General features: G+C 46.0%; 1 protein-coding gene across 1 annotated transcript; it reads left to right on the top strand.

Annotated features, from left to right (window-relative positions):
* Positions 1 to 20,465: 20,465 nt before the first annotated feature.
* Positions 20,466 to 105,443, top strand: kdr (kinase insert domain receptor (a type III receptor tyrosine kinase)). The gene is made up of 30 exons (XM_038791165.1): positions 20,466 to 20,843; positions 27,108 to 27,189; positions 28,609 to 28,814; positions 31,697 to 31,821; positions 37,557 to 37,725; positions 39,330 to 39,469; positions 44,968 to 45,136; positions 49,398 to 49,515; positions 50,591 to 50,766; positions 55,581 to 55,737; positions 58,615 to 58,747; positions 59,042 to 59,150; positions 61,079 to 61,429; positions 61,744 to 61,890; positions 64,201 to 64,332; positions 69,660 to 69,766; positions 70,222 to 70,357; positions 70,926 to 71,030; positions 73,871 to 73,984; positions 77,755 to 77,843; positions 82,010 to 82,166; positions 82,444 to 82,541; positions 83,878 to 84,000; positions 84,338 to 84,449; positions 84,574 to 84,673; positions 86,145 to 86,250; positions 93,326 to 93,471; positions 94,323 to 94,416; positions 95,032 to 95,117; positions 102,671 to 105,443. The coding sequence occupies exons 1-30, from the start codon at positions 20,780 to 20,782 to the stop codon at positions 102,867 to 102,869; spliced, it is 4,050 nt and encodes a 1,349-aa protein (XP_038647093.1). The 5' UTR covers positions 20,466 to 20,779; the 3' UTR covers positions 102,870 to 105,443.
* Positions 105,444 to 144,179: the final 38,736 nt, after the last annotated feature.

Raw genomic sequence — 144,179 nt, forward strand, 5'->3', positions numbered from 1 at the left:
GTGAAGCATTCAAGAGAAAGCATTGTTTGGCAGAAACTTTCAAGGCGTGTTTTTTGAGAGCAAAGATGGGAAACCCTCATGCGGAAGACAGAGTGGTCTCACATTGTATCATGTATCTGGGGAATTTGATGAGAAATTCATAGAAATTGTTTGGGTGGCATCTGCCATTTGCTTTCAGAACACAATTCACCTATTTGTTTACATGGACCTTGTACTTACTGTGAACATTGGAATATAAGATGGATTTTGTAACTTGTGTTATCCCAACAAATCTGTATGTATCTGTAAAGGTATCATTGTGGGTGAAGGAGTTGTGTGATATAGTTCCTTCCTTGTTTAATAAATATTTTATTTTGTTAAAAGTACATTAGAGGTCGCTGTGGGGAAATATTAAAACCAGGTTATTGCAACTGTGGGAAAGTCAGATAAAGAATTAGTTGGGTTGTAAATGAAATACAAGGTTGTATTATTCTGAGCCAAGGTCAGATTATACATTTGCAGTTTGGGGGTGATAAAAGTTAAATATTAAACCCTTTAAGATCCAGACTACAAATGTGCAGAGCCAGTAAGTTAGATACCAGCGCGAGTGATGGCATGGAGCACCATTCAGAAGTCACAATTCAAAACTTGTAAGCCAATTAGGGGCAGAGAGGGGAGTGGTACCAGAAAGTGCAGGTAAAAAGCTCTTGATGCACATGGTGTCCTCTCTGTTCTTTGTTCTCTTTCCATTATTATCTTCCTTATGTCCTGCTGGGCATTTGTTTCTCTTGTTTGTATTTGAAAGTGTATTAACCAAGTTTAGCAATAAACACAATCTCAAACTACCACTGGGCCCAGTCTCTTATTAGAAAATAAGAGATCCAACAATTTGGCACTGCGAGCAGGGTCACTAGAGGAAAACGAACCGGATATCTGGACATCAAAACATGTATCAAGCCCTGGAGGTACGGACACCTCTTTATTAAAAAATGTCCTCGTCCATTGTTTAGACTCGGTAATCCTCTTACCGACCTCGAAAGACCTCAGTATGGTAGTCGGCTCAAGTCCCTAGCAGACATTTGAATTTCGGAGCTATACAGGATAGATATACTGGCCTAACTGAAAAGCCTCATGATTTGAGTCTAAATAAAAATAATTGGTGTTATGACAGAGGAAAAGGACAAACAGTTGCCTACCACAGTCAAAGGCGGGCAAACCCTGCCGGACGTTTCCATTGACGAGATGCTTCAGCAATTAAAAGAATATATCAAGCAACAGTTTGACTTATCCAAAACCTGTACTGAGATTGAGGAAAAGTATGGTACCTCCAAAGGACAATGGTCCTTGGAAGATATCAAAGGGTCTAGGGAAAACGACCCATATGAAAGAAAAGAAACAAAACAAATGGTCCCTTGTCGTTAAGGGCCAAGTTTGACAGTGAAATGAAATTACGAGTCAATCTGAATATGATCGCCCACTAGCTGCTGTGAAAGTACAGCCAAAGGCAGTAAGTGAACAGTTAAAAATAGAAAAACTTAAATCGGAAAAGTTAGAAGCCGAAGGAACAGAAATTTAAGTCCGAAGTAAGGAAACTTAAGCCAAAATCAAAGAACTTAAGAAGCAATAGTGCGAAGAACTAGTAACACCACCGAAAAAGCCATGGACACCCCTTGACTCATCCACAAGTAAAGCGTCCCATTTGTACCTTTGCGTAGAAGAAATAGAAATGGAACAACAACAAATGCAGTTACGTGAAAATAGTCTAAAAATCGATTCAGAGTCCTCCAGCGACTTGAGCGCAGAAAGTAGTCCTTCAGAGGAGGAACCCCTCTCAGTTCTCTGAATCCTCTGAAGAAAAGACAGGTTAAAATTAAGTCAGAAGAAACTACTAACGAAGGTGGCAAGAAACAAATAAAGCTAAATACCCCCAGTATTTTCACCATGCCTCAGCCGACCTGGAAAAAAATTGATAAATGGTCTAAAGAATTTCCACACCCCAAGAAAGGGGAAATGAAAATATGGGAATAGTTAGAACACTTAAAGGGCATTTATAATCTCCACTCATGGACAGGGTACAGATCCTGACGGTAATGGTACCATTTTGCATGGGAAAAAATTAAATAAAGAGGTTTGAGTTCCCCTTGGGGATGAGGAGCAGCAATTAGGGGCAGGATGGTCTTCAATCCAGTGCTGGCTACAGATTTTCAGTCCAGCAAAAAGCTGGACTAGGGAAAGGTCACGGCTTGCCAGCAAAAAGTGGCGGAGGAGTTTTTCAAGTATGAAGAGCGATTCCGATCTGCCTGTTTGGAACACTTGGGAATTAACGATGAGGGACTCAAAGATATGGACGACAGCACTTTTGGACCTATGAAAACAGCCTTCATCGCTGGATTAAAGCCAGAATCACTCTGCCCAGGTCGGAGGCCCGAGAAACATCCTTTGCAGCATTAGTGGATCGGTGTAACCAGTTAGACCAGGATATGGGAGCTAAACTACGAACCATCCAGGCAGGATGGAAACCCAAGGATCCTAGCAATAACAACACCCAAGGAAAGCGACATGGAAAGTTTTATCACTGCAGAAAAGAAGGCCATTGGGCAAAGAGGTGCAAAGGAAAAGGATGACAAAAAGGTCGTCAGGGAAATAGCCCGACATACAAACCAGGCACGCCCTCTAATGACGACGACCTCTTGGAAAGATTCAAGCAGCTGACACCACAGCAACAGAAGGAGTTGCTGGAGGTTGCAAAAAAACTAGGGAGCCCGCCCTCGATCTCCCAGCACCTCTCCTGGCACTGATCCAACAGCAAGGAAATGGATTGTATATCATTATGGGAGTGGATGATCAAGATATAGACTGTCTCTTGTATACTGGCACTGAATTAACATGTTTGCCCCTATGATACAAAAACTCCTTACCCCTGGATGACAAGGTAGAAATTGCCCATGGGGCTGGGCCAGGTTTTGATAATCAGATGAACTCAACCTATACGCATTGGACTTGGCACACATGATTTGACCACACCAGTCTGGATAGGCCCAGTAGGACAAGCTCTTCTGGGCATGTGTGTCCTGACTCTATTAAATTCCATGTTGCATTTTGAAGACTGCCAGGTAACAGGGTCTATCAGAAGCCTGAAAAAGGAGTTGGAAGAACATCCAATATGGGCCAAAGATAAGAATGACTGCAGCCTACTCCAGGTGGAACCGACATTGTTTACTGGGATTGCCACACCATGCACCAAATAATACCCTATCAGCCCAAACTCCATTGCTGGCATCTTGTCAGTCATCCAACAAGAGCAGCAAGGTGTGCTGGTAAAAACACAGTTTCTCTAACAGCCCCGTATAGCCAGTACGGAAGCCCAATGGGACTTGGCTTCTGACCGTCGACTACAGGCAGGCCAACCAGTGTATTGATCAAAGGACACCTTTGGTAGCCAACCCCTCCACCATTTTTAATGCTCTAACATTGGAACATAAATGGTTCTCGGTGATAGATATGGCAAATGGATTTTGGTCGGTACTGTTGGCACCTGAGGTTCAACCGTGGTTCACCTTTACCGTCCAACAGCAATGGTACACCTGGACATGAGTACCACAGGGTTTCCATAACAGACCTATGGTATTTCACATGGCCTTACAAAACCATTTGATAGAATTACCTACCATGCATTCTAAGGTTATCCAGTGCGTGGATGACATTCAGCTGGCATCCAACAAGGAAGAACAACACAAACAAGACCTATGTACCATGTTGGACCATTTCCACTTGAGAGGACATAAAGGCAGCATGGCCAAAGGTCAATTTGTCCAAGAAGAAGTTGTATGCCTGGGACAAAAAATTTCGGAAGGAAAGAGAGAACTTACCCAGGACACAGCCATTCGGGCATCAAAACAGCCCACTACCATACAAGAACTCAGGTCCTTTTTGGGTTTGTGTAACTTTAACTTGAATTGGATCGACTCCTACACACAGCTGTGTCATTGAGTAACCTTTCAGAGGGAAAGCGGAAATCCAAAGAAGCCGTTGCCCTCACGGGAGAGGTTCAAGAGGGCTTCACAAATCTAAAAAAGGACTTGTGTTCGACACCAGCTCTGGGAACCCCTGACAATGGAAGGCCATTACCCTTGTTTGTCCATGAGAAAGAAGGATATATGACAGCAATACTGGCGCAAGAACGTGGGGATCAACAGAGGCCCATTGAGTAATATTTGGGACAACTGGATACAGTGGTCCTCAGATAGGGAAGTTGCCTGAAAGCCATGGAAGCCATGTATCATGCTGTAATGGCCACTGTGGTGCTAGTCCTGCACCAAAAGCTAACCGTCAAGTGCTCCCACGTTGTATACATTCTGCAGTCGATGAACAGAATATCCCAGGTGACCGCAGCCGGATGGGCAAGGCAGACAGTGATCCTGGAAGCCCCCAATCTCCACATTGTCCAAGGTAGTCCGGTAAACCCATCAACTATTCTCCGAGGAGCAAGTGGGGACAGGAGAGGGGCATGACTATATGCAGATCTGGAACAAAATGGGCAAATCGAGCTCGGTGGCAGGCGAACCATTCCACAACCCGAGACTTGATCCTATTTACAGACGGCTCCTCCTTTGTTGACAATGGCATCCGAAAAGCAGAATGAGTGGTTACAAGCCTACACAAGATTGTGGCAAAGGGTTTTCTGCCCTCAGGGGCGTCAGCCCAACAGGCTGAGTTATGGGCCCTGGCAGAGGCTTGCCGGATAGCAAAAGGATGGACAGCTAACATCTATACAGACTCAATGTGCAGCTTTGGAGTTGCTCATGACTTCTGCCAGTTATGGCGGAGCAGAGGATTTCACACTGCCCCTGCTACACCTATCCAAAATGGGAAAGAGATACAAAACTTACTAGAGACCATACAACTACCCCGTGAAGTGTCCATTTTGAAGTGTAAGGCCCTTATGAAGGGCAATACCACAGAAGCACAAGGAAACGCCTTAGCCGACAAGGCAGCCAAAGAAGCTGCCTCACAATGCGCTTCCCCAGAGGAACCAACACAAACATACAGACTGGGGCAATCAGTCTGACTCGAGACCTACAGACAATGCAAGGCGACTGTACTTGGGAGGAAAGGTGGACATGGATTGAGGCAGGAATTAAGCTATGTGATGAAGGCTTCTGGAGACAAAGAGACACTGACAAGACAGTTGCGCCACAAGCACTAATGCTCTATTTAGCCCAGCAGATCCATTCATGGGGGCACTTGGCACTGCAACAAATGATGGCATGGTTCCAGAAAATCTGGTGGGGTCAGGGATTCAAAAAGCACACCCAGTTGGTAGCAGATGGCTGTGTGATCTGCCAGAAGAATAATCCTGGACCTATCACGGCAATGGCCCAACTGAGGTCCCCAGCCCCTGCCGGACCATGCCAGCATTTACAGGTCGATTATATCTTCCTTCCTCCATCTCATGGATACACCGACGTTCTCGTGGTGGTCAACAAGTCCTCAAGGTGGGTGGAAACTGTTACAACTAAAAGGGCCACAGCCAATTATAGATGCTAAGTGGGAAGGACCCTATCAAGTGCTACTGACCACCCAAGCAGCTGTTCAGGTCCAGGGGAAGAAAGCATGGATTCACGCATCTCATGTTGAACGAGGGCAATGTGATTAAAACTCATAACCTTTAAAAGGGCAATCCTCATTTGCCAACAAGTTTAAGTTTTTTCATTCCTCATTATCAATCTTGTTGTGAATGGTGTTATTATGCTTATTAAGAGTTGCTGTAAACAATTATCTGAAGCCCCTGCTGAAGTTCTGCCTCTCAAGACTACCCATCATCCCCTCTTGCCTAATAAGCATGCTTCCTACATTTAAAGGATTGCAACAGTTTATCGGCTTGCCCATTCTGGTGTTGAAGGCTGTTCCTAAACAAAGGGATCATCAAATGCATCTGTGAATGTGTTCCTCTGTGCTATTTTCTGCTTGTTTGTTTTTATTGCTTCATTCTCTTTTAATTTTTAGAAGAATCAAAGTGGGGGGGGGGGGGGGTGGGGGGGGGGTTATGGTGAAATATTACAACCAGGTTTTGAAAATATTGTAACTGTGGGAAAGTCAGATAAAGAATTAGTTTGGGTGTAGTTCAAATACAAGGTTGTATTATTCTGAGCCGAGGTCAGATTATGCATTTGCAGTTTGGTGGTGACAGAAGTGAAATGTTACACCAGCCTTTTAGGATCCAGACTACAAATGTGCAGAGCCAGTAAGTTAGATACCATTTTGAGTGATGGTATGGAGTACCATTCAGAAGTCACAATTCATAACTTGTAAGCCACTTAGGGGCAGAGAGGGGAGCAGTACCAGAAAGTGCAGATAAAAAGCTCTTGGTTCACGTGGTGTCATCTCTCTTCTTTGTTCTCTTTCCATTGTTCTCTTCCTTATGCCCTGCTGGACTTTTGTTTCTCTTGTTTGTATTTGAAAATGCACTAGCCACGTTTTGCAATAAACTCCATCTCAAGCCACCACCGGACTCTGTCCCTTAGTAGAAAATAAGAGATCCTACAGTCACTGTGATTCTGTTCAATAGCCACCCTCCATGTTTCCAAACAAAAAAATAGAAGTTTGGATCTATCAAGCCAGCTTCCACCCTGGGATCCAATAGTAACATCAGCTGGGATTGTAACAGTACAAGCTTGATAGAACAGATTGGCCTGTTGTCCCAGCTTATCCAGAAGCTATTTTAACTATATTTATTTTAAACATAAAAATTGCCTGTCAAAGTTCATTTATTTAACTGCAGAATGCAAACATAAATCGATAGCCTTCCCATCAATGATAATGTGTTCATAATCTTTCACTGTATGAATTTAATTTATCTTTCTGGCTGCATTTACAGATCACTGACTACACACTTCCTCACTTCACAGGAGTATGAAGCTGATTACAGATATTTCTTTATCTTGATTATGGAGATTATTTTATGCGTATTTTGTGGTTATGTAGAGATATATCAGACTTGCCTCACTTTATTGAACAAGTCTGACTAACAACCATGACATCCTGTACTTGTTGCTGAGTCACGAATTGCAAACCCACATCAGAAGCTTACAGGACATTACAGAATAATTATGAAATGCTATTAAATATATTACCCTAATGTGAAGAGTTTTGAAATGACATCTTCCCTTTCATGGCAATTTTGACATGACTCTGTTTTTCAAATTTCTGTGGTCCAAAGCATATTGTGGAGCTGTCAAATTGATCTCTGCGTAGGTTCATACTGCAGCAAGAGATAACTTGTACTTGTTGGTTCTGGTAACATGCCATTGAGCTGATCATGGGTGCCTGGCTGCAATAGTGACTCTAGTGGGTAACAGAGTATACATCTGCAATAATTAGAAGATTATGAACTTACTGAACTTTATTGCTTCTGACATAAAATCAGGTGGAAAGGTCAGTACTAATTTAGAAAGTTTTTTTTCATTTTTTTTCCAATTAAAGGGCAATTTAGCGTGGCCAATCCACCTACCCTGCACATCTTTTGGTTGTGAGGGGTGAAACCCACGCAAACACGGGGAGAATAGGCAAACTCCACACGGACAGTGACCCAGAGCCGGGATCGAACCTGGGACCTCAGCTCCATGAAATAACAGTGCTAACCACTGCGCCACCATGCTGCCCCCTTTTTAAAAAAAATTTAGAGGACCCAATTTTTTTTTTTCCAAATAAGGGGCAATTTAGCGTGGCCAATCCACCTACCCTGCACATCTTTTGGTTGTGGGGGAGAAACCCACGCAGCCATGGGGAGAATGTGCAAACTCCACACGGACAGCGACCCAGGGCCGGGATTCGAACCCGGGTCCTCAGCGCCATAGTTCAAGTGCTAACCACTGCACCACATGCCTCCCCTCAAATTTAGAAAGTTATTCATGTTCGCCATCTGCCTTTCTATCAACAGGGTCAGCTTGTTTCTCCAGCTCCTTCACTCAGATCTATTGCCAGTGCATACATACATTTAGGAAAATGGTAACCAAAGTTGGTAGCAGTAAACGTTGGTAGCATCCGCATTAACAGTATTGATAGACTGACCCAGTATCAGCATAAACAGATTGGCTCCAGTACAGTGCAACCAGACTGTCCCTGGTGTCCGCATCTCTCCTATTTACTGTACAAAAGTTAACTTGGTCTAGTCATGGAAATGCTGATTTACCTGAATAGATTCCGACCATTCAGAATCATACTGATTTGGATGTCAGAAACTTATATTAGGATTAATATATTAGATTATTATATTTGATTACAATACAAAAGACAATAGTCTGTCCATGTCTGATCCATTTGCAGATATGCCAATGCATTTTATGATTATTACATGCCTCAATATACAGTGTTGCAACATTATAACAATAAATTCTGAGGTCCCCACAGAAAGTGCCAGAGCCATTCCCAGTAGTATTTAGTGAAATGCAATGTTTGGTGTCATACAGGCATGTTTAAGCACTAGCTTTGCTGAATCAATTGGTCACAACCAGGGGATTAGTGCAATTCTCCTCAGCAATCCAGGGTTAAGGAAAGGAAAAGTCAACCAGGGTTTCTGCTTATAATTGCTAACCAGAGATTCTTGTTGAAATTTGCATGCATGGACAAGCATAGTAGAAAGATCACCTGACAATCTTGAAGGTGAAATATGCTGATACTCAATGATTAATTAACCACATGAGGTTCAGCACTAAGGCGAGGTACTGTAATTCTGCGAAAGCCCATAAAACTGGTACCCCAGTAAAGTGTCAGTACTTTTCAGAAAGAAAGAAAAACTTGGGATGATGAGAAGCAATGTCCAATAGAAACTGAACAATTTTACCATGGAACTACCTTGTCAAATCCACATTAACAATTAGTTTGACATGTTTTGCCAGTGCTGGGAGATTTTAGAATAGTGGATGGCATATAAATCAGCCATCTGAGCTATTCATGCCCAGTTCTTGCTGGGTATGTTTGGTCAAAATCAAGGTTTTTGTTTTTGAGGTATGGGTGACGTCAGGGGCAGCATGGTGGCACAGTGGTTAGCACTGCTGCATCACCGCGCCAGGGACCTGGGTTCAATTCCGACCTTGGGTGACTGTCTGTGTGGAGTTTTCACATTCTCCCCTGTGTCTATGTGAGATTCCTATGGGTATTCATGTTTCCTCCCACAGTCCAAAGATGTGCAGATAGGTGGATGGCCATGTTAAATTGTCCCTTAGTGTCCAAAAGGTTAGTCGGGGTTATGAGGTTACGAGGATAGAGAGGGGTCGTGGACCTAGATAGGGTGCTGTTTTGGAGGTTTTTGAGAGTGAGTAGCGACTGTGTAAATATCTGTATTTGAAATGTATTTGAATTTAAAATATTATAGAAATATCATAGAATCTCTACAGTGCAGAAGGAGGCCATTCGGCCCATCGAGTTGCAGCAAACCTCCAAAAGGTTTAGGAATCTTGTAAGGGGTCTAGTTTGAGCCAATGGCTCTGAGTAGGTATTCAAGGAGCACAGTGGTGCAGTCCACGGTGAAGATATGGAATCAGCTGAGGAGGCATTTTAGGGTGGAAGGGATGCCGATACTAATGCCGCTGTGCGAGAATCATGGCTTTGAGCCAAGGGGGATGGATAGTATATACATGAGGTGGAGAGAAGTGGGGCTGGTCAAGGTGAGGGATCTGTATTTGAAGGAAAGGTTAGCCAGTCTGGAGGAGCTAAGGGAGAGGTTAGAGCTGCCAAGGGGGGAGTGAGTTCAGGTATCTACAAATTGGGGACTTTGCGTGAAAGGTCTGGAAGGGGTTCCCTAGATTGCTAAGATCCACCCTGTTGGAGCAACTGCTGCTTCCGGATGTGGAAGGGGAGGGAAGAATTGGGGATATATACAAGTGGCTGGGAGCAGGGAGGCGAGTGGATGGAAAAGATCAAGGAGAAATGGGAAGCGGAGTTGGGAATGGAGATCAATTGGGACGTATGGCGTGAAGCACTGCGAAGGGTAAACGGGACCTCCTCTTGTGCAAGGATGAGCCTGATACAGTTTAAGGTGGTGCGCAGGGTGCATATGACTCAGGCAAGAATGAGTGGGTTCTTTCAGGAGGTAGCAGTTGAGTGTGAGAGGTGTGGGCGGGGGCCAACGAATCACGCGCTCATGTTTTGGGGTTGCGAAAAATTGGGAAGATTCAGGGCGAGAGTGTCCGCAATCGTATCAGCAAAGTAGTGGAGGAGGCTTAGGGTTAGGGTTACCCTTTGGTGGCGATAATTGGGGTCTCAGAGAAGCTGGAGTTCATGGAGAGGAGGAAGACCGATGTCTTGGCCTTCGCCTCTCTGATTGCACGGTGGCAAATTTTGCTGGAGTGGCGGTCGGCATCTCCACTGGGGGTAGCGGCTTGGGGTGATCAGGACGACTTCCTGCGATTAGAGAAAATAAAATATCAGTTAAGGGGCTCTTCAGGCGTGTTTGAGGAAAGGTGGAGGATGTTTGTGACCGTGTTTGAGGGGCTGTTTGTCACCTATATTACCCTGAGCATCAGGTTTATAGCGGGTTGTCAGCGGCATGCGCAGCTGCATGGCTGCCTTGCCGGCTGCGGTAATGGTGTTGCGTACCCATCCACCCCGACCCAACAACCCACCTCCTGGCCACCCCCCAATGCTCCCCCCAACCCTGGAAGAAGCCTCCTGGCCAGCGGTACACGCTGTCGGTGAAGTATGGCAGTGCTGGACACTGTCCATACACCCTCTCTCTCTCTCAGCAGCCACCACACCACGTTAATGATTTGTAAGAGCACATGGGGACAGAGCCGTCGGGAACCCGGCCCATTGGAGGCGGAGAATTGCAGGTGGACTGCTAATGATATGCAAAAGGTGTTTCAATTAAGTGCGGCATGTGTTGCATTAATGCCGTGTTTGAGGAGGCGGAGCATTGCGATTCGCCGTCAAACCGGGCCTGCCGCGATTTCGGCATCGGTAGCTATTCTCCGCCTGATCGGACGCACTGATTTCGGCGTTGGCAAACGGAGAATCCCCATGTGGTTTCTTGAGCGATATATGAATGTCGTACTTTAATAGAGAGTGTTATTACTGGAAATTCAAAATGACAAACCATATAAATTCATGAATTGGATTTAAGATAATGATGTAATCACTCCCTCATGAAGGGGCTGTTTAGCTCACAGGGCTAATCGCTGGCTTTGAAAGCAGACCAAAGCAGGCCAGCAGCACGGTTCGATTCCCGTAACAGCCTCCCCGAACAGGCACCGGAATGTAGCGACTAGGGGCTTTTCACAGTAACTTCATTTGAAGCCTACTCGTGACAATAAGCGATTTTTTCTTTTTTTTTTCTAAAGTAGCATAAGGGTTATGTCATTGGACTAGTAGAACAACGATCTGGACTAATAATTCAGAAATGTGAGATCAAGTCCCATCATGGCTTTTGAGCATTTGAGTTAATTAAATAAATCTGGAATTTAATAAGCAAGTATCAGTAATAGTGACTATAAAACTGTTTATTTCCATGAAATTCCATCTCATTTACTAATGTCCTTCAGGAACCGAAACCTGCCTTTCAAACTTCTACAAGAAAGCATTTTAATGATGAAACTAGAAAGATTGTTGGCATCAAATTCAGACATCACAAAGCCAAAGTCGAACCCACAAATTCCTTGGTGCTGTCATTTGCGGAAATTGTGCCAAAATTGAAATAGATGCCGCACAGATTAGTTAAGCCTAACATCATCACACTAATAGAGGTAAACTGTCCAGCCAACATCCCAGACTACTACATTACTATCCCTTGTATGTCCTGTTGCTCCAACAGGACAGACCCACCAAAGGTTGATAACACAGTGATTATACAGTCAGGAGGGAATCATCAACATTAAGGAAACCTCGTGCTGATTACCACTCACAGTCCTCTATCAGATTAATAAGTATTGTTTCACATTGAGCACAAGTTAGAAAAAGCACTGAGTGTGGCAAGAATGTACTCTGGGTGAGGGGCTTCAATGTCCAGCATCAACAGTGGCCCAATCGCACTTCTACTGACCAAGCTGGCCTAAAGGACATGACTACCAGAATGGGCCTGTTGCAATTAGTTTGAAACCAACACAAGAGAAAACTTGACCTCACTCTCACTAATCTACCTGTTGACAATTCTCTATTAGTAGAAGTGACTATCACATTCTCCTTGTAAAAAGGGAGTCCCATCATCACATTGAGGAGACCGTAAAACATGATACTACCACTGTGCAAGGATAGATTCAGAACTGATCTAACAGCTCAGTACAGAGCATTCATAAGGTTTTGTGGGAAACCACCAGCAGCAGAATTGCATTCAATGGTACACATTCTTGTTGTCAATATTTAGCTCAAGGTTCATGTGTTTTAGAATATATATTTTAGTTTCAGAATATTACTTATAATTTTAAGAATTAAACTTGAACTGTAGAAAAGGGGATTGCAACATAAACAATCTCAGAGGTGATTACACATAAAAGGTCAGAATAAAAGGGATGGAATCATAAAACAGCAGGTGGAGAAACTTAAACAATGTCCTACCTAACTGTATGAGGAGTATAACAGAAGGTGTTAATAGCAGATCTGCTATTTTACCTTATGCTTCTATTCGTACCTTCTTTAGCCTTTACAAATACCATTAACATTCCCTTTGTCTTGTGTCAAACCTCTCCTATTTCCCACTTATCCCTGACCTTCTATTATGTTCCACCTGCTCCACCGCCCTCTTAAATAGTATAAAATCCATCACATTTTTCCCTCTCTTCTACTCTGAAGAAGAGTCATGCAGACTTGAAATGTGAACTCTGTTTCTCTCTCTGCAGATGCTACCAGACCTGCTGAGTTTTTCCAGCATTTTCTGTCTTATTAAAGGAACCAGCAGTTTTGCTTGGAAGAAAAGGAAAAGTAATCAGAACAAGGGAATGAGTCACCCAGAGTCAAGAATAGTAAATTAAAGTTTTACCTCTGCGAATAGCTGGAGCTGAGGAGAATTAAAGTAGTCTTCAGAGGATGGCAGCATACTTATGGTCCCTACAGAAGTAAATAATGTTAAGATTGATGTATCTCACAAGACACTTCTTGGGGGAAGTAAAAAGTTAACTTGAGTGCATAAAATACAAAGTTTTACACCATATTGTTAAATTAATACTTCTTGTTTTATTTCAGCCTTTTATATGCAATTAAGATTCTTTTTGTTTAATAATGTGGAATCTTCTGGAATAATTTTATTGGTTAAAATAAGGGGTGGAAATCTCCGTTTCTGAGACTAAGTGTTGACGCCAACGATGAATCCGTGGACTTTTACAACAGAAAAACCGCGTAACACCTGCACCAATTCCGCTGTCGTTGAGGGGCTAGCACCGGTGCTGCGTGGAACACAATTGATTCCAATGAAAAATGGTGCGGGATTCACCAGGTCCATAATCGACAATCAGGAGGCTGACAAGCTGCAGCAGCACATACACATTACAGTCCCCACATATACTCATCCCAGCCAACATGATGGCACTGGTTGCGCTGGAGCGCGTCCATAAGCTGATGGGTCGGCTGGGGCCAGAGGGCACCCGGGGGGGTTGTGTGGCCTGGGGGGCACCTATGCGACCCATGGCACTAAGTTCACAGTCGGCTGTTAGCAGTATGCGCAGCTGCATGGCTGCCTTTCCGGCTGCAGCAATGATGTTCCGTGCCCCACAGTCCACCTTCTGGCCCTGGTAGAAACCCCCTGGCCAGCAGCACAATTGTCTGCACACTATGGTGATGTTGGACACTTTCAATACCCCCTCTCTCTCCCTCAGCAGCCGGCATGCCGGTATTGTGAGTTTTAAAAGCACAAGTGATCTGCGCCGCCAGGAACTCGGCCCATCGGAGGCGGTGAATTGTGGAAGTTCCAGATAATACCGGGTTTGGCCCGCTAATGAAATGCAAACAGTGTCTACTGTAGCTATGATCCGGAATGCATTGATGCAGCTATTGAGGTGCAGGAGCATTGCGATTTGGCGTCAAATCGGCACCTGCTGTGATTTTGCTGTCGGAACCACTTTTCCGCCAAATCGCCTTTATGATTTCGGTGTCGGCTACCGGGGAATCCGCCCGAGGTGTTTGGAGTTCTCTTTGAATGTTAACAATCTCTTACTGGATCATAACAATCTGTAATCTCATAACCTCACATATTCCTTACTCTATTCTTACCAACAAGCCTGGGGACCAGCCCTGGTTCAATGTGGAGTATAGAAGAACATGCCTGGAACAGTAACAAGCTTATAACAAAATTAAGTGCCAACCTGGTGAAGCTACAACACAGGACTGCATGTTTGTTTACCAGCAGAAGCAGCATGTGATAGTCAAAGATAAGTGATCCCGCCATAAACAGAGCAGATCAAACTCTGCTGTCCTGTCACATCCAGTCATGAATCATGGTGGACAATTAAATAACCAGTCAGAGGAGACACCATGAATATCCCCATCTTCAATGATGGCAGAGCCCAGCAGTGCCAAAAGCAAAGCTATTTTCAGCCAGAAGTGCAGCGTGGAATGACCCATCTTGGCTTCCTCCTGGAGTCCGAATCATCACAGAAATCAGAAGTGGCATTGAGATGGTAAGAGAATGTCAGCATGAACTTTGGGGTTGAGGGAAAATAGAACATTGGCATAACATTTGGAGAGAAGATAAAACTGGGAGCAGTAGAGTGTCTCTGTATATTGAGAGGACGGTTGAATGATGGATGGTTGGAGTGAGTGCCAATGTGAGATCTTAGAGAGGAGGTGCAGGATTGTTTTGGTAACCATTAGCGAAATCAGACCTAAATATATAAAAATGTTTAAAACTATGATGCATAGTCTCAATGTTAAAGTTATTTTTTTGTTTCCAAATGTATTTTTTCTTTCCCAATAATGAACTGCTTGGTGTCACTGAGAAGAAATGGATTTAAAATATGCATAAAAAACACATATTTCCATGTGACAAAAGCAGAAGTTTGTAGGAAGTACAGTTCAGGGAGTCCTAGAAAGTAAGCATTAGGCTTTCAGCACCCTACCCTTCTCCCAATGCACATTCTTATTTTCACATCAATGTAATTCTGCAATCCCCCCCTTCCCATCCCACTTCCATTGGAGTGCATCACTTTCAGGAATCATCTATGCGGAAATTTCAGCCACACAGCCAGAAGTCATGTGACTAACTGAGCCTCTCAACATGTCTAAATCAGGCATTGTCAAACTCGGGGGTGCGACCCGTGGGTGGGTCGGGGGCAGGTGTCGGGAGGGTTGCGGAACTGCCCGTCGCGGCGCTCCCAATCGCGCAAATCTGCACGCAACAGCCGCAGAAGCCGGCTGTTAATAATGTCGGCTGCAAGCCGCCTTCAAAATGGCCACAAATATGCAAAGAAACGCGGCCGCATTGCACATGCATGCCTGATCATCGGCGCGCATGTGCAAAACTATGTGCATGTGCGCCAAAGATCGGGCATGCATGCGCAGTGCAGCTGCTTTTTTTTAAACACCTGCAGCTTTTTGTCTTACAAGTTCGGGGCAGTTTTATTCATTTTTATTTTTATTTTACAAGTTTGGGGGGGTTTTATTTGATAAAAGTTTATAGGAAAAAAATGCAGAACTTTGGACAGATGGAGACTCCATACTTTCCGACACCGGAAGGTTTCACCTTCATCCAACAGGTTCCATTGAAGGAGCGTGTACGAGGGCCAAACGGACCCAAAACCATTTCCTCAGTTTTTGGCAGCAGCAAACAAGGTAAGAGAAAATGGTGGGTCGCTCAGGTCGGCCGGCGTGGGTTGCGAAGGTCGGCCGGGTTGGGTCCCGAAGGTTGGCCAATTGGTAAAAATGGGTCCCCGGAAAAAAAGTTTGAAGAACACTGGTCTAAATGGACAGAATTCTTTATTCCTGAAGTGTTCTGTTATGTCCTATTGCTTGATGGTGAGGACAACTTGTAAGGTTGGCTCCTCAGTCATCCAAACAATCCTCTTCTGACTTCACTAATAGCAGCTTTGTGAGAGGCATGGGCAGAAGCAGGACTCGTATACCACACAATTTTCATAGAGGATACCAGCACTTTCGGGTGACCTCCACCATCATTATTGGATGTTGTGTATGCTACTTAATGTGGTAATGCAAACACGCACAAGCATTAAGGTCCACCACACACTCAAGGCCAGAGTGAAATAGAAACATCGACCAACAGAATATCAATGTAGGAATCCTCGTTCAATCAGAGATTCAAAAAAGACACATTATGTTGATGTTTTAAATTAGCCATTTAAATTGTACCCAGTCGAGCTCAGGACAGGCCTGAAGTGCATATCGACATGTCAGGGCCATGCTGCGTAATTAATGGACAGAAAATCGTGTGGACCCTGATCGAATTTACAAGATGCATTTTCACTAAGCAAGACTCGCTGTCAAAGTCAGAAAAGGAGCCCTTATTACTCACCCTAGTGAGATTAGGCAGGCACTTAAATCAGCTCCTGGGCTGTGTACTGTGAGATCTCTTGTAATACTGCCACCTTGGCCTTCACGTGAACTAAAAGTTTATTTTTTTTAATGTTGATAAGAACCAGGCAAGAATGAGTCGGGTACATGGACGATATACAGCGCGCCTCGTGCTTATCTAACAGAGCGCCAGAAACCCAACCTGGTCTTTTCCAAACTAGAAATCGTGACAGAAACGGGTCAGACGTGACTGCAGGAGATCATCTGCAAGGCGAAAAAAACATTCCTTCCAGCAGGAAGTCTTCTCCCATTGTGGAAAAAAAAGCACTTAAGGGAATGCAGTCGTTTTCCGCGGTGTGCTATAATAGCTTGTTTTATCTCATGTGAAACAGTTAGATCTAGTGTAAACCATAGCTGAACATATAAACCTCTCAGTCACAGACTGTCAGCTCTGAAGAATACTGTTGTTGACAAGTTAAAGCAGCAAGGTGCGACTTGACAAACGGGTCTGTGAGGGAATCTGGCGATTAATGGTTTCTGTGATATTTGATAATTGCAGGAATTGATTGGATCTTAATTCCATAAAAATGTCTTTCCTGGGAAAATTATGGCACGGATTGTTTTATATCACCCAAGGCACATTGGTGGAAATGTAACTGAGTTCAGTTAGTGCGCTGGGGTTTGTGTTGCTTTCAGTGACAGAGACACCCAACTCTCAGGACGCGATAAAGACAGGCAACATCTTTACGAGCATTCATCTTAGTGTTTGCCCACACCAACTCGGATCAGCTTCCGTTCAATTACTTGTCGGAGTGTTGTACAGATAAGCACAACACAAATACTGCAGCAGCCGAGCCACTTCTCCGGTTTCAAAGGTAACCAGCAAAGTGTATTGTGTGATGGGCCTGAAAATAAAAGCTCTTCTCCAATGGTCACCCCACGGCCTTCAACCCCAACTAACACAATGTTGACAACTTGCTGAATGAAGCATAGTCGGTGCGGTGAGCACCCAGCCGCAGCAATCTGACCACACCAAGGTGCCAAGTTTTGGTTTAGGGGCTGGTTTAGCACACTGGGCTAAATCGCTGCCTTTTAAAGCAGACCAAGGCAAGCCAGCAGCACGGTTCAATTCCCATACCAGCCTCCCCGGACAGGCGCCGGAATGTGGTGACTAGGGGCTTTTCACAGTAACTTCATTGAAGCCTACTTGTGACAACAAGCGATTTTCACTCATTTCATTTCAAGTTGGCAGGAGGGTAGCTGGGGGACAGAGTTAACTTTTCAGGTAGCTCAACGTCTCCCGAAAAGTCACCGGCCTGAACTCTGTTAGCTCTGAGTCGGGATAACAATTGGCAACATTTACTTTCTCCTGAGATTGTTCTGTATTTAGGTAGAGTTTAATGTCCTCTGCATTGATCATTCCCTGATTGTGGCTCCGTTTTTTTTCCATGTGATTTCCTTTCCACGCTCCGCTCTGAATATGCTGATTGGTGCTGAGTCTGAACTCCACAGGCACCGTGCCCATGTGAATCATTTCCATGTCCAGCCCATAAGGGACTGGTTTAGCTCACTGGGCTAAATCGCTGGCTTTTAAAGCACACCAAGCAGGCCAGCAGCACGGTTTGATTCCCGTACCAGCCTCCCCGGACAGGTGCCGGAAATGTGGGGACTAGGGGCTTTTCACAGTAACTTCATTGAAGCCTACTCGTGACAATAAGCGATTTTCATTTCATTTCATTTCCATGTGTATTGGAGGGCAGTGAGAGTGAGTGTGTCTCAGGGAAAAACACGGCCGATTTAATCCTGACATCACCACAGAAATATCACAGTGTGAGCGCCTTTAATGATCTGTGGTCTCCAGTATCACAGAGATCCAAAATTAATATTGTTGTTGTCGATTTGAATGGAAAATGTGCTGTTACACAATGTGCAGCCTTCCAATGACTGTAAGCGGTATCAGGTAAAGTGCTGATGATAAGGCCTAGTGGATCCTAAGCATTGTCTGGAACAGCGGGCTGCCATGTAAACAGAGGTAACAGACAGATGCATGGAAGTGTTTGGCTGGGAAGGAGTTGAGTCACTTATTTGGGTATCAGCCAAAGCGAAAAGGTGTACAGAACTGCAAATGTTTCAGATAATCTGACATCCAGACAGCAGTGTGTGCCTCAGGGGTGAAGAAAGGCAGTATCTTCACCCATCGGCATGACTCAGACACATCAGGAGGCCGGTAGTGTCAGTCACATCGCTGACAACTCGAAAAACTGTTTCTCACAGTTTCTGTTTGTGTCCATTCCTGACAAAATACCTGGTCCCAAACCCACCCCAACAAGCTGCCTGGTTTCAACCTTCCAAGGAAAGAGTGGTCCTGCCACCCATAACAGGTTCAGGACCAGCCAGGGCCCCTGCTTGGCCAACCTCATGATGGGACAATAGTGCCAGCCCCCCATGTGCCTGTGGAGAGAGTAAACACTATAGAAGAATATCCAATCCACCGATTCAGTGGAGGCCTATCCGCACTCAACACATTAGGACTGGGACAAACTGCTTGGCATAGGGACCTTGCATTCGCTCAATAAATCCAATATTCATCAATGCGAGGGATACCACTGGCGTGGGCCAGACTGACGGTGAGAGAGCTGCACTGCAAAGACACCCCGGTATTAATGGGAGCGCTGGCAGGTCACTGAGTTGATCCAATATCGAGGCCTTACTCTACCACACCAATTTTCTTTCCCACCAATTACACCGACTGGGGCTGTCAGTTAATGCAGACTGGTGCCAAAATCTGATCTATTCATTACATCTGAAATGATGCCCTTGCCTGTCTCATAGTGGAGTCATTGCAGTCACGGCTCAAAGAGCAAGGAGCGGGGAGAGAAACGTCAATGTGTATTTGGCCGTGAACTTCCAATTGGAATGAATTCCAATGGGTGCCGATATAAAGGGAAGACAGGAAGGGAACAAGTCACCGACATGACAAAGTTTTTGGAAAGTGTGACGGGAAAGCATCGCCGAGTCACAGGCATTCGTGTTGTACATACAAAATAACACACTGATTATATTCGACATCACATCGGAAAAGTGCTGCCTGGATTTGGCAGATGTATTGAACTGGAATTAAATGCGTGTAGTCTATTGTGTTTGCTTGGTGATCCTTGTGTTCATTCAGGGAAAGGTGGCTCCGTTGGTGGAGAAGGCACACGCATGGTATGTCAGGATTAGTGATTCATTATCCGGTGTAACGCAGAGCGAAGGTCCCTCTCTGCCTTCCCAAAGTTAAAATAAACTCCAAAATTTGCTGTTGCTTCACATCCTCGGCCCAGGAACCGGACCAAGACTGCTCAAATTGATTCCACACAGGATCATTACACACTGTTCAAGAAAGAGACACAGGTAATGCACGGGCCATGCGATTGACTGGAGCTCATTGCTGAACTTAATAGGAAGGGGACCTGACGCCGCATTTCAGTGGGAGCGTGCAGGAAGCTGTGTGTGTAAGTTAAACCATTAATCAAAATCGCTGGGCAGCAAAATCAAGATAATTTCTCTTTTAATTCTCGTTGCCTGATTCCTGACAAATAATTGGAGATCGTAATAACTGCGGATAAAAGGTCCTTGCATTGTGTACAATTAATTTTGCTTATTTTTAAGTATTTGTATATTTAGGCTGGAGCAACACAACTTCTTTTCATTTCTTAATGATATTAAAGGGCCGCCCTATTACTTGCAGCATTCGCATGTATGGATTTACATTCGCATTTTAGAGCAGTTAGGCTTAAATATAACCTTATTTTAACGTTGTGTGCGAATTATGTCCATACTTATTTCAACATGCGTTTTTAATGCGAGACTGTTTTTTACGGGCGATCTTACATAAACGTTTTACTATTTCGCAGTCAACTTTGTGATAACCTTCCTTTCGAGGTTGTTTGGAGTCTTTCCCCCCTTTTTTTAAGGATGCACTCCGCCCTCAGGTCATGTGACGGGTGGATCAACTTGCCTGGTTTGGAACCTCCTCCTGTATATAATCAGCAAGTTGCCATGTCCACTTGACACTTATCCAACTGAACCCAAAGTGCAACATCTTCCCTTTCAGCGCCTGCCGAGATTCCAAGAGCAGTAGCTACCGGATTATTGCTTTAGCGACCGACCTTTGCCGAATTCCTTTGCCTCTCCAACGAATGAAAGGTGACTTTAATATGTTCCGCGATCCGATCGACAGTAAGAGAATCAGACTGTGAGGCTGGAGAGCATCCAACACGTACTGAGGAAACAGGCGCTCTTGGAACAGCAGCGACTGGGATAATCCATTGGAGGTCGGGACAATCTGGAGCCCCGGGCTTCCCTTGGTGACATGTGGAAAACAGGACTTTTCGTGCTGTTGGTGTGGCTGCGGATGGGATTCTCTATTGCAAAGGGTGAGGGCTATTTGCAAGCTAACATAGCAATGTTGTTGTGTAATATTTAATGGCACCAAATTCAAACCTAGGAATTCAATGCACAATTGCAGCTGGAGGGAACCCACACATCTGCAAACGGTAATGCCAAGCAGGGTTAGTTTTGCACGTTAGTGAACACATTATTCAATCGAGTTTTATCGTGCAGCGGAATTTAACCCCTTCACCCCTCGATTTAATTTCGTTTGAGACTAAACCCCGAGTATAAGGTGTACAGATTGATCGGCGAGTATAAAAGGTGGAGTGTTGAGGTTATACGAACTGATTGCGTGAAACATCTGCTGGATCCAGATGCGGAGGGTTCGATCTGCTACTTTGCAAATCCCACTGAGCTAATGTAGCTGCTACGTTCGCACGAACAGGTCGAAAGCAGGCAGCGTCCATCTAGAGGAATTCTAACCATAGTTCCAAAAAGCTGAGGATTTAAAACACAATTTTGTACTCAGCTTCAACTTAAAATACAGTTGGATGCAGGGCCACTGGCTACACAATCTTCCTCATTATCCTGGTGACGGGCAGAAGGGTTGGAGAAAGTGGAGCAAGGAATCGGTAGTTTTATTGCGATATTCAGATAAAACATAAATGTCAATTCTTCTGTGGGGTTGGGGATCTATAGCCAGTGCATAGTAATCAATCCACGTCGGATTTAGGAAGAGGAGGAGGCCATGCGGCCCCTCGAGCCTGCTACATCATTGAATAAGACGATGGCTAATCTGGCTGTGGTCTCAGCTCCATTTTCCTGTCTGCTCCCCCCCCCCCCCCCCCAATAACCTCGTCTATCAAAACTCTGTCTAACTCAGCCTTGAGTAAATTCAATGATCCAGTCTCTCTGACGAAGAGAGTTCCATAGAGTGATGGAGATTCAACGAGATCAGTTTGGGGAAAACTAGGAACCAGCGCTGTAACTGGAATCAGTGCAATCGCTGGGTGCGACCCCCGCTTCCCTCAGTAGCCCCAGCTTTAGTTCTGGAATAGATAGGGAGTATCTGATTTCAGCAGGTGGCTGCCGCAAGGAAGGGTGATGGAGATTTCATTTCGCCCAGAAGGTATGGAATGCCCGCCTATTCGTACCCAGCAGCCTGGCTTTCGAAGCAGAGTGTGAAGTTGGTGCAAACTTCAGCTGCCCATTGAGAATCTGCTCCAGGATCTGAGGAGGGGGGATTTGAGGTCTCATTTAGTGCTCACTCCAGGACCTGGAGCCAAACAACCAATCTAGATCAGACAGGAAGAAGAAAGCATTTAGGAACTGTGCAAATGAGTCCGAGTCACCATCCCCACCTAAATACAAGTCAGGAACTATTTGTGATCCAAAAAAAGACACACATTGTTCAAAATAAACCTATCTGCTCTCGTTAGCTCTCTCTCTGCAAGTATAAAGTAGTTCCCATTTAAAAAAAACTTTACTAATACATTTCGATTTTATGGCGTGGATTCGGCATCTCTCGATTCAATTAATGGTTCACATAGTTAGGCCTCCGGACGAACAGAAACCCGAACAAGATAATCTGATTAAAACCACCAGTTTTCCCACGTATTATAGAAAAGGAAATTGGAAAAGGCCCAGGGGCCAGAGAGGCTTTGAAACTCTCGGGGCCGTTATTCACTTTTACAAGGGTTTTAATCACCGCAGTTCCCCAGTAGCTGATTAAAGGTGAGTTAGTGAATAATGTGGGAGGGCCGGCAAGGGAATCGCTGAAGTCTGCTGTCAACAAGGATTGTCTCGCTGAAGTAGCTCCTGACAGACCGGCAGGAGATGTGGGAGTTGTTACTGATCAGAGGAAATCTATTACACAATAAGTGCAAGTACCCGAGAACAGGCAATGGTCTTTCGCATGAGGCGAAGCTGTACCCATTTTGAACTGAACTTAATTCCGGATTTGGACCCAGAACTGGGTGTTTCTTCCGCACTCGTCTGAGATAGAGAGACATGTCTTCTGTTGCAATATATTGGGCATTCACATTTAATAAACCGCCAGAATGCTTAATTATCATAATCGTGATACTAGCTGGACATAAATAATTTCTATAAAGATTGCAATATATGAAAGCGTTTTATACGGTTTTAATAACTGCACTATGTCCAAAACACTTCGTCCTGGGTCAATTATTCAAGACTTCATTCATTTATTTTACTGATCACACAATTTAAGGAAATACATGTTTCGAAATAACTTTGAAATTCATCAAAGGGTAAGATCATCTGCTGTTTTCACGATTCGTTTCAATGTTTCACATCCATTGTAAGCCCTTGAAGTTGGACAACATCGGAAAATCGGAACTGTGCCCATAGTTTGTAAGGTTTCAATCAATCAACTAATGCTTGACCATCTGCCCTTCATCCTGTTATGATAGAGATTGCAGAACAACACACTGTGATTTGAAGGGACAGTGTTCTCTTTAACAACCAATATTTCAGAAATACTGCACTTCAAAATAAAGTACTCTGGATATCCCATCAGCATTGTTAAAGTGCTCACCTCGTTGTTCAAATATTTTATTTTGAATGCTTTGTTTCTGTGAATCAAATGACAGTCACTGTACTTTGCTTGTCTTCCTTGAGCCAGCTAAGAGTAGAAGTTAACAACGTTATGCATTTTTCATTTTCTTAAAACATTTTGTTGATCAATGGAATGTTTATTGTACCACCCATAATCACAAGATACTTATTGAGAGAGAAAGCCAATAGACCCATCCTAAGTCATCTACACAGTACACTATGATTCTCAGCTTTTTGGCTAAAATCGTGTGTGACCAGCTCTTATGCCTGTTCTTGTCAGCTTGGATCTTGTTATGTATCTTTTGTCGGGACCATGAATTAGACTCAATTTGAATTTGAATTGGTTTTTGGAGCAAGCAAGGAGATGGATTGGGGGCTTTTCCCTTCCACGCTGCACATTGGCTTTGTAACTCTGAGAAAGGAATACATTTTTTAAAAAATGACACTCCTGAATGAAATGAAAAAATGAAAATCACTTATTGTCACGAGTAGGCTTCAATGAAGTTACTGTGAAAAGCCCCTAGTCGCCACATTCCGGCGCCTGGTCGGGGAGGCTGTTACGGGATCCTCCACATACTGAGTCATATAATCACGACCCTTAGATGATTCCAGGGCCTTTGCCTCCACAATTCTCACAGCAGGCTATTTCAACTAATTAGCTCAAATATATTAGAGTACATGTCAAAGAGTTCAAATGCAGCAATGTATGTAACACACACCACACATATTCAATAGCTTTCTGGTCTTTGTCATTTTTCAGTTTTTCATTAAAATTCAAATTGCCAAGTCGGACGTCTTATTATAATTTGTCAAAACCTACACTATAGGAACGATAGCATAAGTCTAACCTGCAACTAATGAATGTCAAACATGAAACTGAAATGCTCTGTATTAATTACAATTTGGAGAATCAACATTTTTACTAATGAACCTAATAATGTGATGCCAGGTAGCTATTGTTCCTAAATGCATGAAGTGGAGTTTAGCCATACTATCAGCCTTTGAGGCAGATAGACCTTCTCTGTATGTTGTACCTACCATAGGAGTAATGCAATGTACAATCTTCTGTGCCACTGAGGGCCAGCATACCGGTACTCTGCTAGTTATTGCTACCTTAGAAAATATTTAAGGGCCTTGCTCTATGTCATAGCTTTGGTCCCTGAGCAGCACTGCTGGATTTCAGAACCCATTATAAATAGGTACCTTGTGAATGGCCCTTCAGCTATGTTGACTCTGATTCTTTAAATTTGTTAAGTAGGCAGTTGCAAAATCTTGATATAGCAATTTTGTTATTTATTCATGGAATTTGCTACTATTTTTTTTAAAGCTGGATTTCGTTTGTCATCAGTTAGCCAAAGGACTATAACTGAGCTTAGCCTAGTAAAGGATATTCTATTTCTCAACCTCTGTTAGTTCCAAAAGTGGAAAGACAGGATCAGAGGAAGAAAGTATTCTAGGTTGACCTTGCTGTTGTGAACGATTGAAATTTGGTGGCCCTTGCACAACCTCAGCATCCTAAGGAACAGGAGAAGAAATAAAGAAGTCCCCTCAGTCATTAGCAGGCATCATTTAATATATCTTGCGTTCAGTGATTGTTCCTTGCCTGCATGAAATGGCAAAACCTCATTGGTTACACTGAAATAGCAGTAGCTAGTGCAGCGCAAAAAATATGCATGGCCTAAGTGGGGGAATGTGCCATGGATTCTTGCTCGGTGATGTGTCACCAGACTTGCAATAAAAACTTTTAAGAGTCATTGCTGCTCCTATGCTGCTCTTGCTCATGTATTTGCTTTGTATGGCCCCTTGTTCTGCACTGGTACCAATCGCTGTTTGTCGATGTACCATTTGTCAATGCACTCTGTCGATTATTCTTTTATTGTCTACTATGTACGTACTGTGTACGTTCTCTTGGCCGCAGAAAAATAATTTTCACTGTACTTTGGTACATGTGACAATAAATAAATCAAATCAAATACTGTAGAATTAAGCAAAGTATAAACATGTTTATCTTGGCAACATTTCAGAGTGTGGCAACTTTCTTCCTCACCTGTTGCTAGCATCTGGCCACAATTGAGACACATTTACACTTTGTGCTACCGCCATCCACCTATTCTCATGCTAGACTTCAGAGAAGATTTCTCCTGCTCTGGAGAGTATTGCCCTTACTCTTCAGCACCTCATGCAACTGGACCTCCAAAGGTTAATTCTGTTCATCATCATAGCCCTGATTAAGCCATTTCTATCATTTAGTAGCAGTTTTAAGATTAGTTTGAAAGAGCTCTGGACAACATTTAATGTACCTCTGTGCTTCATATGCTGTGTCTTAACAGCAGCACAATATTATCTAAAGGAGCTGACCTCACATTGTAATGTAAGCTCAGCTATTAGAATTAAATTGCAGGCAGCACATCACTCCCATCAGCACAGTACTGTGACTGTGTGAATGAAGAATCCTCTAGCTGCAACATTTTGTCAATATGTAACTCAAGGAGTTAAATATATTTTTTAATAGGCCAGGCTCCTTTTGCAGCCAAAACTAGCATTACACCATGCTAGCTCCTGAATTAAGTTTATCATAGATCATAGAATTTACAGTGCAGAAGGAGGCCATTCAGCCCATCGAGTCTGCACTGGCTCCTGGAAAGAGCACCCTACTTAAGCCCACACCCCCACCCTATCCCTGTAACCCAGCAACCCCATCTAACCTAAGGGCAATTTATCATGGCCAATCCACCTAACTGCACATCTTTGGACTGTGTGAGGAAACCGGAGCACCCGGAAGAAACCCACGCAGACACGGGGAGAACATGCAGGCTCCGCACAGACAGTGACCCAAGCGGGAATCAAACCTGGGACCCTGATGCTAACCACTATGCTACTGCGCAGCCCTATCATACAGTCAACCCTCCTCTGGTATGCTGGTAATTAGGGCACCATATTTTCCATTAATCAAATTAATAGTTTGCTTAATTTGTTTTAACAGAGATATATACTTAACTCTTGGTAGAGTCAGGCTTTATTCATTGAAGCTAGAGCCAAAACTATGTTTAAATTTTTAAAATGTGCATGATGATTAATATGAGATTTGTGGCTAACATAGTGTAGCAATATAAATTATTGAAGAATGTTCAGATATAAAATTTCATCATAATTTAATGCAAAAAATGTACTGTGATTTATTAAAACAATAACAAAGTAATCAGTTACTTTTCAGGTAAATATTGGACCTCGACTTTTGCATCTTCATTGTTCTATCACAACCTCCAACCTTCAGCTGGGCTCTCAAATATTGCAACAGATAATTTCAAGTACAGGAAAATACATATTTAAAAGTATAGTTTTGTAAAGTTCCTCAGGGGAAACAGTCCCTCCCTGGAAGAATTTCCTTCCTATCTTCCTACAACAGCAGTTACATATTTTCTAGTCCTTCCTGACTACACCCTCGTGTACTATACATAATGCGATGTCAATTGACGGCTGATACATGTACGGGTTTCCATTCAATAACACATAAAAAAACAGTGAGGTGGCAAACAAATGTTGCAAAACAAGGACAACTTGTTTTGTCACAAATCTGCGCTCACAAAAAGTGTGTAAGCATTTGGATTTTTCAACCATCAAACTCACTTCAGCATTTCTATAAATGGTCAACTAACATGCATGAGTGTATTCACTCCAATTTTTACAGAGGTTTCTCGTAAAAATTAATCAGATGTTTTAATTTGCAGGTTCTGGCTCATCCCCATACCTTAGCATCCCAAATGAGGAACATGTAATTAATGCTAATGAAACTTTAATAATTACTTGCAGGTAAGTGAGGTTCTGCATTTTACCTGGCATATTGTCACATATATATCAAATAAAGTCATTATATATCCCATAACCTTGCACTTAATTTGTATATGTGTGTGTATATATGCCTTTTACATAAAGGCATGCTGCTGTGCATCTATTCAATCCATCTGTCCAGCTATGTATTCTATTTATCTATTCAATCTATCTAAGTATCATTATGTATAGCATCTATAACCTAGAATTGCTACAAGCAATATCAGTGAACATACAGTTAATGTATTTGTAAGAGTCTATCAACCTTATATAAATGAAGATAATTCAAGATAAATAAGTTAGCACTTGTGTTACTGTACTGTTTATAACTCGCAGTGTGAGCATTAGGTTAATGTATTAAAACAGACAGCTATCCACCATTTCAAGTTTTTCTATATTAAAACATACTGATTAACTATATATTTTAAAGAAAGAACAAGCTTATAAAGTTCGCTATTGAAAGTTCACAATCACCTCTAATCATCTTTTGAAGCAGTCAAATAGAAAAATATGATATTATCATTTACAGTTCATGTTGCATCTTTGTTAACAAGGGTGGCATGTGGACAACACTTTGTGAGTTCATTTCATTTCTCCCGTGTGCTCTCACTAACAAATTTACAAAATATCTCAAAATGTATGTTTAATGTCGGCATTGAATTTGACACTTTTTTTCTAGAAACTGTTGAAATGTTTTCATTTCCTGCATAAAATCATACTATGATTGGATTGATTAAAATTTTTCAGAATATCAGTTGATTTGGCAAATTTCTTCTCTGGCTTTCCCCTTCATTCTGCCTGCTTCTAATTCATTTCACTAAGCCGAATATTCTACGATATGTTGATATACCTAAAACAAAGAGCTATCAGCAGCAGAATTCATTCCGAAGGTTCTTCAACCGGGAGATCCATTGGTTGTAGCGTTACTCCATGAAGGCAAAATAGTTCTATTGCACGTCATGTTCTAGAGCTCTTTTTCTTTGCAATTTTCATTTTAAACAGTAGTTAAATTGCAACAAACTATGTTGCAACGTCTTTAATTTATGAATGATGAGACTTAAACACTGATGAAATAATCTCACTGTGTACCACTGTGACCTATTGTATTCTATATAATTACTAATTATTTCTTATTTAAATGATAATTGCAACCCTCTGGAGAACCGCAATCGACGAATTATAATAACATGTAAAATAACATGTAATTTGTATCCTGGTCTTTATTCCAATTTGGAAACAGAATGGGGGGAGATGAAGTCATAAGTTGAATGCTGCAACTTTCCATTTTGTTAAATGAGATGTTATCGTTATTTGTGGTTAAGCAAAAAACTAAATAAAAATAACCTTCTGCAGCTCTGCATTTCTAATTGAGAGCATGTTGTTTCTGAATGTTTGCTGTAGCGGAAGTAAGCCGTTGGAATGGTCATGGCCCAAAAATCACAGTAGCATGGAGCATAGGATATCATTGAGTGACTGCACCAACGGGACCTCGTTTTGCAAAACTCTTATTCTGACAAGAACCACTGCAAATGATACGGGAACATACCGGTGTTTCCACAAGCACTCTACAATGCAAAAAGCTGCGAGTATCTATGTCTTTGTTCAGGGTAAGATAACTTTTCTTTAAAAAAAGTCGTGATGGGACCCTGGAAAGAAAGCTGTTGTGTTGGTTCCTGTAAGCAGCAAACATTTCCACTTCCACCTCATTAGTCGGCTAGTGGCCACTTCTTCTATATGTTTAGTATCTAAATATTCCAACGAAATAATTTTAAAAGGTAACTAATGAAGGCAAAAAGTACTATCAATTTATTTTAACTGATTATAAGAAATAGCACAACTGCGAGTAGCAGTAATGGCAAATGAATTCAAAGCGAGCGTATGGAAATAAATACAAACAGAGCTCATTTTCAATTGGTAACATTTTCTCCAGTAGGTAACATTTCAATTTAAACTTGTATTTCCTGCAGCATGTGGATTCCTTCTGCTTTACTCTTTGATCTCAGGGCAATGCCTATTTTGTGGGAACAGATACAGATTCTTATCAGATGCAGTACAAATGATCACCTTTGCTTCCACTCGAGTAGCGTACCCACAATAAAGCCCACCACATGCTGGGGTTAACCTCCATAGGGTTCCTGTTCTCCGACTTCCAAAGCAATGTGGTTAAATGCAGATTGCCTGCAGCACTTCCTCCTGTCTTACCGATCAGACAGAGCTATAATGAGAAAACAGACCAATTTCCTGATTAGTGTCCTTGACGCCCTCTATTTTATGTCTGTCATACCATTATACTGTAGTCAATTGTGAATCAGCCTCAAACAGTGAGTTTTACAATTTAAAAAATGCAATATTCCCAGAACGATAATGCTTAACAAAATTACACTTTTTGTAGAATACCTTATGAATGTAATCTGAAAGATGCCTTGTGTTCTATTTAAAGTTATTTGGCCAACAGATCTAATGCTGATGCAACTCAAATATTTTGTAAGAAAAAGTTATTTTAAGATGCAGCATGCAACAAATCCACCAGTGTCATGTAAATAAGGAAAGCATCTGTAATGAATATAATGTTTGCGAAAAAGCTCAAACATTGGTTTTGGCATATGTTGGCATTCTTTTAGCTTATACCTTAGAACATGCCCAATAGCTCCATTATTGGGCTGGTGTAGCACACTGGGCTAAATTGCTGGCTTTTAAAGCAAACCAAGGCAGGCCAGCAGCACAGTTCAATTCCTATACTAGCCTCCCTGAACAAGCGGCAGAATGTGGCGACTAGGGGCTTTTCACAGTAACTTCATTGAAGGCTACTCGTGACAATAAGTGATTTTCATTTTCATTCATTATATATCGCTGGTGAGATGTTGAAGAGGTTGTTTGGCTAACATTGCATTTTTGAGCAATTTCTGAGTGCCCACAAGCTTTAGAATTTTTGGTGCCTCACTGTTTAGAGATGATGCAATGAAATAGATTGATTGATTTACAATTGGTCATGCGGCTGTAGGTGCTCAAAAGGTTCCCTCAGAGACTTCTTGTAAGTCTATCTTGCTGCAAACTTTATTAATTGACTGGTAATATAGACAGTCCCTTACAAAGCTTTGGGAACTTTTTACCCTAATATTGACATTTTTTGCACATTTCTAGTTTATTTTGAATGTGTATCGAAATTGGAAAGAGACAGGTAAACATTTGTCAAATGTGAATGACAAATTGCCTCATTGTTCTCATGGAATTTTAGATCTGGCACAATTAACTTGCAATTATCTGAAGGTTACTTCACATGGAAATTGTTTTAATAAAACTCCAGCCGAGAGGGAAATGTGAATCAAAAGATTTATGTCCGACCCTTAAGAATTTCTTCTGCCTCCCACCTTAATCCTGGCGAGGCAGGTAGTTCCCATTTTAAAACAGCATCAACCTGGTTGCTTAGCAACCTCCATTTTGGAGATTTTCCAAAAAGCCTTGTAAGGTACCAAATCATTTCCCACACCTTCCAAGGTGAGCGATATCAGAAGGGTCCCCCAGGGTTATTAGGCATTGTGTGGGAGCGTGGAGGCCTCTTTAACATAGAAGCTGTGTTTTCCTGACACCATGGTGGACAGGAGACAGATTTTCTGGCTGAATGGGGCAAATATTGTTGTAATGACTGTGTGTGTTCCTTGGCTCAATGCAAAATAAGTGGACTCCCATTGACTTTGCATGGTATGTTATACCTGCACATTTGTGGGTGTTTAAACCTATTTTCTTTTTCAATACTCCTGAAGTTATGGCATCATCTTTGAAGGAGAAAATAGGGATTTTCTGAGTGATGGATCTTTTGTCCAAAGTGACCAGTACTACTCCCTTTCATTTAACCCATGCAGACTTTGCAAGGCCAGAATTACTGATTTTTCCTTTCCAAGATGAGTTGAACCAATATGTTGAAAAACAGTCTGAAAAATGACAAAATTGCTCCTCAAGCTGGTAAACCTGTGAAGGCTGGCATGCAATCCAAATCTTAAGGATGGGAGGCCAGTTGTCTACAAGCGCACCAATCAAAGAAGCATACACAGCGCACGTTACCATTTAGTCTTGGTTTCATCAAGACAGGTGGACCTCTACTCTTAAGCCCAACCATGAACTCTTGGCATTGACCTAGATTTCTCGGCCCCCTCACCGTTATCTTCCAGTGGCGGAGGCAGCTCGCCATTGGCTGCTGGCAGGATCTTCTGGTCCCACCATATTTAATGACCATTTGCGTTGGTCGCCCACTGCGCTGTCGGGGAACCCACATGAGGGTGTCATCTTCAACAGGGTCAGAAGATCCTGCTGGCCAGAAAGGCTCGAAGATCCTGGCCATTGTTTCAAATTTCTTCTAAATTTATTCTTCTAAGGATTTGATTGAAGTCATCAGCACCTGCTGATGACCTAAAAAAATGTTTTGGAAGCATCTGCCTGTTATACCAAATTACTCCACCTTCGTAGCTAAACAGATATGTTATTTGCATTTTAGACTACCAAATTCCTTTTGTGAATTCCTACCCTGGGATCCCAGAAGCACTGATTATACTGGAAGCCAAGACACCCGTCATTCCATGCAAGGTTTCCATGCCCGATCTTAATGTGACTCTACATACGGTAAATATAATTGCTTATGTTGCATCAAATAACTGGATATAATTTTTGGCTGCCGCACTGCAAGTTAAGGCCCTTCTACAGCAAAATTAGATTCTATTTGAACCCTGCATTGAGATAAAATGGACCTTCTGAATTCAAGTTTCCCTCATACAACTCATTCCCCTTCCCTTAACAATGAAATGGGATTGATTGGAAATGGTGGTGGAACTTCCAAATCCGGGTCCCACCCATATTTTTAATGGTCCAAGTAATCTCCATGAATCGTCAAACATCCATCCTTTTGTGTACTTACAATAAAGTTTACCTTTTAACAGCCATGCTGCTCAAGATATGCACATATATATCTAATGTAATGGTGTTAACAGTGTGATCGTGTTCAGGATACGTTTTTTTAACCTGCATAATTTTAGAATACTGGAGCCCTCTCTGAAATGGGAATTAAAGTAATCATCAGTTAAATCAAACATTTCAGGATACTGTAAAGTATTATCCTACAGAACCATGACATGGAGAGGGCAGGTATTGCAGTCCAATGGTTATACTTTCAGGAGCTAAGGAGGAAATTAAAAAGCAGATCATCAAAAGTAGTAATTTGCAGATTACTCCCACTGCCATTCACATGCAAGCATAGGAATGGGATGATAGGGAGGATCAATGGATGAATTGAGGCATGTTGTAGGTGAGAGGGCTTCAGATTCTGGGTCATTGAGACCAATTCTCGGCAGGAGGCATCTGTTGCACCTCAACAGGACTGGGATCAATGTCCTCATTGGATTGGATTTGTTTATTGTCACGTGTACCGAGGTACAGTGAAAAGTATTTTTCTGCAAGCAGCTCCAAAGATCATTCAGTACATGGGAAGAAAAGGGAATTAAACAGAATTCAAGAAAATACATGAGGATACATAATAGGGCAACACAATATATACAATGTACTACATAAGCATTCGCATCGTATGAAGCAGACATGGGTGTAGTGTTAATGAGGTCAGTCCATAAGAGGGTCATTTAGGAGTCTGGTGAAAGTGGGGAAGAAGCTGTTTTTGAGTCTGTTCGTCCGTGTTCTCAGACTTCTGAATCTCCTGCCCGATGGAAGAAGTTGGAAAAGTGAGTAAGCCGGGTGGGAGGGATCCTTGATTATGCTGCCTGCTTTCCCCCGGCAGCGGGAGGTGTAGATGGAATCAATGGATGGGAGGCAGGTTCGTGTGATGGACTGGGCGGTATTCACGACTCTCTGAAGTTCCTTGCGGTCCTGGGCCGAGCAGTTGCCATACCAGGCTGTGATGCAGCCCGAGAGGATGCTCTCTATAGTGCATCTGTAAAAGTTGGTAAGGGTTAATGTTGACATGCCGAATTTCCTTAGTTTCCTGAGGAAGTAAAGGCGCTGTTGTGCTTTCTTGGTGATAGCGTCGACATGAGTGGACCAGGATAGATTTTTGGTGATGTGCACCCCTAGGAATTTGAAACTGCTCACCATCTCTACCTCGGCTCCGTTGATGCTGACAAGGTTTTTGTACAGTACTTTGCTTCCTGAAGTCGATGACCAGCTCTTTAGTTTTGCTGGCATTAAGGGAGAGATTGTTGTCGCTGCACCACTCCACTAGGTTCTCTATCTCCCTCCTGTATTCGGACTCGTCGTTATTCGAGATCCGGCCCACTATGGTCGTATCGTCAGCAAACTTGTAGATGGAGTTGGAACCAAGTTTTGCCATGCAGTAGTGTGTGTACAGGGAGTAGAGTAGGGGGCTAAGTACACAGCCTTGCGGGGCACCGGTATTGAGGACTATTGTGGAGGAGGTGTTGGTGTTCATTCTTACTGACTGTGGTCTGTTGGTCAGAAAGTCAAGGATCCAGTTGCAGAGTGGAGAGCCAAGTCCTAGGTTTTGGAGCTTTGATATGAGCTTGGCTGGGATTATGGTGGTGAAGGCGGAGCTGTAGTCAATAAATAGGAGTCTGATGTAGGAGTCCTTGTTTTCGAGATGCTCTAGGGATGAGTGTAGGGCCAGGGAAATGGCGTCTGATGTGGACCGGTTGCGACGGTATGCGAATTGAAGTGGGTCAACCTCCATGGGGAGGAGGTTCACTAGTGTGGTTGAAAGGATTAAACTAAATTGTCAGGGATCCTTGGAAAATAGGCAATAGGTTTAGATAAAGGATCTGGATTGGCGCAGGCTGGGAGGGCCAAAGGGCCTGTTCCTGTGCTGTAATTTTCTTTGTTTATTATTGTTTGTTGAGCATATAGAAGGAGAAAAGAAGCATAAGGTGCATAAAGCAATGAAAGTGTTGGATAGTTGTAGAGAAATAAATTGTACCACATTAGGTAGGAGCAGACTAAGGAGAACTACAAGGAATACAACAACAGGTTTAGAATGTGTGCATGTAAATGCATAAAGACTGGATTTTTGTGGAGTCCTGGAGACCTACTTAAAAATGATGGGAGGGAACTGGATTCGGAAACCCTACCACAATTTTCAATATATCGCATTTTAGCCTTTAGGGGAAAGGGAGCAAGGTGCAACTCACATATGAGGGAAATCTGAATTCAGCGGGTCCATTTTAACTCAGTGCTGAGTTCAAACAGGCCCCACCTTTGCTGTAGCAAGAGCCTTAACTTGTGGTGTGGGAGTTCACAAATCTTTAGAGTAGATGTAACTGCTTATGAAGGGTGGATAAAATCTGTAGGAATTGTCAAGCTGTAAAGTATTTCAATCCACAACCCTTAAAAAATTAAAAAAGACTGCCTGTGTCATTGTGAGTTGAATAAATCTGTTCCAGCAATGACAATAGCCATTTGTTAATGTCCATGTTAATGAGGGCTATCCTTATTAATGCTTGACTGCTTTCCATAGATTCTAACAGTCTCAGCTGTTAATTTTATTGATAGCTTAAGGAAATTATTAAAAAAATAGTTTTCTTTGATGTGGGGTTATGAATACTAGTCTGTTTGTCTTTATAAAGAATTCAGTAATTAATGATGTTTAAAAGTTTCAAATGGGCTTTCATGAATGGGATTTCTTTTACTACAGTAAAGGCTGTAATAAATATTTAGAGCTTTACCTTATTTCATCTCAACATGGCCCCTAAGGTCTTTCCATTGGTGGATACTGGGTGAGTTGGCACGGAGGCTGTAATAGCTAAGTGGTGGATAGGGGCATGGGTTGGCATGAGGTGGCATTCAGAATATGTGAGGGGAGGGGTGATGAGGTGTGAGGGTTTGAGGGCCTAAAATTTAAGGAACCAACTGGGAATATGTGGCCAGAGAACTGAGGGGATGGGGGAACACATTTAAACAGCTCATGTCACCACTTGGGTGTTCTTGTGGCCATCACTAATCTGTGTCCAAAGATGACAGGTTTAATTCCACCCTGCACTGCATTACATCTTACCCTGCAGCAAAAATTGCGTCTAGTAGCGCAATCTCTCACAAGGTCAGTACAGTGAGCCTGGGACTATCCTGACTACCTGCCTTGAGAGTGAAAATTTGGTTCAAAGGGGTGTGGAATAGGATTAGTAAGGTGCAAGAACAAATAATTCTGTAGGAATATGAAGTAGTGATAATAATGGAAATGTGGTTGAAAAATGGTGAGGAAAGGGTGTCTAATACTCAAGGATACAAAGTATTCGAAAGAGATTCGGAAGGGAAAAATAGGAAGTGGTATGGAAATGCTGATTAGGGAAGAAACTGAACTGTTGGAAAGGGAAGATATCATTGAGGGGACAAAGGCAGAATCCATTTGGTTAGATTTAAGGAGTATGAAAGGTATGGGCAGCACGGTGGCCTAGTGGTTAGCACAACCGCCTCAAGGCGCTGAGGTCCCAGGTTCGATCCCGGCTCTGGGTCACTGTCCGTGTGGAGTTTGCACATTCTCCCCGTGTCTGCGTGGGTTTTGCCCCCACAACCCAAAAATGTGCAGAGTAGGTGGATTGGCCACACTAAATTGCCCCTTAATTGGAAAAAATAATTGGGTAATCTAAAAAAAATTAAAAAAAAAAAAAAAAAAAGAGTATGAAAGGTATGATCACACAACTGGAGTTGCCCTATAGGCTTCCAAATATTGTGAGATAGAGGAGCAAGTATGCAGAGAAATCATGGATATATGTGTAAACATTATGATACTGAGGGCTTCAACTCGCCAAATATTGCTTGAGATAATGTTAAGGGTTAAGGTAAAGTGCTTGGGGACTTGCTTCCCAAGTTGCGAAGGGAAGTAGGGTGGAGTTAACAGAAAGGCTTGTCATAATCTTGCAAACTCCCCTTGATACAAGGAAGGTGCCAGAAGATTTAAAAATAGCCATCTTGTAGAAGAAAGTGTGTAACAAAATTCGTAGTAACTATAGACTGGTCAGTTTAATGTTAGTAGTGGGTAAGGTTTTGGAAACAATAATCAAGGAAAGATAACAAGCACTTGGGAAGGTATGAGTTAACTAAGGAGATACAGCATGGATTTGTAAAGGGCAAATCATGTTTGATTTATCTATTTGAATTTTTTGATGAAGTAACAGTGAAGGTTGATGAATGAAATGCAAGTTTACTACATGGATTTTAAGAAAGTATTTGACAAAGTATCATCTAAAAGGCTGATTTAACAAAACTGAGGCTCAGTGAATATGACAGTGCCAACTTGGATGAAAAAATTTGGCTTCAGAACAGAAACAACAAGGCATGGTCAATGGTTCTTATTCAAACTGAAGGATGATGAACAGTAGTACTCCTTCAGGACCACTGCTCGGAACATATTTTTTGATACATATAAATTACTTAGACTTTGGAATACGGAGTAAAATTTCAAAATCTGATGACACCAAAACTTGGAGGTGTGGCAAACTGTGGAGATAATACCAATTGACTGGAACAGGACATAGACAGACTAACAAATGGATGGACAAATGGTAGATGGGAGAGAGAGGAAATATACACTTACTGGCACAGTTTTAAAGAGCCTGCAGGGGCTGAAGGATGTGGCGGTTCACGTGCATAAATCTTGGAAAGTGATTTGTAAATGGGATTTTGGGCTTCATAAATTGTGGTTTTGAATACAATAGCAGGTACATTACGCTGAACCTTTACAAAACTCTGGTTAGTCACAACTAGAGTATTGTGTACAGTACTGGTCACCACAATTTAGGATGGATGGAAGGGTCCTTGGGAGAATACAGTGGAGATTTGCCAGAATGCTTCCAGGGATGATGAATTTTAGCTACAAGGTTAGGTTGGAAAAGGATGTGTTGTTCAACTTAGAATCAAGGAGATTGAAGGGAGATTTGGTGGAGGTGTACAGATTTAGATAATGTAGCCAAAGCAAAGCTGTTCCCTTAATTGATATTACAAATACAAGGGGACATAGGTTTAGGGTTTTAGGCAAGAGATGCAGTAGTAATATGAGGAAGAACTTTTTCACAAGCATGTGTTAATGACTGGAAACTCACTACCTATGAGACTGATGGAAGTGAAAACAATCAATGATTTTAGAAGAAAATTGGAGGTCACTTGAGCTAAGTAAACTTGCAGAGCTCCAGGGACAGAATGGGTCAATGAGACTGACTGAATTGTTCGAAAAAGAGCCAGCTTGGACTCAATGGGGGAAAGGCCTCCTTCTATGCTGTTATACCTCTGTAACGCTGACATATTTTATGACATTAAATACTCATTGTATGTAATCTTAACAATCGTCAGCAATATATTTTAATATTACAATTTTAATCCACAAAATAATCCCCGTTTAAATTTTTGAACAGAAATTTCCAGAAAAATACATTGTTCCTGATGGAATGACAACTTTCTGGGACAATCAGAAAGGATTCACTATTTTGAGTCACAAGATCAGAGATGTCGCAATGGTCGCATGTGAGACAACAATAAATGGAAGAGTCTATAGTTCCAACATGTATGTGGTGGTAGTTTTAGGTAAGGTGCATTTTGTACATTTATGCTGAAGAAGCTATTTTTTCTATTTCATATTAAACTTCCGCTGCAGAAAAACTGTTAAATTTTGAAAAATGCATTAAGGGCGGATGAGACATGTGTTTGCCATCACAAAGTTCTTGTCACAAGACCCAAGCCTATATTTGGCCAGCCCTTGTGCAGTTTATTTTGGTAAATTGCCAGTGCAGCATGCCTTCCTCATAGGTTGTTCACTGATTTGATGGTGGGATATTCAGCAGGGGCCGCTGAATTTCAAATTCCTGAAGCAGCACCATAAAGAAGAGTTGGAAGTGCTGGAAATGATTTGGAGAAACCATTTTTGAGAAGCAGAGACAAACTTTCAACAGTTATAACGGAAAGGGCAACAGTGTGGAAACCTTTCAGCCTCAAAATGACAAGCGACTGGCATTTTTAAAATATGTCAAGCCAGCATTCAAACAGTCCTGAATGAAGCTTCAAATCCCTTCACTGTGCACACAAAATAGCTGGCTCACAATTTCTACCATCGATATTTGGTGGAAGGGGCCAGCAATGGGTGGTGATAATCTGTCAGGCCGAGATAGTGCCTTTGGCGCTCAGATCTAAATCAACTGACCCTGCATGTTCCTGGAAGAAACTTTTACTTTTCTACGTCAGATCTATCTGAAAATGGGAGCAGGCCAGAGCTGATCTTCAACCAGCCACATTCTTATGATCCTGCAACAGCCCTGTTTTGAAGTACAAATGGTGCGGTGATGACATGAAACTCATTATAGTTTCTTTCTACTATTTCTGCTGAAGTGGATATAATTACAGCAAAACAGTGGAAGCACAGTTCAGTGACTGGGGAAGACGTTCTAATGCATTGTCGAAATAGTTCCTTGATGAAAATAATATGGATGTTTATCAGCCTATAACCCGAAACATCTGAACCATGGCCCACATGTATCCTACTTTAAAAATACTACAATGCAATCTGTAAACTGAGATAACAGATAATCAGAACTGGCCAGTTTATACTACTTCACAGTGGGGCTGCTCTACTGGCTGATAACCCTCGGCTCTGCTACAGACATTAGGATGCTATTTCGTACTTATTGCCTGCTGGGATCGAGGTTCAGGTTGAGAGATCGTTTATACTACTGTGTCTCCGGTTTTATCAACAGGAAACCTAGCTCTCCTCCAGTAAATAATTTGGTTGCTTTTACACAGCAAATTCTTTCATGAAGTTATACCTTACCAAGATCTTTTGGAATGGGATTGATGTTGTAATTGATTAAGGCTACAGCCAAAAGTCTCTCTTATTTCCTAACGTTTCTTTATGTCACAGTTGGTCACCTGATTGGCAAGGGTAGAATGTCAACACAATTGTAGATGTATATTCAACACTCTGACATGGTCAGGGATCTAGATGGTATTTGCTAATACAGGAAGATTTCCCTCCCATGTCTAGCGTATAAATATGCTCTTTATATTGCACAAAGCAAAATACCTCTACAGTTTGCATTATCTTCATCTCTCAACAAATGTTTCATGACTCGAAGCTTATTTCTATTATCATTGTGCCATCATATAAGGAATAATTGTGTAATGTATTCTCCCTGCAGGTACCAAAATTGAGGAGCTTACATTGAACCCTCGGCCGCAAGTGGAGTTAGCAGTGGGGGAACGTTTGATGCTTAACTGCAGTGCCAAAACTGAGCTCAATGTAGGATTAATCTTTGAATGGAAGTATCCTAGAGTGCAGGTATAACATATGTAATCCTTGTGCTTTTGTTTAGCTAGGAAAAAGCATCTCAGTTTCTGATATTACAAGCATGAGATTAGTGCATTCAATAGGGAAGGGAAGTACAGTCAGGAATGTAATATAAAAGGTTAACAGATGGGCTATGCTGCTATATGATGTAAATGACAATGTACCACTGCTACCAGTCAGTCAGTCAATCTCGAGAGAGAGAGGTTGGAGTCATGTCTCGGAGTTACATGCTTACTTTATAACCTGATGTAGATCTAAGAAGCAACTGTTTAAGCAGATACCAATGTATGTCTATAATCTGTCCAAGAACCAAGTCCCATGCCTATAGTCCAAGATAGAAAGACCAATCTCAGATTGATCTCAAAGGGAGATATCAATGTAAAAAACATACTGTTATCGAAGGAATTGAGGGAATCACAGAGTGAAAAAACCTTTGAAGCAGGTCAAGAAATTTCGATGCAAGAAGAAGGCACAATGGGGGGGATGTAATGATGACCATATGCAGTGAGCAGACCCTGCCCTTGCCCTGTCCATTTGACTGCCTTGAAGGCCCGCAGAGAAGTCAGCAGTGGAGTTAGGAAATTGCACTTTCTACAGTACTGAGCAGAGTTAGGTCATCATGAAAAAGAGTCAAAGCTTCAAGTTAGTTTATTTCTTTATGCAGTAGGTCCAATAGCAGATAATGTCCTCCTAAGGCTGGGTGTTAAGGGGTCTGCCATGGACTTTGATTCCATTCTTAAAGCCTTATTACTTTAAAGCCTATTTTAACCCAAAGCAAAATTTAGTAATTGAATGAGCACGTTTTAATCAGTGCTCACAACAAACTTGGGAACCAATTGAATTATTCCGAATCGATTTATAGCGAGTTCTTGCAGTTATGTGGCATTGAGGATAAGCTAATCCATGATCACAAAATTATTGATGTCCAGAATGAAAAATTCTCCGATCTTACATCGGATCATGAGGTCCAATTTGTGAGGCAGGCTGAGCTTCAAACAATTAATCAAGCCATAATTCACGGTGACTCCGAGGCACCAAGGGCAGCAGTCCCACCCACACAAAAGCGCGCCAAACCGACTGAAAGGGCAGGAAAATCCTTGCCGGCAGCCATTTTGAGATGCTTGCATTGTGATGCCAAGACCTAGCATGGATGCAAAGATTTCACAGCAGGAGTCAAGGATTGCATCAAATGTGGCAAAAGTGGACATTTCAAGTGTTTCTGCAAATCCAGCAATTTTAATCAAAGTCACAGATCAACAAGTATTTTTGAAACATATTCCTTCCAAGAAATGGAAAGTTAAGAAAAAGACAACATTACAGAGTTTCTTGGGGAAGTAAATAGCTTGATCCACACTGTTGGACAGTTACAGTACAAGTTCTAGGCTTGATACTACATTTAAAGGTGAAACTGGTATGGCTGTTAATATATAAGTAGAAAACTTCAACTGGCTTCAGCCAATGACCCTTCCTCGATGAGACATCAAGTTACAAGATCCAGGCGGCTTAGATCGCCCAATCAAAGACTGGATTATTGCTCCTTTTGGTCGGTGTTTCTCTTCATATACTTCATAATCAGCGTACATCATAGAATCCCTACGGTACAGAAGGAGGCCACTCAGCCAAACAAGTCTGCACCAACCCTCCGGAAGAGCATTCTATCTAGGCCCATTCCTACGTCCTATCCCCATAACCCATAACCCCACCGAACCTTTGGAAACTAAAGGGCAATTTAGCATGCCCAATCCACCTAACCTGCACATCTTTGGATTGTGGGAGGAAACCAGAGCATCCAGAGGAAACCCATGCAGACACGGGGAGGAAGTGTAAACTCCACACAGACAGTCACCCTTATTGAGTGGCAATGTAGGCCTACTTCAAGGAATCCTAGACAAATTAGATGATGTTCATTATTTGAATGACTCACTGTCTTTCATGCAACAATCTCCAACCTTTTAGAAGCCATAGAAATTCATCCTTCAGAAATTGTGTAAGTCTATGCACTCAGCACTCTTTGTTCAAAGAGACACCATCCACTAGGCCCAGGGCAGAGATGGAAGTTACAAATCTCTCAGTTCGTCACAAAGTAAGGGAAGAAATACAGAAAGCGCTGCAGGATATGGTGACCATTCCCATGAAGAACTCTTGAACCTGAATTAGCTCTTCTTAAAGAGTGATGAGGAAGAATCCCTTACGACACACATTGATCTCCTGGAGGTTGGCGTCCTAGAGAGTGATGCATCTTTCCAGTTGATGGATGCACCTTATGAATTCTCTGCTGTCTTTTTAGAAGAATCAGCTGTGCTTTTAGTGGCTGAGCAGCATTCTGATCTTCGTTCCACTGAATCTACCAAGAAAGCCAAGTTTTTCCCTTGTTGCTTTGCCTGAGTTCAAGTTAGATGCCATAAAGGATCACACTGCAAATGAGCTGGTACTTCCCAGGGTGAATATCAGTTGGCACCATACTTCAGCTCCAGTTGTAAGCTTTCTTTTTACAGAGCTGGAGGTCAGCACAGAGGTGGAGGCAGAATCTTTATCACTTCTGAACTATGTAAAATTGTACAGAAATCTTGTCCCAGAGCTGATTGCCTACAGGAAATTCCTCTCATTTCATTAGATAAGGCTGCCTTGTCTCCATATTCTCAGCAGTTCTTTCCATTGTCCATAGTGGAGCAACCTCATAGAGAGAAGTGTGACCATCTTCCCAATGCCTACAGAAGGTAGATGGTCTTTCAAAAATATTATTGGGAAGTCATCTCTTCTACCTTTCCTGACAGTCTCATAGGTTGTATTTCCCATCATCCCATCATCATCTAAGTTCATTGAAATCTCAGATCTTCAGTCCCATTTCAGTCTTTCAGACAGCAGCTGTCACTGTCTTTCCTGGTGTTGAAGATCATTCCTCTTCTGAAGCTTCATCCAGGAGTCCTTTCCGTTCAGCCCATCAAGTCTGCACTGACCCGCTGAAAGAGCACCCTACCTAGGCCCACTTCCCTGCCCTATACACACAACCCCATATCCCCACCTAACATACACATTCTCTTACATGGTTATCTTCTGTCTTTTCCTTTGGATCAGTCTTTCATTGAAAATTCTTTGTCCTTGCAACTCAGTCATCCTGAAACTTGCATCTAGCTTTCCAGCAATGCTGATAGCATTGACGATAATGTGTTGTCCCATTCTGCATATGATGGTGCCTAACCAGATGCAGAAGAAAGTTCTCGGGCAGGATTCTCTGGTCGCCGAAATCGCATTTGGCGAACGGCCGGAGAATCAGATGTCCCGACTGAATCGGGGGTGGCGCCGCTTTTGCGATGCGCCGCCCCCTCCAAAGCGGCGTACCTGCAGAGGACGCTGCGCGCCGTAGCGACAGCCTTAGGCCATTGCCTGAGGCACGTCCCCCCGATACTCCGCCCCCGACCGGCCGAGTTCCCGACTGCACAGGACACGTGTGGACTCATCCGTCGGGAACTTAGTGTGTTGGCTGCGGACTCAGTCCAGCACCGCCACAATCTTGGGAGGACTGATTTGTGGGAAGGGGAGACATTATTTAGGGCTAGGGGCACTGTGGTCGGGTGATCAGGGGCACGTGAGCTGGCCAAAAGGGGGAACTATTTAGCAGGCCGGGTCTGCGAGCGGCCTCCAACATGAACCACGGCGCGGCTGCTACAGGCCGCCGCCATGCACACGCGCGGCCACGGGCCCGGCAATTCTCCGGGGCGTATTGGCAGCTAGAGCCGGGTGCTCTACATTACCGTACTGCTAGCCCTCAGCAAAACAGGGAATCAGTGATCGTTTTGTGCCAGTTTTCCTGGCATAAAACACTACCGTTCCCACGCCGGCTTGGGGACATAGCCCCAGAATTGGAGAGGTGTAGTGTAAAGGGTTATCAGATGGAATATGCTAATACATGATATAGACGATGATGCACCATTGTCACTAGTCAGTCATTTGTTGGACACTCGAGAGAGAGAGAGAGAGAGGTTGGAACCATGCCTAGGAGCTACATTCCTACTCTATTACCTGCTTAAATGTAGCACTAACAAACAAGAGTTAAGCAGACACCAGAGTATGTTTACAGACTGTCTACTATTTCCACACCTATAGTCCAAGACAGAAGAACCAATCACAGAATAAAGACAATTGGGTCGGAGGCAGTGATCTCATGGTAGCGATGAGTATAGAACTTTTAAATGTTTAACTGCTGGAAATGTTATTCTTAGTGCAGATGTTGGGCAAGGAAAGTGTAAAATAACAAATCAAGTACAAACATTAAAAGAAATAAGATGGACAGTGAGTCCTTCTTGTGCTGCACTCAGAGGTGAAAATCTCCGAAAAGTTACATTTTTGGGGGGCAAAACTGATTGGAAATACTTTGTAGTTGCATAATATCCATGAATTTGCTTTAGAAATGAGAAACAAACGTTCAGTAGAATTAATTGAAGCTATATTGTTAAATCCATTCAAATAGAGGTGAATAAATATATGGCTGAGAACTGATTTTTGTTATAGGGATAGGTATAGATTGGCATGATCAAATACTCCATGGGGTACTTTCTTTTGCTATTGTAGCGGGTGATGTTCTCTGAGGACAACAGTTCAGAATTAAACAGTTCAGAATTAAACCTTAGAAATATGAGGGTCAGAGTTCGATAATAAAAAAATGACATCTGAACAATGCACCCTGTTATTAATGTGTAAGTCAGACAGCAACTGTAGCCAGTTTGACTAGTTCAGGAAAGAACCATTCCCCTTTTCCTGAACTGTATTCCTCCTTTTCTGACAATTATACCTACCGGCCTCCAGAACGAAATCTTAGCTTGAATATTAATTGCACTTTCAAGTTGTGAGTAGCATTGTTTAAAGCTGGCAAGATATGACTTGGGGGTATAATATTCTCAGTGCTACCATAAATATTTCATTCAATTAATTTTGATTTTCTGTGCATAGCCCAAAGGGTCAGGCCCCCTTCTTGCATTTTTCTCAATATAGAAAGAACTCACATTCATAGAGCACGATGTAATGCCACAAAATAACACAGCATATAATGAAATACATTTGAAGCATAATCGCTTGTTATGAAGGTAATGTGACAGTCAGTTTACACACAAACAAATACATAAACAGCAATTGAAATAATTAACCTGTTTTCGTGGTGGGAGAAATGTTGGTCAGAATACCAGGAGAATATCCTAATTTTTGTCATGGGCATTTTATCAGGGCAGACAGGCCTTCAGCTTAATGTTCAAAACAAAGGCTGCACCTTTAATGATCCAGAACTTATGCAGTATTTTACTAAAGCCATGTAAGTAACACAATTATGGTCCGAGAATGGGGCTTGAAATCTTCTACTTCAGAAGTAAGAATATTGCTAAACTGACAAGGTAGCATTCACATTATTTAGAGGGTCTGCCTTACCATAATGCAATCCACTTCAGAATATATCCAGTAGGTTTTGAAACACAATTAACTGGGCCCTTTACATTACACAGATTCCACTCCCACACTTCCAAAAAGTGAAAACATCATCACCCAAAGGACTGGAATTCTTAGACATTCTGATTATAGATAATGTGACAAAAGGAGATGAAGGGACATATGTCTGCAGTGCTTCCAGTGGAGTCATGACAAAGGAGAACAGTACCAACGTCATCATCTATGGTGAGATCTTCTGTTTGATGTGCTGTGAAATACATGAACTCAGGAAGGGCTCTTGTGAAACATTTTTAAAGCACATAATCCTTAACAATTGAAAGAAGAGATAGACCTTCATTGATGACCACCTTTGGTAAATCTAATTCTGAATTGTGAGTTCCTATATCAAATGAGCTGGCCAGTTAAAGTTTGAAGAATATATTTGTCATTGAAAATTCAGCTTGTTCAATTGTTGAAAGGATGGGGACACCATTGGCGAGGCCAGCGTTTATTGCCCATCCTAATTGCCCTTGAATAGGTGGTGATGAGCTGCCTTCTTGAAGGTAGATCCACAGTGCTGATAGGAAGGGAGTTTCAGGGTTTTGACAGTGAAGGAATGGCAATATGGGGCTGGATTCTCCCCTACCCAGTGGGGCGGGGGGTCCCGGCGGGATGGAATGGCATGAACCACTCTGGTGTCGGGCCGCCCCAAAGGTGCGGATTTCTCCGCACCTTTAGAGGCTAAGCCCTCACCTTGAGGGGCTAGGCCCCCGCCGGAGTGGTTCCCGTCCCACTGGCTGGCGTGGAAGGCATTTGGCGCCACGCCAGCTGGGGCCGAAGGGACTTCGCCGGCCGGCGGAAGTCCGCGCATGCGTGGGAGCGTCAGCGGCTGCTGACGTCATCCCCACACATGCGCAGGGGAGGGGGTCACTTCCACGTCAGCCATCACGTAGTCTATGGCCGACGCGGAAGGAAAAGAGTGCCCCCACGGCACAGGCCTGCCCGCAGATCGGTGGGCCCCGATCGCGGGCCAGGCCACCGTGAAGGCACCCCCTGGGGCCAGATCACCCTGCAACCCCCCCCAGCATCCCGGAGCCCACCTGCGCTACCAGTCCCGCTGGTAAGGTAGGTGGTTTGATTCACGCCGGCGTGACCGGCATTACTGCAGCAGGACTTTGGCCCATCGTGGGCCGGAGAATTGCCGGGGGGGGGGGGGGGGGGGGGGGGGGGGCGTCAACTGGCGTGCCGCGATTCCCGCCCCCGCCAAATCTCCGGTGCTGGAGACTTCGGGAGACGGCAGGGGCGGGATTCACGCCGGCCCCCGGCGATTCTCTGACCCGGCCGGGGGGGGGGGGGGGGGGGGGGGGGGGGGCGGAGAATCCAGCCCATGGTTCCAAGTCATGTCATGGGGCACTAGCATCAATATTGGGAGTGGAAGGATCCGTACCATTGGGACTGTCTCCACCTCAACCGATCTGGGGCCAGGGATGTAGCGGAAAGGATAAATAGGGTGGTCACAAGGACTTTAAACTAGCAAATGGGAGAATGGGAGGTCTCAGTAGAAGTCAATACAGTTCCAAAATCAAGTAGCATGGCAGAGAGTAAAGAAATAATCAGGAATCCAACTTCAGGAATTGCAGCTAATGGTAAAACTACAAGAATGCTGGTTAAACCCAAAGAGTAAAATAATAAACTGGCAAATAATACATCAGTGCTGAGGGACAAGTTAATAGGTATAGCCCAAGTAAGAGTTCTATATACTAACGCACGGAATGTAAGGTATAAACTAGATGAGCTGCAGATATAAATGCAAATGGCAGATTATGATGTAGTAGTTATCACAGAGACATAGCTGCAGAGTTACTGGGACTAGGAACTAAATATCCCTGATTATAAAGGTTGCAGGAGGGACATCATCCTCACTTTGAAAAAATATGTAAAGATTCCACCCATAATAATGACAATCCTACTTGGCCAGCCTTACAGACCTTTTTGGGGAGGTAACAAGAGAGGCTAGACAATGGTAATGCAGTTGATGTAATCTAACTGTATTTTTAAAAGGACTTTGATAAAGTGTCCCATATGAGAAGAATGAATAAGATAAGAAAATGTGGGATCAACGGGCTTCAATCTAAAAAGCAGGGATTGGGAGTAAAGGGTTGTTATTCAGAGTGGTAGAAGGTGGGAAGTGATGTTCCACAGGGATAAGTGCTGGGACCCCTGCTATTCACAATTTACATTAATAATTTGGACTTTTGAATCAAAACCACAATTTCTAAGTTTCTGGATGACACTGAATTGGCAATATAGTTATCATTGAGGAGAACTGCCACAAACTACAGGGGGGCATTTTCAACTTGCAAATTAGGCGAATGATTGGCATGTGAAGTTAGCACAGATAAATGTGAGGCAGTACATTTTGGTAGAAAGGATAGGGAGTTAACTTATTACTCCAAGTCACTCACCATCCTGACTTTGAAATATATCACCATTTTCGAGGAAGTGGCAAAGATGAAGGTGGGGCAGTGGATGTTGTCGACATGGACTTCAGTAAGACCCTTGACAAGGTCCCTTATGGCAGACTGGTACAGAAGGTGAAGTCACACGGAACCAGAGGTGAGCAGAAAGATGGATACAGACAGGCTCGGCCATAGAAGGCAAAGAGTAGCAATGGAAGGGTGCTTTTCTGATTGGAGGACTGTGACTAGTGGTGTTCCGCAGGGATCAGTGCTGGGACCTTTGCTGGTCGTAGTATATATAAATGATTTGGAGGAAAATGTAACTGGTCTGATTAATACGTTTGTGGATGACACAAAGGTTAGTTGAATTGCGGATAGGATGAGGACTGTCAGAGGATACAGCAGGATTTAGATCGTTTGGAGACTTGGGCGGAGAGATGGCAGATGGAGTTTAAAGTGGACAAATGTGAGGTAATGCATTTTGGAAGGTCTAATACAGGTGGGAACTATACAGCAAATGACAGAACCCTTAAGAGTATTGACAGCCAGAGGAATCTGGGTGTACAGGTCCACAGGTCACTGAAAGTGGCATCGCAGGTGGACAAGGTAGTCAAGAAGGCATACAGCATGCTTGCCTTCATCGGCCGAGGCATTGAGTATAAATGCTGTCAAATCATGCTGCAGCTGTATTGTACCTCAGTTAGGCCACACTTGGAATATAGTGTTCAATTCTGGTCACCACACTACCAGAAGGATGTAGAGGCTTTGGAGAGGGTACAGAAGAGGTTTACCAGGATGTTGCCTGGTATGGAGGGCATTTGCTATAAGGAGAGGTTGGATAAACTCGGTTTGTCCTCACTGAAACGATGGAGGTTGAGGGGCGTCCTGATAAAAGTCTACAAAGTTATGAGGGGCATGGACAGAGTGGATAGTCAGAGACTTTTTGCCAGGGTAGAGGGGTAAATTACTAGAGGCCATAGTTTTATGGTGTGAGGGGTAAAATTTAGAGGAGATGTGCAAGGGAAATTGTTTGCACAGAGGGTAGTGGGTGCCTGGAAATCGCTGCCGGAGGAGCTGGTGGACGCAGATACGATAGTGACATTTAAGGGGCGCCTTGCCAAATACATGAATAGGATGTAATAGAGGGATACGGACCCCAGAAGTGTAGAAGGATTTAGGTTAGACGGGCAGCAATATCGGTGCAGGCTTGGAGGGCCGAAGGGCCTGAACCTGTGCTGTACTTCTCTTTGTTTTTTGATGTTCATTCTTTAACTGTCACTGGGTTAAAATCCCGGAACTCCCTCCCCAACAGCACCGTGGGATCACATGGGTTCAAGAAGGCTGTTCACCACCACCTTCTCAAAGAAAATTAGGGGTGGTTAATAAACGCTGGTCCAGTCAAGGACTCTCACACCCTAGGAATTAATGAATAAAATCCAGCCTTTCATATTGTGAAACAAAGTGCTCAGTTGGATTGGAATTGTCTATGATATACCCACCTAAAAATCTATGGACATTCCTATTATACACTCACAATTGAAAAATGGCTATTTGAGTGAGGGATGTGAAGGGGACTGGCAACCATATACCTGTCCCCCAACAAGATGTGTCATCAGGAGAGAGGAAAAGATCAATTAAAATTTACAGAAAAATTAGGAAATACAGCAATCTAGAATTCAATTTCCTCTCAACTGAAGACAGGAATTGATGCAGTTTTCAGGTCAGTTGAAAAATGTACTTTTTGGGCATCAAGGAAGGTCCCCAAAGATTGTTTGGAGAATGAAATTCCTGGCAGAATAAAATGTTCCTTATAATGATGACCTAGCACTCTTCCTACCATTTTGACAGTGCTGGAAGCCTGATTTTCACACACTTTTGCTGAATGTTAAGATTTGTTTTCTCAAACTTGCTCATACAAATATAATGAAGAATGCTGCCTTACACAAACAGTGTCAGTTCTTCTGGTGCTCAGAGATTTACAAACCTCATGTTTTCAATAAGAACACTAGCTTTTAGGATCTGACTTTGTTTTCATTATGTGCTTTCAGACAGACCCTTCATCTTCATAGATCACAAAGCCGGGTCGATAGTCGAGGCAGTGCTGAAAGAAAGGAATGTCAAAATTCCAGTGAAGTTTACAGGTTATCCCCAGCCAGACATAAGATGGTAATTGCTAAATAAATGATGCAAAGAAATAAAGAGGCTTATTTTTTAGGAAAGCCTTATCATAATTCTAGTTATATATGGTGGAGCATTACTGCATTTATTCTACTGCATATAATCAAGTTTATGATTAATATTGGCATATTTACATTCAATAGTGAGTGACTTTGTGCAATTAGTGTACTGAAACAGAATGCATTAAATTGAACAGTGAATTCCTGCACTGGTTTTCCAGAGCTGAACATTTTTTGGTGTAGTGTGTACCTATGCAAAAAATAATGAGAATAATTTTTGTAAGAATTTCAGAGATTTTGAAATCTGATATTAGATCAGTGATTTATGAATTTTTAAGGCAGAGGTGGATAGTAAGCGGGGCAGGGGTGGGGTGATAGGCTATTGTGGGTAGGCAGGATGCAGATTTGAGGTTACTGTCAGATCAACCGCATCTTATTAAATAGCGGGCATGAGGGGCTGAATGGTCTACTCCTTGCTCCTTGTTCATATGAATCTATCAACAATATGAATTATTTCTCATTGTTAGATAATTTAAATAATTCAGTTGCCTGCACATTTATTCATGGCAAATAATTCCATGGTAAAACTCACATTCTTAAAATCACCATTATTACAAAAAGCAAGTCATCAAATTGTGAAAACCTTTTCTACATATTTTGTGCTATCAATCATCAATTCCTTTTTTTAAAACTAAACTTAGAGTACTCAATTCATCATTTCCAATTAAGGGGCAATTTAGTGTGGCCAATCCACTTATCCTGCACATCTTTGGGTTGTGGGGGCGAAACCCACGCAGACACGCGGTGAATGTGCAACCTCCACGCGGACAGTGACCCAGAACCGGGATCGAACCTGGGACCTTGGCGCCATGAGGCAGCAGTGCTTCCCACTGCGCCACTGTGCTGCCCGTATCATCAATTCCTTATTCAATGACAAGCATACTGTATTGTTTATTACTGTCGTAATGCTGCACCAATTTTATTGGTCATTTTCTAATGGCTGCTCTATTAACGCTTATTGCCATGTGCCTCACAACAGTTTCTAATGGTTTTGATTTTTTTAGGACCAAGAATGGAAAGCTAATTAGCAACGGTCAAATACACTACAGGACAAAGCAAGTTGGAGATACATTGATGATCAGTGATGTGACTGAGAAGGATGCTGGGAATTACACAATTATCCTTACGAATCCAATGACAAAAGAGAGGCAGCGTCACACAATCAGACTCATGGTAAATGGTAAGAAATGCAAAATTCAGTAAGTGTAAGCATTTTTTTTAAATTGAAGAATTTCACGTGAAAGGCCAATGCCATTATTGTAGGACACACCACCTAGATAGGAAAAAAGGATAAGTAAATCAGATGGTCGCTTTTTTTTTTAGTTTACAGAAGGAAGGGAAGACTAAAAGAGGTTAGTCGCTTTGCAGTTTTGAGAAGGATGGGAGCTGAAGATAATTTGCATGCAAAAAGATATACTGAGATATTTCTGAGTATTGGAACTCATTGCAAAGACACTTGTCCATGGGATTGCACCATACCAATTCAATATGAAATTACCATTATAGTCAAACTACATGCAGTCAATACGTTCTTTCTGACACATAAATTCACATGTGCGATGCAGGAAAAGAAATGGCAAAGTCTCCTTCACAAGAGTACTATTTAAGTTACAAAGTTATTTTGAATACATCCTTGGTTTTAAATCTGATAGATTGATTGAATTTCTGGCTCAAATTTAAGGCTTGGTCTAATGTCTATGGATTAATATTGTTATTCCACAAAGCACCAGATATAAAACTTATTGTGATAAAATTCAATTTTGACTGGGGCACCTAAGGGTGGTGGTGGATTGGCCACCTTTTTTACACTCTTGCATCTGTTGGTCAGTTTAAACTGGGGTGATAGGAGAGATGGCGGCCTAGTGGTAACCTCAGTGAGCTATTAATCTAGAGGCTCAATCTAATGTTCTGGGGACAGAGGCTTAAATCCCATCACGGCAGCCATTGAAATTTAAAATTGATTCATGAAATAAATATGGAACTGGCAGCCTGTCACAGTAATGGTGACCATGAAATTATAATCAATTGCTGTAGAAACCCATTTGGTTCACTAATGTCGTGTCGGGAAGGAAATCTGACATTTTTACTTGGTCTGGCCTACATATGACTTCAGACCCACAGCAGTGTAATTGACATCTTAACTGTCCTTTCAAATGGCCTAACAAGCCATTCAGTTCAAAATTATGGATGGACAAAAAATGTTGGCCTTGCAAGTGAAGTCCACATCCGGCTAAAAAAAACTATGACATTTTTTCAGTTTGTCGTTGTGCTTTGAACAAGTTGAGCAAGTCAGTATTTACTGCATATCCCTGGTTTCCCTGAGGTCATTAAAATAAACCGCATACTGTGTGATTGGACTCATGTGCATGAACAGATCAATAAGGGGCGGCAGGATCCCTTCCTTGAAACATATCAGTGAACCAGTTGTGCTTTTTATAGCAATTTAACAGTTTTACAGTATTGTCTTCTGGTATTCCAGATACAACCCAAATTAAAACATATATTGCATTAAACTTCATGGGCGCGATTCTCCGCTGCCCACGACGGGTCGGAGAATAGCGGGAGGGCCTTCCTAACATTTTTCCCGACCTCCCGCTATTCTCCCCCCCCACGGCCACCCCATGACACGAATCAATGCTTGCCGTTTTTTACGGCGAACAGCGATTCTCCCCAGGCCGATGGGCTGGGTTCCCAGGCCTTTACGGCCGTTTTCACGAACGCAAACACACCTGCTCTCACCGTTCGTGAAAACGGCCGTAAAGTGCCGTTCCGGACAACCATGGCACCGATTGGCACGGCCGCATCAGTGGGCACCGATCGCAGGCAGCGGGTCCGATACCCGCACACTCTTTGTTCCTCCCCCGCCCCTCAGGATCAGTCTGCGGGGCGGCTGAGGGGCATGACGGCCCACGCATGCACGGGTTTGACGCATATGCGTGATGACGTCATCCGCGCATGCGCAGGTTGGAGCCATCCAATCCGTGCATGCGCGGCTGACGTCATCGTGCACGTCAGCCGCCGTGAGCTTGGCGCGCGGGCTTAGCGACCGTCGCTAAGCCCGCGATGCCGTGCTTCACGGGGCCGCGCTGCTAGCCCCGCCCGGGGGGAGAATCGGGTCCCGGGAGGGGGCGCGGAGGCTGCCGTGAAACACGGCCAGTTTCACGGGAGCCTTCACGACTCTCCGCGTTTGCAGAGAATCGCGCCCCATAATTTTCTGTCGAGTTATATGGGCCGGGAATCTCCAAACCTATTTTTTTTTTTTTTTATAAATTTAGAATACCCAATTCATTTTTTTTTCCAATTAAGGGGCAATTTAGCATGGCCAATCCACCTACCCTGCACATCTTTGTGTTGTGGGGGCGAAACCCACGCAAACACGGGGAGAATGTGCAAACTCCACACGGACAGTGGCCCAGAGCTGGGATCGAACCTGGGACCTTGGCGCCGTGAGGCATCAGGGCTAACCCACTGCACCACCGTGCTGCCCGGGAATCTCCAAACCTGCGCTGGGTCAGAGAATTGCGTTGACACCAACAATTCCCGCCCGGCTGCTCCGAAGCCAGGACGCGATTCTCCGGCGACTGGAGAATCGCCGGCAGTCGCGCGCGCGTGGTCGACGTGGCGCCGGTTCAGGGGCCGTTGAAAGAGGCCCCCGCGGCAATTCTCCGCAGTCATCCCACCAAGTTCCTGCAGAGTTCCGCTGGCGTGGTTCACATATGGTATCACCCAGCGGGAGCTTGGACCCGGGGCCATGGTGGCCATCCTGGTGGGGGGGATCAGACACCGGACGGGGCCTCCACGATGGCCAGGCCCGCGATCGGGGGCTACCAATCGGCGGGCGCACATGTTTTGGGGGCGGGGGGCTACCTACTTCCGCGCGGGACCGCTGTGTCGCTACACCATGTTGCGCAGCGCCGGCGCGGAAATGGCTGCCATGCGCATGCGTGGACCCGCGCCGGCGGTGCAGCATCGCGTATCGGCGCTGGAGCTGCGTTGAGCACTCCGGTGCATGCTGGCCCCCTGTGGGCCACTGAATCGCTGGGCCAAGAGGCCTGTTGACGCTGGCGTGAAACACTCCGGTGTTTATGCCGACGTCAACACTTAGCCAGGATTTTGGAGAATCCCGGCCATGGACTTTGGGCAGAATTTTCCCATTTTTTGGCAGAGTGATGCAGCAGGCTGGAAAAACTGTGCTAAAGCCACCAGCCAAAATACCATGTTGTCAGGCACCTCATTGAAAAAAGTTGAAGGGGCGGGTACCACAACGTCACGCTGGCTGCACCTACAACTTGGTCTGGATTCTCCGAAAATGGGGCTATGTCCCCACGCTGGCATAAAAATGCTGGCGTTGCACTTCCAGTTTCCTGCAAAAAAAATAGTCAATTCACTTACCTTGAAGGGGCTGGCACAGACCCTGAGTGCTTCATACAGCTTTCGCTGCACGAACGGGTCCCCGCACTTCTGGTTCCGGGTCCGCGCATGCACACGGTGGCGGCCTCCTTCGGCCACGCCAAGCGCTATGGTGGACTCGGACCACGGACCAACACCAACAAACTAGGCCCTCCCCCCACCCCCCCCACCCCCCACCCCCCGATTGGCAGCGCGCCCCTGTATCGGATTGGCCTGATTGCTGCCCTGGCCACCCATAAGCCCACTCCCGGTGCTCGATCCCCCCCGCCCCCAACCAGGACGGTCGCGCACTGAGTCCGTAACCACCACGCGAGGTTCCCGACCCACCATACGTGGTTAGAACCATGCCGTTGGGAACACGGCCCGCTGGGCGCGGAGTGCCGCTGGGTGGCCTCTGGCAATGGTTCCCCAGCCGCGTGGCATAAATCACGAACGCGCAGATATTCGGGGCTCGGAGAATCACTGGAGTGGCGCCGGACCAGATTTCATCGTAAACATTGATTCTCCGCCTCACGCCAAATGCAATTTCAGCTCGGGGTTGCGGAGAATCCGCCCTTTAGATTTTAAAAGATTGGGGCGCCATTTAAGGGGCACCCTAATGCAAAAAATTAAAAGTTGAACCCCCATTTCACCCCGAATGCCAAAACCACCATGAATGCCATTCCCCCTCAACCCATGGAACTCCCGCCATGCAACACATACCCTCATGTGACAACCCCCCCCATAAAATACTCCCACCCAACACCTATCGCCTACCCCCCCACCATGCAACACCTCCCTGGCACTGCCCACTGGCACGATACCCTATCATGATCCCCTGCCACCAGCTGGGAGTAAATTTTAATCCAATACAAATCTGTAATTAAAAGTCTAATGATAACTATAAAACCATTGTAGAGTGACACACTATGACTCTGGATCTCTGGATTACTAGTCCCATGACAATGCCACTACACCACTGCCTCCCCTTATTTACCACTGAGGAAACGGGGTGGATCATTTAGGACTGAGATGAGGAGAAATTTCTTCACTCAGGAAGTGGTCAGCCTCACTACTACAGGTTCACTACCATCTGGGTTCGAATCCCACTATGGCAGATGGTAAAATTTGAATTCAACAAAAATCTGGAATTAAAAGACTAAAAAAGGTGACCATGAAACCATTGCTGATTGTTGTAAAAACCCATCTGGTTCACTTGGGGCTGATTTAGCACAGTGGGCTCAACAGCTGGCTTGTAATGCTGAACAAGGCCAACAGTGCAGGTTCAATTCCCGTACAGGCCTCCCCGAACAGACGCCAGAATGTGGCGACTAGGGACTTTACACAGTAACTTCATTGAAGCCGACTTGTGACAATAGCGATTATTATTATTAAGGCCCTTTAGGGAAGGAAATCTGTCGTCCTTACCTGGTCTGGCCTATATGTGACTCCAGACCCACAGCATAAATGCCCTCAGTGATGGGTAATAAATGTTGGCCTAGCCAGCAACGCCCACGTCTCATGGATGAATAAACAAAATCATATTAAATATTTATTTACAAAATCAAGTAATTTCTGAAAATGTGATTTTAATATTTTTTGCAGTTCCCCCAGAGATTCATGAAAAAGCTGTGGCTACACACAGTGACTTTTACAGCTATGGAAGCAGACAGAGTCTGGCCTGTACTGTCTATGGTGTTCCTGCTCCCAAAAGGATTATCTGGGAATGGCAGCCAACAGAGAACTGTAGCTTCCTCCACTAGTAAGTAATTAACAATGAAGTTTGGAAACATACATGTTGATTTATTGTTCTTGACTTGTGTGCCTCAAGACTGGGTGGTGGGGACCATACGCTTTCCATTTATCAACTTCTGTGACCACTACGTTCCTTGAGAAGCAAAATAACAGGCGGAATTTCCCCCAAATTGCATAGAGTATTGAATGAGGCGAGAAAAGCGGTGTGAAACTCGTTGGCTTCACAGATGCCTTTTCTCACCGATCAAACAGCACTCTGTGCAATTTCAGAGTGCTGGTGAGGGTCACACAATCATTTTGAGGAGCATGGGTGACCTAAATACGGCAGCATAATTGGGATTCAGAGATCGGAGCACCATATTTAAAGAACAACGAAACCCCACTCCCCCGAACATCGGGATCCCTGGCGGACATGGGGAACACCACCAACCCTCACCAGCAGAGGGCCATTCCCCTCCATGACTGGACGATCAGGACACCCCACCACACCAGGCAAGCATTAGTGTGACCCAAACCCCCCCCCCCCTCCCCCCCGCAACCTCCCCGGCTGGCATTGGGGCATCCCCCCTTAGAGATTTCAATCCCAATCCCACCCCATTGTAAGTGCAAGCCCTATCCTCAACATCCAACAAGCCTCCACAACACATAATGGAACCACCCTCCCCCCACCCCCACCCCCACCCCCCTCCCCGAAATGGGGCTACACAGCGGGTTTGTCCCTGGCAGGGCGAAGCTGGCAGTGCCAGGTTGGCACTATCAGGTTGTCACTGCCAGGGTGCCAGGGCCATGTACCTCATCACCAGGGGGCTATAGGCACCTGCACACCCCTGGCATGGTCATCACAACTGGTTTTCATTTTCAAAAACAAGCCGTGATTCCCACCAGCGTGACAGCACGCCGGCAGGGGGGAACATTTGACATGCCTGGAAGAAATTGTGTTAAGCCGTATTTTGATATTAAAATACATTTAAATTCATGGAAATCAGCAGGGTGAAAACCTGATTACATTCCCAGCGGGGGCCCGGGGGGTGGGGGGTAGGGGGGGGGGGGGGGGGGATCGTGACACAGTGAATCCCATTATGGCCCTCTCGCGAAAGTTAGCAGCCATAACATGATTCGCGGGTGTGTTGAAAGGGCCTGAAAAATCACTACCATGTTTCTAAAGTGAAGCACGGTAGCACAGTGGTTAGTACAGTTGCTTACAGGTCCAGGGTCCCAGGTTCGATTCCCGGCTTGGGTCGCTATCTGTGCAGTGTCTGCACATTCTCCCCGTGTGTGCGTGGGTTTCCTCTGGGTCCTCTGGTTTCCTCCCACAGTCCAACGATGTGCAGGTGAGGTGGATTGGCCATGCTAAATTGCTCTTAGTGTCCATAAAAGTTTAGGTTGGGATACGAGGATAGGGTGGAGGCTTGGTCTTAAGTAGTGTGCTCTTTCCAAGGGCCGGTGGGCTGAATGGCCTCCTTCTGCACTGTAAATTCCATGATTCTATGATATATATATATCATAAGCAGTGCTGTGGGAAATAAATAAGGAACAGGTTTAATGGACATATCAAAGTAATAATATCAAATAAATGATTTGTAATTTGCGGTGTTGCAAGCCCTTTAGTACTTCATGAGGCACACCGGATTTTCAATGCTATCAGCTTGTAAAATAGTAACTTGTGCTATGCAGCAATTGAATTCATTAAAAAAAAATTTACTCTGTCCATGCAAGATGCATTAATTCTAGAGGAAGTAGGTTGATTGATGTTCAGAATGAATGACAGCCTCGCACACTAAGCCCAAGAGGCCGCTCTTATCTTGGCTCAGCAGAAGGTCCGGTGGACTTCCTGCATGACAATCCTGGGCAATCTGCTTTCCTGTTGTTTGTTTGGCCACTAACTTCCACTGGCTCTTTCCTCCACCACCCCCCATTGTTTTCCTATTCCAATCACGGATGCAAGAATTGTATTGAGGACTGCAGAGGCTTCTCTGTCTCCTTATCTTCCTCAGAAGTTGAATTATCTCTGGCAACAATTCCATTTATCAAAGCCTTACTTCCAAAAATAGTTATTTTCTTCTACACATCCTAATTGGAAATCACTTGAGGCGGAATAATATTTTAAGACTTATTTCTATATTTGCTATTGCTGTGTATATAAAACATATATATATTATATATACGTTAAAGGTCCTTTGTTTTCAAGAAAAAATATTTTCAAACTTTTTTTGGTTTGGAAAAGGAGTGCTGGAAGAAATTGAATTCAATTTGCAAGTGATCCAATAATATATTCCAGTTTGAATAACCTTACTGTATCATTTTAATGGTTACATAATCTTTTGCATGTAGATAGCACCCTTCATCAATGCCATTTTAAGTCAACTATCAAGTCAACATTCTGTCCTGACTGGTTCAATGTAAGGGAGATATTTTCAAATTCTGCCCTAGCACATTAGCAAAATACGCTTTTATTAACTTGTTCAATAAAAAAACTCTTTTTACATTTTTCTAAGAGCTTATTTTCTTTTGGGTGGCATCTCTCAGATGGTAACACGCCATACATCATTCCAGAGCGAGTGCCAACAAGCTGTTGTACTATTGGAGCTGTATCACAATTCTGACTACCTCTGATATCCACAAAGCTATCGTAAGGCAACCCTAGTTATTTAACAGGAATATTGAAGCCAGTTTTAAAATTAGCATTGCTTGCCCATCTGAGGTCTAGTTAAAAGTGCAAACCCAGGATAAAGATAGAAACTTTATTGATTAGCTTCTCACCGGGTAGTACATTGGCTCTTTGAGGAGAGGAAGAGACAAATGTATTGGCAGAAACATGCACATCTTTCTTTATTCGGAGGCCTGGTCTGATGAAGGTGTATTGATGTCAATTTCTTTCTGAAAGCTCTCAAACAGAATTGGGAAGCCTCTCTGAGTCACATGCAAATAAAAGGTGGAAGAGTATTACGGACAATGATGACAGCAACAAGATTGAAATTAGAGAGCCTCGGATCATGTTTCTTGAAGGGAAGCATAAGGTAAATTAACTATTATAAAACAGCTAAATAAACACAATCAATTTTGTATACCATTAATTTAATGAATACATTAAGTTAAACGGCAATATTTACTCAGTAGTCGTTAAAAACGCTAAATAATGAAATCCAACGTTTAGCCATTTGAGTTTAAATTAGGTTTTTTAATTTTAATTAATTGCTTTTATGTGTTTCTTTTTGTATGCACTCCTTTGCCCGGATGGTATACAAATATCTGAGCTCATCTCTGGGCATTTGTTATTTATATGATATTATTTTTCTGACGTTTCCCACTAGGTGGTCAGCACCCTTGTGATTCAGGCAGCAAATGTCTGTGCTCTGTACAGATGTCGGGCAATTAACAAAGTGGGACAAGATGAGAGGGTCATCTTCTTTCATGTAACCAGTAAGTACAGCAGGTCAACTGCAACAATTTATTAAAACAAATACCATGGAGAGACTAAAGAATCTGCTCCGAATTAAAGAGATTTGAGGACAAAATGATCACAAATGGATAACTTGTATGCTGTGTAGCAAAGCTGTCTCAGCTCCTGGAGAGGCTATTGTTTATGAATCGAGGATTAATTTGTATGGTAAATAAGTTTGGGATTGCAGCCAAATCAAACTGCAGTGCCGATGAACCGATGAGACCAGCAAATGGGTCTGTTAGCCTCATTAGGGTAGCAGAGACAATTAAGTTCCACGCATTATTCGCGGTCTTAGAGGCTGCTTGATGAGAACACTGATTGGCAATAATTATTAGCAATGTGAACCCCATACTGACCCAGTACCACATCATGTTCTGCTCCTGCCATGATTCCCTGAACAACTTGAAAGTTAAAAACCAACTTCTTCAAAACAGATAGACACAAATGTGATTTGTTTTGGAAAATATTTTTTATTTGCTGCCTTTGTTTTAATTACTTTATGTAAAGATTCTGTCCAGTAAATCAATTCTGTTCATAGACTGACTGGAGGTGAGTTTGTTTTTATTTTAAATAAGTTCTTGTCAAAATGTAGAATGTGAACTGCTTGGGAAGCTCTTTATTTCCTGCATAGAAAACAACTTCTGTGACTTCATTAGGCTACGGAAACCAGTCCTTGCTGAAAAAGCAGTGGCATTTTATTAAAGTTTTTTTTAATGAATTGTCATTGCTGTTTGAGCAGATATATTATATGTGGGCAGGTCTGTTGTGCGGTACTGTTTAGATTAAGGGACAATCACTTTACGAACTTTGTGTTCCTAAAACTGTGCAGTGACAATTGCATGCAAATAGTGGGGGAAAGGTTTACATTTAGCTGATGTAAAAAGAAATTGAATATTAATTAAAAGACCAAAATCCAGCTCTTCCTGCCAGTCGCATCTTCCAGCTCCCCTTCCCCAGGCGGATTACCCAGTGGCGGGACGAACGAACAATTCAAAACTCCATAGATATCAGCAGGACTGGAAGATCCTGCCGACGGCCAATGACAAGTCTCTTCCGCTGCTGGAAAACAGGCCGCAGGGAGACCAGGAAATCCTGCCCCACATGTGGACGCCTTTTAATAGTGGAAGATCCACAGGTGTAGAATATGGTGTTCACCCCTTGGTTACAGATTTATATATTTGCTATATTGCCAACTCTAATATTTGGCCTATAAATAGTTTTGGCTAGAGTGGCTAAACCAAGCAGAATCTCTTCTAATTACAGTCTCTTAATGTTGTGCACTTCATAAAAATAAGAAACATACAGAATCCCTACAATGCAGAAGAGGGCCATTTGGCCCATCGAGTCTGCACCGACCTTTTGAAAGGGCATCCTACATAGGCCCAATCCCCCACCCTATTCCTGCAACCCCACCCTGAGGGGGATTTAAGCATGGTCAATCCACCTAACCTGCACATGTTTGGACTGTGGGACGAAACTGGAGCACCCGGAGGAATCCCACGCAGACACGGGGAGAAAGTGCAAACTCCACAGTCACCCGAGGTCAAAGTCGAACCCGGGTCCCTGGCGTTGTGAGGCAGCAGTGCTAACCACTATGTCACTGTGCCTTATGAGTGACTGAACCTAAATAAGGAAAAATAATTTCATAATTAAGATGGTAAATGGTTTAATATTTGAGCAATAAATACATCTTAAGTGCTTTATGCTTGTCAACATGAATTAATATATGTGAATTCTAAAAGAAAAACTGTAACTATTAAGGCTTTTATCAGAAAAAGAAAATTATGTACTGGAACCCAGGACGAGACTTGCAAATTTCAGTACTTTAATGCTGTTTCAGTTGGTGTTTCATAGCAGTTTAATAGAAAAATAACAACTGATGGGATTAATATTCTTGATTTTGCAGAGGGTCTTGAAATTAATCTGCAGCCTACAGACCATCCTATTGAAGAGGATAATGTATCTCTTCAGTGCAAAGCTGACAGATTTACATATGAGAACCTAAAGTGGTATAAAATCCATCCCACAGTTCTCCAAAGCTGCCGTGGCAACCTTGCCATCCTCCCATGTAAAGACCTGCAACGTGATGCAGAACAGATGACCTGGAGAATGATTTCTGGTGATAAGACTGAAAATATCACCATTGAACTGCTCTTTGGCAATATATCTCTTCAAGATCAAGGAGTCTACCTTTGTGAAGCCCAGAATAAAAAAACAGGTGAAAGACACTGCATGATGAAGACACTTTCTGTAGAAGGTGAGAAAACTATACAATGAACTGATAGGATGTATCATATGCAACCCTTGTGCCACGATTTTCTTTGGTGAATACTTGTACTGACATTGTGAAATGGAGCATTTTCTGATTTTGTGTAGCACTGCCAGCATCTCCGTTTAGTATTGAACAGTAATGTTAGATATGAAAAGATTTCAGGCTCAGTACAAGGAAGCAACCACCTGTTCAAGTTCAATTTTCAATTCTACTGATGCTATCATTTTACAGTTCTAAAAATGATTTGTTACTTAGTAAAAGCACTGAATAAGTAAAGTTTCTTCTGATCTTCATTGCAGCTCAACAGTCGCCATTGGTGCTTCAGAATCTAACAGACCAAACAGTGAATATGAGCTCTTCCATAGAGATGAAGTGTGATGTGGTTGGGACACCGAGTCCATATGTTATATGGTATAAAAATAATAAGAAGCTTTATGAAATGTCAGGTAAGCTGCTTATATTCGCCCAATTACACCTTTGTTGAAGTGTGTAAAGAGCCACCTTTGGGCGGCATGATGGCACAGTGGTTAGCATTACTGCCTCACAGCACCAGGAGCCCGGGCTCAATTCTGGCCTTGGGTGACTGTCTGTATGGAGTTTGCACTTTCTTCCCATGTCTGCGTGGGTTTCCTCCGGGTGCTCCTGTTTCCTCCGACAGTCCAAAGATGTGCCGGTTAGGTGGATTGGCCATGCTAAATTGATCCCTAGTGTCCAAAAGTTTAGGTGGGGTTATTGGGATACGGTGATAGGGTGGAGCCATGGGCTTAAGTAGGATGCTCTTTCCAAGGGCCAGTGGTGACTCGATGGGCCGAATGGCCTTCTTCCACACTGTAAATTCTATGATTCTATTTTTTAAATAAATTTAGTGTACCCAATTCATTTTTTCCAATTAAGGGGAAATTTAGAATGGCCAATCCACCTACCATGCACATCTTTGGGTTGTGGAGGCGAAACCCACGTAAACACGGGGAGAACATGCAAACGCCACATGGACAGTGACCCAGAACCAGGATTGAACCTGGGATCTCGGTGCCGTGAGGCAGCAATACTCATTGTGCCACTGTGCCCTTTATGATTCTATTTCAAACTGGTTTCAGAAAACAAATCTCTAAACCAGGCATATAAAACGTGATGGGAATTATTGGGTACAATGGTTTGGGTGATAGTGTTAATAGAGGTGATACCGTATCAGCTATTTGTTATCCATCTTTCTTGATTTTCATTTAATTCATTGAAAGCGAATGGAATATAAAAGTAAAGATATTTTCCGACTGTTTTATGGGGGGGGGGGGGGGGGGGTGTTGGTGAGACCACATCTGGAATACTTTTGGTCTCCCCCTTATTCAAGAACTGATAACTGATATAATTGCATTCCAAGGATTGCAGAAAAGTTTCACTCAACTGCTTTTTGATTGATTGATTGATTTGATTTATTGTCACATGTACCAAAGTTCAGTGAAAAGTATTTTTCGGCGGCTCAGGGAATGTACACAGTATGTACACGGTAAACAAAAAGAATAATCTACAGAGTGCATCGACAAATAGTATATCGACAAATAGAGATTGGTTACAGTGTGAAACAAGGGCCAAATAAAGCATATACATGAGCAAGAGCAGCATAAGGCGTTGTCAATAGTGTTCTTACAGGGAACAGATCAATCCGAGGGAGAGAGTGAGGGTGTTATCTTAGGAGGAAAGGTTAAACAGGCTAGGACTGTATCCATTGGAGCTTCAAAGAATGAGAGTTGATCATAATGAAACATACAAGATCCTGAGAGAACTTGACAGGTTGGATGCTGAAAAGATGTTTTCCCTTGTGGTAGAGGTTGGAACTAGGGGACACAATTTACAAATAAGGGGTCTGGCAATTTAGATTGAAGTGAGGAGAATATTTTTCTCTCAGTAAACCTTTGGAACTCACTACTCCAGAGAGCAGTATAGGCAGTGCCATTGAATATATTTAAGGCAGAGTTAGATTCTTGGCGAGCAAGAGAACAAAAATGTATGAGATGGAGAGCCAAGGTCTAGGTTCAAAAGTGGAGTTGGGACCACAGTCAGATCAGCCATGATTTTATTGAATAGCGGAGCAGACTTGATGGGCCAAATGGGTCTACTCCTGCTCTTGATTCATACGTTTATACGATAGCATCCACTTTACATCATATCAAAAGTCAGAATTACCCCAATTGTATTTGTTATAATTCCATTCTGTCAATGTGTTTAAGGAAGTAGTTTTAATAACTAATGCTCTTGCAAATCAAAATAAGAGTCAATTACTGTCTGTTGATTCCCAGTGAAAAGTTCACAAGATTAGGTCAGGGTGGAATTTGGTTCTTCTGATGTCTCCTGCAGTCAAATAGCATGCTCGCTGTCTCAGGCAGCAAGGATGTTCACTCCATTGGAACAATTGGAGAATGGCTATTGCTATGCAGATGTATCTAATATTATCTTCAGAAGAGGATGGGAGGAAAGAAAATTAGAATGGGGGAGAGTAAAAAAAATGAGTGAATTGAATCTAAAAGCAAACGCTCATTGCTTCACAGTATACAAAGAAAGCCAACATATAAGTTTGTAAAAGATTTCGAATAATAATTTTTCAAAAATAAAAAAAAATGTTTGGCAGTGTGATTACTATTATTCATTTACATTATTCAGTGTATCCGGTTATTTCAGTTCACACTATGATTTGTAATATTGTGACTGGTGCAGGAAATGATGCCTCACTGACCTAACGCCGTATGTCTGTGTCCTGCCAGGCATTGTTCTAGATGAGATGAACAGGACCTTGACCATCCAGAGGTTGAAGAAGGAAGATGAAGGGATGTACATGTGCGAGGCTTGTAACACGCATGGCTGTGCAGTGACTGCTGCGATGATTGCTGTTGAAGGTTAGGAAACTGTTGACAAAAATAAAAGTGATTTTTGGGCAGAATAATGTCTGGGTAGTTTTTAATAAGTGCGATACTTATGCTAGTTCCAAGAGACTGTGGGCGGGATTCTCCAATCCCCCACCGGGTCGGAGAATCGCTGGGGGGGGCGACGTGAATCCCGCGCCACCGCCCTGACGCCGGCTGCCGAATTCTCCAGCGCCGGGGTTTTGGCGGGAGCGGGAATCACGCCGCACCAGTCGGCGGCCGCTGGCAGGCAGCATCCCCCCCCGGTGATTCTCCACCCTGCGATGGGCCGAGCGGCCACCCGTTTTCGGCCGGTCCCGCCTGCGCAAATCAAACCAGATCCACCGTGGCCTGGCCCGCGATCGGGGCCCACCGATCCGCGGGCGGGCCTGTGCCGTGGGGGCACTCTTTCCCTCCGCGCCCGCTGCTGTCAACCTCCGCCATGGTCGGAGCATGTTCCAACTCGCGCTGGCCGGCGGAGGCCCTTCGGCGCTGGTTGGCACAGTGCCAAGTCCTTCCGCGCCGGCTGGCACAGTGCCAACTCCGCCGGCGCAGCCCTAGCCCCTGAAGGTGTGGAGGATTCCACACCTTCTGGGCGGCCTGAAGCCGGATTGGTTCACGCCACTCCTCGCACCGGTACGGCCCGCCCTGCCGGGTAGAGGAGAATCCCGCCCTGTATATTTTATTGTTTGTTCATACTGTAAGGCTGTAATGATGCAAATTAGCTCATACTTGTTATTAATGTTTTAAATAAAGCAGATGCTATAAATGATCAATGCACGTGGCTTTACAATTTGTTTGACTGCATAGCACAATTGTTGATTTCTATATAGTATAAAATGCCAAGCAGTCAAAATGTAGTACCCCATAGGAATAATGATAAGGCTATCAGCGCTCACATCAAGGAATAAATCAGACAGCAACATCTGGCAATTGCGCATGCACGGTTAAACACAAAAGTCAGAACTGAGTTCCCCAGCTCCCCCAGAAACTGAGTTCTAACATGATCTCACCCAAGATTTCGCCATTCACATACATGAATAATGTGAAGTTATGGCACTTCCCCACTCGGTCTGCACTAAACATGAGAGAAAAAGTTTGTCCATTCGAGGGAACATTCATCTTAATTATGGTTCTGGCACTGAATATTTACTTTTAAGAGAATTACATATGTTTAGGTTGTAGATTTAAAAAAAGTTAAAATGCATTTTTTAAAAACTATTTCAGTGTCTTTTATCTCTTGCGCGTAATGCCATCTTTCTTTCCCTCTCTTTACTTTGCTTTCTGGATATGATTTTACATTAAATTCTAACTTCATTTCCTGGTTTAGACTCTAGATGTTTCCCAGGTCGGTGGAAGTAGCTTTTGGGGGCTCAGTACAATTGCAGAAAATGCCATAATGCTGGTATCCTGATATGCCCCCACCTCATTTCATGAGGGCTCATAGTGAAACAGAAGCCTCAATTTTGAGATGGGAAGCCAGTTGAAGTAAGATGTAATCAAGAGGAATTTTGCGCATGGATTCCCTTTTACCTAACAGCAGAGCAGCCTCACAATGCATTTCTAATCTGCTGGATATTGCAAGTCCACACAAGGATGGATTTCCTTAATGAAACTGGTAAGCTGTGAAGGCTTTGAGCAGTTACACTGAAGAGCTATGGACGGGATAAGACACCTATGTAAAGCACTCCAAGAGTGTTTTCATTGTTTGATGGGTGATTGGAAGATACTTCACATGACCAGCACTTTACCCCCTCCAGCTGCACTTCCTTGCACCCAGCTACACTTCCTTGCTCCTAGCCTTCAGAGTGGCACAGGAGTAGCTGACAAACTGTTGAGGGTCAAGTGGCGGGGCTTACCAATTCTAAATAATCCTGCAGTAGCAGAAACATCAACAGCAGCACCAATGGCCTTCTCAGCCACATATCCCTGCATAGCACAAAGGAGATGGACACCAAAATACAGCTGGAAGTAGGCAAGACTCCTGAAAGGGGGTCTACAGGCAGAGGGCCAATTCTCTCAATGTGCGTGAGTACCAATGTCTCAGGAGGCTCAGGGTCACATGGCAGCATGCATGCTGCTAACATCTGCATCTTCATGGTCAGTCTTCCCAGTGGACTAGATGGATACGCATGGCTGAGAAGACAACTACCATTTCTAACCATGTAATAATTCCAGGAGGCGCAGAGTGAAAGGCCAAACTGATTTATTTTCAACTGAAAATAAAGCCGTGCACACAAAACAAACATTCCAGCCCAGGACTACCGGGAACTGCCAGTCTGGATCGGTGAGCTACATTTAAAGGTCCTGCTAACAAGCTCCAGCTCACCAGGGGAATTCATATTCTATAAAGCCCACATGGCGATCAATCAACAATACCCCATGATCCTCTTGACGGTTATCACAAACCGCTTTCTGCCCTCCAATGATATGTATATGATAGCCCAGGTCTCTCTGTTTCTGCGCACCCTTCAGAATTGCACCTGTTATTTTTAATTGCCTCTTATTACAAAATTTAAAGCTGTGACGAATAGTTAATGCTGGCCTTCCCAGCAACACATGCATCCCATGAAGAATTTCCTTTAAGTTATATTCAATTCAATGTTTTTCTCTCCATAGATTCTGCCAGACCTGCTGAGTATTTCCAACAATTTCTGTTTATTTTTAAGCTGTCATACACATCTATTTCCACTTCATCGTATTCCCTTTCTCTTTTATTATCCAGAGAATTCTTGACTTTATTTTTCCTATCTTTCCCCTCATGGGAATGTAGTTTGTCTTTACCCAAACTATCTTCTCTCTTCAGTGTCTGCCACAGTTTTGCCGGCCAATCTTTGATTCCAATTTACTCCGGCCAAATCCATTCTTGCCACAATTAAATTGGGCCTCATCTAATTAAATATTTTTATTCCAAATTGCTCCTTGTCCTTTGCCATAACTAACTTAAATCTTATGATACATTGATATATTAGTGCCACATAAGAGGATGAGAGGAATTCCATCAGCAATGCCACATGCTCGTTCTTGAAGTTAGCTGCACAAGCACTCAAGCAAAATTCCTACAAAATTAACTTTGATGGACTGGACACTCTGTATGGACAACGAAAAGGTGTATTGATCTCCAGGTCCTGTTTTGTCTATTCTCAAATGGGTAGTGTTCCAGAGGAGAACAGAGGAATCACTTCACAGACACCCTGAAGATTTCCTCGATGTGCAACAGCATCAACATTAATGACTGGGAAGAGCTTGCTATCAATCGTTCAGAAGGGTGACAACTTGACCATCAAGCCACATCATGCTTTGAATCGAAACACCTTAATGATGAGGCAGAGGGATGGCAGAGAAGGAAAGAAAATGAAACAAGTCCTGTACTCTGGAACCCACCATCTCATGGAGCATCCTGACAGCTATAAACCTCAACAACTCCACTATATTGACCCTGTACTTCCCATTCCTTTGATTCATGTCTGTTCCTGCACCTGATTTAATTCAAGGATACATTTTTAGCAGTGTCTCTGCACGTGCCCGTTGACAATCCCTGCTGGTGAAGTAAATTGTGATGCTCACAAACTATAGTTATTATTTTCCTGTTGAAATAAAGGGGGCGGGATTCTCTGACCTCCCGGCGGGTCGGAGAATCGCCGGGCGGCGCCGTGAATCCCACCCCCATCAGCTGCCGAATTCTCCAGCGCCAGAGATTCGGCGGGGGCAGGAATTTCGCCGCGCCGGTCAGCAGCCGCTCGCAGTGGCCCCCCCTCGGCGATTCTCTGACCCACGATAGGCCGAAGTCCGCTCGTTCTTGGCATAAATTGGACTAGATCCCTTACCGGCAGGACCTGGCAGCGCGGGCGGGCTCTGGGGTCCGGGGTCCTGGGGGGGAGCGCGGGACGATCTGGCCCCGGGGGGTGCCCCCACGATGGCATGGCCCGCGATCGGGGCCCACCTATCTGCGGGTGGGCCTGTGCCATGTGCATGCTCAGGGATGACGTCAGCAACCGCTGAACCTCCCGCGGATGCGTGGACCTGCGGCAGCCGGCGGAGTCCCTTCGGCCCCGGCTAGCGCGTCGCCAAAGGCCTTCCACACCAACTGGCAGGGCGCCAACCACTCCGGCGCCGGCCTAGCACCTGAAGGTATGGAGGATTCCGCACCTTTGGGGCAGCCCGGCTCCGGAGTGGTTCACGCCACTCCGTGCCGCCGGGACCCCCCCGCCCCGCCGGGTAGGGAGAATCCCACCCAGGGTTTTTATACTGTAATGTACTAAAGCTTAAAATCTTAATATTCAAATCTTAGCCCTTGTTATTCACATCACAATCGTTCTAATATCCACATCTCAAATAGTTAGCACCCATATACAAAGTAGCGTTTACCGTTTGACAAGTACTCTATTGAGAAAGCAACAATTGTACAGTGTTATCAAATAAATTGTAAAGCCATGTGCATCTATAACTCAATAACTGACAATAATTAAGTTAATTGGTGACAATATAATAAACATTATTATTAAATTAAGTTGACTGAATTAGAATTGATGATTACTAATTGAATCTAATGAAGTACTCACTATATTTACTAAGTCCCCCAACACCCCCCTCCCCCTTTAATCATCCAGGTCCTACCTTCTGGATTTACTCCTTAAGCTCATCCGACTCTGTCCACTTTTAAGACCCTGATTATAACCAACCCCCTTGACAGTAAGCCTCTGGTCACCCTTCCTAGTATCTCTTCCTTTGGCTCAGCATCCAGTTTTCATCTGATTTTGTCTGTGAATCACCTTAGGACATGTTTTTCTGCATTCAAGGTATTCTATAAGTTCAATTTGTAATGCATAGGGAATAATATGGAAGAATAATGTAGCTTTAAAAGAAATTCAATTTTCAGGTCCCAAGAATTGCACTAAATAACTTGAATATACATTGAAGGAGCTTCTCTAAGCATTACCCCCACCACCCAGAATGCATGCACAAGCCTACATTCACACAGCCCTTCAAATTATCTATGTGTGACACCCAGGAGATCTGTTTGTGCTTTATGAAGGCGTAGACTATATTAATTTAGAAATATGTTATGTACTGCTTGGTGACTGTAATTATAAAGAGGTCTGTATTTTCTTAAGGTCGTAAATCATGCGGCTACTGAGTTGTACTGTGACACTTTGCTTTTTAATATGATTTGTATGTCACCAGCTAATCTTGTTCATGCCAGTTTTGTGTCTATGTAAGGGTTCAGTCTGTGTATTTATCTGTTCCTTTATAAATTCCCACCTATCGATGATCATATGCATCTCCACTGAACTAAAAGGATTTTTTTTCTTCCGTACCAGGAGTTGAAGAAAAGGCAAACCTCGAGTTGATCATCCTGGTTGGCACTGGAGTGATCGCCTTGTTCTTTTGGTTGCTTCTAATAATCATCTTGCGGACAGTAAAGCGGGTAATAAAACAATCCCAGTATTGTCCCATGAGAATATACATTGCCTGACAAATGAGAGCTGACTGTAGCCCTTTTATGTGGATCTTTCCTTTGTGTTTAAAACAACACACACATTTTTTTCTTTCTTTCCATAATGCTGCTGCATGATTTAACGAAGGATTGACTAATGTGTGTTAATTAGAATTGCCATTCATGGGGGAGGGAAAGTCTTGTTGCTCAGTGCTGCATGCTTAGCATGGTCCTTGTGTATTACAATGAAATCTGAAGTAATTGTGAGCTAGGCATGCATGTTCAGTTCATCTGGTGTGATGTGTGCTTTTGTTTGTTTGGCAACATTTTATTCTGGATCATTGACTGCTCTGTGTCCTTTCTCAACACTCACTAAAGTGAGCATGACCACTCTTGAGAACACAGAGCCAGCAGCCAAAGTAACTTGATTTGTCACTCTTTTCCAGCCCAGTGATGCAGAACTAAAGACGGGCTACTTGTCAATCATCATGGATCCTGATGAAATACCTATGGATGAACAGTGTAAACGACTGTCCTATGATGCCAGTAAATGGGAGTTTCCCAGGGATAGACTTAAATTAGGTAAGATTCCACATCCCAAACCATGTATTCCTCCCTTTATAATAATACCTGCACACTCAATTGTTGATCGATGCAATTATCATATTTGACATGAAACTAGGATATACTTTGTTTTGTATTAGTAACTCTCGATCTTTTTGGCTGCAAGTATTTTTAACTGCAACTGAGAGTTATGAAGCACATGATTGGGATAAACTCTGGTATAATTGTGCTGTACATGCTTTCTTATTTATGAAACTTCAGAGAGAGTACCAGCGCGTGTCAATGAAATTTACTAAGATCTGTTCTTTAGGAAAATGACATGCTCCTGCAGTTGTATTGTATTTTTGTATCTATCTAAGGACAGTCAGATTGACCTGTTCTTCAGCACACATCAGCTTCATTAACAACGCCCGAGCTGTTGAATTTCCCCCAGCAAAGCCTTTCTTTAATGTTGTGCACCATTATCTGAAAAGGCCTATTTGCATCCCCTGTAGCGTTGGAATTGCCAAGAACATTCAAAGAAACAGATTAATTATTTCATACAATTTTCATGATTGAAAGATCCTTCTTTTATTTCTTGAACCAGGCAAACCATTGGGTCATGGAGCTTTTGGCAAAGTGGTTGAAGCAGCTGCTTTTAACATTGAAAAAGCCTCTACTTGCATAACTGTTGCCGTCAAGATGTTGAAAGGTAAATGAAAGTTGGAAAGATTTCAGTCTGTTCTGTTTTCTGAGGCTCAGGTGCCAATTGGAGGCCCCCCTCCGCAATCTTCCCTCCCTGCACCTACCCTCCCCCCACTGCCATGTTCAACATTATCCCCCACTCCACCCTTGCTGGGGGCAGGATTTGGGTCTACAATTGAATGGCTCCTCGGTAAACTCAGTGCAGTACCGGAAGTGGCCAAAACTCCCAGTAGCGCTGACAGTACTGCAGGGCTGCCAGCCACTGATTAGCTGACAGCTGTCTGAGACTGGCCTTATCGTCCCTGAGGGGTAGATGTCCACCCCCCCCCCCAACTCCATTAGCAGCCAATTCCTCTTCTGGGTGGCTCCATGCCCAGCAAACTTTTAGTTGTGGGGCAGAGACTGCGGAGTCGAGTTAAACCCAGCCCATGGTCTTTGGGAATCTACAGCACTCAAGAGTATTTGAGAGAAGAACCCTGTGAGTCTACAAGATTTTGTACCTGTTAAAACTGCCATTGTGCTAGCTGACCTACGAGCCTGAATACTTGATGTACATTCTGAATGTGTAAATCTCTACATCAAGAGTATGAATTCATAAAATCTATCATTAAAAAAAAACAGGAGGATGGCTGTAATTCTATTGACAACTTTATTTATGCAGAGACCAGATGCTACCTTTAACTTTGAAGGTATAACCTCAATGTTTTACACATTTCAAATAATTCTCCTACTTCCGATCACTGGCAGCCCCTTTACAAAGGTTCCTTTCAGAGACAGGTGTTCTGATGCTGCTTCCCTGCCTTGTAAGAGGTGAAACCCTTCCCTCAGAAGGCTATTTTTGTAAGTTCACAGCAAGAGAGCTCAGGGAATACCTTGGTGTAGTGTTGAATTTTTGTGGCCTCTTGTGTTTTTAAGTTAATTGTTTGAGATGGAAATGTCGGTCAAGTAACATTTTCCATAAAGAATTCAGATGATGGATTTTGGTCTGCATATAAATACCATAAGACGATAAGACTTGGGACAGCATTAGGCCACTCGGCCCATTGAGTCTGCTCCGCCATTCAATCATGGCTGATATTTTTCTCATCCCCATTCTCCTGCCTTCTCCCCATAACCCCTGGTCCCTTATTAATCAAGAACCTATCTAGCTCTGTCTTAAAGGCACTTGGTGATATGGCTTCCATAGCCTTCTGCGGCAAAGAGTTCCACAGATTCACCACCCTCTGGCGGAAGAAATTCCTCCTCATCTAACTTTCTGCACCTGCTCCATGCACATTCTGTACCTGCATAGCATTATGTTTAAAAAAGGAGGTAGACAGAGAGCAGGAAATTATAGGCCAGTGAGCTTAACTTCGGTAGTAGGGAAGATGCTGGAATCTATCATCAAGGAAGAAATAGCGAGGCATCTGGATAGAAATTGTCCCATTGGGTAGATGCAGCATGGGTTCATAAAGGGCAAGTCATGCCTAACTAATTTAGTGGAATTTTTTGAGGACATTACCAGTGCAGTAGATAATGGGGAGCCAATGGATGTGGTATATCTGGATTTCCAGAAAGCCTTTGACAAGTTGCCACACAAAAGGTTGCTGCATAAGATAAAGATGCATGGCATTAAGGGTAAAGTAGTAGCATGGATAGAGGATTGGTTAATTAATAGAAAGCAAAGAGTGGGGATTAATGGGTGTTTCTCTGGTTGGCAATCAGTAGCTAGTGGTGTCCCTCAGGGATCCGTGTTGGGCCCACAATTGTTCACAATTTACATAGATGATTTGGAGTTGGGGACCAAGGGCAATGTGTCCAAGTTTGCAGATGACACTAAGATGAGTGGTAAAGCGAAAAGTGCAGAGGATACTGGATGTCTGCAGAGGGATTTGGATAGGTTAAGTGAATGGGCTAGGGTCTGGCAGATGGAATACAATATTGACAAATGTGAGGTTATCCATTTTGGTAGGAATAACAGCAAACGGGATTATTATTTAAATGATAAAATATTAAAGCATGCCGCTGTGCAGAGAGACCTGGGTGTGCTAGTGCATGAGTCACAGAAAGTTGGTTTACAGGTGCAACAGGTGATTAAGAAGGCAAATGGAATTTTGTGCTTCATTGCTAGAGGGATGGAGTTTAAGACTAGGGAGGTTATGTTGCAATTGTATAAGGTGTTAGTGCGGCCACAGCTGGAGTATTGTGTTCAGTTTTGGTCTCCTTACTTGAGAAAGGACATACTGGCACTGGAGGGTGTGCAGAGGAGATTCACTAGGTTAATCCCAGAGCTGAAGGGGTTGGATTATGAGGAGAGGTTGAGTAGACTGGGACTGTACTCATTGGAATTTAGAAGGATGAGGGGGGATCTTATAGAAACATTTAAAATTATGAAGGGAATAGATAGGATAGATGCGGGCAGGTTGTTTCCACTGGCGGGTGAAAGCAGAACTAGGGGACATAGCCTCAAAATAAGGGGAAGTAGATTTAGGACTGAGTTTAGGAGGAACTTCTTCACCCAAAGTGTTGTGAATCTATGGAATTCCTTGCCCAGTGAAGCAGTTGAGGCTCCTTCATTAAATGTTTTTAAGGTAAAGATAGATAGTTTTTTTTGAAGAAAAAAGGGATTAAGGGTTATGGTGTTCGGGCCGGAAAGTGGAGCTTAGTCCACAAAAGATCAGCCATGATCTCATTGAATGGCGGAGCAGGCTCGAGGGGCCAGATGGCCTACTCCTGCTCCTAGTTCTTATGTTCTTATGTTCTTATTATGTGTAAATGCCCTATATTTATGCATGGGTGCACATCCTCTGTATTTGCCTTGTTTGCAACAGAAAGGAGTGTATTTATTTCTCTGGCTGCTATTTTCAGATGGAGCAACAACCAGTGAACAAAGAGCTTTGATGTCTGAACTGAAGATCCTTATTCACATTGGCCATCACCTCAATGTGGTGAACCTGCTGGGAGCCTGCACAAAAGTGGGAGGTGAGTCCTTACAATCACTTCCTTTTGACCGCTTTTAGGACAACAGCTCTTTTTACTGCTGTTCTCTGTGAAAAAATAAAACAAATAATTTTTACTGTTATTGGTGTCCATTTTCCAAAAGATTTTAGTGATAGATGGGCTAACCAGTTAATATTTACAAGGTAGTGACTGTTCATTTTTGCAGTTCCAGCAATGTTCAAAAATGATCCGAACATAACTCAGAAATGAATTTGCCATCGTCATATGGAACTTAATTAAAAAAGGAAGGCAATTCCCAAGCATAAATCTTTTTAAAAAGTAACTATGTGAGCATTTTGCTTCTTCACTGTTCACTTAACCACTTATACCAACTCCATTTGTCTTGAATCCACCTGAGAGAATAGTTAAATAGATTCTCCCGCAATTGACGGGGCGGCCCGTACCGGCGGCAAGAGTGGCGCGAACCACACCAGCATCGGGCCGCCTGGAAGTTGCTGAATCCTCCGCAGTTCTGGGGGCTAGGCCGGCGCTGGAGGGGTTGGCGCTGCGCCAATCCTGCCGCCACCAGCCAGCGTGAGTTGGCGCATGCGCAGGACTGGCAGCGTGTTCTGGCGCATGCGCAGAACCGCCGTTGTGTTTCCTGCGCATGCGCAGGGGGCTTCTTATCCACGGAGGCCATGGCGGAGCCTTACAGAGGTTGGCGTGAGAGAAAGAGTGCCCCCATGGCACAGATCGGTGGGACTCGATTACGGTCCGGGCCACCGTGGGAGCCCAGCCCCCCCCCCCCCCCCCGAGGACCCCGCTCAACGGCCAACAAGCCAGGTCCCGCCGGGATGGACGATGTCTATTTCACGTCGGCGGGACTGACCGCAAATGGGCAGCTGCTCGACCCATCGGGGCCCGGAGAATTGCCCGGGGGGGGGCAGCTGCCAACAGCCCCCGACTGGCGCGGCACGATCCCCGCCCCAGCCCTAAAACCGGTGCCGGAGAATTCGGCAGCCGGCGATGGAGCGGCGGGGCGGGAATTCACGCCACCCCCCCCCCCCCCCCCGACGAATCTCCGACCCAATCCCGCCCGTAGTCTTTCACTTACGTTTTTCATGATATCAGGACATTTCAAAAGAGTTTGCAGTTTGAAATGTAATCAATATTGTAATCGAGGAAGCGTGGTGGCTAACACCTGCATGGCAAATTCCCACAAACAGTAATGTAATATCGATCAGATAATCAAATGTTGATTGAAGGAGCCAGAACACGAGCTTCTTCAAAGCGGTACCATAGGATCTTTCTTTTCCACCTTAGTGGGCATATGGGGTTTCAATTTAATTTCTGACCTGAAAGAAGGCACCTAAAACAGTGTAGCAGTCCCTCAGTACTGTACTGGAGTGTCAACCTAATTGTTTATTCTCAAACCCTGGAGCGGGACTTGAACCCAGAGACTTAGAGCTGAGTGCTACCAACTGAGCCACAGGTGACACTCTTAAATTGGTGATAGACTTCCTCACCGGCTTTTTGGGTGAGATCCAGACCTGTATTCACTCATACTTGGGGCACAATCTACAGGCCATATCCCACCAGAATCAGGGCTGGCCGCGCCTGGTAACTCCCGAGAGAGGCCTCCCCAGGTTCTCCGACAGCTGTTAGGCCTCTTGAGATCTGACCAGATCTGGTGAGACGTCTCGCTCTGGATCCCGTTCATTGAACCCAGTGAGCCTTGCTGTAGCCGGAGCCAACGGCCACCCAGGATCTATCCGCCTCGCCGAGGAGACCCCAGGCGGGCGGTCTTCAGTATTGGTCCCCACATATGGTACCTGGGTGGGTCCCCCAGGCAATGCAAGGCCCGAGGTGGCTGACCTTTGGGCAGGGTGACACCCTGCTAGTGCCACCTTGGCACTGTGGCAATGCCACTCTGGTGCCATCCTGGCACTACCAGGGTGCCCAGAGGGTGCTGGCAGGAGTGCTGCCAGGGTGCCAGACTGGCAGTACAAGGTGCCAAGCTGGCATTGTGCCAGAGATAGGGCCTGGTGGTGCTCTGACGGTATGTGGACCCCCAACAGGTGAGTTGGGGCACTGGGGGATCCAGAGGTTCCATCGGGGGTAGGGGGTTGGGGGGGGGGGGGTCGAGAGATCGGGGCGCTATTTGTAAATGACGTCGCAATCTCTTCCTGCACAGAGGGGAGCTGTATTCAGCAGAGCTCCTCAGCGCAGGAAATTACAAAAATGTGGCCGGGGGGGGGGGGGGGTGGCATTCCCTGCCGGTGCACGAATACAAGCCAGAGTGCTGTCAGATAGCAGGGTCGTTGGAGGGACGCTCCTGATCCCACCTTAATGGGCTGTTTAGTTTTGGTTAGATCGCACCCTTAGTCATTAATTTGGGGCTTGGGGAGTTTCTCACTGGTCAATGCCACACTTGAGAATTATTTTCTGTGGTAGGTAACTAAACTAATCAGCCAGAATGACTCTTTAGAGATCGGGGCACCCTTTTGAAAGGGCGGCCAGATCTCAAAGTGAGCTTGAGGGTTCCTGACACCCTCCACTCACGGACAATGCAACTCTTTGCACACATGGGCAATGCCCCCAACCTTTGAGGAGGAACCCCCTCCATCAATAAATGTTAGCGTGAGCCCCCCTCCCCCAACACAATTCATGATATCCCGTTGTGGGGTTGCTGAGGCCTCCCCCTTCAGTTTCTTTCCCCCCCCCCCCCCTTTCAGGACCCTCCCTTCACCCCCTCCAACCTTCACGCACCCTTCAATGTGCATAGCTTCTCAGACACTGGCAACCTGGCACCCAGGCATTGCCCTTGGAATTGCCAATCAGGCACCCTGGCAATGCCAGTTTGGCACTTTCGTTCAGAACAATACTGAAAGTCTACCATAATATAAGAAATGCTATCTTTAGCTGAGATGTTAAACCAAGGTCCTTTTTGCCGTCTCGGGTATACATATAAAATCCTATGGCTGCCTCATCAAAAACAGATGATCTGGTTATTATCTCACTCCTGTTTGTGGGACTATGCTGTCCTTTGTCTTCACATTATGCCAGTGACTACACTGTAAAAGATACAGAAGTCTGAAGACCTGCACATCCAAATATAGGAACAGCTTCTTCCCCACAGTTCCTAGACTCCTCAAGACTCTCTCTTGGACTGATCTGTTCCCTGTAAGAACACTATTCAGGATGCCCTATGCTGCTCTTGTTGGCTCTTGTTCCGCACTGTAACCAATCACTATTTGTTGATGCACCACTGTCAATGTACTCTGTCGATTATTCTTTTGCCTACTATGTACATACTATGTACGTTCCCTTGGCCGCAGAAAAATACTTTTCACTGTACTTCAGGACATGTGACAATAAATATCAATGAGTCAACCAATCAAAGGCAATTCATTAGCTATGAAGCACGTTTGGTCATTTTGAGATTATGACCACCGTGGGGGCTCCAACGGCCTCCTGGAGACCAGTACTAATCGGCACCTAGGTGAGGCCTCGTTGGTACGGCTGGTGACTCCTGGGAGCCGGGATAATGTGGCCGCGCTGTTCAATGAGCCGCGCTGTTCAATTTCACATCGGGACGGGGTGTGGGTCGGCTGACTCATGGGTACTTCGGTGTCTGGACCGAAGTCCATTTTGGGTCTCTCCTGCAATGCTCCCGGTTCAACAGGATTGTCTCCAGGTGCAACGTGGTGGGAAAACCGCGCCCAACGGAGTAGAGAAAGAGTCACTTTATCCATTGTGCGGTGCATTTCTGGCAGCTATACATTCTGATAACTCTGCTGTTCTAACTCCAGGTCCATTGATGATGATTGTTGAGTTTTGCAAGCATGGGAACCTATCAAACTACTTGAGAAGCAAGCGAAACAACTATGTCCCCTACAAGGTGAATATGTGGCTCATTACATGTTACTGTACTGTTATTTAAGGTTTTCTAAAAGGCACAGACTCAATAGCTCATAGACATTCTCCAACTCTAGACTAATTGAAAGAAACAACTTCCATTTTGGCTTTCAGAACCTCAAAATGACCAAATGTGCTTCATAGCTAATGAATTACTTTTGCAGTGTAGTCACTGGTGGCATTGTGAAAACAAAGGGAAGCATAGTCCCACAAACAGGAGTGAGAGAACAACCAGATCATCTGTTTTTAGTGATACAGCCATAGGATTTTATATGTATATCTGAGAGGGCAAAAAGGACCTTGGTTTAACATCTCACCTAAAGATGGCATTTCTTATATTGTAGTAGATTATCAGTATTGTTCTAAACTAAAGTGCCGAACAGGATTATGTACTCGAGTCCCTGGAGTGGGACTTGAAGCCATCATCTTCTCACTTATTGCTACTCTGACCCAGTGCTGACATCTTTGCACAACTACCTAAAATCTCACAGACCAGCACGGATCAGCATTATTGAGCAAGCAGCATTCAACTCTTAATAACCTTTATGTGTATTAAGATTAATTAATTTTACTGACTAATTTTACTCTAAAGTTTCTCCGCTCCTCCAATTATGGCCTCACTAGTGTATTCCTGATTTACTTTGCTGCATCATTGGCAGCTGTGCTTTCAGGTGCCTAGACACGAACTTGGTGGAATTAGCTTCCTAAACCTCTTCTGCCTCTCCACTTCCCTCTCCTGCTTTACATCTACCTCTTTGACCACAATGTATACAATATTAAAGGTGCTATTTGAATGCAAATTATCATTGTTGAACAAATGCTATTTTATTGTAACACTCTAATTAAAACGGAACAAATTAATTTAAAACTTGAACTAAAACTTTTTGTTTGTTAGTTAATCTAACAAGTTGTATGTTGCAATTAAAATAACCCAGTTGGCATTCCCCCATTGAAAACAATGGAAACAGAGCACAGAAGAACTGTTTTTCCAGAATACTCTCTGTTTGTTGCCCTTTTGTGATCCCATTGTCTTCAGTGAAATGAGAAAACTGCCAACAAAATTCCTCTGTGGCTGAGTCATGTCAAAAGATAGGATTAAAATGGCCAGACTACAGATACGTAACAGCGGTGACAAATCTTTAGCACTACATAAAAGTTAACAGCAATTTATGGCAGTGGTCAGTAATTATATTTGATTATGGATTCTTTGTGAGACAATCTGCGAGTAAAAGGCAGCAGAGCACGTCCATTATCTGTTCAACATTTCTTCATTGCATAGGAAGTGAAGACTGAGAATAGAACATAGAATCATAGAACCACTACAGTGCGGAAGGCTGATTCGGCTGACCGAGTCGGCACTGACCCTCTGAAAGAGCACTCTACCTAGGCCCAGCCCCCACCCTATCCCTGTAACCCAGTAACCCCACCTAATGTTTTGGGCACTAAGGGTAAATTTAGCATGGCCAATCCACCTAGCCTGCGCATCTTTGGACTGTGGGAGGAAACCGGGGCAGTCGCAAGAATCCCACGCATCATCAAAATAGTTGGCAGACAGGAAACAAAGAATAGGAAGAAACAGGGGCCGAATTCTCTGGTGCCGGGGTTGTGGCAGGGGCGGGAATCACGTCGCGCGGTCGGCCGCCGCTGACAGCGGCCCCTCCCCCCCGGCAATTCTCTAGCCCGTGATGGGCCGAGCGGCCGCCCGTTTTCGGCCAGTCCCGTCTCCGTAAATCAAACCAGGTCCGTACCGGCGGGACCTGGCTCTACGGGCGTCCTGCAGGGTCTTCGGGGGGCGCGGGGGGATCTGGCCCCGGGGGGGTGCCCCACGGTGGCCCGGCCCACAATCAGGGCCCACCGATCCACAGGCGGGCCTGTGTCATGGGGGCACTCTTTCCCTCCGCGCCGGCTGCTGTCAACCTCCGCTATGGCCAGCGCGGAGAGGAATCCCCCTGCGCATGCACTAGGATGACGGCAGCACACGCTGGCGCTCCCACGCATGTGCCAACTTGCGCCGGCTGGTGGAGGCCCTTCGGCACCTGTTGGCACGGTGCCAAGCCCTTCCATCCCGTCCTAGCCCCTGAAGGTGCGGAGGATTTCGCACCTTCCGGGCGGCCTGACGCCAGAGTGGTTTACGCCACTCCTCGGCGCTGTTACGGCCTGCCCTGCCAGTTAGGGGAGAATCCAGCACCTGTTCTTTTTCTGAATAGCAAGCAGTGACTAGTGCGGTACTGCAGGGGTTGGTGCTAGGACCCTAGCTATTGACAATATATCTTAATGATTTAGTTGAGGAACTAAATGTAATGGCTGAGATTCTCCGACCCGGTGCCGGGTCAGAAAATCTCCTGGGGCGCCCCGATGCCGGCTTCAATATTCTCCGGCGCTGATTCTTGGGTGTCCCCGGGGATCCAGGTTGGGTGCTGTTGACAGCGGCCCCCCCCCCCGGCAATTCTCCGGGCCGCGAGGTGCCGAATGGCCGACGAGTTTGGCTGAGTCCCGCCGGCGTGGATTACTCAGGTCCCACAGGTAACTCAGGTTACGGCGGGACCTGGAAGCTGAGTCTGCGGGGATCATCCTGGAGGGGGGATGGGGGATCTGATCGTGGGAAGTAGGGCCCCGCGGTGGACTGACCCGCGATCGGGGCCTACCAATCGGCGGGCGGGCTGGTTCCGTGGGATGTATTTTACTCCGCGCCGGCCCCTTTGGGCTCCGCCATATTGCCCGAGGGCTGGTGTGGAGAAGGGAACCCCCACGCATGCACGGAAATACGGCGGCCAGAGCGCATATGCGCGGAATCACACCCGCCGTTCCACGCATGTGCGAACTCGCGCGGGCCGTTCCGCGCCGGCTGGGGCTGCGGGGACCATCCGACGCTGACCTAGCCCCCTAAGGGGAGCATTCCCCATTATCAGGGACCGTTGACGCCGGAGTGGTTGGCGCCGCTTTTCACGCCGGCGTGGGGACATAGCCCCATTATTAGAGAATCCCGCCCAATACCTCCAAATTTGCAGATGAGACAAAGCTGGGTGGGAAGATGAGCTGTGAGGAAGATGCAGAAATGCTTCAGTTTAATTTGCACAAGCTGAGCAAGTGGGAAAATGCATATTAGATGCAATATAATGTGGATAAATGTGAGGTTATCCACTTTGGTAGAAAAAACAGGAAGGCAGATAATTATCAGAATGGCCGTAGGTTATGAGAGGGCAATGTGCAATGAGATCTGGGTGTCTCTTGCACCAGTGACTGAAGGTAAGCACGTAGGTGCAGCAGGTGGTAAAGAAGGCAAATGGTATGTTGGCTTTCACAGCAAGAGGATTTGAGTACAGGAACAGGGATGTCTTGCTGCATCAAACAGGGCCTTTATGAGGTATGTGCAGTTTTGGTCTCCTTATCTGAGGAAGGATGTGCTTGCTCGAGAGGGAGTGTAGAGAAGATTTACCAGACTGATTTCTATGATGGTGGAATTGGGTATGAGGAGAGATTGAGTCAGTTGGGATTATGTTCGCTGGAGTTTAGAAGAATGAGGGGGCATCTCACAGAAACCGACAAAATTGAAACAGGGTTAGACAGGATAGATGCAGGAAGGGTGAGGGTTTCCAGACCAAGGGTTACAGACTAAGGATATGGAGCTAACCTTTTAGGACTGAGATGAGGAGAAATTTCTTCACCCAGACAGTGGATAACCTGTGGGTTCCCTTCCACATGAAACAGTTGAGGCAAAAACATTGTGGGCTGGATTCTCCAATTTTGTGGCTCTGTCCGGAGCATGTGTCTATTCTTATGACCGAAAAATCAGTGCCGTCCCCGCACTGATGCTCCGCCAGGTGGGGGACTAGCAGCGCGTCATGTGAAGCCCCTGGCTTTACCTGCAGATACGGATGGAGAGTTGCCGGGTCCGTGGCTGCGCATGCGCATGGCGGCGACCTGCAGTGGTCGTACCTACACCATGGCGCTGGCCGCGGACCCGGCCTGCCAAATTGCGGGGGGGGGAGGGGGAACGGTTAACTGAGTTGGATGATCAGCCATGATCATATTGAATGGTAGAGAAGGCTCGAAGGGAAGAATGGCTTCCTCCTGCTCCTATTTTTAATCGCTAGGTTGATATATTTGTCTGTTTGCTTAATTTGTACTCTTCTTCTCCCCTTTTTACAGAATAGAGCACTGAAGTCAAGACAGATAAAAGAAAATGATCCTGCTGAGATGGAGAATGAATTTAAACGCCGTTTGGACAGCATCGCAAGTAGTGAGAGCTCCACTAGTTCTGGATTTGCAGAAGAGAAATCACTGAGTGACGTGGAAGAGGAGGAAGGTAAATTGATGATGCACCTCATTGCATTTCCTCAAGTCCATCTTTGATGGGACATCATTGGCTAATTTCCGAAATTGTGATGATGCTAAGAAGCACATGAAAGGATATTCATTTCATAATTAAAAGCTTCTTGCTGAAGTCTTGGATGTATCACTTTGCAAATGGAAGTTTAATTTGCTAAAATGTGACTGGAAATGTATCAATTGTTATCAAAAGAAAATAGAAGCAGTCTTTCTGGTCCCATCTCCACCAACTCACACTTCTCTTTTTTTTACAGCTGCAGATGACCTTTACAAGAGCTGGTTGACAATGGAGGACCTTATATCTTACAGCTTCCAGGTAGCCAGGGGTATGGAGTTCCTGGCATCACGAAAGGTAGGAAACCATGGGTTGAATTTACAAAAAATGGCAAAAGTTCCGATGAGAAAAACGGTGCGAAAGGCGGGATTTCTCATGGACGTTTGAGCCTCATTGCTAAAATGAAGTGAGTGGGTGTGGTTTATGCTGTCTCAGAGATGGGAACTGTCTCCAAACAGATTGGGGTGCCATCTCTAAAGGGTTCGCCAACCAGTGCTGCAGCCTAATGTTTCCCAGCCCACATCTGGTTCTTCCCACCCTCTCCCCTCCATGGCATTCATTGGCGGCATACTCCCCCACCTCCCCTCCACAGCATTCATCGGCGGCATACCCCCCCACCTCAATGTCATCTCTCCCCATCTCTCACCCCCCCCCCACCTCATGGGGTTCCTACTCAGGTCCACCCCAGGCACAAGTTAGCACTGGCAAGCTGTCCCTAATGATGCCAACCTGGCAATGTCAGGTAGTGCCAGGGTAGTGCCAAGGATCTGCCTGGGCATTTCCAACCCCCCCCCCCCCCAAAAGGGCTATATGGACCTGTGCACCCCCGAAGAGATCCCCTCGTACATGATGTCAGTGTCACATCACGCTGGCTCCTGGTGAGTATTCAGTAAGTTGAGGGGAAGGTCTGGAGAGAGTCCTCACTAATGACATGCTAATATATTAAAATGAGGTTTCTGGGCTCCTGCGGCCTGAGTCACACTACTTCACCGGAGAGGGGGTGAAAATTCCAAAACCCAATCACACCAGAGGGAATCACGTTTTTTAATTCTCTCCCGATTTTGAGCCCGTGCCAGGTTTCTGAAGGATGGAGGCAGTGGGCTCAAAATCACCCCCCATTACATGCCCTCACACTTCACAAATTTCCCATAACATAATTTCTATAACGGGGAGTTGATTGAAACTTCATCAATTGCACTGCCTTTTTGTCAATCCAGTTTGTTTAGTCAATGGCCACTGTTTTCTTTTAAATGAATTGGGATAGGTGTTGACTTTGTATGATGAGTGATAGCAAGTGGCCAACTTGTTTTACATCTCTCAGTGGAAATAAAAAAATGGTGTGAGGTAAAACAGTCTGCTGATTGACCAACATGCATTGCACAAAATCATGATCTTCCTAATTCTCTATCACCATGTGCTCTGGTTTCTTTTAAAAGCAATGATAATTCATTTTCCTGCAACAAAAATATTTTTCTCAGCCATTCCTGTCGACATTTCCCTGTCAGATCCAACTAGACTGCTGCTTGTGTAGTGACTGCACAAATAGTGAAGTGATCTTGACTGCCTGATGAGAATGAGAGAGAGAGAGATAGAAGATGGGGAAAAGCCAACCAGTTTCTATTCTCTATTTCAGTGCATTCATAGGGATCTGGCTGCACGCAATATACTCTTGTCAGAGAACAATGTGGTGAAGATTTGTGACTTTGGATTGGCTCGAGATGTTTACAAGGACCCAGATTACGTTAGAAAAGGAGATGTAAGTATATGAAAATTAAACTATACAAGTACTGCATTGTTTCTAAGCTACAATTCAGTAATCTGAACTGAGAGAACTTTTCCATGTATATTTAGAGATTATGGCATTGAATCACAATGGTGAATTGGATTGCTTGCTTATTATGGAACTAATTTGATTTTAATTTAATTGAAATTAAAGGATTGGTAATTGAACTGGTCCTATCATGATGATTGATCTACTTCTACCTAAACCTTATGATTATACTCTATGATATAAAATAATGTATTCTTAAATCATCCTTTGGAATATTTAGGTAAGAATCTATATTATAAACTAACAATCTGTTATTTTCTAGGTACGGCTACCTCTTAAATGGATGGCCCCAGAAACCATCTTCGATAAAGTTTACACAACGCAGAGTGATGTGTGGTCTTTTGGGGTTTTACTGTGGGAAATATTCTCATTGGGTGAGTCCAGTTATATTGCTTCACATTAAGTAATCAAAAAAATGTTTCAGGGAAAGATGTTTTCAAAAATAAGTGATTTTCCTCGCAAAACTGAGGTGTTCTGCTCTTCCAAATTACTCCTCAGGTGCTTCTCCGTACCCTGGTGTTCAGATTGATGAAGAATTTTGTCAAAGACTCAAAGAAGGCACACGAATGCGATGTCCTGAATATGCATCTGCAGAAATGTAAGTCAATGCTATTATTTCCACGCCAATTTGTTCTGTAGTTTCTCACTAATAGAACTATCGCATTTGAAACGCATTTGGCCAGAGTATATTCAATCGCACACTTTTGTAATCCAGTACAAAAGATTAGCCTCTGCGTTGCTTATACTGCAAGGAACACGCTGTTTTTGTAGAATCATATAGCAGAGAAGAATGACTTTTGTCCATCAAGCCTGTGCTGGTTATCCAGTTAGTCTCGCCCTCCTCCTCTTACTCCATAGCACTGTAGTTTCTTTTCTCTTTTTAAATGGGTGAAAATTTGGAGGGGGCCAAGGGGACACCTGAGCTAATGAACTGGGCAGAAAAACCATTGCAGGTTATTCTCTGGCTAAGAATGCAGTGAGGCAAGTATAGTCCCACTCAGGTGGGTGATGGTGGATGGATGTTGGAGAAGGATGGGATGGGCGATCATGTTCAAGGATGCAGACAGGTCAGAAAGGAGGAGGAAGGAAGGTTTGCCTTTATCGCAGTCTCATAGGATGTTATTTGTGGGCGCGATCTAAACAAATTGGAACAGAGTCTCATGATGAGCACATTTAGGCGGATGTTTCCCGGTGCTCGCAATGCCGAGAAATACCGCGCTATCTATTGGAACTCTGTTGCAATTCAGGGCCTCAGCGGGGAACTCCCTGCCAAGGCTGCACTTAATCCCATTTCCTGCGCTTAGGAGCTCCACAACCCGGTCTCTCAACATCCCGACACAGCCCCTGAACCCTCCCAAAGCCCCAACTCGCCCATAAGGGGGTCCTGCGGGGGTGTGGAGGGGGCACAACCCAACTCATACACGAAGGGAACTCACTGGCCCAAAGCCAGCCATGGGAACAATACCAGCCACATTGGTAGTGCCAGGCTGTCACCCCAGTGGCACTGCCAGTGTGCATATCTGGCAGTACCAAGGTGCCCAGGGTGCCAACCTGCTCAGAGGGCAACCACCTGGGGGCCTCTGATTCCCTAAAAGTGTAATTCTGTCTGGTCCCCACAAATGGCGCTGAATGGCGCTCGCTCGATGTCTTCGAGGCAAAGGTGTTAGATCCCAATACCTTGGGTAGATTAGGGGATTGCATTTTAGACTGAGACTATGTTGTCTCACTCTAATATGCAGATTTACAAAATACTGATCCCACCCACAATGGACAAGATTCAGATCGTGAGATCTCTCAAGGCATGGCGAGCCAGGTAGATCTTGGAAGAGGGATCTACCGTCTTTTGAGTGCAACATAGACGGTAGATTGTGCCCATTCGCAGAGTTGGAAACTTGATAAGAGGGTTTCAAACATGGAGTTCCATGAACAATTACCATGGATTTGGCAGACAGGAACATGTACAAGAACATGGCAGTATTCACACATGGAGTGGACAGGACCCTGTGAATGAATTATTTTCTGTAGTATCCAAATAAATGTTGAAAGTCTGAATTGTTCTGTCCCATCAGCTATCAGACAATGCTAGACTGCTGGCATGGAGACTACAAAGCAAGGCCTGTCTTTTCTGAACTAGTGGAGCACCTAGGAAACCTACTGCAGGCAAATGCTCAACAAGTAAGCATGGCTTTGTAAAATGTGTTATTTATCTGTTGTTCCACTTCACACTTTCATCTGATTCCATAGCTGTTTTTTCCTGGAACAGGTGCTACCCTGTTCCCAGAGGGTCAAAGCCTGAGGGGCACCACTCTGCATCAAGCATGGCTGACCAGGAGTCTCCCCCGCTCTTGCTGCCTGCCATTGGCATGTTGGAAGGATTTTGTAGGTTGATTCTCAACCGGTTTGGCCTTGTTACAAATGCACCTTTCTTGACCATCACATCCTGGGGTGGAACTTCTGACTCAGAGGCAGGGTCGCTACCCACTGCGCCACAAGACCACCTTGTAAAATAAATACAAATTGCTAAATAATTTCAGTTCAATATCTGGACCACCTAGTTCCCAGTATGGCCCAGATACCTGCCATAACAGAGAGCCTCTCCATCATGGCAAAAATGGTTGATGAACCTGGATATCCAAAGTGCAGCCCCCCCCCCCCCCCCCCCCCCCCCCCACCCCCACCACTCCCCTGAACAGGGCACTATTTGCTTCTGCAGGGACAGGACTGGAGTCAGGCTAGGATTCGCATATGCAGAATGTATGGAGGCAGCCGGCCATTTAAATCGTCAGCTGCCTCAGCTGCCTCCACTGAAGTGAGATTCTGGAAGGCCAGGAGTGTGAAACTCAGAGTGTGCAGATTAGACTAGGTAAGAGCTCGTCCACAAATGGTGGGTTTGTTTGGATAGTCAGAGTCCCCTTTGGAGAGGTAAGGTATCCGTTTGACTGAGGTCCCAGAGCACCCTTTGGGAGAGGAAGGGCTCCTTTTGGGACTGTTAAAAAAAAACATGATTGTGCAAAGTCAAAAGACTTTGGGTGGGATTCTCCATTGGCTGACGCCAAAATCGCGAAACACAATTGGGCGGAGAATAGGTTACAATTCTAAAATTATGGTGGGTGCCAATTTGACGTCAAATTGCTATTCTCCATCACCTCGACAGTGGCATGAATGCGTACCTGAACGCACGGAGAGTGGACACCTTTTGTATATCAGTAGCAGGCCTGCCCTGTATTCTCCAGGCCTCCACGATTCTCTGCCTCCGATGGACCAAGTTCCCGACAGCGCAGTTCTCTTTATGCTTTGAAAAATCGTGAAACCGGCGTCGTGGTTGGTGAGGGAGAAAGAGGGGGTACGGAAAGTGTCCAACATAGTTTGCTGACAGTGGTGCTGCTGGCCAGGGGGTTTCTGCCAAGGCCGGGGTGATTAGCGGGGGTTGCCAGGAGGTGGGCTGTGGGATCGGGGTGGACGGACACGAAACACCATTGCTGCAGCTGGAAAGGCAGCCATGCAGCTGCACACGCCGCTGACATCCCACTGTGAACTTAAGGTCACAGGTCATATAGGTGTCCCCCAGGCCACCCCCTAGGTGCCCTTTGGCCCCAATCGACCCATCAGCTGTATGGGTGTGCTCCAGCACAATTTGGCTGGGATGAGTGTGTGTGGGGAGTGTAATGTGTATATGCGGCTGCAGCTTGTCAGCCTCCCGAGTGTCAATCACGGATCCGGCAAATCCCACACCGTTTTTCATTGGAATCAATTGTGTTCCACGTGGTGCCGGTGCTAGCCCTTTAACAGTAGCGGAATCGGTCCAGATGTGGCGCCAGTTTTGCTGTCATGAAAGTCCACGAATATTGCGTTGGCTTCAACACTTGCGGTTGGATTCACCAATTTTACCGGTTATGTCCGGAGGAAGCATCTGGCCTTATGACTAAAAGGTTGGCGGCACCCCCGCATAGATGCTCCGCCCAGTGGGGGGCTAGCAGCAGTGCCACGTAAAGCCCCCGCCTGCAGAGACGGAGAATGTGTGGGTTCGTGGCCATCCATCCGCAGCATGGTGACCTCCGGCGGCCGCGCCGTATAACATGGCGCTGGCCACACTCAGACATAGCCTGCCAGATAGTGGCCCCTGCAACTCCCCCCGCCACCCCAGGGACTGCTCCCCCCCCCCCCCCCCCCCCCCCCCCCCCGCCCGCCTGCTGTGGCGGTGCTGGACATAGTCCACAGCCGCCACGAGAGGTCCCCGAAAACTGAGAGGACAAGCCACCAACACCGTCGGAAAGTCGGCCCATCATGCAAGATTGCCCAAGTATACCTTGTCCACAAAAAAGAGAACAAATCCAATGTAACCAGCTACTGCCCCATCACAAATTAAAACAAAAATGCCGGAAATATTCAGCAGATCAGGCAGCATCTGAGGAGAGAAATCGAGTTCTGTTTTGGATCCATCAAGGTCACTCAGCTCTGAAGCTACAGTTTTGTTCCAACATTGGTCCAGACATCGACTGAACAGCTGAATCCAAGAGCTGAGGTGACTCTGGATGCCATTGACATGAAGGCAGCATTTCACTGAGTGTGGATCAAAGAGCCCCAAGCAAAGTTGAAGTCAATAGGTATCAGGGGAAACCAATCCCCTTGAAACCATTGCCAGCAGAAAGCTGGGGCTGGATTCTCCTCCCCGCCGCACCACATTTCTGTTTCACCCCACCGGCAGGATGCTCCATTACACCGGCTGTTCAATGGGGTGTCCCATTGTAGGGCAGCCCCATGCCGTCGGGAAACCCCAGGGCTGCCGGCAAAACGGAACATCCCGCTGGCGGAGAATCCAGGCAATGGTATTTGGTGGACGTCAATTATTCTATTCCAGCACATTGTTGCAGGGGTTCCTCAATGCAGTGTCCTAGGCCCAGCCACCTTCAGCTGTTTCATCAATAAACTTCATAAGGTCAAAAGTTGGGATGGTTACTGTAGTAATCTACGGGAGGCAGGAGTTCCGTCACCACACCAATATTTATTTACAATAATGATATTACAGGAGCAGCTACAAACAGTGCTGCTAGCAGTCCAGTCAACTTAAGACTGGCTCACAAAGCCTACACAGGTGATTATATGGGCCCCCTCAATGAGCTATTATTGAGGGAGCTCATACTCCAATTAGCCAACCAATAAAGCCAATTGGAGTTCATTACAGTTACTAATGATTGTACTGTGTTGGCTACTAGAGCAGGTTAAAGACTTGGGGAAAATTTTAGTTACAGCGAAAGGGGACCCGTCAGAGCCCCGGATCGCCTTTCCATTGCTATTTCAGAGCAATCAGGTTCCCACTGACTGTCCCATTAAATCCCAATTGGGCTCAGGGTTAATTGATTTCAAGTGACTCTTTAACAAGCCTACTTGCCTTCACACACCAGCTGGTGGGTTTCCTGCATCAGGCCCTTGCACCATTCACTAAATGTAGGACAATTTTCCCTCTGCTGACCTCTTGCATGATTCTCCAGCCCACCTGCTACCTTGCCCATTCCAGCGTGCTCCTTTGAATTCCATCTTGGGAATTCTGAAGTGAGCAACTCCCCTCAAGACTCCATCAAAAAGGCACTATCAAAAAGGCACAAGTGAGGACTGTGATGGAATACTCCCCACTTTCCTGGATGAGTGGAGCTCTAACAACACACAAGGAGCTCAACATTATCCAGGATAAAGTAGCCCACTTGATAGGCACCCCATCCCCATCTCAAGCATTCATTCCCTTCACCACCAGTGCATAATGGAAGTAATCTGTACCATGTACAAGTAACAGTGCAGCAACTCGCCAGGTTTTATTGACAGAACCTTTCAAATGCATGGCCTCTATTACCTAGAAGAACAATAACAAGAGGCACATGAACATCACCACCTCCATGCCGCACAACGTCTTGACTTTGAAATATATCACCATTCTTCCAACCTTGCTGGCTTAAAATCTAGACTCCCTCCCTAACAGCACTGTGTATGTACATCAAATAGACTACTGCATTCAAGAACACAGCTCACCACCGCCTTCTCAAGGGCAATTATGGACAAGCATTAAATATTGGGCAGCACGGTAGCACAAGTGGATAGCACTGTGGCTTCACAGCACCAGGGTTCCAGGTTCGATTCCCCGCTGGGTCACTGTCTGTGAGGAGTCTGCACGTTCTCCCCGTGTGTGCGTGGGTTTCCTCCAGGTGCTCCGGTTTCCTCCCACAGTCCAAAGGTGTGCAGGTTAGGTGGCTTGGCCATGATAAATTGCCCTTAGTGACCAAAAAAGACTGGGAGGGGTTATTGGGTTACGGGGATAGAGTGGACATGAGGACTTAATGTGGGTCGGTGCAGATTCGATGGGCCGAATGGCCTCCTTCTGCACTGTATGTTCTATGTCTTGCCAGTGATGCCCACATCCCGTGAACAAAAAAAAAGCACCCAGGATATTCAGGAAGCAAGTCCCGACCTCAAACTCAGCAAGAAACAGAATAAGGATGTCCTCAATGAAATCAAACACCTGCTGCAGACAGAACTGCAGCCTCAAAGCAGAATTTTCTTTTAAAAACTAATTTATGTGATGTGGGCGTCATTGGCAACGCCAACATTTATTGCCCATCCCTAGCTGCTCTTCAGAAGGTGATGGCATGTTGCCTTCTTGAACTGCTGCAGCCTGAGGTGTAGGTACATCCACAGTGCTGTTAGGTAGGGAGTTCCAGGATTTTGACCCAGTGACAGTGAAGGAACAGCGATATATTTCTAAGTCAGGGTGGTGAGTGACGTGGAGGGGAACCTCCAGATTCTGGGTTCCTCCGTATCCACTGCTCTTGTCCTTCTAGATGGTAGTAGTCCTGCGTTTGGAAGGTACTGTCTCAGGAACCTTGGAGAGTTCCTGCAGTGCATCTTGCAGATGGTACACATGGCTGCCACTGTTCATTGGTGATGGAGGGAGTGAATGTTTGGGGAAGGGGAACATTCAAGCGGGCTGCTTTGTCCTGGATGGTGTTGAGCTTCTTGAGTGTTGTTGGAGCTGCACTCTTCCAGGCAAGTGGAGAGTATTCCATTAGACTCCTGACTTGTGCTTTGTAGATGGCGGACAGACTTTGGAGGGTCAGGAGGTGAGTTGCACGCTGCAGGACTTTTTTTTAGTATTCATTTTTATGGGATGTGGGCTTCGCTGGCTCAGCCATCATTAGTTGCCCTTCCCAAACTGGCCTTAAGAAGGTGGTGGCGAGTTGCCTTTGAACCGCTTGAGTCTATGTGGCGAAGGTACACCCACAGTGCTGTTAGGAAGGGAGTTCCAGGATTTTGACCCAGCGACAGTGAAGGAATGGTAGTATATTTCCAAGCCAGGATGGTGGGTTACCTCCAGGTGGTGGTGTTGCCATGTATCTGCTGCCCTTATCGTTCTAGATAGTAGTGGCCGTGGGTTTGGAAGGTGCTGCCTAAAGAGCCTTGTTGAGTTCCTCCAGTAGATGGCGCACACTGCTACTATTATGTGTCACTGGTGGAGGGAATGCATGTTTGTGGAAGGGGTGTGAATCAAGCAGGCTGCTTTGTCCTGGATGGTGTTGAGCTTCTTGAGTGTTGTTAGAGCTGCGCTCATCCAGGCAAGTGGGGAGTATTCCATTACACTCCTGACTTGTGCCTTGTAGATGGTGGACAGACTTTGGGAAGTCAGGAAGTGAGTTACTCACCACAGGATTTCTAGACTTTGACCTGCTCTAGTAGCCACAGTACTTATATGGAAAGTCCAGTTCAGTTTCCGGTCAATGGTAACCTTCAGAATGTTGATTGTCGGGGTTTCAGTGATGGTAATGCCATTGACTGTCAAGGGGCGATGGTTTGATTCTCTCTTATTGGAGACGGTCATTGCCTATCACTTGTATGGCACCAATGTTACTTGCCACTTGTCAGCCTAAGCCTGGATATTTTCCAGGTCTTGTTGCATTTGGGCATGAACTGTTTAAGCATCTGGCCTTCAGCTCTTTTGTCCATGTTTGAACCAATGCTGAAATGACGTCAGGAGTAGAGTAACCCTGGTAGAACCCAAACTGTGCGTCCATGAGCAGGTTATTGCTGAGTAAGTGACATTAGAAAGTGCTGTTGATGATCCTGTGCATCACTTTTCTGATGATCAAGAGTAAACTGATGGGACAGTAATTGGCTGGGTTGGGTTTTCCCTGTTTCCTGTGTCCAGGACATACTTAGGCAATTTCCCACATTGCCGGGTAGATGCCAATATTGTAGCTATACTGGAACAGCTTGGCTAGGGAAGTATCAAGTTCTAGAGCACTTCACGACTATTGCTGGAATATTGTCGGGGCCCATAGCCTTTACAGTATCCAGTGCCTTCAGCCATTTCTTGCTATCACGTGGAGTGAGTCATGTTGGCTGAAGATTGACATCTGTGATGCTGGAGACATTTGGAGGAAGCTGAGATGGATCATCCACTCGGCACTTCTGGCTGAAGATTATTGCGAATGACTCAGCCTTGTCTTTTGCACAGATGTACTGGGCTCCTCCATCATTGAGTTGTTTAATTGTCCACCACCATTCATGGCTGAATGTGACAGGACTGCAGAGCTTAGGTCTGATCCATTGGTTGTGGGATAGCTTAGCTCTGTCTATCACTTGCTGCTCACTTCCTCTCGAGAGCTCTACCCTCTCCTTCAGCTCCTCTATGCTTACGAACCTTTTTTCCAGTTACAAATCTCTCGCTCTCACCAGCCCCACTTCTCTCCGCTTCCTATACATACCGTCCCCCCCAACTTAAACCCGTGTTTCTCACATAGCGCCGTTAACATCCCTCTATCCTAAAATGCTTCCTCAGCTGGTTCCACACCTTCATCATGGACTGTACAACTGGGCTCTCCATATATCTACTTGGTGCTAGCGGCAGTGCCGCCATCAACATAGCCCTCAGGTTGGACCCCTTCCACCTGTGTGTGACCATTCACACCATGGCCGTCACTGGAAGTCCAAGTTTTGCCTTTTTGTCCTGTTATTCCAGAATGGTACTTTATCCATTAATTGCAATTATGTATCTAAATAAATTCCATGTAGTTCACACATTGCAGAAATCATTTATCGATAAATGATGTAGATATCAGCTCGTGGGAATTGAAGATTGGAATATAACTTGTTCAAACTTTCATTTAGGTTTGAATCAGAGAGTTACCATACACTGCATTAAATTCCGTGTTTTTTCTCTGCAAGCAATGTCTGCAGCTAACATAAAAATGTCTCTCCCTGCAATTAGAATGGAAAGGATTATATTCCACTCAACATGTCACTGACTATGGAAGATGATTCCGGGCTTTCTTTGCCAACGTCACCTGCTTCCTGTACAGAGGAACAGGAAGGGTGTGATCCAAGATTCCACTATGACAACACAGCAGGAATACGGTAATTACCTGATGGACATCCTATCATTCCTGAAGGCAGCTTTTATGTGTCTGTGAACAGAAGGAAAATAAGAGGAAACAGTGCTGAGCCATTTCATTTGGTTTGGAGGTCAGCTCAGAGGATTTGACATAAAAGTTGTGTGAAATAACACCAAACAATGAATGGGAAAAAATTCATGGGAGCATTCCAACAGTAGATAAAATCCAACATGTTTAAGCAGTAGTGCTAAAACAATGTATCAGTTGATAAGACAGCTACTATAAATTGCAATTACAATAGATGATAAAATAATTAGCTGATAGCTCATAGTGAACTAATATATATGCTTTCAGTATGACAAGATGACTGTTAGTAATAACAATAGTTAATATTTGGTACAATTACCTTCAAAAGCACAGGATGGAAATCCAGTGAAAATCCCCAGCCCTTCTTTGCCAGTGGAAAAACTGAGGGGTGGGTGGGTATGGGGGCTGGGGGGAGGGGTGCATGTGGGGGGACTGGGGGGCTTGGGGGCATATAATGTGCTGTTACAAATCTATTGGTCTGCAAAGTCCACAAGATCTCAGGGTAACCCAGTGATTTGGTGCTCCCTTTCGGGACCAGTGCTCACAGGGAGAGATCCTTGGCAAATTTGAGCCCGTATTAGTTCATAAATCACAGACACTGTTCTGAGGTGCACTCCTGGGAACTTCAATCTTTGTTGATTTGTAGAACCACTCCTTACGTAAGTTTATTGTACCTGCTATTCGATGCCATTGCTACAATGGTGTCCTTGGAAAATAAATCTTTACAAGGATTTTGGAACATGTGGTTTTAACATTGTATACCATGGATCCTGTTTCTTTTTCTAGATATCTGAATGGTAGCATAAAGCGAAACAGGCCTGAGAGCGTTAAAACATTTGATGAGGTACCTGTGGAACAAACAACTATCATTGTGCAAGAGGTACATATTGATAGAATATATTAAGTCTTGCTTTGCCAAATAGAAATTACAGATTTGGTTCTTATGAACTTCTGAATTCTGTTAAGATAGATTGAGTCATAGATATTGCAAATATTCTTGGGCAATTTGAGTTGAGCAATGAACACAAAAATGGAGGGAACAGAGGTTCAAAATTAACAAGCCTAATACCATGGTGGGAGCATTGTCAGCAGCAGCATGGCAGTGGCTCAAGGAGAAAGCCCACAATCATCTTCTCAGAGCAGTTAAGGATGGGCAATAAATGACCCTCTGCCACTGCTGCCCTATTATGAGAACAAAAAATAAGTGAATTTAAGGAAATTCAGGGGATATATAGGTATGAAAAAGACTGCAAGGATGAACCAATCCATTGCTTACAAAAACAGATAAATAAATCTCTATTTCAAGTAAGGTTTGGTGGCCTTTAGAAACAATAATATATGTGCTGATAAGATCAAATATTCAGAAGGAAATAATTTCATGGTAGAGTATGGTGCCAGTGGACAGACCAGACTTTCTGAGATGATTGCCCTATCTCATTACACACTTCCTTATGAAGAGTTTATTCATCTTCACTGAGTGCTTTTTTCTTCCTAGGATAATCAGACTGACAGTGGAATGATACTTTCATCAGAAGAACTTCAAACACTGGGAACAAGACAGAGTCAGAGTTTGACATTTAGGTAAGTTTGCATGACTCATGGTGATTTGAAATAATTGCCTTCATAAGAAATTATTTTATTTTGGGAGGAAGAAGATATTCCGTGGAATCCCGACAGTGCACAAGGACGCCATTCAGCCCATCAAGTCTGCATTGAGCCTCCAAAAGAGCATCTTATTTAGACCCACTCCCCTGCCTTATCCACTACAGCTAACCTGGACATTTTTGGATACTAAAGGGAACTTTAGCATTGTTAACCCACCTGGCCTGCAGCGTGCATCATTTCTGTCAAGAGCAGAACGTAAAACACCATCTTGTTTGCTACCTTAACAGATTTTTTTTGTTAGAATGGGTGCCTCTCTGCTCATATCACTGATGAGTGTCATAGATTTTAGGGAATCCTCTCCCCAACATTGTGAAATTTTAGGGGCACCTCCAGGCCTAACAAAATCTCGTTCTACATTTTCATTCCTGAGGTGCCTGCAATGGTTTGGCCGCATTGTCCCTTTATAATTTTTTCCCCGTGGGCGGATAAAACACTTCAGTTATTACTAGTAACAGAATTTAGAATAAAGCTGTAAAATGTGATTTATTTTGGCAGCTTTTGTTTTGTGTTCAGGGAATTGGTTTCTGATGAGTCAAAAATCTTTACGATCTGATCTACTTCTGAATGAGATTAGAACGTGTTGTGCTTGGAGTCAATATCACCATTAGTTAGTTGGTTTCAAATGGTTGTGATGCCCTTTAAGATCAGTCGGGATTAATTTGATCTTTGATGAATCGGTGACTTGATTTTTCTCAACTGGATTCCTTCTCCATGGGATGCAAAGTCCTGAATTCCATTGTCTTACGAAATGAATTGGGACAGAGACATTATAATCTCAACATGTTGATGGTTGTGCATGAACTTTGGGTGGGATTCTCTGATCCTGAGGCTAAGTGTTGACGCCATCGTAAACGCCGTCACGTTTTACGACGCCGTCAACAGGCCCTAGGAGCAGCGATCCTGTACCTCACAGGGGGCCAGCACAGCACTGGAGTGACTCACGCAGCTCCAGCTGCTCATACCAGTATCAGAACTGGCGCCGCGGGTCTGCACATGCGCGCTACAGCCGGCGCAAATTCGCACATGCACACTACGACCGGCGCAAACTCACACATGCGCGTTAGTTGCCTTCTCCGCGCCGGCCCCGACGAACATGCCGGAGAGCTCCAGGGCCCTGGCGCGGAGGAACATAGGCCCCCACCAGGACAAACCGGCCCGCTAATCGGTAGACCCCGATCATGGGCCAGGCCAATGTGGAGGCCCCCACTGGGGTCAGATCCCCCCGCACCAGGCTGCTCCCCGCAGGATGAACAGCGAGATCCCGACGAGTAGGACCACACGTGAAGAGCGCCGGCGGAACCCGGCCTACCACGACAGTCACTCGGCCCATCGCGCGCGGAGAATCGCCAGGGGGGCCACATGGAGCAGCCCCCGACTGGCGCCGCGCCAATCGCGCAGGCACCAATGGCACCGATCCTCCAGTGACCGAAGAATCGGCGGACCGGCGTCGGAGCAGCGTCGCGTGAATCGCAGCCCCCGTCCGGCGATTCTCCGACCCGGCCTGGGGTCGGAGAATCCCTCCCCTTATTCCTGGTTCTACTCATAAATGGTTATAGAAATTGCTGGAAAATAATTTTCTTTTGTGTCTGTCCTAATATACTACCGGCATAAGAATGAGGAATATGCTGGATAGACTGGAAATTAAGATGAGGTGGGTGTGGCTCCATCTCATGCCATAGTTTCCTTTGTGGCTTGTTGGAGTTGAAAACTCTGTTGTTCTCAAATATACCTATGAATTTATGAAATGGCGGAATTTGGCTTGGGTGAGGATTCTGAATGTCACTGTTCATGCTGTCTGTCTTTGGCCGAGCATGCAGTTGGCAGAAATATATCTGGGCACGAAATGAGGTTCACCTCACCTGAAGGTTTGGGCTGGGATCAAGGCATCAGCTCCTGAAGAAGGAAGGCACTTTTAAAGATGACACAGTTTAAAGCCGTGTTGGATTTGGGAACACTTACATTAGACATTCCAGTTTCTTTCATATGATAGGCATCCGAGATGCTCTTGAAGTATCACAGGCACTCACCATCTCTAGATCAATTAAGAATGTCCCACTGGCACTGGCGTATTTGTTGGGAACCATGCCTGATGTTCCTGGCAGGTACAATCCTAGTGTAAATGCTGGGAACACTGGCCCACTGATTTTCAAATCTTAAATCCTTTGAGATTGATTTATACACTAAGGAGGCTTCATTTAGTGTTTGCTATTCACTCATTCTGACTAATGTAATGTAACCAAAAGCACATCTTTATTTTACTGATTATATAATAATTTCTTCTTTTTGGAAAGGTTGACCTTTATTGCTCATAAAGATGCAAGATGATGATGGGTGGGATTTGAAGCCCCCCAGTAGTCTGCCATTTACTGGCGGATGGATCTATTGATCCTGCCACTGTCAATGGGGTTTCCCGTAGTCCGCAGGTAACCTGCCAGGAACCCATGGCAGGTGGTTGCCATGATTTCTGAGATTCTGAACAATTTCAGAATTCAGGCAATATTTAGTTGCTTCATTAATGACCTTCTATTCATTTTATGGCCAGAAGTGGGGATATTTGCTGACGATTCCACAATGTTCAGCACCATTTGTGGCTTCTCAGAATCAGTCTGTGCAGAACATTAAGGCTTGGGCTGAAAAGTGGCAAGTAACATTTGCACCACACAAGTGCCAGGCAATGAACATCTCCAACAACAGAGAATCTAAGCATCATCCCTTGATGTTCAGTGGCATTCAATATTAAGTTGGAAAAGGATAAAAAGCAGTCACAGATTAAGATCCTAGACTGGAAAAGGGCAAATTGCAGGGGTCTAAAAGTTGAACTCGACTATGTTGATTGGAAATGCATTTTGGTGGATAAAACAGTGGATGAAAAGGAGAGATGAACAGGGTGCAAGCTAGTTACAAACACACAAGAAATAAAGACGGGGGTTGGGACTCTCCAAAATCCCGGCCAAGTGTTGACGCCGGCGTAAAAGTGGCCTCCTGTCCCAGCAATTCAGTGGTCTTCAGGGGGCCAGCACAGCGGCGGAGTGATGCGCGCTGCTCCGGCGCCGAAAGGTGGCCCTGCACGGCTGCCGCAGGTCCGCGCGTGCAGCCAACGGTGTCTCCGTGCCGGAGCAGGTGCGTGGATGCTGTCTCTGTGCCGGTGCATGCTCGTGGTTGTTGTCTCTGCGCTGGCACCGAGCAACATGACGGAGACCTACAGTGGACCCGCACGGAAGGAGGTAGGCCCCCTCCAGATCGCGGGTGCTTGCCAATCGGTTTCCCCCGATTGCAGGCCGGAACCCCATGGAGGCCTCCCCCCCCCGAATCAGATCCCCCCCGCCCCCACAACAGGACGTCCACCGCGGCCACGAGTCCAAGCTCCCGCTTGGTGGTACTGGTTTGGAACCACGCCGGCGGGGGTTCGGCCAGTTGACCGCGGAGGATCGCCGCGGGGGCCTCTTTCAGCGGCTCTCGACCGGCGCCACGGCGACCACGCGGGCCCGATTGGCGCCGATTCTCCAGTCGCCAGAGAACCGCATCCCAGCGTCAGAGTGGCGTGGCGGGAATTTCCCGCATCCCCGGCAATTCTCAGACCCGGCGCGGTCTCGGAGAATCCCGCCCCGGGTATCCAATGCTAGAGTACCCTCGACGACTAAGGTTATCGAGGAGAAAATAAGGAAGAAAAAAGATGCATAAGATACATGCTGGAATAATAATAGCAATAGAAATCTCAAATGGAGGAGAGAGGCTTAGACTGAAAAAAGGAAGGCTAAGAGGAAGCATGAGGAAACAGTGGCATGTTGCGCTAAAACAAATAGTAAAATCTATCAAATCTATCAACTATCAAACACTTTAATAGTAAAATATTAATGAAGGATGAAATGGGGCCCATAAGGGATGAGCAGAGTAAACTGCTCACTGAAGTGGAGGGTATGGCAGTGGTCCTAAATGTGTACTTTGTTTCTGTCTTTACCGAAATTGAAGATGGTGACAATGGCCCAGTTAAAAGTGTGGGTGTTGAGCAACTGTACTGTACAGTGATAGATAAAGGTTCCAAAAAGGCTAGCAGCATTCCTGGGAGAGAAGTCGCCAGGTCCAGATGGGATTCATCCCAGATTGTTTGAGAAAGGAGCATGTGGTGCAGTGGTTAGCACGGCATCCATAAAACAGGCCAATCCACCTAACCTGCACATCTTTGGACTGTGGGAGGAAACCGGAGCACCCGGAGGAAACCCACGCACACACGGGGAGGATGTGCAGACTCCGTAGAGACAGTCACCCAAAATCCTGGAACTCTCTTTCTAATTGAACCTGGGACCCTGGAGCTGTGAAGCGAGCCGCATGGGAGAGCGATTTGAGGCGGATTCCAATGAAGGATTCAAAGGAACATAGGAATTAAGAGCAGAATTAGGCAATTCAGCCCTTCGAGCTGCTCTGCCATTCAATTAGATCATGGCTGATCCCTTCCTGGTCTCCAATCCACCTTGCCACCTGTTCCCCATATCCCTTTAACCTTTTTTTAAAATCAGAAATGTGTCTGTCTCTTTCTTGAAATCGTTTCATGACTCAGATTCCACCGCACTATGGGGCATCTAGTTCTACAAATGAAATGAAAAATGAAAAAAGAAAATTGCTTATTGTCACGAGTAGGCTTCAATGAAGTTACTGTGAAAAGCCCTAGTTGCCACAATGCAGCGCCTGTCCGGGGAGGCTGGTACGGGAATCGAACCGTGCTGCTGGCCTGCTTGGTCTGCTTTAAAAGCCAGCAATTTAGCCCAGTGAGCTAAACCAGCCCCTAATTCAACAACTTCTGTGAGAAGTAGTTCCTCCTCATTTCATTTTTAAATCTACCGCCTCTCAACCTATATCTGGAACCTCTCATTCTAGATTGCCCTACAAGGGGGAACATTTGGTCTATGTTTACTTTACCGATGTTATATACCTCGATCAGATCCCCTCTCCTCCTTCTAAACTCGAGTGAGTATTAGCCCAAACTGTTTAATCTCTCCTCATTCGCCAACCCTTTCATCCCTGGAATAAATCTGGTGAACCTCCTCTGAACTGACTTCAATGCCACCACATCCTTCCTCAAATAAGGAGACCAAAACTCGACACAATACTCCAGATGTGGTCTCTCCAACATCCTATACAATTGCAACAAAACTTCTCTACTTTTATACTTCAGTCCTTTTGCAAAAAACGCTAAACTTGAATTTACCTTTCAAAAGAGAGCTGGATATATATTTAAAAGTGATGAATTTAGAGGGCTATGGAGATAGGGCTGGGGAATGGGACTAGCTAGGTAGCTCTTTTGGGAGCCAGTGCAGCCACCATGGGCCAAATGGCCTTTTAAGAGCAAGTCAGAAGCCCTAGAATTCTGTAGCAAGTTGTTCACTTTTTGACCCCCCAAAGCATTTCCATCATTTACAAGGCACAAGTAAAAAGTGTAATGGAATACTCTCCATTTGTCTGGATGAATGTGGCTCCAACAAAAATCAAAAAGCTTGATACCATCCAGGACAATGCAGCCCGCTTGATTGGCATTTCATCCGCAAACATTTGCTTCCTCTACCACCGACAGTAGCAACAGATGCACTGCAGGATCTCACCAAGACACTTTTGTGAGCACCATCCAGATCTGTGACCTCTATCACCTGGAAGGACAAGGGCAGCAGGATAGGAACACCACTTGAAAGTTCCTCTTCAAACCACTCACCATCCTGACTTGGAAATATATCATTCTTTCTTCCGTGTTGCTGAGACAAAATCCTGGAACTCCCTTTCTAACAACACTGTGGCATACCTACAGCACACGGACTGCAATAGTTCAAGAAGACAGCTCACCACCATCTTCTCAAGAGTAATTAGAGATAGGCAATAAATGTTAGCCCAGCTAGTGATACCCATATCCCATGAACAAATTTTAAAAACATCCTTGCGGATGGCAAGGTGGCAATTTAGGGGCTGAAGTTCTGTTTTTATACAGCAAGAGGAGCATAAGGGGAAATAACCAGTGCATAGGCCCTGTGTCCACTTGGAACTTGATGTCTCTGCTGGTCCTATGGAAGGAGTACAGGAAACCTGCAAGCCTTACTGGGAATTCTTTTTTTATTCAAGCAGGGACACATTGATGCCACAAAAATACTGATCTGTCATGCCTTTGGTAGAAAATCATCTTTGAATGCTGTATACTGCTATAAGTACACAGCCACCAGAAATACTCTTAACATTGTTGTGTTTGATATGTTGAAGTTATTCAGCAGTCGGGGCTATTTTGTTGCTTACATTTTTGCATGTTTGTTTTGTTGTAGGTTCTTTGACCTGTACCTTTAACTTGTTGCCCTTTTTAAATTTGATTTTAAGTTTCACTCCATACACCATTCAGGCAGTTTGTCCGAGCTCGTGCCCTGTGGAAATTTTATGAACTTCTTTGGGATTTCCCTCTTGCCCTTAAGTGAGAGGCGGGTTGTAATCTGAATTGTGGGATATCCCCTTGGACTTGTGCCTATCAAGGGAGCCGTGTGTAAAGATCATGGGCGAGATTCTCCAGTCCCCCTTGTTTCTTGGCGTTGTTTCATTCGTTAGCAGTGGGATTCTATCCTCCTGCCGCTTGTCAATGGGATTTACCGTAGAAACCATCCCACACCTCCGTGAAACCCGTTGGCGGGGGGTGCACTGCCAGCAGGAAAGCTGAATACCGATGACAAGAGACTTTGACCCATATCACATAAACTCCATCTATTTGTCAGCCATCTTTTCCCAGGCAATGCTGATTGTAGCTTGCCAAGACATGCCTCTCATAAATGTCAAGCTGCCTTGGCATCACAACCCCGCAACATGTCTTCCAGGACTCTGATTTAAAAGGTGCCATATTTCCAACTGCTAAGTTAGTGACAGACCCATGGTTTATGGCACAGCAGGAGCAGAATTAGACAATTTGCATCCAACAGAATTTCAGTGTTCCCAACCTCGTGCTCCCAGTTCAATATCACTGAGAACGCACCAGCAGCATGTAAATGTAGAAAACCCAAAAATCAATCTCAGAAAAGCCAGGGAGTCTCCACTGTATTCCAGAAGCAGATATTGTGCAGGACCAAATGCATATTTGTGACAATTTAAAGTTAGCTTTGCGCTTAGGCACATGAAATGAAATGAAAATGAAAATCACTTATTGTCACGAGTAGGCTTCAATGAAGTTACTGTGAAAAGCCCCTAGTCGCCACATTCCGGCGCCTATCCGGGGACGCTGGTACGGGAATCGAACCGTGCTGCTGGCCTGCTTGGTCTGCTTTAAAAGCCAACAATTTAGCTGAGTGAGCTAGTGGATTGATTTTCACCCAACCCATTTCATTAATGACTCTTTTAGCCAACAGATTTTCATCTAATCGGTTTGGTCTGGGTTCAAAACCAACTCAGATTTCCTCAATTACATTTTCGTGTCCACACTTTCGAAATTTTAACATTGACTTTCCTTTTATCTGCAGTGCTTTGATACCAAGCAAAAGTAAAGAATCTGTGACATCTGATGCCTCCAATCAGACGAGTGGCTACCAGTCGGGATACCATTCTGATGACACTGACACAGCTCCTTACACCAATGAAGAAGCAAAAACAAAGGAAAATTACTGCACCTTACCAGCTGATTACAACCTTGTGATTCGATACAGTGCGCCACCTGTTTAAGAACTCACCACAGAACTGATGGCAATCTTGTAGCAAATTCACTTAAGCCTTTTATGAATAAAGTTACCGCAAATGTTATCTAGAATATTGTCGAAATATGAACGTTGTTCTCAACAATAGAACTACTAGGTATCTTTATATAGCAGATAAGGGCAGTGGATAACTTGCAGTCAATGATATATCCACTGTTTAGCTGACTAATCATTGGGCCAAGCTAACTCCAGTCTGTTCAGCTCGCGGCGTGCAATACATAAACTCCATCACACAAAACACAAATAAACAAGGCTGTCAGAATTGCTCTCTAGAAAAAGTGGAAAACATTGACTATTACGTTGATGCCCAAAATCACTTCACAATAAGGCCAGCAAGTTGCCTTTTAAACTTCAAGCAATTCTAGGCTGAGGAGATGCACTGCACAATTGAAAGTTACCTGGCAACGAAGGCTGGGCTCCTAATAGACATTGAAACTGTCTGAATGTATCAGTCCTATAATGCCATATTTCATCCCTGTTTGATGGATAGCTCTCCAGTTAGACATTGGAGTGTGTGCGGAGAGAGTGTGAGAGAGCAAGTAAAGATGGGCACCTATTTATAGCACCTGAGTGTTGAATGTGTGCATATTCACAAATAAATGTAATATATTGAACACAGATAAGAAGGTTTTCATTGAATGAGCATGTTGTATACAGGACACATTCAAACTACCATGTTTCAAGGAATGTTGGGTTGAATAGGGTTAACAGGAAAACCAGGAAAAGTTCATCTGGTGGTACATATACACTCTTTCATTGAGTGGTCAGCAAAATAAAATGCTTCCAACTAAACATATATAGCATCAAAAAGAATTTTTTAAAAAATTGTGCTGTGTGTTATATGTATTGGTAAAAATACAGCTTTTTTACTACTTTTGAATGTGAATATTTGGAGCCTTCATTATGGTTTGCACAATCACCATGGAAACGGCCCAGTGTGTTATTGATCAATGTATTGTTTCGTAAATGAAAGATTCTTTATTCCAAAATTACTTTATGTAAAGAGAATATTTGAGCAGGTATTTGTTTCACTTTTCTATTTCTGTCTTTTGTCTTCCAAAAGTGAAACATTTCAAAAGACATGCAGTATGACAGATGAATAAACATCCGCGAAAGGCAATTCGTACCATTGTAAAATACATACATTATGTTTTGCAATTTCTTAGATTTGAATTCAGTTTATCAACAATAATGTTATAGAAAATCTGTATTTTATAGTAGAAACATTTGATGATGTTAAAGGAAATTAATTGTTCTGTTTTGTAAACTTGCTCACTGGCTGGGAAGAGCTTTAAATTCTGAGAGGACCAAACTATTTACCTTTTCCTTTACCCCTCTCCCAGATAGCATGTCCTGATTTTGGACAATGAACTTCGGGGTGAAACATACAGGTGCAGGCAAGGGCTTACTTCTAATGTTAATCTGTCAATTATTGACCTGAAAGCACTGATACTTCTGCAACCAATTAACTCAGTACTTGGAATTCTGACACACCCTTATGGAAGGTTGCAGGACAAGCAGTTTCATTATCCAATAGGTGTGATAATGAGAGCCACACATCTTCTAAAGGTGTGATTATGTCAACGCATAACCAATGTGTTTTAATGAGGGAATTACATCTAATCCAATTCATTTTTTAATATAAAACAATTTGGTTTCCATCACATAATAGGGTGTGGGGGTTAGCTCATGACGCAGAACAAGGCCAGCAGCCACAGGTTCAATTCCTGTACCAGCTGAGATTATACATGAAGGCCCACATTCTCAATCTTGTCCTTTGCATGAGGTGTGTGTGATCCTCAGGTGAAATCACCATCAATCAACTCTCCCCCTCAAAGGGGAAAGCAGCCTTTGGTCATCTAGACCATAGCAACCTTATCTTTACGTCCTATCCAAATCATTTTTTAATCTAAAACAATTTGGTTTCCGTAAGGGTATCCCAATATATTGGATTAAAATGAGCCACATTTGAGGTTCTCAACTTTTGTACAGAAAACCCATCCTTGGTTGAGTTTGGCAGGCAACAAATGTTTAAGGATTAAACTCATTTCATGAACATAAAAAAGTTTTCCTTAAAAATATTGCCATCAAATTAATTGATACTCAATTATTTTTAAATTCTTTTAGTTGAATTGATATACACAAGGGTCTGAACCATGTCCCACAGTCAGATGATGAAAATTGATGTGAATGTAAATTGGACCTCATGAATGATGAGAAGTTGGTCCACTATCATCAGTTTTCTGCCTGACAATCTAAGTATCCATCCATCTCCTGGGGTTTAATTGCCTCATTTATTACAGGCATATCTTTGGTCCATGATAATTTGTTGACCTCAGCCATGGTTTAAAACTAAAAATGTAATTTTCATAAAGCTGTTTAAAATTTCAAACTAAATACAACTCAAATCTCAAAAGTGAATGCGTGTTGAATGTAAAGAAACAATTTTGTCTATACATGTTTTGTTTTAGAGTTCTTCGTAATTGAACAAAGTGTAAAAAGTTCACTTCTGTAATTTTTTTTAATAAACATTTTTCATATATTTGATATATTTTGCAGTTACATTCTTTATGCTTTTTGGCCTTTGAATTTATTTTTAAATATTTTTATGGGCCAGGGTTTAGAGAACCCCAAAGTGTATCATGGAGTTCACCTGATTGTGGTGATGGGGAGCACACACGGCCTTATTCTGCAGGTGTGATGCAAACAGTACTTTTAAATTAAAACAATGTTTATTTATGAAACCAGTTAACACTTTATAAACCCACAGTAAACATTTTAACAACTATCAACACCAATACATCCCCAAAGAATACAGTATTCGACAGATAACACTTAATACATTCCCAAACAACACCCAGAAGATAAAAGACCCTTTTAACACAAAGATCAGGTTTAAATTCACTATTGAGAGCAGTCAGAACTTTGAAATCACCCAATTGATTTGGCGACAGTACTTAGTTTGAAGAGAGATCCTTATGCAGCTCCTTGCTTTGCCTGCAGCTATCCAGCTCTCAAAATGAAAATAATCATACCCTGTAGCAAACAGCCTAAAATGAGAGTAAAGCAGACAGACAGCCCAGCTCCACCCACTCTCTGACATCACTGCAGCTCTCTAATAAACACCCATTTCTTAAAGGTATATCCAGTACAGCTATTTTATAAATCCCCATTTCTTAAAAGGTACTCTCACATGACAATATTGACCTTATATACATTTTAAATATTCTCTCTGAGACATGATGACGGGACAGCCAAGACTACCAGGCTAGAAATTGTGCATGTCACTTTCCCTGCCACTGGATTGGACATTACGTTTCACAGCAACTTCAAATATTTCACCCAACTGTCCAATGATTTATCTTGCACAGCTGGTTGCATATTTGGAATGAGTTTCAGAAATACTCTACATTATTATAATGCAGACTCTCCATTTTTCAGTATTGTCAATCATCAAAGGTACCCTCATTCCATCATTAAGCTAACACAATATATAAAATCAAAAGTACATGAAAGCCTTAAAAAGATTTTTCTTTAAAAACAGGAATGGCAGGTGTGGTAGTCAGTATTAGGGATATTACGGTACCCAGGTTGATGCTGTAAGACATTGGTGTGGGAGGTATCTGAGAGAGCAAGATCATTGGTGAAGCCTGCCTGCGGGTTCCGCCCAGTAAGGCTGAGTATAAGAGCCTGTGTCTCCCCAGCTGCTGCATTCTGTACCTGCGCTGCTGGGGGAAACATCTAGTCCAATAAAGCCTTCAATTGTCGTCCAATCTCGCTTCTGGAGTCATTGATCGAGCATTAGCAGGCATTTTGGATCATTTTATTTTTTGAAAAAACTTGGGTGCTTGATTCACAGCACAAAACTTGGGTGCTTGATTCACATCCTCTTGAATGATTCTAGTGTTATTTCTACTACCATACTCTACGTAGAAGATCACTCTACGAATCATTCCACAGGAAATGCTTTCTGACATCTTTACTAAGCCTTTATCCAATTTATGCATATGTCCCATTATATAGCAGCCATGATTTGACTTGAAATAATGTTCTTGACTGCCACTTAGAGGGATGTCACACCCACGTGGCTATGCCTGTGAATTAATGAAAAATTGACACTTTAATTTTGAAAGCAGAATGGAAAATGGACAGTTTATCTTGAAACAAGATGGAGTCAAGAGCGACAGGTGACCTGCCTCCTTGTCTGCAAATATATATGAAACTGCCCAAGGCTGGAAGTAGCCTGCTTGTCTGAACAGGACATTAGCATGCAAACAACTTTTTTCCGTATTTTTCTTTGAAGAGATTTTTAAAAATGCACTGGATCTCTCCTGTGCAGCTACCAATGACCATTGTTTAAACGTTTACATAAACTGATATGCAGTGGCCATCGAGACTTAGTGATTGTAGAATAAAATTCCTCAAAAATGGTTTGAAGGCAAACCACTTAATCACAAAATTGTGCAAATGGCTGAACTTCAAACCCCATTGTGTATCAGTGTTAAAGTTTGAAAGACCACTTGTGTTGGCAAGGGAACATTGTTACTATGGTCACTTGACAGAAACCAGCGGAACCATTTATTAACACACATCTTCAACAGCGGCCTCACATCAGTCAGTCAGTCTAGGAAACAAAGAGTCCCAAAGGGAAGAGATCCCTGCCAGAAAAGAAAGAGCTCTGCCGAGAAATTCATTAGTAGGCAGAGAAGGTGGGGTACGTTTTAACCTGCAGGTTTACAAAACTAAGCCATATCTTCTCTAGAGGGGCTGAACTACAACTTTGGCTGGAGCAAAGCCATAAAGCTACTGTTGCAAGGAATAAGCCACGGTGAATAATCACTAGAAACTTCCAATCTCTATTTTCTTTAGAAGACCAATAACAAATCATTCAGCCTGCAACATGTTCAGCTTCCATCTGGATAGACAGTGATGTCATGACTTTTTGGACTCTTTAAAACCCTAAGTGTTTCTATCTCTTTTGTAATCACGTTTGCTTGTATGTGTGCGTGTCTTGTGTGAATCAGTGAGTAGATGCTGTTGTGATTCAATATGGGTGTTAAAATAAACATTTATCCTTTATTTTTTTAAACTTACAAGCAAAACCTGTCTTGCATCCATTCTTGAGGATCACAGCACTTGTGCACTTCTTAAAATACATCATGTTAGTCGAGAGGTGGAAGAAAGGGAATGATCCCATCATCTCAGCTCCATCTGTAACAGAGGGAAAAGAAATTCAACTTTTGATAGAGCTACAGATTGAGTGGCAGCAAATTACTCAATTATCATAAACTGTGTTACTGCTGCTGGATGGAGAATTGGCGTTTATTGACTGATACCAGAATTGGAGGAGTCAATTGGGAGAGTCCAGCCAAGAAAGGGAATATGTTGAGAGGAACAGAGTTAATGTTTCAGTCCAAATAACCCAAAATACTATTCTGTAGAAGGGTAATTCAAGCTCTCAACAATAATTCTGTTTCCCTTCATGGATGCTGCCATACCTGCTGATTTTATTTCTCATTTCCAGCGTCCACAGAATTTTGCTTGGACAAGGGAATATGGTAGTTGTCTTTTCCCTTCCTCTTCTTTCTTATCCTTTTCTTCTTCTTCAGCTGCTTGCCATATACTTGATAGCAAGGGCTATGTCCTCATGATGATGAGGTTATACAGAATGCAACACACTGCTCGAAGCCATGACACACTCTCTATTGAGTGCTGCAGGGTTCCTTCAGAGTGGTACAGGTAATGGAACTGCTGCTTCAGTACCCCAGTGGTCCGCGCAATGGCATTTTCTGTGACAGCATGCCTTTATGTGCATGCTGACCACTTGTATATGGGTGTGCCCATGTTTAAGATAATCAGCAGATAACCCTTGTACCTCCAGTAGCTATCCTAAGGTTTGTTATTGAAATGATGATGGTCCTGTGAGCTGCCACAGAATAAAGACAGCATGCGGGATTTTCTGGCCCTTCCCATCAGCGGGATCTTTCGGTCACACTGACGTCGAACCCCGTTGTGGGTTCCCTGTGAGCCAGGCAAACTACCATTGGCGTCGTTGGAACCGGAAGATCCTGCTGGTGGCCAATGGCCAGCCACTTCGACTGCGGGAAAACCCAATGCGGGCAGAGGATGGGGGTGGGAGGGTAGCTGGAAAATTCTGACCATTGTTACTGCTGCCAGGATATTAAACTGCATGATGCACTGAGTCTGATCACACATCGGCTGGACACTGAGAAAATGGAACCCTTTTCCATCATGAAACATCTCCAAATTTAAATGCATCACTCACAAAGCATTATGTGTGCTGTTAATGCCAACCTGCATCATGGAGAAGTCAGATATGTTGGCAAAGCCAGATGTTCGCTCCAGCTGCTTTGACTTACAAGGAGGATGAAATGTATTGTCTGTCTTTATATGCTAAGTCTCAGTGACCTCCCTTATGAGACATGATCAACTTGGCAGTCACTGGAAATTCCATACATGTTCTGAGGCTCAGATCAGGCTGCAACAAGGGATGCCAGATTTCTGGGAGCACCTCCTGAAAGTGAAACAGATGTTTTGCAAACACTGTTCTTTATGTCCATGACCTTTTTCCACCCTCCTCCCTCTTCAAGCAGTTTGTTAAGTTCTGTGTCACCTCTGCTCAGTGTCCCTGTACTGCAGCAGGCATTGATGATACAAGATTGGTAGAAATTACTGACAAGGAACAAATGGTGTGAGCAGAACCCAAAACGTTTGTCATGGGTCACATCATTCCATGTTCATTTGAAACTTCAGCAAGTTTCAAAATCATCAAACATTTCTACTAACTCAGCAATATAGAGATAGAAATCATACTAACATATCACCATATAAATTAGGAGCTGGAATTGGCCAGTCGACTTCTCGAGCCTGCTCCTTCATTCCATAAGATCACAGCTGATCTGATTGTGGCTTTGACTCCACATACTCCCCGAGTACCATTATTTTTTGACTCCCTTGTTAGTCAAGGATCTATCTACCACTGTCTTAAAACTATTCAATGACCCTGCCTCCACTGGTCTCCAGGGAAGAGAGTTCCACAGACCCACAATCCTATGAGGGAATAAAACTTCCCCTCATCACTGCCTTAAATGGCAAATCCCTTATTTTAAATGGTGCCCTCTAGTTCTGGTCTCTCCCACAGGAAAATCAATCAGATGGTGAAATCTGAATTTAAGAGAAATCTGGAATGGTTACAATTCCTATCGTACTCCCTCTCTGTTTCGGCCAATTTCAATTCAAGCTGGCTCTATCACCCCAGCATTTTATACTTTTTGCTGGCCACATGTGAAATGTGCAAGCCCCTTACAAAGGCCTTACAGCTAACGTGCAGAATTGAAGAGCTTACTTCAGAGAGTGAATTGACTGAATAGAAGAGATCAAATTCAGTCTCAAAGAACGAGATAAGGTTGTGGGGCTGGATTCTCCGTTTCATAGAATTTACAGTGCAGAAAGAGGCCATTCGGCCCATCGAGTCTGCACCAGCCCTTGGAAAGAGCGCCCCACCTAAGCCCACATTTCCCACGTTTCTGAGACCAGAGGCTGGATTCTCCGATTTTGAGGCTATGGGCTGGATTCTCCGGTCGCCGACTCCGAAATCGCGTTTCGCAATCGGCCAAAGTATCCCAGTTAATGCCCAAATCGGGGTCGGCAACGCTTTCGCGATGCTCCGCCCCCTCCAAAGCGGCGGAGACTATGCCGCGCGACGTATTGATGGCCTCTGGACATTGCCTGAGGCCCGGGCCCCGATGCTCTGCCCCTGGCCAGGCGAGTTCTCAACGGCGTCGGTCGCATGTGGTCTCATCCATCGGGAACTTGGCGCGGCGGTTGCGGACTCAGTCCAGCGCTGCCACAGTAAGGGGAGGGCCGATCTGCGAGCAGTGGGGACATTATCAACGGCTGGGGCCACTGTGGAGGTGGTCCGGACGTGCGAGCCGGCCAAATGAGGAAGACTATTTTGCTGGCCAGGTCCACAAGCAGGCCATGTGGCACGGGACGGCCACTGCAGGCGGCTGCCATGCGCATGCACGGCCACGGACTTGGCAATTCTCCGGGCAGTATCGGCAGCTAGAGCCGGGTGCTCTATGCTGCCAGCATGCTAACCCCCAGCAAAACGGAGGATCGGTGGCCGCTTTACGCCACTTTTTCTGTCGTAAAACGCCACCGTTCCCACGCCGGCATGTGGACATAGCCTCATAATCCAGCCCTATGTCTGGAGGAAGTGACTAGTTTTATGGTGAAAGGTCAGTACCGCTCCCGCACCGATGCTCCATCTGGTAGGGGGCTAGCAGCGGCGCCACGTAAAACCCCCAGCGTTCCCAACAGAAACGACCGATGAATTGCCGGGTCCGTGGCCGTGCACATGCACAGCAGCAACCTGCAGCGGTCGCGCCGTACAACATGGCGCCGGCCGCACGCAGACCCCGCCTGCCAGAAAGTGCTCCCTGTACCTCTCATCACCACCCTCGGACGACCCCACGTTAGTTTCCCCAGCCCCCGCCAAAGTCCCCCCGGCCAGAAGAACGGCTCGCTGCCCCCCCCCCTCGGCTGTTGTGGCACTGGACAAAGTCCACAGCTACCACGCGAGATTGACGAACACTTAGGGCACAAGCGGCCCATGCTGTCGGGAAGTCGGCCCATTGGAGGTGGAGCATTGGGTGAGGGCCTTAAGGTGACAATTTTTAAAGTACAAGTGAACAGTGCTTCGGGAACTCGGCCCATCAGAGGGGGAGAATCACGGAGGCCCCGGAGAATACGGGTCAGGCCCGCTAATGATATGCAAACGGTGATTACTGTACATGTGTTCCTGTACGCCTTGATGCCGCTGTCGAAGTGATGGAGAATTGATATTTGATGTCATATCGGCGCTCGCCACGATTTTGGTGTCGGAACCTACTCTCTGACCAATCGCGTTTTGCGACTTCAGCGTCAGCCAACGGAGAATTCCGCACATGGGGCGCGATTCTCCGCAAATGCGGAGAGTCGTGAAGGCTGCCGTGAAACTGGCCGTGTTTCCCGGCAGCCTCCGCGCCCCCTCCCGGGACCCGATTCTGCTCCCCGGTCGGGGCTAGCAGCGGGGCCCCGTGAACCTCAGCATCGCAGGCTTAACGAACTTCGCTAAGCCCGCGCGCCAAGGTTAACGGCGGCTGACGCAAACGATGATGTCAGCCGCGCATGCACGGATTGGACGGCTCCAATCCGTGCATGCACGGATGACGTCATCACGCATATGCGTGAAACCCGCGCATGCGCGGGCCGTTATGCCCCTCAGCTGCCCCACGGACTGATCCAGCGGGGCGGCGGAGGAACAAAGAGTGCGCGGGGTTCGGACCCGCTGCCCGCGATCGGTGGGCACCGATCGCGGGCCCATGCCACCCTTGGTGCGGCCGTGCCAATCGGTGGCATGGTTCTCCAGAACGGAACTTTGCGGCCGTTTTCACGAACTGTGATAGCAGGTGTGTAGCAGGTGTGTTGGAGTTCGTGAAAACGGCCGTAAAGGCCTGGGAAATCGGCCCATCGGATAGGGGAGAATCGCTGCTCGCCGTAAAAAACGGCGAGCAGCGATTCGTGTCGTGGGGCGGCTGTGGGGGGGGAGAATAGCGGGAGGTCGGGAAAAATGTCGGGAAGGCCCTCCCTCTATTCTCCGACCTGTCGTGGGGGGCGGAGAATCGCGCCCATGGTCCTTTAGCGGAGATGCATTAAATCTCCAAGGTCTAGACCGAAGATAAATCCCCCGGAATAAAGATTCCAAGAAGACAGTGGCATGATGGGAGATGACAATACTACCTGTAGAGCAGCAGACGACTGAATAAAATATTGTTTTGGGCATGAGAAAATAATCAATTCTAGTATTACATTGGTGGGCAGTGGGTAAGGTGAACTTTCTGTCTTTGGGATTCAACGTTCTCTAAACATCCATGTACCCAAACCCTCGCATACCAATACTAATTATTTGCATGTTGAGTGGGATGATTCCTGGTTTTGGGAAATTTGTCCATCAAAGGATTAAGATGGCAATTGAAGTCCCCACCTATGATGGAATTTATTGAAGCAAATTCAGCAAAATCCATAAAGACTTTAGCAACAAATCAGGAGAGTAGTTTGGAGGGCTGTAGGCATTTATTATCGAAATACTTGCCACCAGGCAGCATGCCCTTCACAATTATCATACCTTCCCCCCTTGTCTTTCACACAGTTCTCCAGTCTTAAAGGCATATTCTGATCAATTAAAATCGTAAGCCCCAGTTACAGGTCAAGAGTGGGGCCAAAATCTTCTGCCTCACCCAATTTTGTTTCAAACTCTGGAGCTGCTTGTCAACTGAGTTACCTGCAACAAAGCTATGTCAACTTTCTGCTTTTTAAGGAAAGACAGAACTTTTTTCTTTTAATAGGATGATGTATCCCCCGTACATTCCAGGAACAGAATTTCAAAGTAGCTGCTGCAATTGCTTATTCAACCAAAGAGAGTATAGGAAGGCCAGTTCGGAGGCGATCAGGACAAGTGATCCTGACTTATAAAAGAAATCCAGGTATGACCTCTGCAAAGTCATCAGGGATGTCGAGTGACAATATTAGACCAAGCTAGAGTCACAGACTAGCGTTACAGATTCTTGTCGGTTGTGGCAAGTCTTAAACAACATAATGGGCTACAAAGCAAAGCACCCCTCCCCTTTGAACTCAATGCATTCTATGCTCGGTTTCAGCAGGAAACCATCAAGCTGCTGTCAACTGCCTCAGCAGCCCCAGGCACACACATACTCACAGTCACAGCTTCCAAAGTCAGATTGGCCTTCCTGAAAGTGATACGCATTCAGAGCCTGCGCGGACCAGCTGGCAGATGTGTTCGCGGACATCTTCAAACTCCCCCTACTCCTTTCCGAGGTCCCCACCTGCTTCAAAAAGAACACCACCATATCAGTGCCAAAGAAGAACCAGGCAATGTGCTTCAATGACTTACATCCAGTGGCCTTAACATTGATTGCAATGAAGTCCTTCAAGAGGTTGGTCAAGAGGCAGATCAACTCCATATTCTCAGAAAGCTTAGATACACTGACATGTGCATACCGCCGCAACCGGTCCACAGCAGACGTCATCTCCCTGGCCCTTCACTCATCCCAGGAGCATCTCGACAACAAGGACTTCTACGTCAGACTTGAGTTCATTGACTACAGCTCTGCCTTCAACACCATAATCCCAGCCAAGCTCATATCAAAGTTCCAAAACCTCGGACTTGGCCCCTTCTTCTGCAACTGGATCCTCAACTTTCTGACCCACAGACCACAATCAGTAAGGATAAGCAACAACACCTCCTCCACAATAGTCCTCAATACCGGGGCCCCGCAGGGCTGCGTACTTAGCTCACTATACACACACACAACTTTTTGGCAAAATTTGGCTCCAACCCCATCTACAGGTTAGCTGACGACAAAACCGTAGTGGGTCGGATCTCGAACAACGATGAGTCAGAATACAGGAGGGACATAGAGAACCTTGTGGAGTGATGTAACGACAACAATCTCTCCATCAATGTCAGCAAAACTAAGAGCTGGTCATTGACTTCAGGAAGCAAAATATCATACATACCCCTGTCAGTATCAACGGGGCCGAGCTGGAGATGGTTGACAGCTTCAAATTCCTAGATGTGCTCATCACCAACAAATTGGCTGGCCCACCCATGTTGATGCATCCACCAAGAAAGCACAACAGCGCCTATAATTTCTCAGCAAACTAAGGAAATTTGGCATGTCCACATTGACTCTTACCAACTTTTACAGGTGCATCATAGAAAGCATCCTATCTGGTTGCATCACAGCCTGGTATGGCAACTGCACGGCCCAAGACCAGAAGAAACTACACAGAATCGTGAACACCGCCCAGTCCATTGACTCAGTCTACACCTCCCGCTGCCTGGGGAAATCGGGCAGCATAATCAAAGACCCCTCTCACCCGGCTTATTCACTCTTCCAACATCTTCCATCGGGCAGGAGATACAAAAGTCTGAGAATACTCACTAACACGTTCAAAAACAGCTTCTTCCCCACTGTTACCAGACTCCTAACTGACCCTCTTATGGACTGATATATATTCAAATCATTAATATATAATGTGAACAGTTGAAATCCTCGCACAAATCCCTGCGATACTCTACTAGTCACTGCCCGCCAATTGGAAAAAGACCTGGGGCGAAATTCTCCGCGGACCGACGTGACGCCCATTTCCAGCGGGAAAAAGCGATGCGCATGACTCCGGCGTCCGGGCCTTCTTTTAAGCTGGCAATCTCCGTTCCCGGAAGGGCCAGCAGCTGACTGACGCGATACGCGTCAGTTTCACCAGCTGCGGAAGTGGTGAGACCCGGCGTTTTTTGGAGGAGGAGGAGAGAGACAGACCCGGCATTGGGCGGGGGGTTCCGGCATTGGGGTTCTGGCATTCCCCCCTCTGTACGCCGCTGCCCCTACCCCAACACCCCCCCTCACCACCCCTACCTCCCTCCCCACCACTCCTACCCCCCTCCCCACCACCCCCACCTCCCTCCCCACCACACCTACCCCCCTCCAACGCCGCCCCCCATCTCTCGCAACGCCGCAACCCCCCCCTCAACGCCGGGTTGTCCCCCCTCAACGCCGGGTCCCCCCCCCCCTCAACGCCGGGTCCCCCCCCCTCAACGCCGGGTCCCCCCCCCCTCAACGCCGGGTCCCCCCCCTCAATGCCGGGTCCCCCCCCCTCAACGCCAGGTCCCCCCCCCTCAACGCCGGTACCCACACCCCGTCCCCCTCCCTCTGAAGGCCGGTACCCACACCCCCCCCTCTCTCCTCCCCCCCTTCCTTCCTCCTCCCCCCTTCCATCCTCCGTCCCCCCCCTTCCTTCCTCCGTCCCCCCCCCTTCCTTCCTCCGTCCCCCCCTTCCTTCCTCCCCCCCCTTCCTTCCTCCCACCCCCTTCCTTCCTCCCCCCCCTTCCTTCCTCCGTTAGTGGGGGGGGGGTGCGGCGTTAGTGGGGGGTGGGGGGTGGGGGGGTGCGGCGTTGGAGGGGGGTAGGGGTGGTGAAGGGGGTAGGGGTGGTGAGGGGAGAGGGTTGGGGTAGGGGCAGGGGCGTACAGAGGGGGGGGCGACGGTGCGTTGGCCCAAGGCATCCGTAGCCCCCCCTCTCTGCACGCCGCTGCCCCCAAACCCCCCCCCGATCCCCCCCCCCGGATGCCCCCCCCCGATGCCGCAACCCCCCCGGATGCCGCAACCCCCCGGATGCCGCAACCCACCCCCGATGCCGCAACCCACCCCCCGACACTGAACGGCATCAACCATCATCAATGGTTGACGCCGTTTTAAAGCAACTTTGATTTTCGCCGACGTGGGACTTCGGCCCATCCGGGCCGGAGATTTGTGGACACTAAAAAAAAAATGAAATCCCGCCGGCGCCAGCTGTTTTCAGAGGCTGCCGGCGGGATTTGCACAACGCCGGTTTTTGGCCGGTGGGAGATTTAAAAACCCTGCGGGAGCGGAAATAACACCGCTGCCCGCCGATTCTCCGACCCTGTGTGGGGTCGGAGAATCCCGCCCAAGTTTATTTAACTTTTTGCTTCCTGTCTGCTAACCAGCTTTCTATCCATCTCCAGACACTGCCACCAATCCCATGTACTATAACCAGCCAAGAATGTTCCCGCCACACTTGGGGATGCACCAAATCATACTTCCCCCATCTCCAGCCATACTGGAAGCACCAGTGACACATTATAAAGACGCGTTTCAGTGGACCGAAGTTAAAGCGACGAGAAACTCCAGCTATTTAATGGCCCTTAGTTTTTTTTGGTCTCAGGGATATTTGCTCCACCAATGCTGCACTGAGAGGGATCTCCAGCTGGCAAGCTTCACCACTTTTGACCCCCCGCCCCTCACTCCCCAATCTTGGGCAGGCACCCGGGAACACGCCCCTCACGCCCTCTCTACTTGGCAAGACCTCCCTGGGCCGATCCCTGGCGGTGCCAACCTAGCACCTGGGCACGGTGACACTGTCAGCCTGGCACCCAGACAGTGCTCCTGGCGCCATGGCTGTGTCACCTAGGCACCCTGACAGTACCAGGGTGGCACTGCCAGGGTGCCATGGTGGCACTGCCAGGGTGCCAGGCTGGCAGTGCCAGGGTGCCAGGCTGGCAGTGCCAAGGTGACTGGATGATAGTGGGAGTGTCAGGGTGCCACTCTTCCCCGTCCTCAACCACCTGGGCATCTCCAATGACCTGAGAGACCTCCCCCCCACCCCAGTGCTCTTATGCCTGGTCCACGTTTCTGTGGACCAGTACGAAACGGTGCCCTTGCGTGGTCTCCCAGGCTGGTGAGCCCTGGGCACTGGGCAAATCCGGTGTCTGGGTATTTGGATGAGCCACTCGGCTCATTTAAACATTCAGATCTGGATCTTGCCCAGCAAGGGAAAGATCTAGATTGCGCCAAGCAAAGTGAGTCGGGTGACTTGAGATCGGCTTGGCACCCAGCGCAGAGCCCGATTTGGGGTTCATGTGCAATTCATTCGCTGCATCCCGATCCGTGCCGGACGCAATGGGGTCGCTGAATTCTGCCCAAAGTCTTTTTCTGAGACAAGACTTGTCTGTACCCTTACAGGAACCAATTCGTTAACCCCAAAATAATTTTTAAAAAGACACCCAAAGCAAATAGCTCGAAGAGTGCTATCCTTCCCAAATGTGAGGCCCTGTAGGGCGATACCTACAAATCTTTCATAATTACACCAATGAGTCTTTCTCCTCAAAGTAGGGGAAACTAAATATGCCACGTAAAGGATGAGCACAGAGTGCCCTTTCTGCTTTCTAACTCTTCCTCATGAAACTTTATCCACACACCCACCTCCCAGCAGTAGCACTCCTTACATACATCATGACCAGAGCAAAGGAGGCCATAAAACATACACCTCCAGTATAAGCGTATTAATGAAAAGAAGGGAAGATTGAAATTCTTCACACAGGCCTAGTGTCAGACAACCAGCACGTTTATTCCTCAATTAGAAGGAGCACGCTGAGGAATAATTTTCATTAGAGACAGATGGAAGTCTCCATTCTTAAGGATAAAAACTCACAGTAGTGCTCAATTGCTAAATCATCCCTATCAGACTGAAAAATACCAACACAGAAGCAGGAAGGAATTATAATGACAAAGGATAGAGATTATGATACACTGAACTGCAGTCTGTTACTCCACATTATTGCCTACCATGGAGTTCACAAAAGCCGAGGCTTCAGCCGGATTGTCAAACGTCTTTATAGAGTTGTCAGATGTCGACCTCAGTGTAGCAGGATAGAGTCGGACATATTGAACTTCAGGTGTCTTCTAACTTCATCAAACCCCATGTCTAATGTATCGTCGCTGAGAAATCTTGAAAAAAATGATCTCTCCCTCGTGGAGCAAGGCCCCTTTACATCTAGCTGCCTCCAATACTCTTTGGCGATCCTTGAAGCTATGAAAATGGATAGCTACGGGCTGGGTTCATTGGTTGAGCTTGGGCCTCAGAGACAGGATACAATGTTTCCTTTCTAATTTAATGTGCCTATCTTTCATTTCTAAATTATGAAAACATGGTAATCAGCTCTCAAATAATTTAACTGGGACCTTACCATCAGCTCTTTCTGGTAAACTGACAATCTGGAAATTCTTCCTCTGGCCTCAGTTTTCCTGGTTGTCAAGGAATCCTGACATATCACGCAACTGCTTTTGCAAAGATTTAAGTTACGAAGCGAGATTACTCAAATTAGACCTGTTTTCACTAGAATTTAGAAGGTTACGAGGTGATCTGATCAAGGAAATGATCAGATATGATCAGGGAAAGACAGGGTAGATAAAGATAAACGATTTTGACTGGTTGGAAATTCTTAAGCTAGGGGCATCGTCTAAAGATTCGGGCTAGACCGTTCACGAGCGATGTTCAGGAAGCGTTTCTCCACTCAAAGGGTGGTAGAGATTTGGAACTTTCTCCCACAAACAGCAACTGGAGCGGGAACAGATTTTAATTTTAAATCTGTGATAGATAGATTTTTGTTCAGCAAAGATAATAAGGGATACAGGCCAAAGGCAGGTATATGGAGTTAGGTCACAGATCAGCCATGATCTCATTAAATAGCGGGACAGACTGGAGGGGCTGAATGGCCCACTTCTGTTCCTACAATTGTAAGCAGGCTTCTATCGATGAAGTTGCATCTTTGACAGTACTAATTCTCTCCTCTGCTTCATCAAGCCTTTTACCTGTATTCTGCAGCCCTATAGTATGAACACTGATATAGGGCTGGATTCTCCCTCGCCACCCACTGCAAGGACGCCACTGGCGAGCCCTGTACAATGGAAAACTCCATTTACCTCAGGCAGGATTCCCCGCTCACCGGGCAAATACGGCCAGAGAATCCCATCCATTATTTATCATCAATCACCTTAATAGTATTAGCAGTCATCAATTGTAATGCCTTGGAGAGTGCTGGATTGAGAGTCTGTTCACTCACCAAATCACCATGTTGAGGAGTCAGCTCCACCCCTATCACTTCTGACTGCTCTTTTTTTGTTGATGATTATTTTCTTGATATTTCTCAGCATTTGTCACCAACGTCTAGCCAGGAATCTTCCAGGCACATATTATGGAGTTCTCACTCCTGGATTAGTTATGTATGAGCTGTGTGAGTGCGATAAATGAAAGGATTATAAACTCAGTAGTGCCAGAGATCACGGAAATACAGCTATTCCTACATTTGCATAAATTGACCCCCACCCGCTCACCCTCCAGTTATCTATTTTGATAGACAGGATGGTCAAATGGGCAGAAAAGTGGCAGATGGAATTTAATCCTGAAAAGTGTGAGGTGGTACACTTTGGAAGGAGCAATTTAACAAGGAAATATTCAATGAATGGCACGACATTGGTAAGTACTGAGGAACAAAGAGTCCTTGGCGTGTTTGTAAATAAAACTCTGAAGGCAGAGGGCAGGTTAATAGGGTGGTGAAAAAGGCATAAGGTACACTTGCCTTTATCAATCGTGGCAAAGATTACAAAAGCGGGGAGGTCATTTTGGAGTTATATAGAACATTGGTGAGCAAAAATGTCCCGTGCTGTAGTAACCTGAACTGTAAGAGGCAGTGCTGCATTTACCCTGGCTGCAAATCACCTGCGTGATGTGATACTACATTGTTGGTGCTTCCCTGGAGAATGTCACGATCTTCTCTTGGGCCCAGACACTTAATTGGGATGATAAGGACCACCTTCCCAGCTTTGATCTTCCAGCAGCAGCTCAACTTATAGACTCATTCAAGAGACAGGGAAGTTGACATGGTGGTGGATGTGAGTATTTTATTCTGGCATAATGAGCTATGGTGGGTCATGTGGCACCCTGCACATCTGGAACTAACTTGTATCTTTGTGTAGTTCATTTTGGTTAATCAATTGTTCAAAGATTTGTGATAACATTTCACGTTACCTCACGGTGGGTATGAAATCAAAGTTCTTTTCAGCTGACAAAATTGTCATTGTCAAAGTGTCATGTGAGGGTACCTTTAAGAAATGGGTGTTTTTTAATAGAATAATTGTAGTGGGTGTACCTTTAAGAAATGGGTGTTTATTACTGCAGTGATGTAAGAGTGTGGGTGGAGCTAGGCTGTCAGCTTTTAGTTTCACTTTGAGAAAAGCTTGGGTGTGTCTGTGTTCTTTTGGTTTCGTTTCAGAGATGGAGCTGCAGTCACCCACAGAATGTGTAATGTTGTTCTCTCTTCCATGCAAGGCTATCTCTTGATCATTTGTTGAATTCAGAGTTATAACTGTTCTCAGTAGTGAATTTAAACCTGATGTGCTTCTGTTAAAAGTTTTTTTTAAAGTCTTATGGATGTTGAAAGGAAAGTAAGGATTACTTAGTGTTGTATTCTTTGGGGGTTGTATTTGAATTAATGGTTGCTAAGATATTCACTGTATGTTTTAACAAAGGTTAACTTGAGTTCATAGAATAAACATTGTTTTGCTTAAAAAAATACTTTTCCATTTCTGCTGTACCACACCTGTAGAGTGAACCATGTGCTCTCCATACCACAATCTATTAAAAGTTGTGGGTCAGGTGAACTCCATGTTACACTTTGGGGTTCTCTAAACCCTGGCCCATAACAAAAGAAAGCAACAGCCTTTGTCTGATCACTGTGCTTAAAACACAAAAAAGACAATTAAAGATCAAGAAATTATTCTCTTAGATACGTTTGCTGTTGTTGCACATTAGCAACAATTCTATGACCAGCTGCCACTGGAACAGGAGACATTAGCCAATAAATGGTAATGACTAGAAGCTGACAACCAGGCAAAATGGATTTCAGTTAAAAGTGTATCAATTTTCGGAGATGACAAATTATACACAGGATGCACGGAACTCTTATTAGGTAACAGACAATAGAATTCTGGACAGAAGATCTATCAATAGCAATATCTATTTTAGTTTAAAAAGTAATACTATTAATGAAAATTAACTCAGGAAACTTGAGGTAATGATTGATAGCTTAATTGTGCTCATTCTATTGTGCTATTCTGGTCAGAAAACAATAAAATAACTTCAAACATAGATATTAGCAGACTAGGTAGCCTTTCTAAGAATTTTACTGAGATCTGGGGCTGGACTCTCCGCACCCCGATGGCGAAATTGCGTTTGGCGACGGAGCGGCGAATCCAGTTTCCAGCATGAAATCAGGACCGGCGCGGTTCAGCGATTCTCCGCCCCTGAGGCCATTTCCAGAGGCCCGCACGCTATTCTCCGCCCCCGACCGTCCCAATTCCCGATGGCATATTTCTAATGTGGTCCCAGCCATTCGGGAAACTCACGAGGTGGACTTGGTCCGCGGCCATTACAGTCGGGGCGGGCCAATTGGACGGCAGGTGGGGCCTCATTCGGGACTGGGGTATTTTTGAGCGGGCGGTCCGTGTCGGGCGCGTGGCCAAACGGGGGCACAATTTCCACGGTCCAGGTCCACGGTCTGAGTCTGCCATGGAGAACAGCGCAACTGCTGGAGGCCGCCGCCATGCGCGGCCTCTGACCTAGAAGTGCGGGGGGCTGTATCGGCAGCTGGAGCTGCAAGCTCTACGACAGCTGCCTGCTAGCCCCCTGCAAGGCTGTGAATCTGTGGCCTTTTGACACCAGTTTGTCTGGCGTAAAAGACAGTTTTCAGGATGGTGTGGCATCATAGTCCCTGAAACAGAGAATGCAGCCCCTGAACTGCAACAAAATATGCTATATTCCAGTTTTTCAACATTTGTGAATCTCATAAAGAATATTGCAGTTGATCTCATAGATATCATAGATGGGCCGAATGGCCTCCTTCTGCACAGGCCCTTGGAAAGAGTATCCCACCAAAACCCTGTGACCCAGGAACCCAACCTAACCTTTTTAGACACTAAGGGCAATTTAGCATTGCCAATCCATCCAACCTGCACATCTTTGGACTGTGGGAGAAAACCGGAGCACCCGGAGGAAACCCACGCACACACGGGGAGAACGTGCAGACTCCGCACAGACAGTGACCCAAGCTGGGAATCGAACCTGGGACCCTGGAGCTGTGAAGCAACTGTGCTAACCACTGGGCTACCGTGCCGCCCATATCTTCGAGGGATTAGCTCTGTTTAATTTTTTGCAAAGTTTTTTATTTCTGTACCAATTCTCTTAATGATCTCCCTCACATATCAAAAGTGGATGATTGATCTAATCCAATATTTTCCTGGTATTATTCTATAATCTCCAGGACAGCGGCACAGCAGTGGCACCACCGGCCATCACACCCCGCAGGAATACTGGCCACCACCAAGATCCGCGTGCCCACTTTTTCCCAGCTCCCACCTACCTCGTCTCAAAACAGGATGGCACAACTAGTGCGCTGCATGCAGAACCTGCGGCACAGCAGAACCACGGTCCCCACAGGTGCCCACCACCCACCCCAACCAGGCACGACCCAGCTGGTGGGGTGCCACATCAGACCACACAGGAGGGCGTGCGTTAGGGGCCAATAAGCGTAACGCTGGTATGGGTGGGTGGCAGGGTTGGCATTGCCTGCCCTGAGGCGCTGAATGCCGGTGGAGCCAGGGGTGCGGTGCCGGTGGCAGGGCGTCGGGGGCAACGGCAGGGGACAGGGCTAGGACCAGGAGGGGGGAGTTGATGGTGGGGGGGGGGGGGGGTATGTGGGGACAGGGGCTGCAGCGCAGGCCAGGACCACTGTGTGGCCCATTGGACCTGGCTAGGCATAGGTGCACTCACTATGCCAATATGTCTGCTCTTTACCCCCTGCAGAAAATGGATTTTAAATTAGAACCAGGTATTGGCTGCCACCACAGCCCTGGCGGATGCCATGAGGCTCTATGAGCAGGAGCTACATGGGGAGGACCCTGCAGAACAGGAGCCTGCCCCAGATCACAGGAGCCAGCTGGTGTGACTGGAGAGCCAGTCATCTAGCAGCCCGAGGAGGAGGTGGGAAGGAGGCATCGTATCAGACATTGTGTGTACTGGCAGCGCCTGCCGGACAGGGCATGAGCCAAAGACTCCGGCTGCTCCGGGACACTCTGTATCACTTGTGCCAGGTGATGGCGCGACTGACACTGCGGGGGCATGTGGGATGACACCCGCTCCCAGTGGCTGTCGAGGTGACGGCTGCTCTGAACTTTGCTGCAACAGGGTCCTCCCTGGCGCAGAGTGGGGACCTGTCAGGCATCTCCCAGTCCTCCATGCACGGGTGCATCCGCGCCGTGACTGCATCATCCTTGGGCAGCATGCATGATGCATTCATCCTGGTGCCAGAGACAATTGAAGTGCTCCCTTGGGAGAGGGGCTGGCTGCTGGGTTATCCGCTGCGGCTGTAACTGATGACGTGTATCCAGAGGCCACACACCGACCCGGAGACCCACTGCAACAATGCCTATTTAGCGACCAGGGGTGTATTCCAATGGTGCATTGGCATCCTAAAGGCATGGTTCAGGTTGCTGGACCGCTCTGGAAGGGCCCTCCAGCACATAATTGAGAGGACATCCCGCATCGTTTTGGCTTGTTGCGTCCTGCACACAATGCGCAGCAGAGGGGCAGCATACAGGCGGAGGAGGTGGAAGAACAGCATGCTTCAGCTGACTAAGACACGGAGAAGAGTCAGGATGGCCTGGCATTGTGTCTGGGCAGGCAAGGGGAGGCCGCTTGGCGTGTGCACCAGGACCATCGTGCACGGGACGACCTGGTCACCTCCAGGTTCACCGACTGGGAGCCTGGCCAAAGGCAGCACAACCATCCCATCCCATCCCCACACCCCCCCCCCCCCCCCGCCCCCCCAATGGACACCACCCCAACCCTGCACCCCATATCAGCACCCCCACTCCCACTCCAATCCCCCCATGATCTGCGCCTGGATGCTGACCCTGGGTTGGTCCATGGGGTGGAGGATGATGATGACCCGCTCCGTGATGAGCTCTGGTGCACCATAATTTCTACCACTGCCTGACTCCCGCCCCGGTATTACTTTGCAGCATCTGCCTGGGTGACCCCTGCATGTGTGCTAGATATCACACCACAAGGGCCCTCAGACTTTATGAAGGACTTTTAGTGGGCCTGGACCATGTGGGACGTTCAGTGGTGGGTCATCCACTCAGTCAGCCCTGCCAACGAATGTCCTGCTCTGTGCCAGCCAGTAGCACCCACGCCCAAGGTCCTCACCCCCACCCCCATTTATCCCCCACATCCACTCGTCACACCCTTGATGCCCTGCCCATCCCTCACACCCTGTAGACAGAGGGCTGAGCCAAGTTTGAATGTCGGTGACCAGGCGTTTATTGGTAACAGCGATATGTACAATAACTGTGCCCCAGCCGCTAATACTATCCTATGTGCTACACATGTGCCAACTTAACTGGTGTCAACCTTTCTAATCTTATGTGTTCTAATACTCATTCTAGGTGGTCCATCATGCGGTGCATCGGAAGTGGAGGTGGCCGACTGTGTTTCCCGCCCTGTGACCTGGGTCCCCTTCTGAGGCCATCTTCTGGATGGGCCTGGCAGTCTTCAGGGTGTCACAGGTAGCATGGTGCCATCCTGTTCACCACGCTACCCATTGGATGAGCCAAGGACAGGAATCAGAGGTGTAGGAGACACCGGCATGGGCCCCACCACCTCATCCTTCAATTGGGTGCCTTCGGACAGTGTTCAGCCCGAGTGAGCTCTGTGGGCACCGCCATCGTCTGGCTCTGCCAGTCCTGGAGGCCTGCTCTTGTGTTGACCAGGGTCTCGATGCTCATGGCCACGGAGCATAGGGACTGGGCTATGTTCTTCTTGGATTGTGCCATGTCCCCCGGGGACTGTGCCAGGTCACTCAGTGATTGTGCCAGATCCCTCTGTGACTGGCACAGGTCAGCCAGTGCCCAGCCACTGGTCTCAGCATTCTCAGGCATAGCTCAGCCATGCTCTGAAGCCCCACAGCAATGTCCATGTGCATGGATTTTGTTTATTGTCACATGTATCAAGGTACAGTGAAAAGTATTTTTCTGCGAGCAGCTCAACAAATCATTTAGTACATGAAAAGAAAAGGAAGTAAAAGAAAATACATAATAGGGCAACACAAGGTACACAACATAACTACATAACACTGGCATCGGATGAAGCATACAGGGTGTAGTGTTAATGAGGTCAGTCCATAAGAGGGTCGTTTAGGAGTCTGGTAACAGTGGGGAATAAGGTGTTTTTGAGTCTGTTTGTGCGTGTTCCCAAACTTCTGTATCTCCTAGCCGATGGAAGAAGTTGGAAGAGTGAGAAAGCCGGGTGGGAAGGGTCATTGATTATGCTGCCGCTTTCCCCAGGCAGCGGGAGATGTAGATGGAGTCAATGGATGGGAGGCAGGTTCGTGCGATGGACCGGGCTTTGTTCACGATGCTCTGTAGTTTCTTGCGATCTTGGGCCGAGCAGTTGCCATTCCAGGCTATGATGCAGCCAGATAAGATGCTTTCTATAGTGCATCTGTAAAAGTTGGTAAGAGTTGATGCACTATCAATTACAACGAGACGGGAGCAAAATGTAATCGAGGCTTTATTACACAGGGATGTCTGGCCTCCTCCAGCAGCTGATGAAATGGCTGCTGTATGGGGAGGACACATATTTATACTCTGCCTCCTGGGCAGAGCCAGCAGGCAGGGATCTATCCCTGTACCTGTAGTACAGAGGCCTTACCGTAAAACCCATATACAGTAGTCCCCCTTTATAACGCGGGTGTTGGGGTCCAAGACAGCCACCGCGGATATCCACGATGGGGGTTTTAAATTTATTTAAAAATCTATGCATGCGCTTCCCATTGTGAGTCTATGGGGGTCTGACCTCTCCCCCCGCCCCCCGTAGACTCACAATGGGAAGCGCATGCACAGATTTTTAAATAAATTTAAAACCCCCATCGTGGATCTAATGAAAACAAGCACTGCTGCATTTTTAACAACTTAAAAGTTGGATTGGAGGGAGAGAGCAGCCGGCAGTGTCAATTTCAGCGGCCGGCTGATTGTTTCAGTGAGAGAGCAGCTTCCCTCTCCGGATCAAAGTGAGCCGGCCGCTGAAATTGACACTGCCGGCTGATTGGAGGGAGAAAGCAGCCGGCAGTGTCAATTTCAGCGGCCGGCTCACTTTGATCCGGAGAGGGAAGCTGACAGTTGGGGTCCATAAGCCCCCCCCGCCGTATATCGCGAACCGCGGTATTGCGGAGCGCGGTATAACGGGGGACTACTGTTTATACAGTAGATATATCAGTGGTGACTACCACATTCACCCCCTGTTACAAATGAGTCCAGCGGGGGTGGTGGAGAACTATATACATAGAAAATTGCTTTTAAAAATCACAGAGAATATTACAAATCTAGGCAGTCCGGTGCCTTGATCTGTTGTCGAGAGCGCCGTAGTGCTGGTGGCGACTCAGGTGTCGGCTTGGTCTTTGGTGACTCCGGGAGCGTGTCGAAACCCTCTTCATCCCTAGGTGGGAGCAAGGGGAGGACGGATTGTCCCAGAGCGGGGGCCGCGGTGGGGGTGCCGGGGGAAGGGAGGGTGGCGATATGGCATATGTGAGAGTGTGTGTGGAACCAGCTGGTGCCTGGTCCCTGAGGGAGACTGTGTCTTGCCGGCCATCGGGGTACGCTAAGTAGGCATACTGCGGGTTGGCGTGGAGTAGCTGTACCCTCTCAACCAACGGGTCCGCCTTGTGGGGTTGCACATATCTGCGGAGGAGAACGGGTCCTGGAGCTTCCAGCCACGTTGGTAGCGATACCCCGGAGGTGGACTTCCTGGGGAAGACAAAGAGATGTTCATGGGGGGTTTTGTTAGACGCGGTGCACAGGAGCGACCGAATGGAGGGGAGGGAGTTGGGGAGGCCCTCCTGCCAGCGTGAGGCCGGGAGATTTCTGGACTGTAGGGCCAGCTGGACGGCCCTCAAGACCGTCCCATTCTCCCGCTCCACCTGCCCGTTGCCCCTGGGGTTGTAGCTGGTCGTCCTGTTCGAGGCAATGCCCCTGTTGAGCAGGAACTGGCGCAGCTCATCGCTCATAAACGAGGATCTCTGGTCGATGTGGACATAGGCGGGGAAACCGAACCGAGCGAAGATAGTGTTGAGGGCTTTGATGACAGTGGCAGACGTCATGTCGGGGTCTGGGACGGCAAAGGGGAATCGGGAATATTCTTCGACCACACTGAGGAAGTACGGATTTTGATCGGTGGAGGGGAGGGGTCCTTTCAAGCCCATGCTGAGGTGTTCAAAGGGGCGGGAGGCCTTCACCAGGCGTGCACGATCTGGCCGGTAAAGTGAGGTTTACAACCTGCGCAGACCTGGCAGTCTCTGGTGATATCCCTGACTGAGTAGGGCAGATTGCGGGTCTTCATGAAGTGGTAAAAACGGGCGACTCCTGGGTGACAGAGATCATCGTGTAGGGTCCGGAGTCGGTCCACTTGTGTGCTGGCACATGTACCTCGGGATAGGGCATCGGGGGGCTCGTTGAGCTTACCGGGGCGATACAAAATCTCGTAGTTGTAGGTGGAGAGCTCGATCTTCCACCTCAAGATTTTATAGTTTTTGATCTTGCCCCGCTGTGTGTTGTTGAACATGAAGGCAACCGACTGTTTGTCAGTGAGGAGAGTGAATCTCCTGCCGGCCAGGCAATGTCTGATGCATCGCTCTCGACCTGGAAGGGGAGCGTCTCGTCGACCGCGCGCATCGCGGCCTTGGCAATGTCGACCTTGATATGGTCGAAGGCCTGGTGAGCCTCGGCCATCAGTGGGAAAACGGTGGAGTGAATGAGTGGGTGGGCCTTGTCCGCATAGTTTGGGACCCACTTGGCGTAATACAAAAAGAACCCCAGGCATCGTTTGAGGGCCTTGGGCCAGTGGGGGAGGGGGAGTTCCATGAGGGGGCACATGCGATTGGGGTCGAGCCCCAGAACTCTGTTCTGGCCACATTGCCGAGGATGACTAATCGGTTCATGCTGAACACGCACTTCTCCTTGTTATATGAGAGGTTGAGGAGAGTGGCGGTGTGGAGAAATTTTGAAAGGTTAGCATTGTGGTCCTGCTGGTCGTGGCCGCAGATGGTGACATTGTCCAGGTATGGGAAAGTGGTCCGCAGTCCGTGCCGGTCAACAATTCGGTCCATCTCCCGTTGGAAGACGGAGACCCTGTTGGTGACGCCGAAGGGAACCCTAAGAAAGTGGTAAAGGCGGCCGTCTGCTTCGAACGCAGTGTATAGGCGGTTCGCCTTACGGATGGGGAGCTGGTGGTCGGCAGATTTCAGGTCCACTGTCGAGAAGACCGGATATTGTGCAATCTGATTGACCGTATCAGATATGTGTAGGAGGGTACGCGTCGAGCTGTGTGTACCGATTGATGGTCTGACTGTAGTCAATGACCATCCTGTTTTTCTCCCCGGTTTTCACCACTACCACTTGGGCTCTCCAGGGGTTGTTGCTGGCCTCGATGATGCCTTCCCGAAGCAGCCGCTGGACTTCAGACCTGATGAAGGTCCTGTCCTGGGCGCTGTACCGTCTGCTCCTGGTGGCGATGAGTTTGCAATCCGGGGTTAGGTTTGCAAAAAGGGAAGGTGGGTTGACCTTAAGGGTCACGAGGCCACAAAAGGTAAGAGGTGGTAGGGGCCCACCAAATTTCAGGGTTAGGCTCTGGAGGTTGCGATGGAAGTCCAGGCTAAGTAGCAAGGCAGCGCAGAGGTTGGAGAGGACGTAGAGGCAGAAGCCGCTGAACTCTGTGCCCTGGACAGTGAGGGTGGTGATGCAGTACCCACGGATCACCACGGAGTGGGATCCGGAGGCCAGGGAGATTCTCTGGTTAGGGGGTTGTACTCCGAGGGAGCAGCGCCTTACTGCATCGGGGTGGATGAAGCTCTCAGTGCTCCCAGAGTCCAGTAGGCAGGCGATCTCGTGCCCGTCGACCTTCACCTTTGTGGATCAGTCGCGAGGTTGTGCGGTCGAGATTGGTCAATTGTGACCGAGGCAAGACGCGGCTGGTCGGCGGCGGTTGCAGGCAATGAGCGGCCTGATGAGGTGCCCGGCGGGCAGGGGTCCTGAGGTGGGTAAGATGGCGGGGCCCATGGGCCGCACGTGTTGTGAGTAGAGCAAGATGGTGGCGCCAACGGGCCGCACGTTGTCTGAGGAGGGGAAGATGGCGGCGCCCACTGGCCGCATGTGGGGGGTGCCGGGACAATAGCAGTGATTGAGCGGGTCTGGCACACTGCAGCGAAATGTCCCTTCTTGCCACAGGCCTTGCAGAGGGCGCTCCGCGCCGGGCAGTGCTGCGGGGGGTGTTTTGACTGCCTACAGAAGTAGCATTTAGGCCCACCCGGGGTTGGTTGGCTGCCGTGTGGCGCAGGCGTGGGGTTGGCTGGGGGCGGTCGCTGATGGGGTCCATGATGGGGTGGCCGTCGGCAGGGTACACGATGCACAGGGGAGGTGGGCCACGTGGTCTGGGGCATAAGCCTGTACGTTGCGTGAGGCGACCGTAAGCGAGAGAGCTAGTTTTCTGGTCACCGCGAGGTCAAGCGTGGCCCCTTCTAAGAGGCGCTGGCGAATGTAGTCAGACCCAATGCCCGTAATGAACGCATCTCCCAAAAAGCAGGTTCAAGTGTTCAGTGGCTGAAACAGCCTGGCAGTCACAGTCTCTCACCAGGGCGAGCAGGGCACGGCAGAAATCTTCCACAGACTCACCGGGAAGTTGGCGCCGCGTGGATAGGAGATGCCTGCCGTAGATTTTGTTGGTCCGCTGAGCGTAATTTTCCTTCACTGGCACCATGGTTTCTGCGTAGGTCGGCGCGTCCTGAACGAGGGGAAAAATGTTGGAGCTCAGCCGCGTGTACAGAATCTGGAGCTTCTGTGCTTCTGGGATTGAGTCTGGCGCAGGCTTCAAAACAAGCTAGCCAATGTTTGAAGTCCTTTTCAGCGTTGTCTGCTTGAGGATGCGGCTGCAGGCGATCCGGCTTGATGCGGAGGTCCATCTCTGAAAAATCTCTGTGTAATAAATTGATGCACTATCAATTACGATGGGACGAGAGTAGACAGTAATCAAGGTTTTATTACACAGTGATGTGTGGCCTCCTACAGCAGCTAACGAAATGGCTGCTGTATGGGGAGCACACATATTTATACTCTGCCTACTGGGCGTAGTCAGCCGGCAGTGATCTACCCCCGTACCTGTAGTACAGGCGCCTTACCGCAAAACCCATATATATATAGTATATACATCAGTGGTGACTACCACAAGAGTTAATGTGGATATGCCGAATTTCCTTAGTTTCCTGAGGAAGTATAGGTGCTGTTGTGCTTTCTTGGCGGTAGCGTCGACATGGGTGGACCAGGACAGATTTTTGGAGACGTGCACCCCTAGGAATTTGAAACTGCTCACTATCTCCACCTCAGCCCCGTTGATGCTGACAGGGGTGTGTACAGTACTTTGCTTCCTGAAGTCAATGACCAGCTCTTTTGTTTTGCTGGCATTGAGGGAGAGATTGTTGTCGCTACACCACTCCACTAGTTTCTCTATCTCCCTCCTGTTTTCTGACTCGTTGTTATTCGAGATCTGACCCACTATGGTCATATCGTCAGCAAACTTGCAGTTGGAGTTGGAACAAAATTTTGCCACGCAGTCATGTGTGTACAGGGAGTAGAGTAGGGGGCTAGGTACGCAGCCTTGCGGGGCCCCGGTATTGAGGACTATCGTGGAGGAGGTGTTGTTGTTTATTCTTAGTGATCGGGGTTTGTGGGTTAGAAAGTCGTGGACCAGTTGCAGAGTGAGGAGCCAAGTGCCAGGTTTTGGAGATTTGATATGAGCTTGGCTGGGATTAGGAACAGAGAACATACAGTGCAGAAGCAGGCCATTCGGCCCATCGAGTATGCACCGACCCACTTAAGCCCTCACTTCCACCCTACCCCGTAATCCAATAATCCTTCCTAACCTTTTTTTGATCACTAAGGGCAACTTATCATGGCCAATCCACCTAACCTGCACGTCTTTGGACTGTGGGAGGAAATCGGAGCACCCGGAGGAAACTCATGCAGACACGGGGAGAATGTGCAGACTCCAAACAGGCAGTGACCCAGTGGGGAATCGAACCTTGGACCTGGAGCTGTGAAGCCACAGTGCTATCCACTTGTGCTATCCTGCTGCCCATTGCTACAGTGCTGCCCACACAGTAGCAATGTCAAAGGCAGAGCAGTAGTCAATAAATAGGAGTCTGATATAGGGGTCCTTCTGTTGAGATGCTCTATGAATGAGTGTAAGGCCAGGGTGATGACGTCTGTTGTGGACCATTTGCGGCGATATGTGAATTGCAGTGGATCAAGGTGTTCTGGGAGTATGGAGGTGGTGCGTTTCATGACCAACCTCTCAAAGCACTTCATTACGACTGAAGTCAGGGCCACCACATAGTAGTCATTGAAGCATGTTGCCCGGTTCTTCTTTAGAACATAGAACAGTACAGCACAGAACAGGCCCTTCGGCCCTCGATGTTGTGCCGAGCAATGATCACCCTACCCAACCCACGCAACCCGTATACCCGTAGCCCAACAATCCCCCCATTAACCTTACACTACGGGCAATTTAGCATTGCCAATCCACCTAACCCGCACATCTTTGGACTGTGGGAGGAAACCGGAGCACCCGGAGGAAACCCACGCACACACGGGGAGGACGTGCAGACTCCACACAGACAGTGACTCAGCCGGGAATCGAACCTGGGACCCTGGAGCTGTGAAGCATTGATGCTAACCACCATGCTACCGTGAGGCCCCCTACTTCTTTGGCACCAGTATAATGGTGGTCTTCTTGAAGCAGGTTGGGACCTCAGAGCGGAGTAGGGACAGTTTAAAGATGTCCGCGAACACCTCTGCCAGCTGGTCCCGCAGGTTCTTATTGCACGACCAGGGGTCCCGTCCGGGCCCGTCGCCTTCCGAGGGTTCACTTTCAGGAAGGCCGATCTGACTTCGGAAGTTGTGACGGTGGGTATGGGTGTGCCCGGGGTTGCTGGGGCAGTAGACAGAGGATTGATGGTTTCCTGCTTGAGCCGAACATAGATTGCATTGAGTTCATCGGGGAGGGATGCGCTGCTGCTGGAGATACTGCTCGGCTTCGCTTTGTAGCCTGTTGTGTCGTTTAGGCCTTGCCACAACCGCCGAGAGTCTGTAACTCTCGTCTGTGACTCTAGCTTGGTCTGATACTCTCTCTTGGGACCTCGGATGGCTTTGTGGAGGTCGTACCTGGATTTCTTGTATTGGTCAGGGTCGTCTGACTTGAATGCCTCAGGCCTGTCCTTCAGTAGGGAGTCAATCTCACGATTGAGCCATGGTTTCCAGTTGGGGAACATACGTACTGCTTTCTTTGGCACGCAGTTGTCCACACATTTGCTGATGAAGTTTGTGACGGTGGTGGCATACGGCATACTCATTTAAGTTGGTTTAAGGTGCCCCCCAGCTAGGGGGATTGGCTCCTGGGCGACAGGGGTTATCCACTGCGGTCATGGCTGATGACGCCTATCCAGAGGCCATGGGCCGACACCAAGACCTGCTACAAAGACGCACTCACAATGGCAGAGACATGATTGAGCGGTGCTTCGGCCTCCTGAAGATGCAGATCAGGTGCCTGTATCGCTTTGGAGGGGCCCTGCAGTACGAGGCTGAGAGGGTCGCCCACATCATTGCAGCCTACTGCCTCCTCCACAACATCGCGCAGCAAAGAGGCAACATGCTGGAGCAAGAGGATGAGTGGCAGGCCTCCTCTGATGAGGAGGATGCGGGGGAGGTGGAGGATGGGCAGGACATCGGGACCAGGCAGAGACGAGAGGCCACACGATGTGTGCACCAGGGCCAACAAGCACGGAATGCTCTGAACGCCTCCAGGTTCCCCAGCTGGGGTTTGGGGGGGGGAAGGACTGTTCAGGGACACAGAACCCACATCCCACCCCCACACATCCCTCCCTCACCCTCCCCCCGCCACCCCCCAGCCTGCAATCCACTCCATGATCTGGTCCATGGGATGGAGGATGCTGACAACCCGTTCTGCGATAAGCTCTGGTACTCCACATCGTTTGACGACATCTGGAACGATGGAGGGTGTTAGAGACAACTGTGACAGGATATCAGTGTCATCCCCGGACTCGGGCTCTGGGGTGTCCTGGGTTTCGGGTCAAGGGCTCCCATCCATGCTGCTGTCCTCATCGCTGGTTGGCACACGGATTGGGGGTGGGGGGTGAGGGTAATGTGGGGGTTAGCGAGGGGGTGAGCGTGGTTTACGGGAGAGAATGTAGGGTGAGAGAGGTGCGCAGTACGGGGTGGGGTGAGACTGGTGTGGGGTGAGGGTGTGGGGGTGAGGGTGAGGGTGAGGGTGATTTGGAGGGGTAAAGGTGGTGTGGGAATGAGGGTAGGGGTGAGGGTGGTGTGGGGGTGAGGATGGGGGTGAGGGTGCTGTTTGGTGTCACGGGGAACCGCAACTAAGCGGCGTCTCACTTCCTCACCCGTGGCTGACCTCCACCTCAGCGACTTTCCTTTCTTCTCGCGCCAGACCATGTCCAGGGCCTTCTGTTCTGACACGGTAGAGTCCCGCGGTCACCCTCGAGCTTTCTCCTGCTCCCAGCGACCATCTCTTGGGGGGTGGGAGAGAGGTGGTCATGGGTATGTTGGGTGGGGGTTGGTGCCAGGAGCACAGTGCTGCCTACTCAGTCTGGCCGCCAAGAGGAGGGCATGCAGTTTTTAACGGCACTGATGGCTGGTCCTGACGCCGTTGCTTGTGGCGCTGACCACCTCTGCCATCTGTGCCTAGGCAGCGAACAACAGTGGCTGGCAGCATTCTTCCCAGGCCTGTGACTCCTCCATCATGTCCAGGAGGATCTCGAGTTCGGCGTCACTGAATCGTGGGGTCGTGCGTTTTGCTGCCACCTTGACGGCTGGGATGGTGTGTGCGGGGAGTGAAGTGTGCATGTGCGGCTGCAGATCGTCAGCTTCCTGAGTGTCAATCGTGTAACCGGCGAATCTGGCACCGTTTCTCATTGGAATCGATTGTGTTCCAGATGGCGTTGATGCTAACACCTCTACCGTCGTTGAATTGTTCCAGGGGTAGTGCCAGTTTTGCTGTCGTGGAAGTCAAGTCGTGCCCTGGTGTCATCTATGTTTTCAGGAAGGACTTAAATTTAGCACTTGGGCTAAAGGGATCAAAGGATATGAAATGAAAATCGCTTATTGTCACAAGTAGGCTTCAAATGAAGTTACTGTGAAAAGCCCCTAGTTGTCACATTCCAGCGCCTATTCAGGGAGGCTGGTACAGGAATTGAACCGTGCTGCTGGTTTGCCTTGGTCTGCTTTCAAAGCCAGCGGTTTAGCCCTGTGCTAAACCAGCCCCTGATGTGGGAAGCAGGAACAGCTTACTGTGTTGGATGATGAGGTATGATAATGGCAGAGGAGGCTCAAAGAGCTGAATGTCATATTCCTGCTCCTATTTTCCATGTTTCTATGTTTCAAGATAGTAACTGCATTTTTCGGTGTTAATTAAGGGCCATTGAGGCCAGAGTCTCCCAATGTGGAGCCACTAACATGTTTGTTGACATTTCTATGTCTGCTTCACTCCGCCCCTCCAATTTGAATTAGATCCTTTCTTATCTTGCTGAACACTGTCTTTTTCCAGTGCAATTAATTTTAACATTGAATGGATATCACAGTTGTTGATAATCGTTCTTTTGTTCTCACAGTGATCATTTGTCTCATTCCATTCCCAGAACTGGTCAAGCTTGAAGGTTAAAGTGTACAGAAATGATTGGAATATTATTTTGAAATGTTGAGCCCCGTTTAACCACTGTGTTGTGCCCACCGTGAATCTGGGCGCGACGGGTAAATAGCGGGAAAGACCAAGATTGAGATTCGCACTGGGCACGAACCAGTTTGCAATGGACCCACTCCTGGTGGTGAGTTCTGGATCTCGCCCAAAAATGGCGAGCATATCATTAATGCATTATTTTGAAGATAGTTTGCGAGCTTGACGTCGAATGCAGAGGCCTCCCGGGAATTATCGACTTCCCGGGGGAATCACGCAGACACCGTTTATTAATTCTTTTCAAAAACCTGAAGTTGGTGCAATGGTTGCTGAGGGGAAGGGAGGAGATGCGTAGCCATTTCCATATTCCAGCATGCAGCTCAAGGGCAGCAGAGCTGTAGCCCCAGTACTTGGCGGGAGGGGAGAGGGGGAGGTGGGTGTGGGGAGAGGACGTCTCCTCAGAAAGTTGGGCTTGGGAATTGAGCGTTCTCGGTGAGAGTTGCCCCTAGGCCGGGGCGGGGTGTGGTGAGGGACTTCATGTCTGTGAAGCCTTCATTCATCTTTAGATGTTATGGAGACCCATAACAGGGGTAACCACAGCTGCAACCTGTCAGCCTTACCAAACTCTCCAGGACATAGCCTTGCTGTGGCTTCTATCCTGAAATTCAATTTCACTCCCTTTGACTGTGAGCAGCTTCTAATTTCACAGCTGAAGGCTATTTCTGAGGAATTAGCCTTGTTAGTTATGAGAGCACTTCACGCTCCTCAACTTTCAAGTGGCTCCTCCATATGCCATATCTCAGAGGATGATTAGTGCACTGCAAACTTTGAAGCCAGAGTTTCAGCCAAACACTTTGCCTGAACTCGAGGAGCATCAGCACCATACAGGCAGCTGCCAACAATCAAACACTAAAGTGCTGAGCTTCAGCGCTGGGGCTCCTCTCGCGTCCAAAGGGTAAATGTGTGGATCAGGGGAGGGCACCTGAGCACAGCCTCTTTAATGTTCCTGGCAGAGATCTGGGGCCCGGGTCTTGGGGCTCCTGGTGAGGCAGAGCGAGGTTTGCAGCAAAACTGGCTCGCTGGATGGCACTTTTGAGAGAAGGCGTGACACATAAGGGTGGGGGAGGCTTGGGGTGTTTGTGGACTGGAATCCCCAACTGATTGTTGGTCTATCTTCCTCTCCAATTCCTTACAGATACAAAATGGCTGTTGAAATTGAGGCAGAGGCTGCCTTCTCGTTGCTGTTGGCAGCCAAGGTGGCCAGATGCCGGAGAAAGCAGCAGCAATGACGCAGGCTGCAGGCTTCAGGGGGCAGCTGTACACCCTGAAGACCCGGCCTCCTATCAGGCTGAGGAGGGACTCAGAAGGGGAGGTCAGCAATGGGCCAAGGTGCATAGCCGTCGTTGGTCATTCAATGGAGATGACAGACACCATGTGCGCAGCAGACTCCGTCTCAGGAGAGAGAGACAGTGCGGCACCTGTGCCACACCTTCGCGCACCCTGTGGAGGAGGAGGACATCTGCTTCCGGTGGCCGTGAAGGTCACTGCAGCCCTCAGAGATTATGCCACTGGTTCATTTCAGGGCTCGGGCGGGGACAGTGCAGCATTTCAGACAGGTACCCACAGGTACATCCAGGAGGTCACGAATGCCCTGTATGTCCGGAAATCAGACTTTATCATCTTTAAGCTGGATCAGGCACACCAAGATGCCCGGGCTGCAGGTTATGCTGCCAGTGCCAGGGTGCCCCAGGCCCAGGGAGCATTCAGGGAGCACCAAGACATCAGGGAGCCCTTTATTAACAGGAAGGGGTTCCACTCCCTGAATGTTCAGATTATGTGCGACCACCGCCTCCATATCATGCACTTGTGTGCCCGTTACCCAGTACCGTGCATGACAGCTACGTCCTGGGGCACTTGGAAATCTCCGGTGTCCTTGAGGACCACCCCAGGATGACGGATTGGCTCTTGGGGGACAAGGAATACCCACTGAGGTCCTGGCTGATGATGCCGATGCGGAGGCCTAAGACTGAGGTGGAGGCCTAAGGCGTAAGCGGAGACCCGATATAACGAGGCCCATGTTGCCACACGTGGTCATTGAGCAGTACATCGGATTGCTGAAAATGCGGTTCCGATGCCTGGACTGCTCTGCTGGTGCCCTTCAGTTAACCCCCAGAGGGTCTCCTGCTTTGTGATGGTTTGCTATGCCTTCCACAGCCTGGCACAGCAGCGGGGAAACATGCTGGAGGAGGAGGAGGAGGGATATGCGGTCTCGTCTGAGGAGGACGATGAGGTGATCCAGGAAGGGCTGGAGGATGAGCCCAAGGAGGAGCTGGAGGACGGAAGACATGCGGTGGTAAGAGTCCGACATGCCCAGAGGGCCAGGGAGGCCCTCATTATTTCCACATTCTCATAGGGCGAGGCTGTGTCCATCAGCTCAGCCCCCGCACCCATTTCACAACCCCCCCAATTCTTCCTTCCTCCTTCCCCTCCCCAGCTCCCTCCTTCCCATCCATTCACTTCCTTCCTACCACTTCCCTTCTTCCCTCTCCAATATTTCCCTCCTTCCCCCGATTTCTCTCCTTCAGTCTCCCCGTATTTCCCTCATTCCCCCCAATCCTCCTCTCCCCCTCCATTCCCCACTCACCCCATCACACTGTGCCTTCCCCCAACACCCTGTTCCACCCTCCAACGGTCTGTGTACCATCATTCCAGGCTGATGGGCCTGTGTTGGCACTGTCAGCGTGTCACTATACAATGATGTGATGATAACTCACTGTGAGGAAGCCCTGATGCTCCTCAGTTTCTGCCAAAATCTGACTTCTGTCTTTCTACTGGCATTGCGCTCACACCCATCCTCTGAAAATCCTGAATCAGAGGCTTTTGACATTGGACCACTGTGCCCAGCAGGCAGGGGGTGGGGGGAGCAGAGGGCAACAGTAGGTGGGGATGCAGACAGGCCCGCTATGAACATTAACATGACAGAGGCTTCCCATGTATGTGGATTTACTTGTTTTACTGTGACAGATTTCCTTTCTCCCTAGCATGGGCAGTAACCTTACCAGTGCCCACTGTTATGGGCCAGGGTTTAGAGAACCCCAAAGTGTATCATGGAGTTCACCTGACCCACAACTTTTAATAGATTGTGGTATGGGGAGCACACGGCCCACTCTACAGGTGTGGTACAGCAGAAGCACATCAGGTTTACATTCACTACTGAGAACACTTATAATTCTGAATTCACCAAATGATCAAGAGATAGTCTTTTCATGGCAGAGAGAACAGCAGTACACCTGCTTTGTCTGGCTTCAGCTCCGACACTGAAAACGAAACTGAAACACAACCTGCAGCAAACAGCCTAAAATGAAAGTAAAAAGCTGACAGGCAGCCCAGCTACACCCACTCTCTGACATCACTGATACACACCCATTTCTTAAAGGTACAGTTCTTAAACACCCATTTCTTAAAGGTACACTCACATGACGCTACTCAGTGCTACTCGCTCTTCTTGATCTTTCGTGCTGTCGTGCTACGTCTAGGTGTGCCCCCAGGTTGCACAGCAGAGGCAATGCCTAGCTCCATTTGGGACAGGTCCCTCAGTGACTGGGACATGATGTTGAGGCCCTCAGCCATGGTCGTTACAGACTGAGCCATGCCTTGGACACCATCACTCAAGACGTAGATGTTCGGCTCCAGGCTTTCCACTGCCATCGCCACCTAGCAGTGTTGGCTTCAGTGCCATGCATTGTCAGTACCATCTCTTGTGGCCAAAGCCTTTGGGACTCCTCCAATCAGCTGTGCAGTCATAGGGACACAGGAATTAGGAGCAGAAGTAGGCAATTCAGCCCTTTGAGCCTGCTCCGTCATTCAATCAGATTTCTGGTCTCAAATCCATATCCTTACCTGTTCCCCATATCCCTGTAACCGGTTTTTAATCTGAAATATATCTATCTCCTTCTTGAAACCATTTAGCGATTTGGACTCCATCACACTATGGGGCAGTGAGTTCCACAAATTCACCACCCTCTGCGAGAAATAGTGCCTCCTAATCTCATGTGTAAATCTACAGCCTTTCAACTTATATCCATGACCTCTCATTCTAGGGTAACATTTGGAGCTGGATTCTCCGTTTTTGGGACGAAGTCCCCACGCCGTCGTGCTAACTGGGGTCTTTTACGCCAGGAAAACTGGCGTCAAAAGGCCACAGATTCCCCGTTTTTCTGGGGGATAGCAGGGAGCCATTGTAGAACCCGCAGCTCTAGCTGCCAATACGGCCTTGGTCTACATTTACTTTATCAATCCTGTTAGTATTTTATATACCTCGATCAGATCCCCTCTCATCCTTCCAAACTCCAGTGAGTATAAGCCCAAACTGTTCAATCTCTCCTCATACATCACCCTTTCATCCCCGGAATCAATCTGATGAAGTTTCTCTGAACAGCTTCCAATGCCGCCACATCCTTCCTGAATTAAGGAGATCAAAACTTCACACAATACTCCAGATGTGGTCTCACCAATACCCTAAAGAATTGCAACAATACTTCTCTACTTTGATACTTCAGTCCTTTTGTAACATTCCATTTGCCTGTCTTATTACATTTTGTCCCTGCATACAGACTTTCTGCAATTCATGAACAATGACACCCAGATCCCTCTGCCCAGACACATTTTCAATCTGCTTTCTGTAATGATTGGTACACATGTAGATAACTAAAGTGTTAATTAAAACATCTAACTGTAACTCTACCACTAAAGGGCACTACTAGATCCCACTATACATATCAGCTCCCAGAGGATCTTGGTCTCTTTCAACCCAGGAGTGTTTAGTAAGCAGTGTGGTTGATAGTTGGCTCTCAGTATCGTTAGTATTTATAGTTGCGAATCAGTTAATACATCAATATTTAATTACTTAATTTCGAGAGATAGTTCTGTAGAGTGTCAAACTCAAATATAATCGTTACTTTAATAAATTAGTTTGCTTTAAGTTGAAGACTCGTGGTTTCTTCAGGATCACACCATCAGACCATCTGCAGCAACAGCAACTCATAATGATACATATTACTAGACCCAGTAATATAACACTTTCCATTTAGATAATAATTTTCCTGACTATTTTTTCAGCCAACCTCACACCGATCCATATTGAACTCCATCTGCTAAATTTTGGCCCAATCTCCTAGCCTTTCTACATCTCTCTGTAAAATCTGTACATCCTCTTCGTTGCCTGCTTTCCCACCTATTTTATTATCATCTTCAAATTTTGCTGTTCCTGTTTCTGTCCCTGCGAGCAGATGATTTATATAGATTGTAAACAATTGAGGCCAAACGCCCACAAAATGCCACTTTCTCATTTGAATTGTGCCCATTGTTTTGTAATTCCAGTATTTTGAATTCCAGCTCGAAGGCACACTGTTCAAGCTAAAATAATAAGTTTCTGGTGCAATAAAACATTCTGACATCGGTGAGGAGCTAGCATCGGCGCTGCGTGAAATACCCACATATCGTTCAGAAAATGGCCAGAGAATCACCGGGTCCCGGGCTGCGCATGCGCAGGGCTGACAAGCTGCAGCCGCGCATGCCTACACCCTGCACACATGCACCAGAAAACATGGTGCCGGCCATGCTGGACTGCATACCAGCCCACCCCGACACCACAGCCCACCCCCTGGCTACCCCCACCTCTCCCCCCTGCCCTAGCTGACGTCCCCTGACCAGTCACACGGCCGAGTGTGGTGGCACTGGACACTGTCCACACGCCGGTACGCCAGGCTCCCGACCGCTGCGACTACAGTGGCCCACGCCATTGGGAACTTGGCCCATCAGAGGCGGAGCATCGCATTCCGATGATGCCGATTTGGAAGGTACGGAATATTGCAAACCGGAGTCAAACTGGCACCTGCCCCGATTCCGGCGTCGGGAGCCAATCCCAACACCGGGAGCCCGATCACCATTCCCAATTTTGGCATCGGGCTACAGAGAATCCCTCCCAATGAGATTCGAAGATAATTGGGAATGAGGAAAGAAGCTGTGCTGGTATTCATTTTTTAAATGGCCTAAGCTAACCAGAGTATAACCAAACATCGGATATTTGTGGAGGAACAATGGGCCCAACTTTTATTTCCAGGTCTAAGTCATTAAAAACTACTGCAAACCCGAGCTGAAAGGTCAAGTGCAACTGTCCATAAACACCTGGAGCAATGGACAGGGACCAGCTGCCTCCAAGTTATTTGAAGACAAAATAACTATTTTCCTGCTCTCAATTACACTCCCTTTGGAGATTTGAATTTTAACACCTCGCCTCCATCATTTTCTGCATCCAGTGTCGTTAATGACAGGAAACATGTTTTAAAATTTTTTTCATCATTGCCATGATATTTGAATATGTATGTGCATATTTGGGCAGACATATTTAGCACCTGCAGTCACTTCAAGTGGAGCATCCCTGAAGTGAAGGAAAGTTGTGGGAAACCAGCACAATGGCTTCCTGCCTAAATTTCCACTCTGGACCAGGATCAGCCAAGAATATTTTTTTTACCACAAATGACTATCAAGACAGGCATTGCCTGGCTGAATTTCCTTGTGACTTGACCCATGAGGGGAGCTTGCAGCGTAGGGTCACTGCACTAATACTCTACAGCAGGTTTTTCAAAGTGAGGGTCGCGGGCGAGTATCGGGAGGGTCGCAGAGCGATCTGTCGCACAATTCCTGTTGTGGTCCCGATCGGGAGAGAAACAGCCAACTGCTGCTACCAGCTTTTACATTGGGAATTCTGGCTGCTGCGCCTTTTAAAGTAAAATAAATGAGGTTGTGTGGAGTTTTCTGGCCAGTAGGAGCAGGAGAGAGCAGGTCACCTGCCATGCATGTACATTTGACGCCAAATGCCTTGTTTGTGGCAAATCATGGAGCAGAGTTCCTTCCATTTTCCAGCTGCTGGCAAGAGGACTGTAAAGATGGATCATTTTCCTCGGCGTAAGAGACGGCCAGAGACTCAAATAGACAGTGTACCTACTGGAAATAATGTCACAACAGAATATGCTGGAGAGAACTGTTCAGGAGCGTCCAGGGCAGGATCCAGCAGTGCTAGTGTTATCATTGTGCAGAGTTCCAGGGCTCTGGTTAATAGCCTACAAAGAAGAAACTTAACTCAGGAACAAATCAGTAGAAAGATGATGCCTTGAAGTATGGTTTTGTCAATTGTGCAAATGCAAAAAAGGATGCAAAGTCCACATGTGTCATATGCAAGGAAGTACTGGCAAATGAGAAAAGAAGTTTCAGATTTTGAAAGAGAAGGGGTGGGTGAAAAATTCCTTTTGCGTTTGAGACCCTAGAGTCAGTTATTAACATCCAGCTGACTCCAAATCAGAAAACTCTGCTGCCGTAGCTGACCTGGGATACCACATTAAAAACACACCAAAAGCCCATGAGGCTGTCAGAATTTTGGAGCAGTATCTCCCAGGAGCATCTAGTGCTGAGTAAAACAAGCATGTTGTTGATATTGTCCGTCATGACTACCTACATGTGAGAGGTTTGATTTTCTGTTTTCATAAGATGAAGACGGCACTAAGGAACTGGCTGAAGTCGGAATATGATATGAGCATTGCCATCTCCTCCTTTGAACCCGATTGAAGTGAGATTGTGAGGACCAAGCAGACTCCCCTTTCGCATTAAAGGTAAGCTAACATGGCCCATATCATGAAGGTCGGGCTGGCGGAGGTTGCGGAGGTCAGCCAGTTGGCAAAAGTGGTCCTGGGAGAATAAGTTTGAAAAACACTGCTCTCGGAATCCAGGTTAATGCTTTGAAGACACAGGTTTAAATCCCATCATGGCAGCTTGCGAAATTTGAATTGAATGAATTCAACTAATTAATCAAAAGAGAAATCTGGAATGAAAGCTAGTCTCAGTAATGGTGACCATGAAACCATCATTAATTGCTGCAAAAGCCCATTTGGTTCACTAATGCCCTTGGGGAACGTAACTTGCCATCTTTGCCTGGTTTGTCTTATATAAGACTCCAGACCCACAGCAATGTGATTGACTTTTAAGTACCCTCAGAGGGCAATTAGGGTTGGCTCAATGCCAGTGATGTCCACATTCCATGTCAGAACCATTCTTTGGGGAAAATTCCGTCCTAATGTATTTCTTTAACTACTCTGTCATTTCACGGTTCCCCTAATATTATTTCCCCTGTCTCGTTCTCTTAAGGGCTTATGTTCAATTTGGCCTCTCTCTTCCTTTTTTATATATCTTTAAAGAAGCTCGAAATTGCCATTATTATATTACTTTCAAGTTTACTCTCATAGTTTATCTTCTCTTTCTTTCTTTATTTTTGGTCACCATTTGTTGGTTTTTAAAATTTTCACAATCCTCTCTCACCACTAATCTTTGCCACACCACATTTTATGTTGGAACCAGGCCAGGGGTCAGGGTGATTTTTGTCCCAGCTCCTCAGGGGGACAGGTTGTAGTCAAGTTCTGTTGCAGATGCCTCAGCTGAGGATCTTGATGATCTGGATGTGGTATTATCATAACTATCGGCATTACAAGGGTTAATGTAGTACCATAATAGAATAGCCACTAGAGGGAACTGCAGCGAGTACTATATAAATCAGTAATGCTGGACCTTAGGAGAGGAGTAAGCATGAGACAGCTAGAGCGAGGTCATAAGAGCAGTTAGAAGTCTTACAACACCAGGTTAAAGTCCAACATGTTTGTTTCAAACACTATCTTTCGGAGCACTGCTCCTTCCTCAGGTGAATGGAAGGAGGAAGGAGCAGTGCTCCGAAAGCTAGTGTTTGAAACAAACATGTTGGACTTTAACCTGTTGTTGTAAGACTTCTTACTGTGCTCACCCCAGTCCAACGCCAGCATCTCCACATCATAAGAGCAGTTAGTGTGAGAAGATTAAATTAAAGTTATACCACTGAGTGGGATTAGCAGTAGGTGAGTGTAGTTTGATGTTATTGATCAAATCTGTATTATA

The sequence above is a fragment of the Scyliorhinus canicula genome, chromosome 3 (genome assembly GCF_902713615.1).
Source record: "Scyliorhinus canicula chromosome 3, sScyCan1.1, whole genome shotgun sequence".
NCBI lineage: Eukaryota > Metazoa > Chordata > Chondrichthyes > Carcharhiniformes > Scyliorhinidae > Scyliorhinus > Scyliorhinus canicula.

Coding starts and splice junctions, on each gene's coding strand:
- kdr (XM_038791165.1), top strand. CDS start 20,780: ATGTGGAAAACAGGACTTTTCGTGCTGTTGGTGTGGCTGCGGATGGGA. Junction 64,333..69,659: donor TGCGATGATTGCTGTTGAAG/GTTAGGAAACTG, acceptor CTTCCGTACCAG/GAGTTGAAGAAAAGGCAAAC. Junction 95,118..102,670: donor AGTCAGAGTTTGACATTTAG/GTAAGTTTGCAT, acceptor TTTTATCTGCAG/TGCTTTGATACCAAGCAAAA.